The sequence below is a fragment of the Typopeltis vanoorti genome, chromosome 10 (genome assembly GCF_054136105.1).
Source record: "Typopeltis vanoorti isolate ZY-2024b chromosome 10, IOZ_Tvanoo_1.0, whole genome shotgun sequence".
NCBI classification, from domain to species: Eukaryota; Metazoa; Arthropoda; class Arachnida; order Uropygi; family Thelyphonidae; genus Typopeltis; species Typopeltis vanoorti.
Window position 1 is genome coordinate 83,942,302 of NC_143558.1, and position 144,179 is coordinate 84,086,480.

Consider the following 144,179-nt stretch of genomic DNA (forward strand, 5'->3'; position numbering starts at 1 on the left):
TTTATGAGGATGGTACTAGTACCATTCGATGATTGGCATACTAATTGTTTTCGAGAAAGCGAATGGAAAATTTAAGAAATTATTAAGAAAATTCCCGTTCTTTTGGCTAGAATCAAGCATTCTTAAGTTTGCAGTGCTCTCCTCGAAATCTGAGAACAGCCTCTAAGGTTGTGCGGATTTGGAAGTTTTGAATAAAATATTACACTAATTCTTTGTGGAGACTGAGGGACCGGAGTGCCATGGACAGAATGTGTTTGGTCCAAAACAGCTAGAGTGAAAGCCAACCCAATAAGTCAAAATTGATTGTGTTTAGAGATAAGGGTATTAGCAAGGGGAAAATGAAGTGAGATCTTTCCTGTAGGGGGAAACGAGATAGGATGGCATTTTGATAGCAGTACTATTTCTAGTACTAGTTCACCTGATCATCTCCATCCCTAAAGAAGGCTAAGAGATCAGAGTTAATTCGTTGGCTATGCGATATTTTGAAGATTGAATCAATTGAGCACTACCAGGTTTATCGAATGAAGAAGAAGAAGAAGAGAACTGCAATGTACTAATGTTTCTGTAATGTGATAACAGAAAGTGAGTGCGAAGAATCTCACTCGTTTTTTGGTGAAAAATCGGAAATATCTACTCCCATTACTAGAACATTCTGTGCCTTTCATTCTTCTAAGGGAGAAGTTAATACCACAGATTTTACTGGTTTGCTGCTACACATAAGGAAACCACATACAATGCTGCAATGAATTCCCAGCATTCATTTCTTGAAGTAAATGCTGTGGACACAGATACGTAATTAAAAAAAGAAAAAGAAAAAGAAGGCATGTGTAGGTCAATGGAAGTGACACTTGCATCCTCTGTGCTAGGCCGCTGAAGACAGACTTGTATTTCAAGTCTAGTCACTGATTGGAGGAACTTTTTCTAAGCCTTTTTTCAACCAGTTCGAGAGTTAGTCAGTCTCTGGCACAGCAAGCCAGTTTTTTCTCCCAGAAATTCAAGAAAATTGACCGTAGAATCCACATTATTTCAGACAGTAACACATTCTTTTAGGATTAGGTACCAAGAGATGGCAGCACTTGTTTGCCTGTCTCTTCGTCGGTAGCCACCTACAATTAGTGATAGTTATGGACCAGCTATCTCTGATTGGCTACTGGTGGAGAGTGAACTGCCCACTCATTCTCCAAAAGTTAGATAGGATTAAAAGGCCTTAACCCTATAAGATAACAAAAGACATAACTTATTATTATTATATTATTAAAAAGAAAAATGATCTTGCATGAATCATTTTATACAACCATTTTGATGTTTTGTTTTGTTTTCTTTTCCACTAGGTACAACATTCCGAAAGTTTTCACGAGTCCTTTCACATATTTGTAGTTGCTGCTTTGGTCGATAACAGTCATTGCAAAAAGAAAGGTAAATAATATATATATATATATATATATATATATATATATATTTATTTATTTATTTATTTATACAGTATATAGAAAGACAAATCTTGTTATATCTTATTACACACTCACATATCATTATATACACAATACTTTTAATGTCTGAAAATAGGGTGGGTTCGAAGGCCGATTTCCTTGAGTTTATGGGACGAAAATATTTTTTTTTTTTTGTGACGAAAAATTCAAGTTTCTGTGAGAAAAAACCCACTTACCAGAGATCGACTAACTCGGGAACCAGTCGAGAAAAGGGTTGGAAAATGTTCTTCTAGTTGGCGACTAGATTCGAACCCAAGTCTTTCGTCGTGCGGTCAAGCGATGTAGAGTGCAAATGCAACATCTACTGAGCTGCAAAGGCTCTGTTTCTACAAACATCCGGCCTTTGAAATAATTTTGGATCTGGTATCCACTTTGCCTATGTAGTAATTAAATCTATTTATTTAATAAAATAATATTTAGTTTTCTCTTATACAGTATAGTATGTTTAATGCGCTAGTTTCTATTAAAGAACTAATAGCGATAATGTGTAGTTTCTGGAATTCGATTTTTGGAAGAGTTTTATATTTTTTCTCTTTTACAGAATTATCTATTATAAGGTGAAGAATGTCTCATGTTTAGGATACAAAATAAATAAATAAAAATGGTAGAGCCTCTGCTACTAATGGCTCCAAAAAGTTAAGCAGGCTTGAGCGCAGTTAGAAGGGGGTAAATCGCTTGATGGTGTTGGCACATTCTCCCTCGATGAGTCTTTGGATTCCCTGGAGGTGTCACATAATAATAATAAAAAGGTTTGAGATATTTGCTTTCATAAAACTAATACACCACTTAGTGTCGCTTCTATTATGTTGGCGTGTGCCATGTGCTTTCTAACCTTTTTCTGTTACTTTAATTTGTTTCTCTTTTACCGCTCAGACGAATTATTTTGATGTACTGTATATATATCAAACTGGGCTGCATCAATTTGTCAATTGGAGGGAAATGTAACAATGATTATCGTTCACGTCAAGCAGTGTTGTCGTGAGAGTATTATAAGTCGACGATACCTCAAAACAACTTGGACAAGTTTTTTTGAGAAAGCAACAGCATGTTCTGTATCTTCATCCGATGTAAGAACTTCTAGTTTGTCCAGCATATGCTATATTTGTGTACTTGTCGTTAATAATAGTAGTGGTAAACGCTTTGATGGCTTGAGTTGAACTTAAGGCATGCTTTGATTTCTAGCTCGCAATTTTTGCTTCTTTGCAAGCTGTGTGTCATTTTGATCAAACCGCTCACGAGCTACTGCTGTTGTTGGCATCTCGTATAACTGATCTTCGTGGCATACGAAATAGGCGTCACATTAAACGATGCCACTAACTATTTAGCAATCGCAACACTGGAAAATCATGTACTATATTATACTGTACTGGCGTATCACGCCTTAGTATTGATTATTATTTTTATGGCTATTTGGCCTATTTTTGTTTAGGAGTGGCCCTTTTACAATGTCATTGGTTTTTTACTCAAGATTTAGGGCATTACTGATGTTTTATATAGACAGTTATATGAAGAATATGTAAGAAGAAAAATCTTACCTACGTTTGTAGGATGTTGTTGACTGTCCTCTTATTCAGCGGCATCCTGCATGGGGCAATATGCATTCATCTGCTGCTAAAGGAAGGAAGTACGATTTGAAATGAAGGCGGGGTTGGAAAAAGTGAGGTAGAGAGATGTGGTAGAATTATTGTTGAGGCAAGGGATATGGGAACTTTTTTTGAAAAACCTTTTTTATATATATATATATTAAAGGTGAGCAGAGAATACTTTGGGAGGGGGTGAAAATCGAATTTTTTTGAGGAAGGATATGATGGGAATCCCTGAACTTATCCCATCATACCCTTCACTTCCTCAAATAATACCTTAGTATTGATGTTTAAGCAAGCGTGTAGCATTAGAAGGGAACGTAATACCAGTTATGCAGTCATATTTTTCTCTTTGTTGGCTCCTGGTACCTATGGATCTGGTATCTGCTTATGTTATCCACATATTATTATTATTTTTTATTATTATATGATACCTCCAAGGGCTTATCATGGGAGGACACTCTGCTCTGCACAGCCCACCATCTATACCACTGATGTGCAAGTGTTCTTATATCATCAGAAGGGATCAAAATCATACTGGCCATACAATCATGTTTTTTCTCTGCCAGCTCCTATTATTGGGTGTGTGTGTGTATGTATATATATATATATATATATATATACACAAAAACTTTAATGACTGTTACTGAGAGATAAAAAGATGACATGGTTTATTTTAAAAGATACTACTAGTTAACAAGTTTTGTTGAATAGATCAACATCTTCAGGTATCACAATCAAAGAAATATATAAAGAATCACAGAGACTTAAAATTGTAATAACAGAACAAGTACAAAAAAGACAGTAGTGTGTTTGAAAACAAAATGCGAGCTTGAGTTCCAAACAAACGTATACTACGCGCTGTTGCGAGTGCGCCAATACTGGACAGAGGCAACATGTGCATTAGAGAGATTGAAACTTGGCTGTTGTTGATATGAGAAGAATCTAGAGATATTTCTGTAGATTCGACAATCTTTCTTTCGAGCTCATCATAGCACACATGGATGTTAGAAGTTTGAGTCCAGTTCACAATGTTTTGGTGGCCTTCGTCTGAGTTAACTGAAATGGGAACGTGGCTAGAGAGAGTGCTGGCTCTAGTCCTGTTATAGGAGATATCTCTACAGTGTTCTTCCAAACATGGAAGAATGGATTTAGCAGTCTGGCCATAGTATGACTTTCCACAATCACATAAAATTTTGTACACTCCAGGAAACTGAGTTGGAAGATGTTTCTCTTTAGGTTTACTAAGTATTGAACGAAGTTTTGGGAGTGTAGCGAAGCAAGTTCTGAAGTAGTTAAACTTCTTGAGAATTTTTGCCAGTTTTGGTGAAAGAGAGCTGATGTAAGGCAAAGAGATGAAGGCTCTGGGGGAAGAGAGATCTTCAGAAGTAGTTGAGTGACTGGGGAGAAAGAAATTTGTCAATTTTCTTAGGAGAGAAACCATTATTAAAAAAAAGTTTTTTTTAAGAAAAATGAGTTCATTTTCAATTTCTGTTTCTTCTGTAAGTAAAGATTTTGCTCGGTGAGCTAAGGTGGAAATAATACCAAATTTTTGTTTGGGGATGAAGCATGAAGGTATCTGTCAGTATGAGTAGGCTTTCTGAAAATTGAGATTTTAATACTTTCAGCACATCTGGTAAGTTTCAGGTCTAGAAAGGGGAGGCAGACATCGGATTCCGATGACTGCCTCCAAAGGTAAAATCTCTTTTACCTTTGAACTGGAATCCCAAAACTTCGTTCAATACTTAGTAAACCTAAAGAGAAACATCTTCCAACTCAGTTTCCTGGAGTGTACAAAATTTTATGTGATTGTGGAAAGCCATACTATGGCCAGACTGCTAAATCCATCCTTCTATGTTTGGAAGAACACCGTAGAGATATCTCCTATAACAGGACTAGAGCCAGCACTCTCTCTAGCCACATTCTCTTTTCAGTTAACTCAGACAAAGGCTGCCAACACATTGTGAACTGGACTCAAACTTCTCACATCCATGTGTGCTATGATGCGCTCGAAAGAAAGATTGTCGAATCTACAGAAATTTCTCTAGATTCTTCTCATATCAACAACAGCCAAGTTTCAATCTCTCTGATGCACACGTTGCCTCTGTTCAGTATTGGCGCACTCGCGACAGCGCGTAGTATACGTTTGTTTGGAACGGAACTCAAGCTCGCATTTTGTTTTCAAACACGCTACTGTCTTTTTGTACTTGTTCTGTTATTACAATTTTAAGTCTCTGTGATTCTTTTTATATTTCTTTGATTGTGATACCTGAACATGTTGATGTATTCAACGAAACTTGTTAACTAGTAGTATCTTTTAAAATTAACCATGTCATCTTTTTATCTCTCGGTAACAGTCATTAAAGTTTTTTTAATAATATTCCAACTGAGTAAAAATGAATTCTGAAAAAAAAAAAATATATATATATTGATAAAGGTGCATGCTGTGCTAGAAACCTGCAGAGAAACAGCAAACTGACTGTATAGCTAGTACAGTTTGATATCTCCTGGTGCTACACACACATGCTCATATATTAACAGAAGTGATGCTGCAGTCTTAGTACTTGGAACCAGGACAGAAACAATCTCAGTGGGCCAGTCAGTGTGAAATGGACAATGCATATAGCTACTGTATTACACCTGCCCATCATGTTCATAAAAATAAGTTAAACATTGCTATTTGTCCTTTATTAAAATTATTTACATCATTCTTTGGGGAGTTGTTAGTTGTATATTTATGTAATTTTTTCCATTTATTTTTTATTTTTTTATTAGCAACACACTCATCAGAACAGCAGTAATATATCTGCATTATATCCAAGAAAGGGAAATGTTTCCCCTATCTTTTATTATTCATCATATGGTGATGTGTTAGCATACTAGTTTCATCATAAATGACAAGGATGAGACATTTTATTTTTGAGTTTACTCATCTTGAAGCTGTGACTTAATTTCCCTAGAAATTGTGAATATATATGCATTTATCAATGATAAGGTAGCAATCCAGTATAGCATAATACCTTAAAATAATGACTGTTTACCAAATTTTTTCTTCTTGAGTTATGCTGTGTAAATTCCTTCATATATTTAGGAGCAGTAAAATTTTCCCACATATCCTCAAAATAATGACTGTTTACCAAATTTTTTCTTCTTGAGTTATGCTGTGTAAATTCCTTCATATATTTAGGAGCAGTAAAATTTTCTTTCATCTGTTAACAGGCAAGTATGCTGAAGACAAGTTGCATATGCTTTGTAGTTGCTTTCCATTACCACACATTGATGAAAAGAGAAGTAGTCTGTGTGCTTTGTGTGTTGCTGTGATAATGCCTTTTAAAGTAAATAATAGATTGAAACACAAACAGTCTTCACCTCCCACATATCCTACACATTTCAGACTGTTTCAGAAACAGTACTTTATTTATGAGTGTGCATCAGTCAGGAATCAATAACTTAGTCTTCCTCATACATTACTTATCTAAGTAGAACTACTATGAAATAAGCACAGAATATGTGATTTGTGTTTCTTGTTTTTATCTTTGAAATGCACCCACTGATAGCATGTGTGATGCTTCCCCATAGATGTGTTAATAATTCATCAAATTCCTGATATATACCTTTTCTGGGGGGGGTGGAGGGAGGGTACAGGCATTTTAATGCTGTTACATGAAAAATTTCATCATTACCAACTTTAATATCATAAAATCTTATAGTTCTCTCCTCTAAAATGCTTCTTACTACTGTATTTATTCGAATATAACTTGCCCTCTGTATATCTTGCACTCATGATTTTACTTTACGAAAAAAGAAATTAAAAAGTTTCGCATATAGTTTGCACACAAAAAAAATTTAAAACTTTAAGAAATAGAGAGTGAATATTGGTATGGTACTGAAATAAAGAGCTAAGAGGCTTCACTTTGGCAGTGCAAAATTATACATATTAAATTAGGTCGAAACTGGTTTGGGTAGTGATCCCTTCCCATAATGAATAGCATCATACATGTCCATAAGGAAATGTTGCTTTGCATTATGGAGAATACCAAGGAAAGTGATCAGAACTTACTCCACCTTTGTCACTAGTTGCCCCTGTCCTGAAAGGCTTCTATATTCGGCACAAAACTCTTGTAGTTTCTATATATTTGTTTTTGAAATAATGTTGGATTCAATATCCACTTAATTTGTATAATTTTACATCGCCGAAGTGAAGCCTCTTGGCTTTTTATTTGAGTAATTCTTGGTACCTTTTAAAATGTGATGCCTTTTGGCAACTACTCGTACAGGAAAGAATGAGTTTTGCATCACAAAAACCTGGGTATTTTACATCCGGGTCTGGCTCCCACTGATGAGACCTCAGCAATGGTCGAAACCAGTCTGAGTAGTGACCCCTTCCCATAATGCATAGCATCATACATGTTCGCAACGAGATGTGCATTGCATTATGGAGAATACTAAGGAAAGTGACCAGAACTTACTCTACCTTTGTCACGAGTTGCCCCTGTTCTGAAAGGTTGCTTACGCTTGGATCTGCCGAAACTTTTATAGTTTCTATATATTTGGCTTTGAAATAATGTTGTTATGGTAGTTTCAGATATTTTGGAATTTGGCTGAAGAGAATCAGCATTTCAAATCAATCATCAGCTCGCCTTTGTCGTTAAGTCGTGCAATCTTTTGTTAATACCACACCAATCATATGCATAGAAATGCAAGGGAGTGAGAGCTTTGACTTCTACTCAATCTTGGATTACGTGGGGATGGATTAAGAGACTATCATTAGAACTGGCATGCAACTGGATTTTGAGAACTTGGGACATGATTTTGTTAGAAATAATTAATTTAATTACAGAAGCATTGTTGCTAAAAGATTCAAATATATCATGTGCTGAAGGTGAGCAGCCGATTATGTAAATAACATTGATAATTAAAATGTAAATGCATTCATTTTATAAATAATGTGAGGCAGTTATTTTTTTCATTTTCAATTTTTTCATGTAGTACTATCATATCCTGTACACCCCTTGAGGGTACATGGCAGGAATTTGATGATGATGACGTCAATTTATTTTTTTCTTGAAAAACTTGAATTTCTGAAAATCCCTCTGAAACTTTAATTTTGGGGGAAAAAAGTGAGAAATTTATTCGAGTAAATACAGTATATCAATCCACTTAGATCTTAGTCTTCGTCTGGGGCTTTTCTAGCTATCCTGGCAAAAATGCCTCTTTTGTTAGCCTTTCCTCTCCCATTCTGTTTATATGAGCAGAGCTACCTTAGATTAGCTCTGCTCATACATTCCTGAATGCTAACAATGTCAAGTTCCTTACTAACAATCATTAATTTTAACATGGTTCTGCCATTAATGACATCTGTTCATTCCCCTGATTTTTTTCAGAACTTTCGTATCTATGGTCTCTGGGTCTTTGATCAATTTTTTTTTTTTTTCTAACCGAGCTCTCAGATTCATAAGTTGAAATTGGATTGACTACTGTCTTGCATACATCTAGTTTAGTTAATAATTCATTTTTGCAAATAATTCAAGACATAAGATTAATTTTAGTGCTCCAAAAAAATAAAATAAAAACAGTAAACAAAGAATTTTTTTCTTGTCTTTGTATGTGTAAGAATGATGTGTTGGATTTTCATCATTAGCTGTCCAAGAAAACATGATGGCAAAGATATGCACAGACATAATTTACATGTTAAGTACTCCAAACTGGTAGTAGAGAAAAATGAATGACATTTAGATGGATGTACACTGCTTGCAGCTTTTGTCAGCCTGCAGCCCATTTTAGTATGTATGATTCATTTGAGCATCAGCACTGAAATAAATGTAAATAACTATACAAACTCTTATTTTGGCAAATTCATCCATTTTACTCTATTTGATCTCAGCCTTTGGGATACATTCAGTCATTACCTGCTAATAAACATTTCATGACCAGGCTTTCCTAATCACCTGCTTTTCTAGTTGTATGATTACCTCATGATCTGTTTCACCAGCAGATTTCACAGGTCATTCATGATGACATCATCTGATGCAGCATTCAAACCCAAGACTCCCAATCCTTCAGCACTCTCTCTCTCTCTCTGTTTCATACACCATAATCTGGCAAATCTCATGAATTATTTTTTTTTCTTTTCTTTTTCTGGCTCCTAGATCTGCTGTATTTTCATTCTAATGTACAGTCTTTCCATAAATACTGTTACAACTTCTGCACTGCCTGCAGAATTGCACAAGTCCGGTTCTGTTAGTGGTACTGTGCACAGCCAACATTTATGTATTTATCACTAGAGAGAATTGTCTCGCTGTATGGAGCAGGGAGAATATGTGAACCGTATAGTTGTAATAGCACCTCACAAGGTTGGAATGCAGCTGCCTGTTATTTTCAACATGCTAAAAACACTCAGGATCAGTAAGATGTTTGTGTATTGGATGACTATTAATTTTTATAATGATACAGAAGACATATCTGACTGCCAAAGAACAGGTCAGCCACACTGTATTAGGACATAACAGCTTGTGAAGGTATGCCTCCTCTGCAATCCTGTGAGAATGCAGAAAGTGATGTCATGAGAGATTAACATTTTGCAAAGAATGATGTCACATGTACTAACTGATGACCTATGGTGAAATCTTATCATTTCTTTTACTGGACACTTCCTAACACCACAGCTTATCTAGCAGGGGGTGATAATCAAAGGAATTTCTCCAGCAGTACATGAACAACAGACATAGAGATAACTTCTTTACAGATGAGAAGATTTTCACCATTGAAGAGTCGTTTAGCTGCCAAAGCGATTGGATATATGCCCTGGATGGTCACACAGCATGTGCCATAGCACCAAGGATTCAGAGAGGTCATCACCCCCATGTCGGTGATGGTTCGGTAGTGGGGGAGTGATATATCGGGGAGGGGGTATCCAAGTTTGCATTTCTGCGAGAAATGTGTCAAAACCTGCCCCAAAGCATATCAAGACACCATAATTGTGGTATGGTGCCTGAACAACATCTTGTTTCATGATAGGATGTGGACTTCCAACAGGATTCAGTCCCTGCACACAAGGCAAGGACCACACAACAGTGGTTAGAGGCAAAGGTGCCTGACCACATATCACCATCTGACTGAAGTATTGATTTGAATCTCTTGGACTTCAAATTGTGGTTGGAGTTTGAGAGAGCAGCCTGCAAGAAATGACACCCCGGCATCTTCAGTTTAAAGGTGGATTTGGAGCAAGCAGTGGTAACATTTCCATTGAATGTTGTGTACGCCACCATTGATATGTGGCCTCAGACTTTTGGTGTGTGTGTGTGAAGGCAAAATGGAGATATTTTGAACATTGACTGCTGCTATATGCACGTTATACATGGGGTTCATATGTGCTAAAAGCTATAAATGATTTTCTGATAGATTAGAGGTTTATGTGCTATTCAAGAGATGCCAAGAAATTATATTCTTGTTAAATCCTTTATTCAATGTTTGCACGGGTAGTCTTCACGACTAGGCTACTTGTATATAGAAGCTAATGACTTCACATTAATTACCTTAGTATCCCATAATGCAAAACATGCACCTTTTGAGTGTGTACAATGCTGTGCATTATGGGTATCTTGTTTCATGGTAGGGTGGTAGGACCACTACCCAGACTTTTGTATAAGTAAAGGATCATTTCCAAAGCTAAGTAATCCCTCAGATTACTAACCACATTGAGTGACCTGAAGGACTGTTTTACCTCATTAACTCTCAATTACTCAAATATACTCAGTAGTGGTTCTACTTAGTGACAGGCAAACCCTGTTGCTGAGCAGAAGTGCTCATCTCCCAGGGAAAAGCATCCACCATAAGTCCCTGATAGGAAATCGTCTAATGGAATGTCATGCTTGACCACTTCAGTGGTCCCATATTTGTGGAAAACCACATCAGTGGGAGCCAGATCCAGAAGAGATACCAATTATGAAGTAATGCAGAAGTAATATATTTCCCTTATACAAGTATGAAAAGGTGCAATGCTTTATTATTAAAATCCCCTAGATCAGAGCAAGTTATTGAAGGTTTTTCCACTTGATTATAAATTAAATTAAAGATACCAAGAAATTCTTGTTTAATCCTTTATCCAAGTGTAAACAAACAAAGTTTGCAATGAAGTATCTTTATAACTAGGCTACTTGTATATAGAAGCTAAGTTTGCTTTTATATATAAATTCATGGCATCTTTAATTTAATTTATAAATGAATATAACCAAGTGAAAAAGCTTTCAACAACTAGCTGTAATCCAGAGGATTTTAATAATAAATTGTTACACCTTTTCACTGTATGTACATGGGAAATAGGTAACTTCTGTATTACCTACCTTGGTATCTCTTCTAAGTCTCTTCCACTGATGACATTTTAATAATGTTTGTCTTTGAGCATGATTCCTGGGAGTTGAGTGGTTTTGCTTGGTTGCTGGCCTTTGCCTGTCACTGAGTAGAGTCACCATTGAGAGTTTGATGAGGTTAGGTGTGATCCTTTTATGTTACTCAGTGAGATTTAGAATGATTTTATACAGTGCTTTTTTTCTGGCGGTACACAGTACCAGCACCTTTTTTCTTAAGTTTTTAAAAGTTTGCAATTTATTGACAGCAAAATGTATTATAAATATTCTGGTAGATGATACTGTGTTCATGAATTGAATTTTCAGTTTTGATTACTCATTGGTAGTCTACCCTGCTTTCATAGGTTGGTACGCAATCGGAAACAGGAAGTTATATTCACTTCCGATTGCTTCCAATATCAGTTTATCATTTCTGTATTCACTCTGCAACAGGCAGGTGTTCACATGAGTTTTGAATTAATCTAAGTTGAATAAATCAGTGCAATCATTGTTCAAAATGAGTAAAATAATTAATTACTTTATGCCAATGAGCAAAAAAAGGAAGGCTGAAGAAGCAGAAATTGTTGAATTTGCTTGTGATCCTGTGAAACAGAAAACAAAACTAGCACTGAGATGATGATGAAGGAGATGATGTTGATTTGTCTGAATGTGCTAAGATTTTAGATTCCAAGTATTTTCCAGAAAATTCTGGGAAGCATCTGACATTTGGTGAAGCTGAAATTAAAACATTTGCACGCAACTTTCACTTAAATGAAAGAGAAGTAGTTCGTGGTATCCATGAATATCTTCAAGAAAATAAAGTCCCAGACATGGTATTTTCATCTCTGCTTGTACGAACAACTTTACTACTGATATTCATCAGGATAGTAGGACCTCCTCTCACTCAGTTCAACCCTAGCAAATATGTGGGCTCATGGCTGCTCCGAGGTCATCATTCTACAGTTGATACCAAAAGAAAGAAGCGATCTAGAGACGATGAGGGTATATCAGAGGATATGTTAAAAGTGTGGAAGTTGCTGTAATAACATCTTCATGGTGAGTACCAGCACCTTTTTTTTTTTTTTTTTTTTTCGAGAAAAAAAGCACAGATCTTATAGATTACTCAGAGTTTTTGGAGAGAGAGAGAGGTATCCCCCCCCCCCCTACATCTTAACAGTACCTCAGTAAAGGTCAAAACTGTTTTGGGTAGTGGCCATTCCCATAATGTATAGCATTATATGCAATTGAAAGGGCATGTGCTTTCCATTTTGGGAGCAGTTAATGTGAAGTCTTTAGCCCTATATATGCAAGTAGCTTAGTTGTGAAGATACTTCACAGTTAAACTTTGTTTGCTTACACTTGGATAAAGATTAAACAAGAATATAATTTTTGGCAACTTTAATTTAAGCATATCCTTACCATCGCCCTTGTCACTTTCAGGCTTATAACTTCATTTCACTAGGCAGATGACTTCTTATTGAAGTATCTCACCCTGTCCATGTTTCCCTTCTTGCTGCTTCACTTTTAGCATGGTACCTTTTCTGTCATTACCAGCATTTCTCTTCTTGCTCTTCCTCTGTTTATAGTAAACACTGTATCCCCCTTTCTTTATTACTGTCAGTACATCATTCTTATCTTATTTTACCATGTTTTACTTATATCAATGATTTTTGGGTAAATCAGCTTATGCAAAACAGTTTTTCTCTATTTTATTTTTGTTATCCCCTGGCATTTTTAAAAACACCTAAGTACTCGTGTGTAAATATAACCATTCTAATCTGTGCTACTTCTCAAGTATAATCCCTTCACACCAGACCTCAACATCTCTCCTTTATCATAATCCATTCCATATTTCCAATATTATATGAACCCCATTCATCCTAGACTATACCATCTTTATTTTGATTACCTTCTTGCATATACTCTTTCTGCAGTACCCCTTTGTCTTCCACCATTATCAGTTACCCTGCTCATCTCATTGATGGATTGCAAGTTTTTCTATCTGATTCATTGTTTGTCATGATGGATGGTTTTCTTTCTTCAGATTTCTCCACCAATGCCACAGTATCCACTGTGCTCCATGTTATATCCCTCTATTGTATATATTTTGCTAATGCCCTTTCTACTAATTCATGAATGACTTCTTATCACCAAACTCAAAACCTCATAGGTGAACCTTTCCAAGGCTAATGATCGTACTTCCTATTTCTCTTTTTATTTGACAAAAACCTTGTTGCTATATCCAAAGCTACATCATCTTCCATAACCAGTGTCTTAAACATTGACCTTCTTGCCATATTTCATCAGGGATGAGGAAAACCTTGTTAACTTCCATGTCACAGTCCTGTCTTATTTCATTCAAGAAAGACCACACTTTTTCCTCATTTGATGATAATGATATTTCCATGTGAAATCAGTTATCTCTTCTTGGACTGACTCCCTTATCAGAACCATATTACATCTGTATTCTCCTGTGAATCCAAAAATAGTTGGTCTTTCTAATCAAGACATTACTTTACTTCTCTTACTTACTGTCCTCTTCCGTCGGGGACGGGTTGAGTCTTCCACGTTTCCACAATAACCTCCGGAGTCTTGGTTTCTTGTGTGGCTGGTGAGCTGTCTATATGTTTGTATCCAGAGTTGACCTTTATTTCTTATTTACTTCTACAACTCCAAAACTCTGTATCCATTCCAAATCTATCCTATCTTAGAATACTGTTTCACAGTATTCTAAGATAGGATGAGATTCGAGATTTGTGGGTGATGGTTGACAGCAGACTGAAATTTAGAGAGCATATTGCAAGTGTTGCAACATTGCAATGACTGCACATCAGAAGTACTCTAACATATAGGATTAAGGAAGTGGCTGTACCACTTTATAAAGCACTGGCCAGACCACACTTGGACTTATATGTCCAGATTTGGTCGCCTTTGTTTCAATGTGATGTGGAAATGGAGAGGATTCAGAAAAGAGTGACTAAGACAATAGCAGGACTATAGAATGTTGGCTATGGAGAGAGATTGAAAAAATGTGGATTGCAGAGTTAGGTGGATAGAAGAAAAAGAGGCAAGATGATAGAGATGTTTAAGTTAGAGGATTTTATTGGATTAATCCAGAGAGAATTATAAAAAAAAAGCCGAAGGTGAAAAGGGAAGTACCAGAGGCCATCCCTGGAAGTTATGTAAGAGTGGTGAAGAGGATTGTGAGGAGTAAATCTTTTACATGGAGAATTGTCAGTGAATGGAATGCATTACCAGAATATGTTGTTAATGCAGTGAGTGTTAAGGATTTTAAGATTCAATATAATGGATTTGTTGTCAGTTGAGTGAACCTAGCATGATGTATCTGCTGACTCCATGGAGGTAATAATAATATTGAGAGAGAGAGTGCACCAAAAATCTTTAAAAAAAATACTTGAGACCATTCAGAAGAAAACTTTCTGGTTAATTGGTGACTCTTCTCACAAACTCACTTTAATCATTCTCTCATAGTTATATGGTGGTAAGCATTCATTGTATAGGAGAGACAAAACACATTGGAGCAATTACTTTACTTAAAAGCAAGATAAAATAACTTGAAATTTTGACCATTATACCAAGGTCGTCATCAGGAATATGTATATGTACACTAAAACACAAGCTACATCATAATACACTTTAATTATCTCTAGCATAATTGCTGTGTTAACTGTTTAATTCTAGATTAACCTCTGGTGAGTGAAAGAGAGTAAAAGTTAAATTTAAAAAAAAGATTAAAATAATGATATAAAAGTGGAACTACATCATTTTCCACTGGTTAAATTCTCTACAGTCATATTATTATTTATTTATTTATTATTGTTTTTTTTTACCAGGTTTTCTTGAGGTTGGAGGTTCTGGAGTTCTTCCACCTTGTTCTTCTGATCTACCTAAATGCCATGTAGGTTGGAGATGGTCTTCCAGGCTCTTGAAATTGCTAATCCATCATTCTTATTGATATTGGAATGATAAATCTGCATCTTGCAAGCTTCTTTGGATTTTCTTTTATACAAAGTTTTGGTATGATGTAAGGACTGGGTGTGCCTTTTCCAGTCATTTCTGCAGAAATGGCAGAAATTCCCCACTTAATAAAGGAATTTAATGTGTGGTTTGTATTCTTTTCTTATTGGGATTATACATTTTGTTACCCATGTGTAGGTTAAATTACAGTTGCACTGGATTTTGTCTACCCTTGAATGGGAAAGAAGATCATCTTTAGGATATCTGAGTAGGCTTTTTAATTCTGTGGGTGGTTTGAATGTTGCCATGATATTGTATTTTTATGAGATGCTGATTCATCATCCCAGTATCAACAAGAATGATGGATTAGAAATTCCAAGAGCTTGGAAGACACATCTGCAATTCTTATGACATTCAGGTATAGAGCATATGGTGTGAGGTAGAGGTGAGCAAGACAGGATATTTAGTGGGGTATTGCTACAAACCAAGGAGCACAGAGGGTGGGGACCAGGAGATGGTTAGACAGTTGAGCTGGCAAGTGCAAGAAGAATGATTATTATGGGAGATTTAACTACAGTAGTATAAATTGGGAAGAGGAAGATGCATGTAGCAATAAGGCAATGAAATTTGTAGAATTCTTGAGGGACAAATGTCTTAGACAACATGTAATAGAAGGAACAAGATGTTCAAGAGTTTTGGATTTGGTCATAGCAACAGAAGAGTTGATAATAACTGAGATGACATCTCTCCCACCAGTTGGAGAGAGTGACCATGTGATTTTGACTTGGAATATGAATAGACATGTGGGAGTATCAAAGAGACAGGAACATGTGTGGAATTATAAGGCAGATGATTATAATAGTCTTAGATATCAAGTTGGGGCAGTTCCATGGAGGACAGAATTGGAAGGCTGAGATATCATTAGTGCTTGGGACATTGTGAACGAATATTTGTTAGCAGCAATAGTAAGCTGTATTCCATGAATGAAGAAGAGGACACAATTTGGTGTAAAGTGGATGACAAACAATATCAAATAGGAACTGCATGTGAAAAAGAGGCTATGGAAGAAATATAAGGAGACAGGTGAAGAGCAGATGCATGAAGAATATAAGACACAGGCCAGGAGAGTAACTAGTATGGTAAGGAAGACGAAACTGGAATGTGAGAGGTGATTGTCCCTAAGATACAAAGAAAATCCTAGGGAATTTTTTAGCTATGTGGCCAGTAGGAGGAGAACTGACTGTAGAAGAATGACATTGTAGGATAAAAATGGGAATAGAATGACTGATGCAGAGGACATAGTGGAATTGTTCAATGAACATTTTATTGGAGTATTTCATCCTGGAGAAGTAAATTTTAATACTAGAGGGAAATGGCAGGTTTGAGGTTTAGAGGTGCAGGAGGAGGAGAGTGTGTGTTGCAAATATTTAATACTCTGGATGTCAGTAAAGTCGTGGGACTGGATGGTATTTCACCACGAGTTTGACGAGTTTTGACCTGGCTTTTCAATGAAAGTCTGGCTACGGGAAAGATGCTCTGGGATTGGAAGGAAGGTAAGATAATGCCATTGCATAAGGGCGGTAGCAGACTGGAAGTGTCTAATTATAGACCAGTTTGTGTGTCATCAGTAGTTAGTAAGATCTTGGAAAAAGTAGTAGTGAAGGACTATATACAGCATTGGGCAGATGAGGGTAATGTTATCTGTGACAGTCAACATGGATTTGTGAAGGGGTGCTCTTGTTTTAGCAATATGCTACCCTTTTATGATAAAGTTACAAGAGCATTAGATGAGGGAAAGGCATATACTGCCATTTTCTTAGACTTAGCGAAGGCATTTGATGGGGTGCCACATGATAAGCTGATATTTAAGTTGCAGCACATGGGTCTGGATTTCAGAATTGGTCAACTGGATTCAGGATTGGCTGTCCAATAGGTATCAGAGAGTTGTGTATGGTGGGGGCAGTTTCAAGGAAGCAGAGGGTTACAAGTGGGGTCCCACAGGGCCCAGTACTGAGACCTATATTGTTTAACCTTTATATCAATGACATTGTCATTGGATTGCAAAGGGATATTCAATTGTTTGCAGATGGGAAAGGTTATTAGTAATAGTGCAGATGCGGGAGCCCTGCAAGAGGATTTGAATAAGCTAGATAGATGGGCAAATGAATGGGGGGTGTCAGTTTAATGCAGCAAAATGTAAGGTCTTGAGGTTTAGGAAACATCGATGGGACACTGCATACTCTATGGGAGGAGTTATACTGGAGGTAGTAGGGGAGACATGAGATCCAGGGTTGATGATTGATAGAAACCTGAAATTTTGGGGGACATATTGCAAAGGTGGTGAAGGTAACATAGAGGATTGCTGCAATAATGAGAAGGACACTGACCTGCAGAGATAAAACAGTTATCATTCCATTGTATAAGACCCTGATCAGACCACACTTGGAGCTATTGTTCTCAGAATTGGTCCCCAGGATAGATTTATAGGGGATAAATTAACTGTGGAAAGGGTACAAAGGCAGATAACAAAGATGGTTTCAGGACTGTACAATGATAGTTATGAGGATCGGCTGAGGGAATGTGGACTGCAGAGTTTGGTGGATAGAAGAAGGAGAGGTGATATGATTGAGACTTTTAAACTGTTGAGAGATGGTTACAGGGTTGACACTGGGGAGTTCTTTCGCTTGGTTGAACAGCAGGGAAGGAGTGATGACAAGAGGCCATCCCTGGAAGTTACGAAAGGAAATTGTGAGCAAGAGGGTGAGGAGTGGTTTCTTTGCATGGAGGGTGGTTGAACCATGGAATGCATTGCCTGATGGAGTTGTGAGAGCGAGAATGGTCAATGAGTTCAAGGAGTGGTATGATAGACCGTGTTTCTTAGGGGGTGGGGGGGATCTCCCCTTGATGAGTCTTGATAGACTTTGTGTTTCTTAGGAAGGACCTCCCACGATGAGTCTTTTGACTCCATGGAGGACTGAATAATAATAATCTCTGTCCTCCTCCTCTGCCTTGTTATAAATGAATGCCTTTGTTTCCATGTGTGTGTTTCTTATCTCCAACAGGAACTGCAAATCATTTCAAGACAGCTTTTGTCAATAGTGTATATAATTTCACCATTCCATACATTTGATACGTTTACCTTCTACACATTAATGCCTTGTGACTAAGAAAGAAGATGCTATATGCCTTGTTAAGGAAAAATCCCTTCTTTTCATTCCTTGTCTATGCATAATCTCTTATGCCTAAGAAACAAGGCATAGTGCTTTGTTCCTTAGGCATTCTTTACCTTGAACAGACATTCAGGATTACTGTCTATTGGGGAAATCTCTTTCCAGGAACACAGACTACCTCCATTTTTTAGGTAAAGAATTAAATCTAGTTTAGCAGGTCATGTCATCAGTAATTCATTAATGACAATTAACCTCTTTAACTTAATTGATCCTTACAAAACGTTTTATGGAGTTTTATTATAAGCATCGTAACTGCTTTTTTTATATTAATCCTGGTCTGTGTTGCCACCATACTTTGCTATATAATTTACTACCTTTTGACAATAAGGCAGTAAACTATGTTTGTATCTCTCTCACACACACACATCCCGATGGCATGGATTAGCATAGAGTTACTGTGAAAGACATTTTTGGCACCTCTGATGCAATTAGTAGTGATGACACATGTTGACTGGGAACTCTAAGGTGCTTTTTAGTTGAAAATGAACTAGATGGTCTCATACGCAGGTGAAAGAATATTTCTTCATGGAAACTCTTTTCATTCTCTGTAAAGCAGGGATCCTCTGCCAGCAAACACTCATAGATTGATAAACATAGCAGACCCTGCAGTTCAGATTAACTTCTTGTCATTAATTAGGTTTATATGAAGCCAAGAGTTACTTATTGGTGACAGGCTATTTGAACCTAACACTTAAAATTGAAAGACAAGATCAGAAATTTTTATGTATGCATGGCTAATTTTCATGTTCTTGTTCAATTCTAATGATTTTTTTTTTTTTTTTGGCAAAATTTCAGTTTCTTAAGTACAGTTTTTTTTGACCAAATTTTTGTAGCTGATAGTATGAGTAAACATAATACAGTTTTGTTGTGTTGCTTTTATAAAATTCGAAAGCAGATAATACTCTAGAGATTTATTCAGATTTTTATATAGCTGATTAATAAAGATGAAATTTCTCTGACTTCATTTCTTCTTAGGAAAATGCTAACAGATATGGCAAAACTTATTTTGTTCCTAAAGAAATGAAGAATAACTGGATAGGACCGCCTCATCCTTTTTCAAAGCTCTGCCTTGTTCATTTTTATGTGCCAGTAGATGAAACAAAAGCAGAAATGGCTTTTCGTGAAAAGAGAGCACAGGTTCAACAGTGGAATCAAGAATACTGGGAACAGCATAATTGTAACTTTCAGAAGGTATTTTCTCTATTTTTGTTGGATTTAAAACAGTCATTCTATATTGGAAGAAGAACTGAATTTAAAATTATTCTAATGAGTATCTTTTGAAAATTTCAAAATACAGCTGATCTGAAATATGGCACGTTTTATGGTATGTTAAGGAATACCCAATTACAGTATTATGATTATATGGGTATCTCTATGGAAGATAGAGATACCCATATTCTTCTTCTTCTATGGAAGAAGAGTCATCATGGGAGGCCCATACTAACCCCTTACACAATACCTATCTTATCCCCTCCTTAACATTTTGAGTCCTATCGATGTAAATATACATCGAACTCAAAGGTGTTAAACTCATTCACTGTTGAAACATTCACAACCACCTCTGGCAATCCATTCCAGTTGTTCAACACTAAAATCTAATCCTTAAACTTCCTACATAGCTTCTAGGAATTATCCCTTATTCTCTCCCAACATCATCATGTATTGAAAAATTTCTTTTGTATCAGCCTTATGAAATCCCTTTAGTAGTTTAAGTTTCTATCATGCCCCTTTTACTCTTTTCTGCCTATCATCTAAATTTTGTAACCAGACACCTTCAGTCTTTGCTCATAGGGAGCATTCTACAGATTTATCACTCTTGATCCTCTCTACCACCTTTCATCTCCAAGAAACCCAGATACAATCATATAACTTTATAAAGAGAGATAATAACCTTCCTGTCTTTACTCATTTATTTGTTCTTCAACATCCAAGTAATCCCTTGAGCTGTTTTGATCACTTTTGTGTTCTCTCAACTTCAACACCTGTCTGCTGTCATCCCCCACATCCCTGGACTCATCAATTTCCTACATTTCACTACTGTCAATGTGATACATGGAATGTAATCTTTTCTTTCCTAAGTGACCTTGTGCTTTGAGTGTGTGATAGTCATACATTAAACTATAAAATATATACACGTTTACACAAGAATATTATTTAATTTGCCAAATATTTCAGTCTGAATATTACAGACCATCTTCATCTTGAAATATATATATATATATACACGTTTACACAAGAATAAATTAAATAATATTCTTGTGTAAACGTGTATATATTTTATAATCCTAATGTCACAAGTATCTTTAAAGAATCATACATTAAACTGATAACCATTATCCTTTGCCCACACTACCACTTCATTTAAATTATCATTCAGATTTCTACTTAACTATTACCCTCAGTTTTGCATTGTCAGCAAACAGCTAGATACTTTCCCTCAAATGGTTCACTGTTTCATTACTATAAAAATCAAACAGCAGTGGCTGTCATTCTCTTAGATTCAAGCTCACCATATACTTCTTTCTAATCCCTATCCATGTCACCAGCTTCATATTCATTCCAATTTGCTCCAACTTATGTAATTGTTTTCCATGCAGTATTCTCTCAGATACCTTTGCAAAGTAGAGCAGTATTTATCATAAAAAATAAGTAAATTAATAAGGCAGGAAAAAACCACAACAATGACAGATGATAATTATGGTGGTATAAATTGAAATGAAGTGATAGCATTTGGGAATAAGGAAAATGAATTTCTTGAATTCTTGAGAGAGAGAGAGAGAGAGAGCTATCTCAGACAGAATGTTATGAAGGGTATGCAAGGACATCAAGAGTTTTAGATCTGATTATTTCATCAGAAGATGTAATTGTAAGCAGGGGTTTTGCACTTTCCTCCAGTTGGAGGGAGAGAGAGATCATGATGTGATTACCTGGGTTGTGGCTAGCCATATGAAGACTTCTCTGAGGAAAGGATATATATGGAATTATAAGGCTGGTGATTATGACAAGCTTAGGAGACAGCTTGGAGCTATAACATGGAATGAGGAGTTGAGTGGTAAGGAAATAAATGCTGCATGGGAACTGACAAAGAAATACATAAGAGCATCATCAATGTGTGAATGTATTCCAAAGGTCCAAAAGGCTGAATAATGTAGGTCTACAATGGATGAATGAGAGGATTAAGTTTGAAATCTGGAAGAAGACGCTTTGGAGGCAGCACAAGATGAACAATGGTAATAATCAGTTGCATGAAGAGATGAAGAACAAGCCAGGAGAGTATAATAAATTTAGTTTAATCCTTTATCCAAGTGTGAGCAAACAAAGTTTGCGCCTGAAAGTATCTTCAGGACTGGGTTAAGGTGGTACACACCAGGGCAACTCGTTGCAAAGGTGGAGCAAGCTACCAACACTCCTATCCTAGTATCTCCTATAATGCAAAACACATCTCCTTGCGGATATGTCTATTGTTATGTATTAAGGGAAGGGCCACTACCCAGACCGGTTTCGACCTTTATTGAGGTCTCTTCAGTGGGAGCCAGGCCCAAGTCGAGATATCAGGCAGAAGCATTTGCAGGTCATCTCCACCTATAGGAATTGCCAATTGGTGTGCCACCCTTTTTTAATAAATTACTCTGGATTTAGAGAAAGATGTTGAAAGTTTATTTTCCACTTGGTTAGAGTATAATAAATTTAGTTTAATCCTTTATCCAAGTGTGAGCAAACAAAGTTTGCGCCTGAAAGTATCTTCAGGACTGGGTTAAGGTGGTACACACCAGGGCAACTCGTTGCAAAGGTGGAGCAAGCTACCAACACTCCTATCCTAGTATCTCCTATAATGCAAAACACATCTCCTTGCGGATATGTCTATTGTTATGCATTAAGGGAAGGGCCACTACCCAGACCGGTTTCGACCTTTATTGAGGTCTCTTCAGTGGGAGCCAGGCCCAAGTCGAGATATCAGGCAGAAGCATTTGCAGGTCATCTCCACCTATAGGAATTGCCAATTGGTGTGCCACCCTTTTTTAATAAATTACTCTGGATTTAGAGAAAGATGTTGAAAGTTTATTTTCCACTTGGTTAGAGTATAATAAATTTAGTTTAATCCTTTATCCAAGTGTGAGCAAACAAAGTTTGCGCCTGAAAGTATCTTCAGGACTGGGTTAAGGTGGTACACACCAGGGCAACTTTTTATTATATTCTAATTTTATTATTTTTTATTATATTTTTTATTATACTCTAACTCTTTTTATTATACTCTAACCAAGTGGAAAATAAACTTTCAACATCTTTCTCTAAATCCAGAGTAATTTATTAAAAAAGGGTGGCACACCAATTGGCAATTCCTATAGGTGGAGATGACCTGCAAATGCTTCTGCCTGATATCTCGACTTGGGCCTGGCTCCCACTGAAGAGACCTCAATAAAGGTCGAAACCGGTCTGGGTAGTGGCCCTTCCCTTAATGCATAACAATAGACATATCCGCAAGGAGATGTGTTTTGCATTATAGGAGATACTAGGATAGGAGTGTTGGTAGCTTGCTCCACCTTTGCAACGAGTTGCCCTGGTGTGTACCACCTTAACCCAGTCCTGAAGATACTTTCAGGCGCAAACTTTGTTTGCTCACACTTGGATAAAGGATTAAACTAAATTTATTATACTCTAACCAAGTGGAAAATAAACTTTCAACAAGCCAGGAGAGTGAGGTGACTTAGTAAGGACAACAAAAGTGCAATTTGAACTGAAATTAGCAAATCAGCCCAAGAAAAACTCTAGAGAGTTTTTTAGATATGTGACAAGTAGAAGGAACAATGATTATGGTAAGATGATGTTAATGGATGAAAATGATAGACTGGTAACTACTGGCAGAAGACATTGTTGAGATATTCAGTGATCAATTTATAAGTGTGTTTCATCCTCATAAGGTTGAAATCACGAGAAACTCAAGTGTAGAGGACATAGGAAAGGATGGCTTAATTGTGACCGAGAATGAGATATTTGAGGAAATAAGTAAACTTGATGTCAGTAAGGTGATAGGATTTGATAACATATCATTTGTCTTAAGGAAATGCTCCAGGGGAATGGCAGTAGCATCGGCATGCCTGTTTAATAAGAGTGTTACAACAGCATAGGTTCCAAGAGAGTGGAAACAAGGTAACATTATTCCATTGCATAAAGGTGGTAAGGCTGTGGCCACAAATTATAGGCTAATTTGTATATCTGCAGTTTATGGTGAAGGTATTAGAGAGAGAGAGAGAGAGAGAGAGATTGATGAGAACTAGGATACAGAATTGGTTGATAGTAGCAGTATTTATTCTCTGTGGTCGTTAGCATGAGTTTTTTGAAGGGAGATCATGTTTTACTAACTTATGTACTATAACAAGGCGACAAATATCTTAGACAAGGGAGATGCATATACTATGGTATACTTAGATTTTGAAAACGTTTTTGATAGACAGCCACACAAGACACTGTTAAATAAATTGAAATGGATGGGACTGGATAACAGATTTCTGAGTTAGATCAGTGACTCTGTCAGATAGTTATCAGAAAGTTGTATATGGGGGGGTGTTTTATATGGTACTGCATGGGTGGGTGTGAGCAATGCAGAGACAGCAGATGTCTCTGCATATGTCCTTATATATGAATGGGCAGGTAAGTGGAACAGTCAGTTCAGTGTTGCAAAGTGTAAGGTTTTAAAATTTGGTAAGCAATGATGGGATGCAAAGTATATACTTGGTGGTGGTGGACAAGGACCTGAAGTTCAGGGACTACATTATACAAGTTGTGAAGATGTCACATCGGATAATGGCAATGATGTGGAGGACTCTGATGTGCAAAAATAAAGAGGTTATGATACCATTGTAATTATATAAGGCCTTGCTCAGGCCTCATATGGATTATTGTGCACAGATTTGGTCACCAGGATATCATGGTGATGAGAATATGTTAGAAAAGGTTAAGGGAAGATTCACAAAGGTGATCAGTGGTCTTTGGAATTTGGAGTATGGAGATAGATTGAAAAAATATAAATTGCAAAGCCTCTAGTGAATAGGAGGAGGAGTAGGAGGGGGAGTATGATTGAGACATATAATTATTTCAGGGGTTGTTATCAGGTTGACATGGAAGAAATTTTTCATAGAATTGGAGAGGGTGCAGAACAAGAGGCTAACCCTGGAAACTGTATAAGAAGGATGTGAGCTGAGGAGTGAGTCATAGGTTCTTTGCATAGAGAGCAGTTGGTGAATAGAATGCATTGTCTGAGTGGGTTGTGAATGTAGACACATTGAGTCAGTTTAAGGCATGGTTGGATGAGCTTTGTGTGTGATTATTAACATATGACCTCCATGGAGGTCATATGTCATCATCATCATACGTATCAAGGATTTAGGCCTAGCATGGCCTGTTCTGGCCTTAGAAGTCATCGTTGAATCGTTTAAGAGGACGTCCTGGTTTTCTTTTTCCTAATGGCTTGTACTTTAAGGCTTGTTTTGGTAATCTTTCTGTTTTCATTCTTTAAACGTGTTCCATCCATTTATGTTTATATTTTTTAATTTTTTCTATTACTGGTTCTTGGTTTAATTCTTTCATAATATCTTCATTTCTTTTGTGATCAAATAGGGTATACTTTGCAGTTTTTCTCATAAACTTCATTTCTGCTGTTGTTAATCTTTGTTGTTTGTCTTTTTGTTTTATTGTCCAGATTTCGCTTCCATACAATAGGACCAGTAAGGCTAATGTATTGTATACTTTTAGCCTGGTTTGTTTTTGAACTAGGTTTGGTTTAAATATAGAGTTAATTAGACCTGTTATTTTTAAATATTTTGCAATTTTTACGTTTATATCTTTTTCATTTTCATATGTGATCATACATCCTAGGTAGTTAAATGAATTCACCTGTTCTAAGATCTTGTTATCTATTACTATTTTAGTTCTTGCTGGATCTTGTCCTTTAAAGGCCATAGTTTTTGATTTTTCCGTTGATATTATCATATCATAATCTTTGGATATCTCATTTAGATTTAAAATAGCTTTCTGTAAGTTATCTTCAGAATTTGTAATTATTATTTGGTCGTCTGCAAAGAGGAGAGTGTTTAAGTTAACTGTAAGTGAAAGCTTAATTCCTTGATGTAAATTTTTACTCCATTTTATTATTGTTTCATTTAAGTAGATATTAAAAAGAGTTGCTGAGAGGGGACATCCCTGTTGGACCCCTTGGTTTATCTCTCTTGTATATGATAGCTCGTGATTTAATCTTATTTGTATTTGATTATTTTTATATATGCTTGTGATAGCTTTTAGAATATTATTTGGTATTTGTCTTTCTTTTAATATGTTAAATAATATGTTTCTTTTAACTTTGTCAAATGCTTTTTCAAAGTCAATAAATGCAATATGTGTTTCTAAATTATATTCTCTTCTTTTTCTCTATTATTAATTTTAGGCAAAAGACTGGGTCTATACATGATCATCCTTGTCTAAATCCATTCTGTACTTCTAGAATAAAGTTTTCGGTATATTTCATTACTTTGTTATTTAAGATTCTGCTATATATTTTGTAACAGGAATTTAGTATACTGGTACCTCTATAGTTTTTAGGGTCATCTCTATTACCTTTCTTAAAGATAGGAATCACAGAGGAGGTCATATGTTAATAATAATAATGATATAGGAGTATCATATTCCTATCCACTCATTCTTGAATTCTACTTTAAATCAATTTTTTTTTTCAATACCTTAACTACCACTCTCCTGAGATACTAATCAGTCTATAATTTGTTATTTCTGCCTTGGAACCTCCTTCATGTAACTGATCTATCTTGCCTTCTTTCCACTCCCTTGGAACTTTGTCAGAGCTGAGACTTAGCTTAGTCAGGGACTGGATGGCATGTTGGTCCATATGTTTTGAGAATGTGCAAGAGAATGCTGCTGACAGAAATTTATATCAGAATGGAAGTAGACAAATTGGAGGTGCTCAGCATATTTCTTGGTATGCTGAGCACCTCCAGTTTGTTTACTTCTATTCTCACATCAATTTCTATCACATTGCCAGATGCAGTATCTCCACCTGAATTTCACATCTTACTAAGTGATTACTTAGTAACTCAACTAGTTTTTCTGTCACTGATTAAAATTATCCTTCCATAATCATTCAAAGGAAATCCTTTTAAAATCTATATTGTAAAAGGATTTCCTTTGGCCTGCTTAACTAATTTGCTCTCAGCTTGATTTAGCTCTCCTTAACATGCTCATCATCTTTCTTGCCTGCACTTTGTATTGCTCATGAGCATGCTTATCACAATTTTTTTTTTATTATTCTCTCCACTATATATATATATATATATATATATATATATATTTTTTTTTTTTTTCTTATTTTTTTCCTGCTTTATGATGTTACTCATCCATTTACTTACTCTTACTTGGTTTATCCTCGTGACCCTGGGTATGCCCTCCAATATTGCTTCCCTCAAGCAACCCCCAATGCACTCTTCTTCTCCCTTGTAGGGTAAGAATAGTATGCCATGGCACTGCTCCAAACTGCCTTCTTAGTTTGTCATAATCACTAGTTCCATAGTTCCACATATCTCTTCTTACCTGATTATTCCACATTTATGCAGTTTTTGTCTGTAAAGTTGCTAGTCACTTTCTCTGGTCAGAGGCAGATTGACCATCTTGGTTATTGGCACACCTTCTGATGCTATTACCAGAGCTAGTGCTCTCATTACATATTATTATTTTCATTAAACATATCATTCTGGATTAATTTTTATTAGGGCAATCAGCTAATTGAATAATCTTGCTGCTCTTCAACTAGCTGGCTTTGGGTTCAAATACCATTGAGGCATGGATGTTTTTGTTCAGGCAGGAAACATTTTCATCATTTGGTGTGAGACCACTGTCTTAGTTACTGGAAGTCCTATAGTGGCTTGAAAAGTACTATGTTTGGTTTCTAAAGCAGAGCTCTCAGATTTTCCTGCTCTTAGCTGATCTGTGGTACGAAATGTGCAACAAGTTTATAACCTTTCATGAGCAAGATTCACATTACAAAAAAATAATAGTAGTAATATTCGTTGACTTTCATAAATCAGTATCTCTTGGTTGTGTGAAGGAATGGTGGTATGTATGAACTGGCTGGCTTCTATCATTTTTTCTCTCATTCAGTTGAGCTTTGAAACACATGAGCACCTGCTAGTGAACATCTGCTTACTGTTCAATTTCTGATCTACTGAATGAATTTCTCATCATCCTGTTTCACTCCATGCACTTGTTTTTTGGAATATCCTTTCTCAATCATTTTCCCTAAGGGCTACAGTCCCCAGTTATTCAAAAAGAAAAAAAAAACAAACATATTAACAGGTTTCTTTTTTCCTTGTGACCCATAGGGTGGCTCTCATGTGGTTTTGTTTTGCATCCTCACATGTGAATTAACACACACACACACACACACACATACACACACACAAGTGTGTGTGTATATATACAGCAGTGTATATATACACTGCTTGGAAAGAAGTCAACAGACACTATAATGCGAGAAAAACAGACAGCCATGGCACACACCTTAATAAGATGTAGAATCTCCTTTAGTGACTGCAGCAATTCTATGGGGCATACTTTCCACAAGCGTATGATAGCAATCAATGGGAATTTTGGAATATTCTTTCTGTAGGTATGTAATGAGGTCCTCAACTGTTGTGGAACAGATGTCCCTCGACCTTACCCAATGCTCCAGTTCATCCCACAGATGTTCAATTGGGTTGAGATCAGGAGTCTGTGGAGACCACTCAAATGTTGTGACATTCGTGTCCACAAACCATGCAGTTACAGCAGCAGCCTTATGATGCAGTGCATTGTCTTGCTGAAAGAGACAATGGTAGCAGAAACGCCACAAGGTATGAAGCATTGCATTGTCCACAATATTCAGATACCTCTCAGAGTTCAGTGTTGGGCATCATAAACAGAGGCCCAAGGCCAAACCAGGAAAAACAGCACCATACCATCACACTGCCACCTACAAATTTCATAGTTGGGGTGACGCATTCTGGTAAGAGATGTTCACCAGACATCCACTACCACCCACATTCATCTGCTTAGTTGGTGATACAGCGTGACACACTCTGTAACACAGCTTTCCAAGCTTCCACGTCCCACAGTATGTGCTGTTTTTACCACTGAAGACGATGCTGCATGTTGTTTCGGGTAACGTGGAACTTGCATATTGCAGTCTTACCATGGGAAACCCATGTTGTGAATATCAGATCTGGATGGTTGTGTGCAGATTTGTGTTCCAATTAATGCCCAGAATTCCACATTCAACATGTTGGCCAATGAATGGCAGATTTTACATATTGTTATTATCAACAGACCTGAGTCAAGAGATTCATCATGGGAGGTCCCACTCTCATATGCACAGTTCATCATACCTTGACTTAAATGCATTCACTGTCCCTGCAATCACTACCAAATCGCTGCACAGTAATCCATATGCAGCCTGATCAAAGCCTTGTACATTGGAATCAAAATATCCTTACTTCAACTTGTCAGGGTTCTCTGCATCATCCCCATATTCTGCTGTGCTGTTCTTACAATTTTAGCAAAATGTCCACAAAAGTTAGAAGTCCTTATCCACCATCATCCTCAGAGCTTTCTTCTCCTCCACCTTCTATAAGATATCGACATCAATTCTGTACTCTGCATTCCATTTTTGCTTCCCAGTGTTAAAACTTTATACTTTTCTACATTAAACTGATATACCCACACCCTTGCCCATTCAGAGAGAGTATTCAAGCCCTCTTGCAAGGCTAAAACATTGCTCTACTCCTCATAACTTCCCAACTTTGCATCATCTGCAAACAACTATATATCACAATTTAAGCTTTTTCCACTCCATATATACAAATTGAACAACAGTGGCTCCAAAACAGACCTGGGAATGCCATTAGTGACTTTCTTCTTCTGTGATATCACTCCCCATATACAGCCTATTTAAACCTATCAGACAGCCAATCTCCAATCCAACTTACTAAATCTACTGTCCAACCCCATCTATTTCAATTTAATTACTAGTTTGTCATGCAAAATCTAAGTATGCTACTGTATATACATCCCCCTCCCCCTTATCCAGTCACCTTGTTTGCTAAAACACGATATTCCTTTAGCAAACCCATGCTGTCCATTAAAGAGAATGCTAATGCTCTCAACCCAGTTCTGAATCATGGTGTTCACTAGCTTCTCCAACACCTTGACCAAACTCCAGACAAGCAGACTGGCCTATAATTCAAAACCTTAGTCTTTATCCTCTTTATGAAGTGGAACAATTTTGCCATCTTTCTGCTCCTTTGGAACTTGGGATAATCTAAGATTAATGTTTAAAATGTAAGTTAAAGCAGTTGTTAACTACCTGGAACTTTCCCTCAAGACACATGGTGATATACCATCAAGTTTATTCAATTTCTCATATACCTCCTGCTCACTCACCATCATTGGTTCCTTCCCCATTTCCACTGTTTTCAAGTTCTGCATTATTTTACAATCACAAGGAATCATTCTCACATTATCAGTGACCAACATTATCTTCCCATAATCATTCTTCCTTTTACTGGTCACATATTGAAATTGCTACCCTTACTAACTGAGTCACCTTCCTTGCTTACTCTTTGTACTCTTCATGTAACTGATCTTGCGTTGCCTCCATAGTGCCTGTTTCTTCCAGATTATTTGCTTCACCTCTTCAGTCATCCATTTTACGCCTACTTACTTAATCTCCTGATCTTTGGAATACACTTAGTCATTTCCTCTTCCAGAGACCAAGCAGCATTGATTTCCTTCCCATGCAATTCCTCAATCCACAATATCACTGCAAGTCACCTCCTGAGTTTGACACCACCCACCTAATAATTTCACATATAACCCTTTCTCATAAAAGTCCTGATATGGTTTGCCTCCACCAAGTGATCACTCTATGGTCACTTTCAGCTCCTCATCTGGAGGAAGATTTACAATTTGATTTACAACATGTTCTGATGAGATAATCAAATAAGACTTTCAATCCACATATGACCTCTGTTATGTACTGCTTAAGATAGTTATCCCTTAAAAATTCAAGGAAGTCATTCTCTTGGTTCCTGATGCTGTCTCTTCATTCCAGTCTATATTACCATAATTGAAATCGTCCATAATTATCACCCTTCTCTTATTGCCAGACCAATTTATATAAACATTTCCATCTCACTGCCTTCCACATTACTAGGTTTATAGCAACATCCTACTAAACATTTTCCCCTGTACAACCTCTACTTTACACCATATTGCTTCAAAACCACTACCATTATTTGCTCTTTGCATCTCCACTCGAGATAGGCACAACTCCTCTGCCATCATCAATAATACTCCTCCTCCCTTTCTTCCTTGTCTGTCTGTCTTCAAAAAATATTACATATCCTCAATCTCTATTCCTGTCAGAATGTCACCCACCTTATACTTCCACATATAACTCTTTCTCATAAAAGTCCTGATATGACCTGGCCCCCCACCCAAGTGATCACTCTATGGTCACTTTTACCTCCTCAACTGGAGGAAGATGTGACACGTCATTTACGATGGTGATCTGAAAAGTTCTTGGCCTCATCCATAGATGGCAACACTATTGGCAAGAGATTTTTTTTTCTAAGTTGATACATCTGTCATAAGCATCCATGTGAAATTGCAAGTCATTCTATAAAGTAGTTTGTTTTATACAGCTGTCGGTGTAGCAAAAGTATTGTCTGTATCCCTTGAAATGGATAAAATTGAATATCATATGATTATAAAATTCTTTGTAAAAGAAGGTTTAACGCCAAAAGAAATTCATTCGAAGTTCATAAAAGTTTATGGGCACTCTTCTCCTTTGTTTTCGACAATTAAGAAATGGGCTGCCGAGTTTAAACGTGGCCATACCAGCCTTGAAGATGATCCAAGTGAAGGATGCCCAAAAAGTGTAACAACACCAGAAATCGTTGATCACGTGCACGATATGTTATTGGATGACCGGCAAGTCAAAGTGCATGAAATTACTGAGACTATAGGCATTTCAAAAGAACATGTAGGAATTTTTCATGAAGAATTGCATATGAAAAAGCTTTGCTCAAGATGGTTTCCACACTTGCTCATAGCAGATCAAAGATGCACTTGCATGAAAATCTCGTGTGTGAGTGGAACATTTTAACAAGAATAAAACTGATTTTGTGCATCGATTTATTGCTATGGATGAGACTTGAATTCATCATCACACACACCAGAATCCAAACAGCAGTTAAAACAGTGGACAGAAGCTGGTTGTTCAGCGCCAAAGAAGACAAAGTCGGTTCCATCAGCAGGAAAGGTCATGGCATCAGTGTTTTGGGATGCTAAAGGCATTTTGTTTATTATCTTGAAAATTGCAAAACAATAACTGGAATATTATTCCGATCTATTAACCAGACTAGACAAAAAAATTCGTGAGAAAAGACCCGGTTTGCAGAAGAAAAAAATCATCCTTCATCAAGACAAATGCACCTGCCTACAAAGGTGTTTTGGCAGTGGGAAAATTAAGGGATCTGCACTATGAATTGTTGAAACATCCAGTTTATTCCCCAGATTTGGCTCCCTCTGACTTTTATCTCTTCCCAAAACCAAAACTCTTCCTTGCTGGTTAGCATTTTTCTTCGAATCAAGAGGTGATTGCAGCTCTAGAGGAGTATTTTGTAGATCTTACTGAGAACCACTGCAGGGATGAGATAGTGGTACTGGAGCATCGTTGGAATAAATGTATTAGTCTTAAGGGAGATTGTGTTGAAAAATAAAAATAATTTTGAAATTATAAATTATTTTTTTCTTTGTTAGGCTGAGAACTTTTCAGACCACCCTCGTACAACAATATCTTCTGATGAGATAATCAAATCATTCGACCATGTCTCACTCATACCAACAATTTTTGGACAAATGAACTCTATCAATGCTGCAATTTCATTTTCCTTGTTTCGAATACTTCTAGCATTTGTAAACATACACACCAGCTCAGTTTTGTTTCTATAACAAGTCTTGCTAACCCCACTTCTCAGATATACTCTTCTGCCCTTCTCACTATCCATTCTTGTCTGATATTACACAAGGGGTGTATATTTAGGTCTGGGAAGTGCCTAGACCTAAATGTCACCCTTCACATCCTCATCATCATCAAATTCCTGCCATGTACCCTCAAGGGGTGTACAGGATATGATAGTACTACATGAAAAAAATTACATCATTACTAACTTCCTATCTACAATTTTACTCCAAATCAGTCTGTTACTTGTCAAGACTCCAACATTATCAGATCTTATATTTCTATCATCTAAGGCACTTTTGTACCGTATCAATCCACCTATATCTTGGTCTTCCTCTTGGTTGTTTTGCTACCAACCTGGCAAAGAACACTTGTTTTGCTAATCTTTCCTCTCCCATTCTGTTTAAGTGACCATACCACCTGAGATTAGCTCTGCTAACACATTCCTGGATGTTGACAATGTCAAGTTCTTTCCTAATATCCTCATTTTTAATAAGATATTGCCATTGATGGCATCTGTTCATGCCCCTAATCTTTCTCAGGACTCTCATATGTGTAGTCTCTAGTCTTTGGTCGAGTGTTTTAGTTCTGACCCATCTCTCAGATCCATAAGTTAAAACTGGTTTGAACACTGTCTTGTATACAGCTAATTTAGTGTTCTGACTAATTTCTTGGTTATTCCATAGAATTTATTCAATTGACTTCCTACCATACCAGCTTTGCTGATTCTGTTGTCTATTTCTATATTTAATTTACCATCTTCAGTAAAAATCGTGCCTAAGTAGTTGAAATGTTTCACTTGTTCCACAGGTTCTCCATTCACAACACAGTTGACATTTTTAATGATTCTGCCTATTTTCATTGTCTTTGTCTTTTTATTGCTGACCCTCATACCATATCTATTACAACAGCTATTCAATTTAGTCAGAGAATCTTGCAGACTTGTAGCGGATTTATTTAGAAGTATAACATCATCCGTATAAAGCAAAGAGCTGACATTAACATCTTCAATTTTGATATCATGTTTTAATACCACTTTCCTTCATAATGTGATCCATATAGATAATGAATAACAGAGGGGATAATGTACATCCTTGTCTCACACCAGATTTAACATTAAACCATCTTCCTGTACTTCAATTCTAACTGCTGACTTACAACTCAAATAAAGACTAAGTATTGCTTGATATAATGTCCCATTGACACCATATAACTGTAGTGTATTGAATAACTTCTCTCTTGGCACCTTGTCATATGCCTTTTCCAAATCGACAAAACTTAAATACAGATTTCTGTTATATTCCCATGCTTTCTCGACTATTTGTCATAAAGATCTGATCCTGACAGCCTTTATTTGGCCTGAATCCAGCTTGTTCTTCACCAAGTTTTTCTTCCACAATTCTTCTCAATCGTTTCTCAAGTATACTTGCATAGATCTTGCCAGGAACACTCAGTAGGGAAATACCTCTGTAATTCTCACATTCAGTTTTATTTCCCTTTTCATATATGGGTACTATGAGCGCTCTACTCCAATCATCGGGAATTCGAAGAAAATGAAGAAAACTTTTGGATTATCTAACCCTTAAGGGTTAGATAATCCAAAAACCTTATTCTAGAAACCAAAAGTGAAACTTTTTTTTTCAAGATACTTAGTCTCTAATAATCAGATGGTGGTCAAATAATTTTATTTATTTATTTATTATTTTTTTTTTGTCATGGGCTAGTTCTAATGAGCCAATACTATTTTATAGTTCGAGTTGTAATGGATTGTATCATCTCTGCTGAGTGATGACTAGCTTAATAGCTAGTCATATTATAGAAACTTATTATAGTACTTATAGAAATTTTTCTGCAGCTTAAAGAACAGTTTGTTAAAGAAAAATGTCAGCAGCTAGCAGCTCAAAAGGATGGAAGGCGAACTTTAAGTGCAGAAGAACTGTCCATGTTTTACAAAAGATTTCTTGATGATAATCATGCTAATCATATAAATTATAATTGGTAAGTTTAATCTTATAGTTTATTGGAAGAATTTTTAAACTTAATGCTGCATAATGAATTGAATATAACAACACTGTTTTACGCAAGGATAGAAAGGACAAGAAGGGAGGGAGGAGTGCTGCTGATGATAGGAGGGGGAATTATGTTCACATAATTCTTGATAAGGCCGCTTGGTGTCGCACTGATTAGATCGTCGGCTTGTCGAGAGCTCCTGAAAAGATTAGTAGTATTTTGTGTTAACATTAGATATTTTACTAGAATTTTAAGTAGTATTGTTTGCTTTTTGTTTCTTGGTGTGTCTGTGCAATTTTTGCATGTTTTCTGTTATTTTAATTATTATTTTTAAGAAAAGATAGCGTACACATGGCACCGATAAAGAAAAAAATGGCGGCCAGGTCGCCATGTTTGTTTAAGAGTTTTGATGTAAACGAATTTATGCAATGTGCTGTCTGTGACATGTATGCCTTGCGAAGAGCAGTGGGAGTCTGGTTAGAAAGTGATAGTGGAGTTAATATGTGTAGAAAGTGTAAAGAGAATGAGGACTTCAAGCGTGTTTCGTGTGTCGAGAGTGATATCGTTAACGATAGTCAGAATGTAGAAAATGGCGGTGTGCTAGAGAATTGCGTGGTAGTGCCAGATAGGTGTGAGAGCGTCGCTGAAAGTGTAAATGAAGGTAGAAACACAGAAAGAATGGATGATTTGATCGATAATGAAAATGGTTAGATAAATGCGAGTAGCAAAATTGCCCGTTTGAATGGTGCGATACACAGAGCTAAAAGACAACTGGAGCGTGTGGAAAAATGTGTTGAACGTACCGACAAATAACCGGCGGAAGTCTGTGACGGCAAATAATAGAATGTTCGTAAACGTCAATAAAATGACGGAGCGAGTGCTGTATGGGGATTCGCTATTAAGAGGCGTAATAATTGAGAGTTTAACGAAGTCGTACCAGCCGGGTGCGAACATAAAGGATGTCAGCGAATCTATTTGACTGCAAAAACAGAGGGTGAAAGAGATGATAATCGTGGCAGGAACGAATGATTTGAAAGAGGACAAAATGGAAATGATAGAGGATGTGAGGGAGTTGTTTGAGGAAGCAAAAGAGAAGAGTGAGAGAGTTAGGATGGTGAGTATCTTACCGCGGTATGACAGCGAAGTGTTTAGAAGGAAGGCCATAATTGCCAATGACATTATGCGTGGGTTATGCATGGAGAGTGGTGTGGAATTTGTGGATGTGTGGAATGAGTTTGATGGGCGAAAGGACTTATATAAGATGGATGGGTTACATTTGAATGGAGTTGGTGTACGGAGACTTGAAAGAGTGTTGATGAATGATGTGGAAGTGGATGTACAGACTCAGGGAAACTAAATTTATTAATAGGGGGGGGGGAGTAGATATGCAGACTTTAGGGGGGCAGTTAAATGTATTAATGAGTATATTATGCCCGAGCGAGTACGACGGACAACAAATCAGAATGGGATAGTTAGCATAAGGCATCAAAGTAGGGATGGGACAAATGGGCTTCTGCGATTCATGTACACTAATGCCAGGAGTATTAGGAACAAGAAGGAAGAGTTTTTGGCCATGGTTGGCACTTCCAGGCCACAGGTTGTCGGTATTAGTGAAACATGGCTGACAGAAGATGATAAAGCTAGTGGGATTGAATGCGACGGGTATAGCGTATTCAGGAGTGACAGGGTGAAGAAAAAGGGGGGAGGAGTGTTATTGATGATAGCTGATGAGTTGCAGCCAAGGAGTATAGAAGTTGAACTGCAGAATGGGGAAAAAAGCACATTTGAGGCTGTTTGGTGTGAGATAGAATCTAGCAGAACAAAATATACAATTGGGTGTTGCTATAGACCAGGTGATGGAGTGGATGGTGGGGATACTATGCATAAGCAAATAGAAGAAATGAGTGGACGGAGGGTAATTATTATGCGTGATTTCAATTATGGTAACATTGACTGGAAAGAGGAAAGGGCACATGGGAGGAAGGAATTGGATTTTATGCGGTTATTAAGGGACAACTATCTACGGCAACATGTATTGGAAAATACCAGGGGGCAGAGAGTGCTGGACCTAGTAATTGCAACTGAGAATGTGGCTGTAACGAACATAACCATGTTGCCACCAATTGGTGAGAGTGACCATGAGGTCATGACTTGGGAGGTGGCTAAAGGAGTCGAATTTACAATTAAGACAGGGTACGTGTGGAATTACCGGGCTGGTAAATATGACAAGCTTAGGTGTGTGCTTGGCTCAATGCCATGGCATGTAAAACTGCAAGGGCTGGATGTTGATAGTGCATGGGAGGTGGTTAAGAACTGTTTGCAGGAGGCAATGGTTGACTGTATACCAAGAGTCCGAATAATAAATCAAGTAGGGGTTAAATGGATGAATAACACTATTAAGCTTGAGCTGCAAAAAAAGAAACAATTGTGGAGGGAATTTAAGGAGAAGGGTGACCATCAGGCTCAGGAACAGTATAAAGCTCAGGCCAGGATGGTAACAAGGGTGGTAAGAAAAGCAAAAGCAGATTACGAAAGGAAATTGGCCACGCAGGCTAAAGAGAATCCCAAACAGTTTTTTCAATATGTTGCAAGTAAAAGGAAAAATGCTCATGGTAGAATGATCTTAAAAAATGCTGAGGGTAGGGAGGTAACCGAATCAGTCGATATTGTGGAATTACTGAGCGAGCACTTTGAAAGAGTATATCATCCAGGTGGTGACTTTGCAGGAATGGAAGAACCAACAGCTTATACTGGAATTGTGATGAATGAAGTAGAGGTAACTAGTCTATTACAGAACCTCAAAGTCAATACATCTGTGGGATTGGATGGTATACCAGCTCGTGTCGTACGTGATGCGGCCAAAGAATTGTCAGTGCCCTTGACCATTTTGTTTAATTTGAGCCTCAGGACTGGGTCAGTCCCAAGGGGGTGGAAAGAGGGGAAAATAGTTGCACTGCACAAAGGTGGTTCCAAGGCTGCTGTTGAAAATTACCGACCAGTCAACATAACAGGAATCATTATCAAGATCTTAGAGAAAATAGTCAAGAGGAAAATACAAGATTGGATAGAAGAAAATGGGATACTGTATCGGGGACAGCATGGTTTTGTGAAGGGTAGGTCATGCCTCAGTAACTTGCTCACGTATTATAACACAGTGATGGCTGAACTGGATAAGGGTAATGGGTTTACAGTGATTCTACTGGACCTTGCTAAGGCCTTTGACAGGATACCACATGGAATTCTAATCAGTAAATTGCAGCATATGGGAATGGACATAGGGTTGGTGAGATGGATAGGAGGGTGGTTGACGGAGAGATATCAGAGAGTGGTTTACTCAGGAGTAGAGTCCACAAGACGGCCTGTGACTAGTGGTGTGCCACAAGGATCTCTTCTTGGACCGCTGCTGTTTAATTTGTTCATAAATGATATAGGAAAGGATCTGAGAGGAACAGTTCATTTGTTTGCAGATGATGCGAAGTTGGGTAGGGCAATAGTGAATGCAGATGACGTCAAAATTTTGCAGGATGATTTGGATAGATTGGAGGTCTGGGCTAAGGAGAATGGATGTCAATTTAATGTGGCAAAATGTAAGGTTATGTCGTTGTGGCTAGCCACAACCCAGTTGTGGCTAGCCATATGAAGACTTGTGTGAGGAAAGGATATGTGTGGGAGTGCAAGGCTGGTGACAAGCTTACAAGACAGGTTGGAGCTATAGCATGGAATGAAAAATAGATCTGATAATGCATTTTGGGGTGAAAAGATTGGCGGCAGTTTACTGCATTGGTGGAACCGTGCTCCAGGAAATTGATGAGGCACGAGATTTAGGAGTGTTGGTGGATAAGGAATTGAAATTTAGGGGACACATTGCAAAAGTGGCCAAATCAGCTCATCAAATCACTTGGTTGCTGAAGAATACGTTGACAAGCAGAGACAAGCAGGTTATTGTTCCTCTGTATCGCGCCTTGATAAGACCCCATCTCGACTACTGTGCTCAGATTTGGTCACTTAGGTTTCTTCTTGATGGGGAGGAGGTGGAGAGGATCCAGAGGCGAGTGACCAAGTTGATAGCAGGTCTGTGGAATGAACCATATGAGAACAGGTTGAGGATTTGTGGGTTGCAAAAATTGGTTGATAGGCAGAGGAGGGGAGATATGATTGAGACATTCAAATTACTGAAGGGTTTCTATAAAATTAGTTCAGAAGATATTTTTGAGAACAGGGCTGGTTGTGGGAGGACTAGGGGACATCCATGGAAACTGGGCAAAAGTGTGGTTAGTAAAGGTGTTAGAGCTGGGTTCTTTACTTTTAGAGTGGTGAATGAGTGGAATGCGCTCCCTGAGTCTGTGGTGGATGCTGTGACAGTGAATGAGTTTAAGGCGAGGTATGATAGATACTGTATGAATGTTGAATAGTTGTGATGAATATGATTTGGGGCCTCCCTCGATGAGTCTAATGACTCCCTGGAGTTGCCCGTAATAATAGTAATAGTAATAAGGTAGACATGAAAGAGGGAAATAGTGGCAATGGTTTAGAGGCAGTGTGGTGTGAGGTGGAGGTTGATAGGAATAGTTGGATGTTGCTATAAGCCAGAGAATGTGGAGGATGGTGATGGTGGAAATGTATAAGCAACTGTGGTTAGTGAAGAAGGAAAGATTTTAATTATGGCGGCATAGAGTGAAATGAAGAGATAGCATTTGGGAAGAATGAAAATGAATTTCTCGAGTTCTTGAGAGACAACTATCTCAGGCAGTATGTAAAGGAGGGCACATGAGGATCGAGAGTTTTAGATCTGATAATTTCATCAGAGGATATAATTTTGAGAGTGGTTTTTACTTTCCTCCAGTTGGTGAGAGTGATCATGAAGTGATTGCCTGGGTTGTGGCTAGCCATATGAAGACTTGTGAGGAAAGGATATGTGTGGGAGTGCAAGGCTGGTGACAAGCTTACAAGACAGGTTGGAGCTATAGCATGGAATGAAAAATTGAGTGGTAAGGAAATAAATGCTGCTTTGGAACTGACAAAGAAATACATAACATAAATGTGTGAATGTATTCCGAAGGTCAAAAGACTAAATAAGGTAGGTGTGAAATGGATGAATGAGGGGATTAAGCATGAAGCCTGAAAGAGGAAGGCACTTTGGAGGAGCAAAAGATGAATAATGGTAACAATCAGTTGCATAAAGAGTATAAAGACAGGCCAGGAGAGTGACTCAGTTGTTAAGGACAATAAGGATGCAGTATGAGTATGAAATTAGCAAATCTGGCCAAGAAAAACCCTTCTGAGATTTTTTGATATGTAGTAAGTAGAAGGAAGAATGATTATGATAAGATGCACTTAATGGATGAAAGTGGGAGATTGGTGACTGCTGCAGAGAACATAGTCGAGGTGTTCATTGAGCAGTTCATCTTCAGTGTGAAAACAGAAGCTCAGGTATAGAGAGAGGGAGATAAGTAATCTACATGTCAATAAGACCATAGGACTTGATGACATATCACCATGTGTCTTAAGGGAATGTTTTAAGAAGTTAGCATCAGCCTTGGCCTATGTGTTTAACAAGAGTCTTACAACAGCACAAATCCCATAGGATTGGGAGGCCAAATTGTTTCACTTCACAAAGGTGGTGATAAGCTAAGGCAACAAATTATAGGTCGATATATATATCATATCTGGAGTTGTGATTAAGGTATTGGAGAAGTTGATGAGATATAGAATACAAAAGTGGGTTGATAACAGTGGTATTCTTTGTGCTTGTCAGCATGGGTTTGTTAAAGGTAGGTCATGTTTTACAAACTTGCTTATATACTATAACAAGGTAACAAATGTTTTGGACAAGGGAGATACATATACAGTGGTCTACTTTTCTTGAATTAACACAAAAAACAGAGATAAGTAATACATTTTACTTAAGGTCATATATTTCAGCCCGAATACTACAGGCCATCGTCATCAGTGGCCACAAGAGTTAATTACAAAATGGAATGCGAACAATGGATGATTTGAAAAAGTTAGGACCCGTGTGATAATATATATTTGACTAGTGGTGTGGTGTGCTGCAGGGTTCTGTTCTTGGACCACCGCTGTTTAATCTGTTCATTAACGATATAGGGAAGGATCTAAGAGGAACAGTTCATTTGTTCGCTGATGATGCAAAGTTGGGTAGGGCGATAGTGAATGCAGAAGATGTCAGAATCTTGCAGGATGACTTGAATAGATTGGAGTTTTTGGCTAAGGAGAATGGATGTCAATTTAATGTGACAAAATGTAAGGTTATACATTTTGGGGTGAAAAAATTAGCAGCAGACCACATTGGTGGAACTGTACTCCAGGAGATTGATGAGGCCAGGGATTTGGGAGTGTTGGTGGATAGGGAGATGAAGTCTAGGGGCACATTGCAAAAGTAGCTAAATCAGCTCATCGACTCACTTGGTTGTTGAAAAATACCTTGACGAGCAGAGACAAGCAAGTTATTGATAAGACCTCATCTCGACTGCTGTGCCCAGATTTGGTCACCTAGGTTCCTTCTTGATGGGGAGGAGGTGGAGACGATCCAGAGGCGAGTGACTAAGATGATAGCAGGTCTATGGAATAACCATATGAGAACAGGTTGAAGATTTGTGGGTTGCAGAAATTGGTTGATAGGCGGAAGAGGGGAGATATGATTGAGACATTCAAATTGCTAAACAGTTTCTATAGGATTAATTCAGAGGATATTTTTGAGATGAGGACTGGTGGTGGGAGAACTACGGGACACCTATGAAAGCTGGGCCAGAGTGTGGTTAGCAGGGGTGTTAGAGCTGGGTTCTTTACTTTTAGAGTGGTAAATGAGTGGAATAAGCTGCCAGAGTCTGTTTTGGGTGCTATGACGGTGAGTGAGTTCAAGGCAAGGTATGATAGATACTGTGAGAATGTCATATAGTTGTGTGGACATGATGTTTAGGGCCTCCCTCGATGAGTCTAAGGACTCCCTGGAGTCGCCCGTAATAATAATATATAAAACATTGCAATGGTATAACTGAGAAAATGTCCGTGTGGTTAGCCTAGTGGCTATGCGCTTCACAACCATATGTCTGGGGAAGGAGTGTCCTAGGTTCGATTCCCGTCAACGACATGAGGAGCTTAAGGATCTTTCTCAGCCATAGCCAAGTTAGCTGATCTTGAGCATGGACAGCAGGGTTTTTTCTCTCCAGATTATATGGGGTTTTTCATCCTGCAAGCAGGCAAACTGGCCCTGTGAACACACAGGTTACAGTCATAGGATATATTAGGAGGACTCAACCAGTCCTAAGGGGCAGTCAAGGAACCCGACATGAATAAAATAAAACTGAAAAAAATGTTGCAATATTGATCATTCATTAGCTCTTAAAAATTATCAATGTTCGATTAAAATAAGACTTTCCCATATCTTATATAGAGAGAGGTGGTAGTTTTGATTTAAGTTCAGATGGCAAAGTAAAGTCTCAGCACTTTCTTTAAACAAACATTAAAATTTATACCGACACCAATGAAGTAAGCAATTTTCAGACCATAGGATGTTGTGTTTGTATCTGTTCTGTGCTGTGCTATGCCAAGCCAGATTTTTCAGATTTACTGTTGCTAATGTAAGACTGGTGTTTTTGTATTCCCTTTAGCACAAAGCGTCCAGTTTGTCTAAAATAAGAACGACAGTCACAAGGAACTTGGTAAACTCCAGGGAGAGCTAGTGGAGACCATTTATCTTTTGAAGATGGAAACTATTCTGATAATTTGTTGATAGGAAGAAAAGTAGCCACTAAATTATATTTCTTAAGAATCCTGGAAATGGGTTCTGAGACACTAGAAATGTAAGGAATTGGAACTTGACTTACTGTTTGTTATTTGAGCTAGGATTATAGGAATTAAAAAGCTGTTGCATGGTCCTTTCTGAGACGCCACTGAGTTTCATATATCCTTTGATTGTTTAAGAGCTCCTCCTGTAATAGTTTGTTCCACACCTGAACAGCATGAGCACATTGCAATAAAGTTTTTATAATTCCAATTCCTCTGTGATGGATAGTGAGCTGATTGCTGTTGAATGTAGCATCCAGTGAAAGTAGGCATTTTGATAAATGGAAGTAATTAATTCACCTGATGGTGAATTAATTACCTCCATAGTGCAATTGAAAGAACAGCGGAACATTGCGACTTTCAATTGGAAAAGACCTGAGTTTAATTCTCGTCATGACAAGAGGAATCTTTATATGGGCTTTTTCAATTGAAGGTGAGGTAGCCGATCTCATGCGGAGTTAGCAGGGTTTTTTCTCCTGGAAACACGGGTTTTTTATCCTGCATATACAGACAAATCAGCCTCAACAACACACAGTTAACAGACAAAATATACTGTTGTTTGTGATGATGGGCAGTAGATGGCATTAGTATCATAGTAGGAGAATTTACTAGTGGAAAGAGTGAGATGTATTTAGCGAAGTAGAGTGTCCTCCCGTGATGAGTCATTGGATTCTCTGGAGGTGTCACATAATAATAATAATTTAATTCATAGATGTAGGTTGTTTATATTCGATAAAAAAAAAAAAATTGGTAATGTGTCTTTGTTGTGGGACCAGATAGCAAAAAATTCATCCATATAACAAACCCAAATGAAGGCTGAGGGCGTATGACGAGAAAAGGATGTGTTCTAAATGTTCTAAATAAAAGTTAGGAAGTGCAGAGGAGAGTGGACTTCCTATTGTAGTTTCTTCAACTTGACTGTAAACTTTATTCTGACAAATGAAATATCCACAATGCATAACAAAGTCAAATAGTTGCACTCTATCCTGTGGAAATGCTTCTGAAAGTAGATGTAGTGTATCCTCAAGAGGAATATTTGTGAAGAGAGATTCTATATTAAAGCTAACCATCATATCCGTGAGTTGTAGGGAAACATTTGTTACTTTATCTAGAAAATCGGAAGAATTTTTAATAAATGAGCGGATTTGCCAATCTGAGTTTCAATAGCTGGTGTGCTAAAAATTTGACTGTTCGATAAGTAAGTGAATTTATGCAGTCAACAATTGGACAAAGAGGAATGTCTTTCTTGTGTATCTTGGGTAAACCATAAAACTTTGAGGTTCTAGCAAAATAACTTCTAAGTTTTTTCTGTAATATCTCCATTGAGGCTTACAACTTTGTTTAGTAAAAGTTCAGTTTCTGTTTGTGGGATTGGAATCCAATTCTTGTACCTTGATCGACCCCCATAATAAAAGAATGACGTTTCTTTTATAATTAGCAGAATCCATAACAACAGTAGAGTTCCTCTTGTCAGACTTAGTAATAAAGAGATGACTGTTGCATCTTAATGATTTGTAATGCTTTCATTTCACCTAAAGTGATGTTTGTAGGTGAAAGCTTGGATTTCAGGATTGAAATTTCCATTTATTAGCATCCTCACTAGATACAGTGAATAAGTTTTCTTCAATGTTGAAGAAGAAATCTAAGTAAGGTATCCTTTTAGCATACCTATTGGAAGCTCAGATTGGTAACTTCCGCTCATTTATTAAAACTTCTTCCAATTTTCTAGATGAAGTAAAAAACGTTTTCCTAGAACCCACTGATATGGTTAGCTTTCATATAGCACCTCTCTTGACAAATATTCCTCTTGAGGATACACTACATCTAATTTCAGAAGCATTTCCACAGGATATATTTAAACTATTTGACTTTGTTATGCACTTGGGATATTTATTTGTCAGAATAAAGTTTACAATCAAGTTGAAGGAACTGCAATGGGAAGTCTGCTCTCCTCCACACACTTACTGACTTTTATTTACAACATTTAGAAGACATCCTTTCCTTGTCAATATACCCTTAGCCTTCATTTTGGGTTTGTCATGTAGAAATGTTTGTGCTTTCTGGCCCCATAATGAAGACACATTGCCTACTTTTAAATCGAATATAAACATCCTACATCCACAAATTAAATTTACTATGGAAATAGTAAAAAACAACAAATTGTCCTTTTAAGATATTCTATCCTTTATTCACCATCAGGTGAATAAAGGATAGAATATCCTTTATTCACCTCCATTTATCGAAAGCCTACTTACTTCCATTCCATTATCGAAATGGAATGGAAGTAAGTAGGTTTTCGATAAATTCCATTTATCGAAAGCCTACTTTCAATGGATGCTACATTCAACAGCAATCAGCTCACTATCCATCACAGAAGAATTGGAATTATAAAAACTTTATTGTGATGTGCTCATGCTGTTTGTTCTGCACCTGAACTATTACAGCAGGAGCTCTTAAACATCAAAGGATATATGGAACTCAGTGGCTTCTCATAAAGGGCCACACAACAGCTTTTTAATTCCTAGAATCCTAGTCAAATAACAATGAAACAGTACGTCATCCAATCCCATACTTTTCTGGTATCTTGGAATGCATTTCAAAAATTCTTAAGAAATACCATTTAGTGGCCACTTTTCTATCAACAAATTATCAGCATGGTTTTCATCTTCAAAAGATAACTTGTCTCCACTAGCTCTTCCTAGTGTCTACCAAGTGCCTTGTGACTGTCGTTGTCCTTACTTTGGAGAAACTGGACTCTCTGTGTCAAAGAGAATACAAGAACTCCAGCAACAATAAATCTGAAATATCTGGCTTGGCCCAGCATGGAATAGATACAGATCACGACATCCTATTGTCTGAAACATGCGGCTTTACTTCATTGTCTGAACTTAAATTGGAATTACTGCCACTCTATATCTAAGGTATGGGAAAGTCTTATTTTAACTACACATCAATAATTTTTTTTAAAGAGCTAATGAATGATCAATATTGCAATATTTCCTCAGTTATACCATTGCATTGTTTTATGTGTAACATCACACGGGTCTTACTTTTTCAAATCGTGCATTGTTTGCTTTCTGTTTTATAATTAACTATTGTTGCCAATGATGATGGCCTGTAATATTCAGGTTCAGGCTGAAATATATGGCCTTAAGTAAATAGTATTACTTATCCCTTGTGCTTTTTCGTGTTAAGTGAAGAAACTCATATGGCACAAGTATCTCTTAAATAACAGCGATATACTTAGATTTTGCAAAAGCTGTTGATAGATTGTCACACCACAGGTTTGTTACTAAACTGAAGCAGATGGAATTGGATGATAAATTAGTGAATTGGATAGGTGAATGGCTATCGGATAGGTATCAGCAAGTTGTGTATGGGGGGGGGGCACTATCTCGAAAGAGGAATTTCATTAGTGTTGTGCCAGAAGAATCAGTTTTGAGTCTATTGCTATTTAATTTGTATATTAATTATATTGGGTTATGTTTAACTATTGATTACAACTGTTTGCAGAGATACAAAACTGGGGAGAGTAATGAGGAATCAAGCAGATGTGGCCTTACATGAGGACATGAATAGACTGTATGAGCTGGCAACAGTATGGAACTGTCGATTCAGTGTTACCTAGTGTAAGGTTCTGAAATTTGGCATGCAAAAACGGGATGCAAAGTGTACACTTGGTGGAGAAATTTTGGAGGAAGTTGATGAGATAAGAGACCTTGAAGTGGTGGTGGACAAGGATCTGATGTTTAGAGGTCACATTGCATAAGTTGTAACAACCACATCAGATTATGGAAATGATGTGGAGGACCTTAACTTGTAGAAATAAAAAGGTTCTGGATTATTGCACATAGATTTGGTCTCCTGGTTTTCATGGTGATGAGAATATGTTGGAAGACTAAGGTTGTAACTGGTCTTTGGGATGTGTGATATGAGGACAGATTCAGGAAATTCTGTTTGCAAAGCCTTGTGAATAGGAGGAAGAGAGGAGATATGAATGAGACATTTAAGTTGATAAAGGGTTGTTACCAGGTTAATGTGGAAGAAATTTTTTTGTAGAATGGGGAAAGCAGTAGAACAGGGGAACTTACCTGGAAGTTGTATAAGGAGGATGTGAGCAGGGACATAAGGAGTAAGTCCTATGCATGGAGAGTGGAATGCTTTGCCTCACATTATGGTGAATGCGGGTACATTGAATGAGTTTAAAGCACAGCTTGATGGGCTTTGTGTGTAACAGTGTTTGCCTCCTGCGATGAGTAATTTGACATTATTGAGGTCTGGTGTTAATAATAATAACATAGCATCATATATCCAAAGTATATTTTTCTTTGAATCCCAAATTTTGAAGAAATTTGGAATTTCTTCAAAAGTAGTGAACACTTGTACTTTACATTGATTAGATGAATTTCATTATTTGGTATAAATGTACTATCCTACTTACTGGAGGCATGAAGTGGATGGGGAAACTTCCCAGTTTTGTCTCTAGAGTAGGATTTCTTTATTTAACCCATCGTTCACTTAGTGCTACTAAAGGTTAACAACCTTTTGTGAATGATTTCACATAAAATATATTTTATTTCATTAATGCTTATTTCAGTCTATTTTAAGCTTAATAATTAATTCAGAATTTAGATAAACACTTCATCTAAATAAATCACATTTATAAAAACAGTGCACACTGATTAATAAACATTTCCATAGTAATGGAAAACATTGATATAGATTTGTATAGATTATATATATAGATTATAAACTTATATAGATTTGTATTCTACATGCAGTATGTTTTTTAATGATTCTTAGAAGAATAATTTAAGTAAACATCAGATAGAAAAGTAAATTCATTTAATTGAAGAGTTTAAATTATTATATTTTAACCATTGTTAAATGAATGATATAAAATAATGAATTTGCAAGCAGCATACTGATTTTAAATGTATTATAGTGCATTCAGAAACTTGCATAAAATTTTGCAGGCATATGTAAATATGGAATATTGATTATTAATCATTTATGAATGAAACATTAATAGATAAAAACTCTAACAAAATTCATTTAACATTAAAAAGAAATTTATTTTTAATGTTAAATTAAACTTTCTCAAAATCAAGGGAAAGGAATATAACATTTTAACATACAGTACAGTTCTTCAGATGACTGGCATATTGATGAACACTCAACTCTTATAAACAAGCAGTTTCATTTTACAGGCTGTGCATTTTTCATGTCTTGAAAAGTAAATGGTCACTAAAACTGTTTATTGTTTAGCCATGTTTGAATGCATACATCAAGAGCTCTAATTATATGCAGAAAAATTTCTGAAAACATAATTATGTGGATTTTTTTTTATTCTTTTAATGAAAGAGATGAGTAACTAAATTCCTGATAGTCAAGAAGTCCCAACATAATTGATTAAAATTGATCAAAGACTTGTATATGGACTATAGCAGTCATAGAGGTAACCATAAGGTAACCAAACATGTTGGTAAGTACATAGTTGACAAGCTGTGGTAGGTTTGTACATGTGTTTGTTGCTTTTTTATCAAAAAAATGAGTGAATAGAATTTAGAACAGCACATTAACATTAAATTTTGTGCAAAGTTAGACAAAAGCACAAGTAAAACTTTAGACATGTTAGGAGTGGTTTATGGTGATGAGGTCAGTTTGAGTACCATAGGAGGTTGAAATAGTGCTGGGAAGACACGAGAGATGACAAAGAAAAAACTGGGCAACCACAAACTACTCGTTGAAAATGTAGAAAGATTGTGGCAATTAGCACCATCTAACAGATGATTAAGTTATGGTTAAGGGAAGAAGAAGAATTAAATTTAGACAAAGAAATAGTGAGGAAGATTTTAATAGATGATTTGGGCATGAGAAAACATTCTGCAAAGATGGTTCCACATATTTTGAGTGAAGATCAAAAGCATTGGTAACTTGATGTATGTTCTGATCTTTCTTCACATTTCGCTATTTGTGATAGTATTATTACTGGTGATAAAAATTTGAAAACAAAATGCCAAAGCATGCTCTATGTCACATTCACAGATCAAGACAATGCTTTTTTTATTATTATTTGATTGTAAGGGCATAGTTCACTTCAAATCATTAAACAAGTGAACCAATGTTGTTATTTAGAAATTCTGGCAAGGTTAAGTGAAGCTGCTCATAATAAGAAAACTTTGGCTGAACAAGTGGATCATCCATCATGAAACTGACCTTGCACATGTTGCAATAGCTGTCTATGAGATTATTTCAAAAGTGATAGTAGTTATTAGTATACAGGTAAGTTAATATAGTTTTTACATGTGCATTCTGGAAATTTAATTATCTCAGATTGTATACTCACAGTCCCATTGTCTAATATTCATCACCTTGCCTTTAGGTATACACACTTTTTCTCTCAATGTCAACCTGTACAGCTTCAAATGCAGACTATCTCCAGCGAACAGCTTTCTTCTTCCTTCAGATCCATGCAGTGGTTAAATTCTAAATGAATAAGTTCCTGGGCCCTATGCAAAATAACCAATTGTATTTACCTTTGAGTGCTGTCCAGGGAAGCTCCAAACCTTCCCGTCCCTTTCGTCATGCATTCGTAATCAGGCGACTGTTGATATTGACTTTATATATACACATTTAAAACTGTAAACAATTGTTAAATAATAATACAATAATGTAGGCATAATTACTGTAAAGGAAGAAAAACTGCAAAACAGAAAAATGTTCCTACAAAATAACCAATTGTATTTACCTTTGAATGCGATTCACTGGTTGAATGACCAGCAAGTCAGCAAACCTTTCCTTTTGTTCATCGTATTAATATTATCGCATTGCAAATGATGGGAATTCTGTGTTTTGGGGATTTGTTACAGACCTCTTTCTCTTCAGAAAATACACACGAACTGTCATTACAAACCTTTTTTGTATTATCACTGTCATCCGAGCTATTTTTCCATTTAAAGAAGATACCAGTGTACTTATCCATAGTCGAATATAACTTGCCCTCGCATATAACTCACACCCCTGATTTTACTTTTCGAAAAAAGAAATGAAAAAGTTTCGCATATACCTCACACATGAAACAGAGCTTAAATGCGTTCACATCAGGCGATAGTAACTCGCTTGCAGTGGTAAACAACACGCCCTCCCCAACAGCCACTATACTGCACGAGGCAAGAAAAACAAGTACTTTTATTTTGTCAATGAATAAGGTATGAGCTGTCTGTGTAATATATTTTTCAACAAATAGTGCAATTAGAGACAACTGGGAAAAAAATGACACTAATATACAGCATAGACATCTATACAGCATAGTCTCAAGCAAAACCATATGTTGCACCGGCAAACACAGTATCTAACTAAAAACTATTGTTATTAATGATAATTAGATGTGTGTGTGTGAGTTCGCTTGCCCCAAAGCAGCACTAAAATTCAACCGAACGTGTTAAAACTAAGAAATATATATATCTAGTGAATGTTGTTATGGCAGTTTCACATACGGAATTCGGTTGAAGAGAGTTAGCATTTCAACTCAATTGTTGGCTATGCTTTTATCTTTCTGTTCGCGATCTTTTGTTAATACTGCACCAATCATATGCACATCTTAATAACCTGCCATTGCTGTCTATTTCACGTTAGGCTTAATTACCATAAAGGGAGAAAAGTCACAAAACAGAAAAATGTTCCAGGTCCAGTACATAAAAAAGTTCTATGGCCGGGCTCCAGAGAGCCCCTGCTGAATTTAACCTCTGCATCCATGTGCTTCAAACTTTTCTTCCTACATATTCTAGGTATTCCTACTTTGATAACATACATTTTTTCATGCTTTTTTACTTTACTGTCTTTAATAATTCTCTAAAATTATGTCCTATTTCCATGTCTTTCTATATAAGTATTGTTATTATTTTAATGTAGTTTAGAAATTTCTAGAATTATTTTATGCTTTTGGATGACAAAATTTTTTTCTTTTTGCTAGGAAATGGTATCAACAAAATATCATTTTGCTGTGGCTTGCTTTAAAAGCATATTTTTCACGACTACAATTTTGGTGGAGAAGCTCTGCATCAAGCTGACATCAAGCTGATTTGTTTATAGTATACCTTTTAGAGAATTTTTTGAATAAAACCTTTCGGATATCTAAGTTATAGTTGTTGAAATGTTTTACTGTTTTAGGGGAAATTTACTTCGATTCTTTAGTTAAATAAAAAAAAATATATATTTACTTTTTTAGTTCTTTGATATTTTACACTATCACATAAAGTATACAATTCGGTAAATTTTGGTTTGTGATCTGTGGGGTCCCATTTATATTGCTCTGTTTTTTTTCATGCTGACTATTCTTGTATTCTTCAAAAATATATTATTATTATTATTAAGAGAGAAATCGAGGGAGGCCACACACACACACACACACCAGCTGTCATTCATTGATGAATGAATGACATGAATGAATGAATTCATTCTTGAATTCATTCATGCTGCTCGAACACACAACAGACAACCTCTATAGCGTAATTGGAAGAACAATAGAACATTGCACCTTTTGATTGGAAAAGATAGGTACGATTCTCATCATCATGAGGGGAATCCTTATATGGGCTTTTTCAATTGAAGGTGAGTTAACCGGTCTCATATGGAGGTAGCAGGGTTTTTCCCTCCTGGAAACTTGGGTTTTTCATCCTGTGTACAGACAAATTGACCTTTAGAACACTGCAATTTACAGACAGAAAATGCTGTTTGTGATGATGGTAGGAGAATTAAGTGATAGTGGAGAGAGTGAGATGTATTTAGCGAAGTAGAGTGGTCTCCCATGATGAGTACTTGAGCTCCCTGCAGGTGTCAATAATAATAATTTCAATCGCTACCCTATGAGAAACAAAATCTAGTCCTCGCACCCTTCTTAGCATCATTCATTCTCAGCTTCCAAGGATGCCCTCTTGTTCTTTCCCCACCTCCATAAAATGAAAAATTCCATCAACTGAAATCCTGTATGACCCCTTTCAGAAGTTTGTAAGTCTCAATCATATCACCCATTTTTTTCCTGTTTGCTAGTGTTTGCAATCTACAAATTCTCAATCTGTCTTCATAATCAGTATTTTTGCAATCCTGATATCATATTTAACACTCTCCTTTGCACTCTCTCTCTCCACTGTATCAGAATCATTATGGAAACCAGGAGACCAGACCTATGCACTTTTGTCCAAGTGAGGTCTTATCAAGGTCTTGTAAAGAGGCAAAATGACATCCTTATCTTTACATGTGAAAATACACCTGATGTGGAGCACATCATATATGAATATAATAACATCTGAAATGAAAATTTTCTCACAAATAACAGGAAACATGAGCATTTTTTTTTAAAAGTTACTGTAGGGAAAAAATCCATAGATCACTTAATTGATTTTCATTACATATTTAATGTAATATTTTGCAGTTGCTGATTGTTATATTGAATCCCTAGGATCAGAAGCGTAGTTCGTTATTAAATTTAGGGTATCAAAAGAAATCATGGGAAACAGAATAAAAGAAATTGTGAAAAGAAAACAAGAAATCTTAAAAATATAACAAAAGAAACCACAAGAAACAGATTTAGAAGCAAACGGAAAAAAGGAAATTGCCAGAAAATTAACAAAATAAATCGCAAGAAATCATAGAAAATAATACAAAAGAAATTGTGAAAAATATAACTGATGAAATGATTTGAAATATGCAAAGAATTTTTTATTGCTTGCAAATTCTTTGCAAGCAATAAAAAAAAAAAAAAAAAAGAAATCACTGAAAACAAATGAAATGGTGGGAAATCTACATTGACAACAGTGAATTGTTGGAACATACATAAAACACACAAAAAAAAACATGAAAAAAAGTACAAATGCATATAGTAATGTGAGAAAAAGGAAAGAACTAGAAGAGTATATGAAATTATAAAAATAAAATAAATGTTTAAATTTTGAAATGTTACATTGACTTAAATCAATGTCATTTACCTGAAATCTTCATAATAAACTAGATATGTGAAGTTTGTACCATTAAAAATAACCTGAAAATTTTAGCATTCAGTGCACTTAGCCACTTCCAATTACAAAGGGAACAGAAGTAATGAATATTAGTTTGTATTAGTCAGCTTCCGGATTGGACAGAGACTTAGTGATACAGTTGGCATAAATTGATACTTAGAACTGTAAATTACAGAAATGTTGCACGATAAGAACCTACATTTTTAAGTCTGCACATATTTACAGAGTTCATGAAGCATTCAGGCAAGCAGCATTAGATGTTCAAAGTTTTATCATTTGGTTATACTATAAATTAAAGATGCCAAGAAATTATATTCTCGGTTTCATCCAGGTGTAAGCAAACAAATTTTGAGTGCAAAGTCACTTCACGACTGGCCACTTGTATATAGAGGCTAATGACTTTACATCAATTGTCTTCGTATCCCATAATGCAATGCACATATCATTATGGACATGTATAATACTATGCATTATGGGAAGGCCCACTACCGAGACTGGTTTCAACCTTTACTGAGGTCTCATCAGTGGGAGCCAGACCTAGGGGTGATACCAAGGTTGAAAGTAATGCAGAAGTCATATTTCCATATACAAGTAGCCAAAAGGTCACACCTTATTACTAAAATACTCTGGATAGAGTAATGTCGAAAGTTTTTTCACTTGCGTATACCATACTTCAGCCTTGGTATCACATCTGGGTGGTATGATATTATGTCCCCTATTATTGTGTTGTTATTTTGTGTACCTTATGTATGGTTCCTAACAATTTTTGTGTTCTGTTTTCAATGTACAGTTTCCCACCATTTCCTTTATTCTCTTTCCTGTGATTTTCTTTTATTATATTTATCATAATTTTCTTTGTATCCTGATTTCAGCATGATTTGTTAGTAAATTTAGTTTACTATGATGAATTAAAATTAAAATCTGCATAGATAACCAAATTAAAATTTGATTATCTATTCAAAAAGAAAATACTTTTTTGAATATCGACATAATGTTACTGTTATGTAAAACTGCTTTAATTTTTGGTAGAAATTGTTACATGAATGCTTAACCCTTTGAACCACTTAAACACTGAAAGGTTCTTTTATTAGAAAACTTCTAATTACTTTATTTACTCTTTGATCTGCTATCTTCCAGCATTTCCATATTTTTCATACACATTTGTCTCAGCAGATTTTATAGATTGACTAACTTGATTTTTACCATTGAATGTTACTGTAGTGCTCTTTTTTTTTTTTCACGTATTTTGTGACTGACTAATGAGATGAAAGTATGAAATGCTAGAGTCATATCTAATCTTACATACACCAGAGCAGTGTATTTGCATGAAAAATTCCCCACCCACCTTTGGTATAGATATCCTGGCGTATATAAAATTAGATGCGACTGAACCATCTTTTTTTATTATTTTATTTTATTATATTTTTTAAAATTATGTCAGACTTAACTGCAACAAAGGCTTAAATTTAAACTTGATCACATCATCTGGATTGAGGAGTATATTGAGAATGAAGAAGTGGCTTTATTAATCAATACATGGCTAAAATATACTCTAAGTGGATGGATGTCAGTAGAACAACATGTAATGCAGGGCACTATTGCACACAGTAGCTAGTCTGTTGGAACTTCGATTTTATTTGAATATTGATATGTGCAAATCAGGGACATAACATGCCTTTGATGGAAGCAATCTCCATTTAGTTTTGGGATAGGATAAAATTGAATATCATATTGAAAAGAAAAGTGCATAAGAAAGTTTAAAAAAGAAATTAAATTGAGCAGCTTTCAGAAGTGAATTGTAGACCTAGATATACCAGTTTTATTTAGGAAAAAAAAAGCATTTGAAAACTAAAGAAAAACCTTGGAGATTCAGTAGCAGACTCTCCTGAAGAAAACATTTTGATTCATTCTGCCAGAGGTATGTGAGGAGGTTGTCTGCAAGAATAAAAAAAAATGTTAACTCCATGGTGGGATTAGATGCGGACTCAAGAAGTTGGAGACAGTCAAGGAAAAGAAGAAAAAAAGCATATCAGAAGTTCCTGGTAAGTAAGTCAGCATGTGAAAGCTGAATGAATGGTATTGAGAATGGTAATGGTGAGAGCATAAGGAATGGTAACTTACCAGAATTATAAAGGAAAATGTAAGAAAGCAAAGCAATGTGTAAAACTAGCTAAATAAAAGTCATGGGAAGACTTTGATAAAAACAGAATCAAGAAGGTGGCAAAATATTCTGCAGGTAGCAGGGTCCCCCCCCCCAGAAACTTGAATCTTTCAACCTGCGTACAGACAAATCAGCCTAAGAACACACAATTTACTGACAAAAAAAAATTGTTGGTGATGGGCAGTAGATTGCATTCATGGTAGTAGTGTTGTAGTAGAATTAAGTAGTAGTGAAGAGGGTGAGATGTATTTAGCAAAGTAGAGTGCCCTCCCATGATGAGTCCTTGGACTCCCTGGAGGTGTCATGTAATAATATAATAATATAGAAAGTTTTTTACCTTGGGTACAGTGGCGGCCGGTGAAAATTTTAAGTGGGGGTGCTGCATATACAAAAGCAGTTTTTTCTCCTAATCAGTAACGAATTTATTAATAAATAAATTTACATATTAAAAATTGCTTTAAAAATATTTCATCCTCACCACGAACAAACACCAAATAATAAAAGTTTCGTATCAATAGCAATGACAAGTGCAAACGAATATCGGCGTTAGATCACAGTGCATTTGTTTCGTGTAACGATAATTGAAAAAATATAATTCTTTTCATATTTTCAATAGTGACACTCATCATAATTAAGCCTTGTATCTATAATAAATAATTATGTTATTTTAACAAAATAAAATAAGATTTACAAAAAAATAGTTCACCATGAACACACGCCAATAATAAACGTTCCATATCTCACAGAAATAACGAGCGCAGACATAAGATACATTAGATACACTGCCCAAGTGGCAGTGTATCTAATGACGTAACATGCAATGACAACAAATGAATATCAGCGTTAGATTGCAGTGCATTTGTTTCGTGTAATGATAATTGAAAAAATATTCTTTTCATATTTTCAACAGCGACACTCGTAATAATTCAGCCTTGTATCTATAATAAATAAATAATTATAGGTTATTTTAACAAAATAAAATAAGATTTACAAAAAATAGTTCACCAGGCACGCACCAATAATAAATGTTTCATATCTCACAGAAATAAGGCGCGTAAGCTTACTAAAAATACACTGCCGTTTGAGCAGTTACAGTTGGGAATGACGTAAAGTGCAATGACGAGCAAATGAATATCGGCGTTAGATTGCAGTGCATTTGTTTCGTAATCTAAAGCGTTAATCGAACAATTCCAATTATTAACTATTCAATCAATGTCAAAACATAAACTGTAACTTTTAACATATTGTACTGCATTTATATAATGTTGTAAGCATAGTTATTATTTATAAACAAAAACAAAATTTAATTTTTTCATTTTTTTTCCTTGGGAGTGCTCCAGTGTCGCAGGCTTAGTATGGACCGCCACTGCTTGGGTATAATATATGTTAAAGATGCCAAGCTATTTTAAACCTGGTTTTACTCCATTTCCCAAGTAAGCAAACAGACAATAAGTCAAGTTTGCACCTGCACATAGTGCAAGTCTAGGTGACCCACAAAATAGTGCAAGTCTAGGCAACTCGTGGTAAAGGTGGAATAAGCTCTGATCACTATTCTTAATATTTACCCTTAATGCAAAGCCCATCTCCTTGAGGAGATGTATGATGCTATGCATTAAAGGCAAGATGCCACTACCCAGACCGGTTTCAACCTTTATTTCAGTCGCATCAGTGGGAGCCAGGCCATTTTGCACCACCCAGGAGCTAGTGCAAAGCCCATCTCCTCAAGGAGATGGGCTTTGCATTAAGGGTAAATATTAAGAATAGTGATCAGAGCTTATTCCACCTTTACGAGTTGCCTAGACTTGCACTACTTTGCGGGTCACCTACACTTGCACTACGTGCAGGCGTAAACTTGATTTATTTGTCTGTTTGCTTACTTGGGAAATGGAGTAAAACCAGGTTTAAAATAGCTTGGCATCTTGAACATATTTTATACCCAAGGTAAAAAACTTTCTACATACATCTCTCATCCTGAGATTTTTATTTAAGAAGGTCAAAGCACCTTATGGTAACTTGTTTTGGTAAAATACTTATAAGCTCTGTATTACTTAACCTTGGTATTTCTAAGCCTGGCTCCCACTGATGAGACCTCAGTAAAGGTCGAAACCGGTCTGGGTAGTGGCCCCTTGCCTTTAATGCATAGCATCATACATCTCCTCAAGGAGATGGGCTTTGCATTAAGGGTAAATGTTAAGAATAGTGATCAGAGCTTATTCCACCTTTACCATGAGTTGCACTACGTGCAGGCGCAAACTTATTTGTCTGTTTGCTTACTTGGGAAATGGAGTAAAACCAGGTTTAAAATAGTTTGGCATCTTTAACATAATAATAATTGAAAAAAAGCTTAGAAATGGATAAAAGAGCAGTGTAAAAGGAATCATAGATGATACAGCCAACATGAAAACTGAAGTTAAAGATATTCTTTTGGAATATCTTTAACTTCAGGAATATGAGGAATGATTACTTTGAAAGATTACTGAAAGAAGTGACAGCATTCTGGTAGAATACTTTCAAAGTAATTACTCCAGACATCAGGAATATCTTTATGTTCAATTTTCATAAGACTGCATTTCTACTTCACTACTTGAGGTAGAAATAAGCCATCAGAAACCTGAAATATGAAAGGCAACTAGAGTAGACGATATTTAACCTGAAATGCTCGTACATAGAGGTATAAAAGTTTTATAGTGGCTACACTGAATAATTCAAAGGCCTGGTCAGAGGGTTAAATTGCACATGATTGGTGGAGAGCATTCATAATGAGTACCAATCTATAAAAGGGGAAATAAAAAATGCGAGAATTACAGAGGAATTTCCCTATAGAGTGTTAATGGTAAGATTCACGCAAATATACTTGAGAAAAGTTTAGAAAATATTGAAGGAAAAGATGGAGAACAAGCTGGGTTTATGGAAAATAGAGGTTGTCAGCATCAGATATCTACTTTAAGTCAAATAGTTGAGAAATCATGGGACTATAACAAGAATCTGTATTTAATTATTACTATGATAAAGAGCCAAGAGGCTATTTTTCCGGCAGCGTAAATTAAGTTAAGGGGATAATAAATCCCTCATTATTTTGAAGCCGGATACAAAACTCGGAGATCGAAATCTAAGAGTTTCATGCCGAAGAATTATCGGCGAGTCCAGGCGGATAGTACAACACTAGGGCAACTCATTACAAAGGTGGAGCAAGCTCCGTCACTATCCTTAATATTTTCTCATTATGTAAAATGCAGCTCTTAGGAGATGTATTACTGTTTTACATTATGAGGAATGTAAAATGTTCAAAATGCTACAATTATATATGATGTAAGTTGAACAATACATGAAGCAATACCATAGTACATATTTGAATTATAAGTCAGCAATTAGCATTGAAGAAGGTACAGGAAGATGGTTTGATGTTTAATCAGTTGCGAGGCCAAGGGTGCACATTATCTCCACTGTTCATCTGTGTGGATCACATTATGAAGGAAAGTGGCATTAAACATAATATCAAAATTGGAGATGTTAATCTCAGCCATTTATGTTATGCAGATGATGTTATACTCCTAAATAAATCCTATACAAGTCTGTATGATTCCCTGACCCAGCTGAATAACTGCTGTAATCAGTTTGGTATGGAAATCAACAATAAAAAGACAGACTGTGAAAATAGGCATGAACATTGAAAACATTAACTGCATCTATTGGAGAAAGAAGTAAAACATTTTAGCTGTTTAATCATAATTTTATAATAATAAGCTGGTATGAATTGAATTCAGTTGAATAACTTTAAATAAAATATAAAATAAGTTCATGCATTTGTTAATCTAGTTGTATGAGAAAGTGTTTAAACCAATTTTAACTTATGGATCTGAGAGCTGAGCTAGAATTAAAATATTTGTTTAAAGACTGAAGAACATAGATATGAGAGTTCTAATGACTAGGGGAAAACAGATAGCATCAATAGCAGAATGAGATTAAAAATGAGGATACTAGGAATAAATTGATATTGTTAGCATTCAGGAATGTGAGCAGAACTAATTTCGGATAGTGTAATCCCTTTAACTGGATGGGAGGAGAAAGATTTGCAAAACAGATGTTTTTTTGTTTTTTTTTTGCTAGGATAAGAGAAAAAAGACCGTGAGGAAGACCAAGATGTAAGTAGATTGATATAGTAAGTTCTAAGAAGATTGAAATATAAGATCTGATAATATTAAAGTCCTGACAGATAACAGATGAATTTGGATAAAAAAATATTGATAGGATATTAATAATAACATAACTTTTTCATATAATAGTACCATAATCTCCCTACAAGTGTACATCAGGAATTTGATGATCATGAAAGGTTTCACTATTAAATACTTAATCATCAAATGGCAATTTAAACTCATTTACTCTATCCACAACACGCTTAGGCAACACTTTTCACTCATTCACTCCAAAGGGCAGAAAAACAAAAAAACTCTGCTCTTCGCTCTCTTATCTTCACCCTTCTTAATGTTGGCCTCTTGTTCTGTTCCTTGTCTTCTTGCACTCTGAAAAATCTCTTCCACATTAATCTTGTACAAAATCTTCAACTTATGTTTTCATCACATCACTATCAGGCTTTCTTTGCAAATTGCATTCCTACCAGTATTTCTAATGATCTTACACAATTTTAATAACTTCTATGAACTGCTTTAATTTAATATTGTTCACCTATTCAAAAATGTGGCAACCAAATTTGAGCATAGTTCTCTGTATCACATGCATTTGATAACTCATTATTTTTATGTCACTTCTTTCCTCATTTCTGTAATCTTGAATTTGTTATCCTGAGAATTCTGTTAATGTGATCCCTGAACTTCTCCCAGTTTATATTTTTCAGCTTCTTCAATATTTACCCATTACCACCCAATTGAATACATGGCATCCCACCCATGCCTTCTGGATTTCAAAACATTGCATTTAGCAACAGTGAATTGTCATTATCTGTAAGGGTAGATGACTACCCATCTTCCCATATAGATTGTCCATTCAAATCCTCCTGTTGAGAGCAGGCAAATTACTTTAATTACTTAGACCTATACCCTATTTTGCATCATCTGCAAACAACTGCATATCCTCATTTAAATCTTTCACAGTATCATTAACACATAAGTTAATGACCCTTGCTACACACCACTTGTGACTTTCTCTTTCTTGGTTAGGATTACATTGAGTAATATAGTCCATGTTTGAGTATAATGTGTGTGTGTGTGTATATATATATATATATACATATATATGCAATACATTTTTAGTTAAATAAAAAAAAAAATCATCACTCATGCAGAAGTGCCACCATTAGGCTGTGGGTTGTGAGCAAGTGCTGTTCTAGTAAGGTGAAATGTAAATACAGTATACAGAAATCAAGTTCTTCAACATATCTTGATGTTTTGTAACTTATTCTATTCTGCTAACTGTCTTTTGTCATCTTAGCTGGGTATGCTTCCTATAGATGCTTACTGCAGTATACCAAAAATATAATTGTAACCAATTTAAATTAATAGCAATTTATATCCTCCTCGTTGCCAGATTGCATCATCAAATAACACACAAGATACTCGGGTAGTATCTTGTGCATTCTTGAAAAGAATTCACTGGTACAAGTGAAATCCCCCCCCCCTTTTTTTATCTCTTTTTCTTATGAATCAGTTATTAATTTAATAGTTTTTAATTTAATCTGCCTTAGTAATGTAAAAAAAAATGCAAATATATATATATATATATATATATATATATGTAAAAATCATCAACCCACCCACAGTACAAACTGTATTATAGATTTACAAGTAGACCTTTTGTGAGTGGGAGTCACATTAAAAAGAAAAGAAAAAAAGTAGTCTTCTGATATAGTCATAACTGTATATACATAACTTCCATGTATAAGTTGATCTTTCTCTGCTCTGTTTTTGTCATGGTTTTCAAATTCCATTCCTGTTTTCCTTAAAATTCTGGTATCATTTTCCAATCTCTGATCAACTGTTTTGTTTCTAATCCAGTTATTAGATTTAAATATAAAACTAGTATGGATATTATTCAAATATATATGGAAAATATATGCTCACAGGTTATTTTTATCATTTGTTTGCATTTTATTTCTTTAAAAAGAATGACAATATCAAGATGTTACTAATCTGAGATCACAACATCTGTTCTTGTGAGGATTTACTTCAATAAGAAATCTCCAAAATCAGGAAACTAATGAATGGTTATGTTTATATTCTTAGCCTTACACAGAATATCATTAAACAAGTTCATGCATATCCTATTCTCTTACTGTTAGGGTACAAATCTATATCCAGTGGATATGGATTTGTACCCTAACATTAAGTCAATGCCAGTCCACTATGTTAAAAAAGGTACTTGCTGAATGTTCTCTCAAATTATTTCATCACTCACCTATAAACTGCTTAATAAAAGTGGCAATTTACTGCTATTTCTTAAAGATAAACTTGATCCATTATCATTACCTAGCATGTTATGGTTCTTGTGCTTGCTATTTTCTTAGTTTGGAGCAAACTGGTCTGCAGAGAAGAGGATTATAGAAAATCAGGATTACCTACTGGATTAATTAAACCTCTTTCATTTTTTGCATAGCATGCTGTGGACACTAGTGAGATGATCCTTCAGGTAGATGCAGATTTTTTACATATAGCACTTCATCATCAAATTCCTGGTATGTATCCTCAGGGGGTGTACAGGATATTATGATAGTGCTACATGAAAAAGTTACATCATTGGTAACTCCCAATTGACAATTTGCCTCCAAATTAATCTTTTATCTCTCAAGACTCCAACATTATCAGGTCCTTCTAAGGCACTTTTTACTGTATCAATCCACCTGCATCTTGGTCTTCCTTTGAGTCTTTTTTCTGCCAAACTGGCATATTATTAGGTATCTTATACATATTAATAGGTATCTTAATAATATGTTATTTATTCTCTAGCATACATGATGTATTGGCATCAAAATAAACCATTGTTTTCCTGCAGTTGTGTCTAGTTCTTAGTTTGTTCTGATAATACCATGTAAGATGGGCAGCAAACTATATGCATTTATAATTATTAAAACTAATCCTCTTATGTTTACTATATAATTTACATTTTTGCCTGTGTTTGCATTTAATTTCCATTTTTACCGTCCACCAGAAGAAAATAGTTTTTTTATGAAATATTCTTATTTCATACTAAATTTATTCTAGCATTAAATTCAGTTTGGTATTGAATCTTGAAGCCATATGATGTGAAGTATTTTTGTAACATTATTATTTATACAGGTACTCCATGGAGTCAAGACTCATTGTGGAAGATCCACACTGTCCATTAACACAATACCTATCGTATATCTACTTAAACTTATTTACTGTTGGGACACTCATAACCACGTGACCTCTTGTTTGCCTTTACTCCCCATGCATTGAAAAATTTCTTTTATGTCAGTCTTATAGAAACCCTTTAGTAACTTATAAGTTTCTGTCATACCCCCCCCCCCTTCTCCTCTGCCCGTTAGATGAACTCTGCAATCCACACAGTTTCAATCTATCCTCATAGGAAACATTCCACAACAGACCTGTTACCAGAGTGTCCCAACAGTAAATAAGTTTAAGTAGATACACGATAGGTACTGTGTTAATGGGCAGTGTGGATCTTCCACGATGAGTCTTTTGACTCCATGGAGTACCTGTATAAATAATAATAATAAATGCTACAAAAGTACTTCACATCATATGGCTTCAAGATCCAATCCCCAAGAAACACAAGTGACTAAATCTGTGCACATTAGTCAGCATGTGGCCTTATAAAGGGAGATAATAATTTCCCTACTTGTCAGCGTGTTCTTCACCATCCACGTAATCCTCTGAGCTATTTTCCAAATTCTTGCAATATGTCCTCTGAATTTCAAATCTCTATCCATCATCATCCCCAGATCCCTAGCCTCATCAATTTCCTGTAAACTAGCACCATCAACACGACACGAGACACGTAATCTTTTCATCCTGAAGTGCATTACCTTGCATTTTACAACCTTAAGTTGATAACCTTTTCCTACACTGCCAATTTATTTAAATCATCCTGTAAGATATCTACATCACATCTTGTGTAATGTTGATATTTGTTGGTCATAAATCACAAACAACCAACTAGTAGCTTGAAGTGTAATCTTATTCAGCCAGGTTTGATACATATGCAATTCTGTGATATTTCTGTTGCTTTTGCCTGTGTTTGCATTTAATTTCCATTTTTACTGTCCACCAGAAGAAAATAGTTTTTTTTTTTTTTTTTTTTTTTTTTTTTTTATGAAATATTCTTATTTCATACTAAATTTATTCTAGCATTAAATTCAATTTGGTATTGAATCTTGAAGCCATGTGATGTGAAGTATTTATTATTATTATTTAGGCCTCCACGGAGTCAAAAGACTCATTGTGAGAGACTTCCTAAGAACATAAAGTCTGTCAAGACTCATCGAGGGGAGGTCCCCCCCTAAGAAACACAAAGTCTATCGTACCACTCCTTAAACTCATTGACCGTTCTCGCTCTCACCACTCCATCAGGCAATGCATTCCACGGTTCAACCACCCTCCATGCAAAGAAACCACTCCTCACCCTCTTGCTCACAGTTTCCTTTCGTAACCTCCAGGGATGGCCTTTTGTCATCACTCCTTCCTGCTGTTCAACCAAGCGAAAGAACTCCCCAGTGTCAACCCTATAACCACCTCTCAACAGTTTAAAAGTCTCAATCATATCACTTCTCCTTCTATCCACCAAACTCTGCAGTCCACATTCCCTCAGCCGATCCTCATAACCAAAATTGTAGTCCTGAAACCATCTTTGTCATCAGTCTTTGTACCCTTTCCACAGTTAATTTATCCCCTTCAAATCCTGGGGACGAAATCTGAGAACAATAGTCTAAGTGTGGTCTGATCAGAGACTTATACAACGGAATGATAACCCTTTTATCTCTGCAGGTCAGTGTCCTTCTCATAATTGCAGCAATCCTCTGTGTTACCTTCACCACCTTTGCAATATGTCCCCTAAATTTCAGGTTTCTATCCATCATCAACCCCAGATCTCTTGTATCCCCTACTTCCTCCAGTATAACTCCTCTCATAGAGTATGCAGCATCCCATCGATGTTTCCCAAACCTCAAAACCTTACATTTTGCTGCATTAAACTGACATCCCCATTCATTTGCCCACCTATCTAGCTTATTCAAATCCTCTTGCAGGGCTACCACATCTGCACTATTACTAATAATCCTTCCCAGCTTTGCATCATCCACAAACAACTGAATATCCCCTTACAATCCACTGGCAATGTCATTGATATTTTGTAACATTATCATTGTTAATACAGGTACTCCATGGAGTCAAAAGACTCATCGTGGAAGATCCACACTGCCCATTAACACAATACCTGTGAACTGTTGGTTAATGATTACTTTATGTGTATTGGGTAAAAAAAATAGGCAGTAAATAGCTTTTCTTATAAAAAGAAAAATGTGTTGTGCTTAAATTATTTTAGAACTTAGAATTTTAAAACTAATTATTTTAAACATTAAAGCTTGAAAAAGAGATTTTATTGTTATTATTATGTTGACATCTCTGGAGTCCATTTGTGTGAGTTTTCCTGCTCTAACCATCATTCACATTATATTTATCACCTTCACTTTGCTCCAGCATCTTACATCACTCATTCACTACTCTCCGAGAAAAAATCTAATCCTCATTGCTTTACTAACCACATCTTTACACAGATATATTCCTAAGAAAGGAGAAGTTGGAGTATGAGAGGAGACTTGTGAAATAGGCTAGGAACAATCTAGAGGAATTTTTTCATTATGTGGCTAGCAAGAGAAAGAATGATTATGGGAGGATGACTCTACTGGATTGAGATGGTGTAAGAGTGACTGAGGAAGAAATTATAGTGGAACTATTCAGTGATCATTTTGTTAAGGCTCTGTCTTTTCATACTAATGATATTGTTCTAAGGAAACAGGAAGTTGAGAAATCAATACCTAAGCACAGTCCCTTAATAGTGAATGAGGCAGAAGTCTTTGATTTCCACCTCATTCACTATTAAGGGACTGTGTTTAGGTTTGTTTAGAAATGTAAGTAAATTAGACCTTCTTTTAATAAACCCATGTTGACTTTTATACAGAATATTTTCTTTATCAACCCAATCTTGCATTCTATCACTAACCAATCTCCCCAGAACTTAACTAGTCCAGAAATGCAAACATACAAAATAGATGTTTCAAGGTCTGTAACATGAAACATCTATTTTGCTTCCACCTTCATGCAGCGGAACAATCTTGTCCTCCTTCCACTCATTAGGGATCATTCCAGACCCATAACTCTCATTAAACAACCAAATCAATGGGAATGTCAGTTCGTTGGAAAATTCTTTAAAAACACATGGCGAAATCCCATCCAGTACAATTGGTGCACAAGGCTCTAGCTGGGGTCCCAAAAATGTGGAAGGGATCCCTGTAGCACTCTAGCACCTCGTGAAAAGTATAACTACAGCATCTGTCTGTACTGGAACTAGGGTACAAAAAAAACCTTTATCAGGCCTTTGTAAATGAAAATGAGTTAATCTCTCTCATACAGAGGCTCTGAACACTTCCATTTGATTTCATGCTTTTTCTGTGAACATTACAATTCCTATTATATATCCAGATCACAGAAACATGACATAGATATATAATATAATATGCGAGATGAAATATTGGAGTCATTAAACCAATCTGATTCATTATTAGTGCTGTTGTCATTTCATTCAATCAAAAAATGAGTTTGAGTATGTGCTTAAGCCTAAATACACACCAGTGGTTGTTACAGATGGACTCAACTTTTCTCAGGAAAGGTCCTCATCATTGTCATCAGTGGTTCTAACACTCAGATTTTGTAACCATAATTCTAGGATTATGTGGTTAGCCTTATGCCTATAAGTATACTTTATATGTAAATTGCATGTGCTGCTGGCTGGTTTGCCTGACAAAAAAAAAAAACAAGTTCCTGGGAGATAAAAAAAACCTTACCACTTCTGTATGAGAGAGGTTAACTCATTTTCATTTACAAAGTCCTGATAAAGGTATTTTTTGCACCCTAGATGGGGAAATGCTATACACAAGGAAAAACACTAAGAGGACACATTAGAGAACTGTTTGTGCATGACACTGAGTTTACAGGTGAACCCAGTTATTTACATTCATTCATTCATGTTCTTTGTATTATCTTTCATATTATTAAGTAATGGAGTGAGTTTGACAGATGAAAGGATTTATACAAGAAGGATGGTTTGCATCTGAATGGATTTGGTTCGCAGACTGGAAAAATTGTTGTTGAATGAAATGAAAGTGGATGTGCAGAATCAGGAAAACTAGAGCTTTTAGTTAGTGTGGGGGGAAGGGGGTGGGAGCTGTTGAGTGGATATGCAGACATCAGTGAGACAATTGGGTGTAAGAACGTGTATAATATGCCTGAGTTAGTACCAATGGTAACAAACCAGAATGGGATAGTTAGTATAAGGCATCAAGATAGGGGTGGGCCTAGGGGGCTTTTGCACTTTATGTACACTAATGCTAGGAGCATTAGGAACAAGCAGGAGGAATTTTTATTCTTGGTTGGCTCATCCCATCCCGGCCAAAGGTTATTGGCATTAGTGAGACATGGCTAACAGAAGATGATATACTTAGTAGGATAGAATGTGAAGGGTATAGAGAAGGATAGAGAGAAAAGAATGGGGGGGGAGGAGGAGGAGGAGTGATATTGATGATAGTTCATGAACTGCAGCCAAAGAGAATAAAAGCTCTACTGCAGGACAGTGAAAATAGCACATTTGAGGCTATCTGGTGTGAGATTGAGGCCAGCAGAACAAAATATACAGTTGGGTGGTGCTATAGACCAGGGGATGGAATAGATGACAGGGTATATGTGGAATTACCAGGCTGGTAAGTATGACAAGCTTAGGAGATTGCTTGGATCAGTGCTATAGCATGTAAACTGCAACTATAGCATGTTGATAGTGCAGGGGAAATGGTAAAGGAGTGTTTGAGTGAGGTAATAGCTGACTGTAGTATGCATCAGCAAATAGACTCAATGAGTGGAGGACAGGTAATTATTATGGGGGGGGGGGTTCAACTATGGGAACATTGATTGGAAGGAGGAGAGGACACATGGGAGAAATGAAATGGATTTTATGCAGTTACTAAGGGATAATTACCTGAGATAGTATGTAATGGAATATACTAAGGGTTCGAGAGTGCTCGATCTAGTAATTGCATCTGAGAATTTGTCTATAACGAATATGACCACATTGCCACCAATTGGTGAGAGTAATCATATGGTTTTGACCAGGGAGGTGGCTAAATGTGTGGAATTTTCAGTTAAGACAGGGTATATGTGGAATTACCAGGCTGGTAAGTAATGACAAGCTTAGGAGATTGCTTGGATCAGTGCTATGGAAAACTGCAAGAGCTGGATGTTGATAGTGCAGGGGAAGTGGTGAAGGAGTGTTTGAGCGAGGTAATGGCTGACTGCATACTTAGAGTCAGGAGAGTAAATCAAGTAGGAGTTAAATGGATAAATAACACCATTAAGCTGGAGATGCAAAAAAAGAAACAGTTGTGGAGGGAATTTAAGGAGAAAGGTCACCAGCAGGCACAGGCCAGAAGGGTAACTAGTGTGGTGAGAAAAGCAAAAGCAGATTATGAAAGGAAGTTAGCAACATAGACTAAAGAAAATCCCAACCAGTTCTTTCGATATGCTGCAAGTAAAAGAAAAAATGTATACAGCAGAATGATTTTAAGTAACGCCGATGGTAGGAAGGTAACTGAATCAGTCGAAATAGTAGAATTACTAACTGAACACTTTGCAAGAATATATCATCCAGGCAGTGATACTGCAGGAATGAGGGCACCGATACGGGAACTGAGGTGAATGAAATGGAGGTGAATAGCATATTACAGAACCTTAATGTGAATACATCTGTGGGATTGGATGGTATACCAGCTCGAGTCTTACGTGAAGCGGCAAAGGATTTGTCAGTGCCCTAGATAATATTGTTCAATCTAAGTCTCAGCTCTAGTTTAGTCTGAAGGGGATGGAAAGAGTGGAAAATAGTTCCATTGCATAAAAGAGGCTCCAAGACTGCTGTTGCAAATTACAGACCAATCAGCATATCAGAAGTTGTCAAGATACAGGAATGGATAGATGGAAATGGGATGCTGTATGGGGGGAAGCACGGTTTTGTTTAGGGTAGATCATGCCACAGTAACTTGCTCACATTTTATAATACAGTGACGGCTGAATTGGGTAATGAGTTTACAGTGAGATACTGCTGGACTTTTCAAAGGCCTTTGACAGGATACCACATGGGATTCTAATCAGTAAATTGCAATGCATGGGGATGGATATAGGGTTGGTGAGATGGATAGAGTGGTTGATGGAGAGATATCAGAGAGTAGTTTATTCAGGAGTAGAGTCCAAAAGAAGGCCTGTGACTAGTGGTGTGCTGTAGGGTTCTGTTCTTGGACTACTGCTATTTAATTTGTTCATTAATGATATAGGAAAGAATCTGAGAGGAACTGTTCAGTTATTTGCTGATGGTGCAAAGTTGGATAGAGCAATAGCGAATACACATGTCAAAATTTTGCACAGGTTAAGGATTTGTGGATTACAGAAACTGGTTAATAAGCAGAAAAGGGGTGATATGATTGAGACATTCAAATTACTGAGATTTTTACAAGAAAATTCAGAGGAAAATTTTCAGAACAGGTATGGTGGTGAGAGGGCCATCCATGGAAATTGAGCAAGAATGTAGTTAGCAAGGGTGTTAGAACTAGTTTTTTTTTTATTTGGAGAGTGGTGAATGAGTGGAATAAGCTGCTGCGTCTGTTGTGGGTGCCATGACTGTGAATGAGTTCAAAGCAAAGTATGATAGATACTGTGCAAGTGCTGAATAGTTGAATAGTGCATAAGAAGAAAAGTTAATATGATACTTTAAGTTTCTGATATTTAGTTTTATTTCAAGTCAACAAAAAATGCTTATCACAAAATTCAAGGTACTTCACCCAAATAATTGTGGAAACAATTCAGATTGTAATAGATCAAAACAAACTTCCAACAGGAAGTTTGTTTTGATCTATTACAATCTGAAAGATGGTGATAGATCAAAGTATGATGAAAGATGGTAATAGATCAAAACAAACTTTCAACAGGAAGTTTGTTTTGATCTATTACTAAGTTCCTCTAGGGATGGATTTGAAATAGCTGTAGAACTTTTTTTTCAATTGCTTACAAAGTAAATTATACTTGCCAAGAAATGACATTCTTGTTTAATTCTTTACTCAAGTGTAGGCAAACCAAATTTGTGTGGGAAGTAGCTTCTCTACTAGGTTACTTGTACATTGCTTGAAAAGAAGTCAATGAACACCCCATGGGCAAGGAGCATTGTGCCATTTAATGAGTCGTGTTTATAGCCAATATAAATTGGGGGGAATGTGATACTTCCAAGTCACTGCAACTGTGTCCAGGTTTTGGCTGCAAGAAGGGAACTGACAGAGTTTGAAAGAGGCATCGTGATAGGCCTGCCATGTTGCAGGCAATGGTATCACCACTTCTGGGTCTGGGAGCCAGACCCAGAAGTGGTGATACTAAGGCAGAAGCAATGGAGAAGTGATATTTACCTATACGAGTTTCCAAACATTGTACCACCTTATTATTAAATTACTCTGGATTTATGCACTTCCCTTAATGCATAGCATTATACATGTCTGCAAGGAGATGTGCTTTGCATCATGGGAGATACTGAGACAAGGAGTGATAAGAGCTTGGTCCACCTTTACCACGAGTTGCTTTTGTCCTGAAGATACTATACCTAGAAGGGAAGGAAGGTTATGTTACCTGATGTTACCTGGAAAAAAAATCATAGGTAAAAATTCCAGTTTTTCCAATTTAGAATGCATTGGGTTTTGTTAGCTTCATGTATTATTTACACAAAACTGATGTCTGGAGAACATATACACACTGAAACAAATATACTTTACCTTAGGCACCTCACTGGAACACTGCATAATAAATATAGTCACAAAAATCATGTGATCAGCTTTAGGATTTACAACCAATATGTTTTAAAGGAGCCTTTACTCTGCAGAAGATTTAAAATACCGTTGAAACTTGTTCATTGGGGTACAGGAGGCTGTACTGCTTACTGAATCTAGTAAACGTGCTAAGGGATAGTCTATAAATTAATGTTCCTCAGGGGAATCATGAACATATTTGCACAAGGGTTTTTTCTGTTTTCCAGAAACATTTCCTTCATTTTTTTTAATACAGTCTACAGTGAATCTGCATAAGGATAATAAACAGTCTCCCTTCTACAAATGTATCTTTAGATTTTTATTTATTTATTTTGAGAAATTGAATTTAATTTATCATGAATTTTCAACTCTAAGCTCTGATATTCTTATTAAATGGTAATTTACACATTTTTTGATATGAAACTATAGTCTAAAGTAGTTGTACTCATGTACCAAATAAAATTGATGTGCCAGTTTATCTATACAGCTAACATTAAATTTATGAACACATAGAATATATTCCGCCTCATGCACACTGTTTAAAATTTTGTCATGTATTTCCTAAAATCATCCTCCCAAAATTAATCCAAATATTATATCTGTGAGAGAGAGATTGTAGCAATTGTGACTGCATGGCTTGTTCTTTAGTACATATTTTTTCAAAACATTAGTGTTTTAATGTTAATATTGTATTGAAATAAGTGAATGGAATATCGAGTACATGCAGGAATTATGCTCAAAAATAAACCACAATATTGACCATTGCTTTGTCTCCACCGAGAAGGGTTTAACATATGGCAGGAGTTCCCAAATATTTTCTCCTCACACCTCCCCTAAAAATATAAATGAACATAAATAAACAGTGAAAAACGATACAGTGAACTTTATTTTTAATAAAGATATAAAAAATAAAAATGTTCAAATGAAACAAAAATAATTATTTATTCTAAACAGTTATAAAATTATTATTATTATTATCTGAGACTTCCTGGGAGTCAAGGACTCATCGAGGGAGGCTCTAAATTACCCAACCCAGCTATCATACCTACCCTTGAATTCATTCACACTATATGCACTCACCCGTAAGGGCAAATTATTCCACTCACTCACTGCTCTCCGGGAGAAAAACCTAGCTCTTACCCCTTTCTTGACTGCAAATAAATTTAACTTCCATGAATGCTCCCATGTTCTCTCCCCACCTTCCATAATTATATTATTCTCATAACCACTTTAATGAGATGCCTTTATCCAGTTAGGGACGAAACAGAGGATAGTGCTAGGCAAGGATAGTCTGGCATCCAATAGATTTCTGAACTTTGTCTTCACACTGAATAATGTTGAAAATCCAGATTTGCATAGACAGGTTTTAGCAAATGGGATTAAGGCTAAAAGAGCATTACTTATCAACACTGGGTATGCAGCCATTTGAGAACACCAGAATTCATCAATATTTCGATTAATGAAATTTTGCATTATCAAAGATTTGCTCTGTAGTTTGACAAGGTCATCCTTTTTCTTATCAGCATCATCCATCAAATCCAAATTGATTTGACTCGTAGGTGTACGACTTCGACAAGCTGGCCATAAGTGAAAGCAATGTTTGTCCTCCTCCATCATTTTTTTACTCACTTGGAACTAGTATTTTGGGATAGGTGGATTTCTTGTAACAATGTACAACTAAAAAGTTCATCACACCTTCCTTGGACTCTGCCTACTCCTCACAGTTTGGGAATCCCCCCCCCCCCTACCCTAGGGAGAGCACTCTACAATTTGAAAAACACTGCACCATGATGAACAGTATACTCCTCTTATAATGTATTCATTGGATGCTTATTTTAAAAATTATTTAAAAACGAATCAGTATTACCTTTTAATACTTTTTAGCATCTTTTAAACATACAAAAAAAAAACATTAAAATATAAAAGTACAATAATTTAATAATAATAGCCATTAATACTTTTATTATTTTTTGAAAAAAAAATGTATAGAGCCAAGACATCAAATGTATTAAAATAAGTTGAAAGTTTATTTTTCACTTGGTCAGACTATAATAAGTTGTACCACTTTACCCCCAGTCCTGAAGATACTTTCAGGTGCAAACTTTGTTTGCACACACTTGGATAAAGTATTAAAATAAGATTTGCTTTTTTGTTAAATTTGCAGTTCATTAGATGGATAAGTACCCTGTTTATTGTGTAGGGTGTTTGATGGGGAATTTATAATTTAGGTAGAGTGGCAGAGAATTTAAATGGTGAAAATAGTTTTCTGTAATTAATGGACGGCCTTAAAAGGGGAGGGGGTATAACCTACTGACAGTTTGTTACAGGGGAGAATGGACAGAAAAATTATGTTTAAACTGATCACGTTTTCAGTTTCCTGAATTTATTTTATCTCAACTAGAAGGGCATTCTAAATTAGATTTTAACTTTAGCCATTTTAACAATATTGTTCAATAATGGGCTTCTTGATTTCTGATTAAACAATGGCTTTGCGATGTTTTATTGTATACTAGCATACAACCTAACACCTCTTTTCCGCATTGGCTCCAATATCAATATTCGCCTCCCTTAAGCCGTTTGGATATTTTGCTACTTAACAACCACCATCAGCAAAATGCCTGAAGATAACCGGCCAAAGAAAACAACAAAAAATCCAGTCCATCAGGATGATATATGGTGAGGTATTGACAATCAAATATTACTTATATATATATATATATATATATATATATATATATATATATATATATATGTTTCAACGAATCTGATTTTTCTCTTTGTCTTCTTCGATCTTTTGCTTCTGGACCTTCCAAACACATCATCCAACTTCGTTACTTTGGGGAAATGAATATCCTTGTAGGCACGAAAGACTTTTTTTTTTTTTAAATCAGTGTACCAATTTTCATCAATTAATTAGGACTCGAAATAATAATGTTCCTACAATTTCGAAAAATCAGGATGATGAATTCATTAAATTCCTCTCTAATATACTTTACCGCAACATGCTAGTTCTCTTAACCCTGCGGAGGTCGCGACCGAAAAAATTGCAGCGTAGGTCGCGTGTATTATCTGAGAGATACATTCATTACTAATATGTGCTAAAATGCGATAAAAAAAAACCCTGCAAATATAATGCATTATGGCAGAGGTTCTCAACCTTTCCCAGTGGCATACCACTATATTTAATTCAAAATATTAGATGTACCAGTAAGGCAGTGGCTCACGTACCACCAGTGGTACGCGTACCATAGGTTGAGAATCCCTGCATTATGGTTTATTTATTTTCAGTTACAATCTAGAAATTATTGAACAAAGGGGAAAAAAAAAAAAACTAAACTAATACTATACTGACATCGGAGTTCGCGGTATCTCTCAGATACAATTTACAAATATCACAAACCTTTACATAACACGTGTTAAACACAACTAACCGTATAAATCGCGACCTCCACAGGGTTGGGGAGCTTCAGATTAAACCTCTCTCTCTCTATTACAATATCACTCGTAATATATGCATGCACAGCTAGTCATAACCTCGAAGCTCTACACTGGATAGGTGTAAGAATATTTATGAATATTTATATTAAACAATTTGTTTGTATCTGTCAGATCAGCCGCGACCTCCGCAGGGTTGGGGAGCTTTAGATTAACACCCCCCCCCCCTCTCTCTCTCTCTCCATTACAAGTTTTTATGATCCATTCCCAGGCCTTTCATTAGGTCTGCTAAGTTCTCTGCCCCCCCCCCCCCCCCCATACATTCTAGGTTTTTTGTATAAGACCAACGTCACCGAATTAGGATGGTCAGATTCGAATTTTTGTAAGTTCATGAAAAAGCTGTTGTCGTTTTAGGGTATACCGAAGTAGCCATGGCATGTTGGTAAGTGTGTTCTGGACAGATTGTCTGTTTTGTTGAAGGAAAACGTGATAAAAATTAGAATTTCATACACGAATCAAATAAAACATGGTGCACTTCCAAGATTGGGAAATGAGATGATAGTGTAAAAGTTGTATGCTATTACTTGCTATTTATAAGCCACTTATTATTATTTTTATATATACAGTATATTCCTTTCTTATTCTCCCTATTCCATTTACTATTGTGTACTTAGTTTATCTACCTTTCGCACTACGAGTTTTATGCCTATGGATACTAGAAAATTTATTTTGATAAGACTGCGTCACCAGTATGTTTTAATTGGCATAAAACTCAGTAATACGGCTGGTTGATCTCTTTCTCTAACACAAATTCCTCCAGTAAAACTGTACACAAACAGTCGTGGTCTATTTGCGCTTAACTAAACGCCTCGGCTATCTTACTTGGTTTCCTGCTCTTAAGTTCGCGTTTTTTTTTTAGAACAGTGCATTGTAAAATAAACAATCAGGCGACACACTATTGACTTATAATTAAAACACATTTTATTTACAATAGAAACAAAGTACATTAAATAAGCGATAGAGAGGTTACTCTCTCTCTACCTATCCTTATATACTTTTGATATAAAGAAACAAACTTTCCCTTTTCAATATTAAATGACTATACAATGTAATTACTCTGTTACTTCTCTGCTTAAAAAAATCAAATTACTAAGACTAATTTACTCATAAAGAGATTAACAAGCTTTGGCAAGTTACCTTTCAATTTATATTCCAGTTAACAACAAATCAGAGGACTATTTTATAGATATTTCTTATTACCAGAGGCGTAGCTAGGGAGGAACAGAGGGGGCGGTCCTCCCTAGGCAGCTCTTTGAACCTTTTTGAACTTTTGCAGTTAATTCTAAAATACAGTCTCGAGAACTCATTCCCAAATATTGTAATACTACTGAGAATTTTCCTCACAATTGCTGTAAGTGTTGCTAGTTGTGAGAGGAGTTTTTCTAAATAAAATTGATTAAGAATTACCTATATTATTATGATATAGACTTCGCCAATGTCATCGGCGATTTTGCTAACAGAAAAGCAAGAAAAATAACATTTTAGAATGTTGAAATTAAAGTTTTACTTCAAAAATAAACATAGTGTTTTAATTTATTTCTCTATATGTCGTTTTGACTTTTTGTATTTTTGGTGTGTATTGAGAGGGGCGGCAAACTCAGGGATCGTCCTGGGGGCGGCAAAAGCCTACACCACTGGTTATTACTATACTATTTCTTATTAGTCCATCTATGACATATCTCCTAGATTACAAATGTACATAAAAAGATGGGACACACTTACAGAGGCTCTTTGTCACAACAACTTCCGAAGGTCCTGCATCAAAGTTCGTATGGTTTTTTTTTCATCTCAGGCCTTAGGTTTCCGTCTGAAGAGTCTTGCTTTAGGGGGCGTTTCGTTGGAATATCAGCGGGTCTTGGACTGCAATCTTCCCGGTACTCGGCAAGAAGTTTCAGCATTCAGGCTTGCAGATCGATCTGCAGCTTTTGGCTTCGGTTGACTTCCCGCAGCACTAGGACATCCGACCGGCACTTAGCATTGGCTGTTCTCCCAATTTTTCCTCTGCCGTGGGTTCGCTGTAAAGTCTGTTCCTGTGGGTCCGACTGCTTCTGGTTCTACGCTGACTGCCTCTGGCTCTCTTCGGTAACAGTGCTTCGCCTCTGCTCTCTCGGCAACTGGACCTGGACTCCCTTCACGATGTTCGACTCAGTCCCTTTTATTTTCGCTTCTCGGGACCTTGCACCAAGGGTTGTGAACCCCGAAGAAATCGGCAGTTCTCCTTGATCTTTTTGTTAATGCCGACCCGTTCTTTTCTTTTTTTTTTCCTCCGTCCACTCTATTTTTCTGTCTTGTCGGGCAGTGGAAACTTCTCTGAAACTAGCGGATCTCTTTGATACTAACTTTGAAGGTGTTCATGCGCAGAGCTCGCAAACAATTTTCTCACACACTTAATCGTAAACAACTTTCTTGTACTCTTATACATAGCTATTATACAAACTTCCGATGACAAAGCATTACCTTTGTTTTTGACATTCTATAAACTTCAGTTAAAACAGTAAATACAATCAATTTCAATAGAGTTATTTACATTAATATCTAACGTAAAATACATAGAGACAAACAAGGTTATTTTTGTAACAGTTCTCATGAGACTTGACCTCTGTAAAAATTGATGTAAAGCGCTTTGGTATTTCTAAGCTACATTGAGTTTTACAATAGTGCTTTAAAATGCAGTGCCTGTTGTGGATAACATCAGTACTTCTCTAATGACAGTGGCCACAGATACAGCAATTATGTAAATTTTAAGAGTTTACTTAGGTGTAATATTGCACGTCGGAATATATTACTAAACAAAAAAAAAATATAAACTTTCAAAACTTTGATGTTCGTAATTCTGTAATTAATGTGATATTTGTCTTCAAGGAAGATGGCTCTATTTGTTGAACTAAAAAAAAAATGCCTGTTGAAAATAATTTTAAATTATTTATACACGATAATCAAAAAAGTTATTAATTAGTGCAGTTACATAATAAAACATAATTTTTTAAAACTATTTAAAATATATTAATCTAAAAATAAAATATAAATTATTATATTATATTCATATTATGCAGCATTTGAAATGAAAAAAAATAAATATTATGGCGCTATAAGCGGCTGCCTATATTGTCTACTCTAAAATACGGTTCTGTATTATCGAGATTGTTGCGGATAACTTACAGTTATTAAGCAAGTAAGAATTGCATACATATCATTCACAGTAATTATGTTTAGTTTTGGATTTAACTGCATGAAATGAAAAATTTCAACAGATGTGTTTGAATTGTGTTTAAATTCGTATCTAATAGAACAGCAATGTTTCAACTGTGCTTTACGTATTTACATGAAGGTAGTCAATTGTATTCGCTTCATCGAGTTATTTCTCATATAGAGGAGAAATATGTATTTTATTTTATTTATTTATTTCGTATCAGTCGTTATATCAGATGAATGGTGGTATAAGGAGAGTTCAGACTGTTTTTGGTTGTTGTTTAAGAAATACTTGTGCCTTGAGAGGTTTCTTGAATTAACAAAAAACAAGGAATAAGTATATAATGCTATTTATCCCTTGTATTTATTTAAGGACTTACATTTCAGCCTGTAATATTCAGGCTGAAATGTAGGGCCTTAAATAAATATTATTAATTATCTCTTGTGTTTTTCGTGTTAATTGAATAGACTTGTTTTTAATTTGATGCAGATTAGCAGTAATTGACTTCATAAATTAGGAGAGCTGATTATTCTTAGTTAAAGACAAAATATGGACATAAATTATCTGGAAAACTATTCATATGGGTTAAGAAAGAATTATCTTAGTAAAAGAACCCATACCCAACAATCATTGGACCATGAAGTTAATCCCGACATCATTACTACAAGAATTATCTACAAAACATTGCTTCCTTAACAATCATAGCCACAAACCCAAAGCGCATACAATGGCATATTGTTGTAGATTTGGAATGTTCGCTATTTATGCTCATTTTATATTTGGAAATGTGGAAGTTAATGTGCTCTGATAGCTAAGCCAAATGTTTGGTACAGCGGAACGTTTTCCTGTAAAACCAGTGAACTTTGTTCATGAGGATAACATATGGTAATTGTTTCTTTCTTTGAAATCAAATGCTTTCCTTTACAGACTAAACTTTTAACTTTACGGACTTTTTTTTTTCTTCTTCGTGTTTTGTGGTATATTTACCAACCATTTCTTACAATGCTCCACCCAAATCCACACTTTTTTCTAGCTATAAGTTTTAGTCATCATTATTAATGTTGATGAACGAATTGTTTTCTAGTTTTGCATAATTTCCTAGTTGGTATAATATTTGAATTTGGTGTATTCTTCTGATTATTAGTTCGAATTTGTATCTTCTTCGTTGATTAGAATAATATGTGGTAATATGCAGACCGTCGATATATTAAACACTGTTAATCACGCAGGACATTAATAGCACAGAGGATGAACAATATAAAATGCTTGACGCATTTTATATTGTCTGTTTCGAGAGCAGTGATGGGAGAGGTTTGTGAGCTATTTTAGCTCGCCCTGAGTGGGCAGAGGTGGTTATGTGTCATCGTTGGGTGTTAAGATGGTGGTTTATGTTTCCAGTGGGCATTACCGTCATAGTTTCCAGCTTGCTGTATTAGTTGGTTTGGATGCGTAGATGTCTTCATAAAGAATTTCTCTGCTAGGGAGCGTAGTAGTGAAGCGATGTGGGGGATATTTATGTCCTGGTGGATCTGGGCGTTCCTGACAAACCACGAAGCGTCCAGGATCATCCGTAGGCACTTGTTTTGTAGTCTTTGTAGCTTGAGGATGTTTATCTTGGAGGTATGGCTCCAGGCTGGGGAGGCGTATATAATTGTGGGACAGATCATTGTCTCGTATAGTAGAATTTTGTTTCTTGTGCTTAGTTTGCTGTGTCTGTTGCTCAAGGGCGATAACTTTGGATAACTGGGTAAGCTGGATAAGCTGGGCGATAACTTTGGATGCTTTGGTGCATGTGCTCTTGACGTGGCTGTTGAAGCATAATCTTTTGTTGAGGAGTATTCAGAGATATTTATCTTCAGTTTTCCTGGGGATTTTAGAGTTAAACAGGGTGATGTCTCCTTTGGGGGGGATGCTCGTCTTCTTGTGAAGAATAGCGTTGTGCTTTTCTGGGGATTTACTTGTAGTCGCCGGTCTGCATACCATTTTTCTAGATTCTGGATGGTGTCTTGTAGTTTTTTGGTTATGAGATGTGCTTGGCAGGATCTGGCTAGTAGAGTAGTGTTGCCTGCATAAAGGGCGATGGTGGTTGTGATGGGATTTTGAGGAATATCTGCCATGTAGATGTTGAATAGGATCGGGCCAGCAGTGATCCTTGAGGGACTCCAGCCAGGATTTTTCGTTGGGTTGAGACTACTTCATTTATTTTCACTTGCATCTTCCTGCTTGTGAGGTATGACTTAATCAGATGTATCATGTTTAGTGGAAAGTTTGAGATGATAAGTTTGTAAAGGAGACCTTGGTGCCAGATCTTATCGAAGGCCTTTGAGATGTCTAGGAAGACGGCTCCAGTATGCTGATTTCAATTGAATCCTGTGGTGATGTGTTCTACCAGCCTATGGATCTGTTGGGTGGTGCTGTGGTTTTGACGGAAGCCAAATTGTTCCTGTGGAATGATGTTTAGTTGGTTGACATGTTCTTGGAGTCTGATAGGATGATTTTCTCTGCTATTTTTTCCTAGATTGGATAGCAGGCTGATGGGACGGTAATTTTGTGGTAGGTGTGGGTCTTTTCCTGATTTGTGAATTGGGATGATGTCAGCTATTTTCCATGACTGGGGAAAGTGCTGCCATTTGAGGATGGAGTTTATGATGTTTGCCAAATGTACTATGGATTGTTAATCACAAATTCTATTCCAATTATATATACACTACACCCAGGGCAGTTGCCAGATTAGATTGTGCCCTGTGGCAAATAATTAAATATTGCCCTTGATAGATTATAAGACAAAAATATAAGAAAATCTCCAATTGCTATTTTGTTTTTATTACAACAGAAACATTAATGCAAAACAATTTCATAATAATATTAATTAAATGTTTGCTCTATGGGGATATCGCACAATAAAACTGTTTATAAGCTCTTCTAAATTTAAATTATAAGCTATGTCGGCTTCTATCGATTTAATTGCTAGATCGACCAATCTTTCTTGGGTCATTGCTGTTTGCAAATAATTTTTAATCAGTTTAAGCTTGAAAAACTTCTTTCCGTACTTGCTACGCTAACAGGAATGTTATTTTAATGACGGCACCTACCTCAATATGGTTGAACGTGCCCCTTTATTAAACTGCGCCATGAGGCAGGCTGCCTCTATGCTACACCTTGTCGACAGTACTGACTATATCCATAATTTTATATAAGCACTTAGAATATACATTTTCATCGTAGGAGTGGTAAATGTTTAATCCGTGAATGTATGCATTCTGTTATAATTACAATGTAGGGCTCTCCCATAGTGGTTAATTCTCCAACCAATAGGCTGAGAGTTCGAATACCGCTGCAGGCATGGATGTTAATGATTTTCTTTACAAAAGCGTGAGACCACTTTCCGATTATTGAAAAGCTTATGTTTGGTTTCCTGATCATGTAACAAATAAAAATTATATACATATATTTCCTGATCATATAAGAAATAAAAATTAAATCATCATCATCAAGTTTTCTATTTCTTTACATGTTATTCTTATTTTATTACTTTCCGAGAGAACCTTTTAAACTTTTTAAACAAATCCATCTCAACCCCCCAAAATACACCCATATATATCATCATCACATCATCATGCATATCAAGGATTTAGGCCTAGCATGGCCTGTTCCGGCCTTAGAAGTCATCGTTTAAGAGGTCGTCCTGATTTTCTTTTTCCTAATGGCTTGTATTTTAAGGCTTGTTTTAGTAATCTTTCTGTTTTCATTCTTTGAACGTGTTCCATCCATTTATGTTTATAGTTTTTAATTTTTTCTATTACTGGTTCTTGGTTTAATTCTTTCATAATATCTTCATTTCTTTTGTGATCAAATAGGGTATACTTTGCAGTTTTTCTCATAAATTTCATTTCTGCTGTTGTTAATCTTTGTTTGTCTTTTTGTTTTATTGTCCAGATTTCGCTTCCATACAATAGGACCGGTAAGGCTAATGTATTGTATACTTTTAGTCTAGTTAGCTTTTGAACTAGGTTTGGTTTAAATATAGAGTTAATTACACCTGTTATTTTTAAATATTTTGCAATTTTTACGTTTATATCTTTTTCATTTTCATATGTGATCGTATATCCTAGGTAGTTAAATGAATTCACCTGCTCTAAGATCTTGTTATCTATTACTATTTTAGTTCTTGCTGGATCTTGTCCTTTAAAGGCCATAGTTTTTGATTTTTCTGTTGATATTATCATACCATGATCTTTGGATATCTCATTTAGATTTAAAATAGCTTTCTGTAAGTTATCTTCAGAATTTGTAATTATTATTTGGTCGTCGGCAAAGAGAACAGTGTTTAAGTTTACTGCAGGTGAAAGTTTAATCCCTTGATGTAAATTTTTATTCCATTTTATTATTATTTCATTTAAGTAGATATTAAAAAGAGTTGCTGAGAGGGGACATCCCTGTCGGACCCCTTGGTTTATTTCTCTCGTATATGATAGCTCGTGATTTAATCTTATTTGTATTTGACTATTTTCATATATACTTGTGATAGCTTTTAGGATATTATTTAGTATTTGTCTTTCTTTTAATATGTTAAATAATATGTTTCTTTTAACTTTGTCAAATGCTTTTTCAAAGTCAATAAATGCAATGTGTTTCTAAATTGTATTCTCTTCTTTTCTCTATTATTAATTTTAGGCAAAAGGCCGGATCTATACATGATCGTCCTTTTCTAAATTCATTCTATACTTCTAAAATAAAGTTTTCGGAATATTTCATTAGTTTGCTATTTAAGATTCTTCTATATATTTTGTAACAGGAATTTAGTATAGTGATACCTCTATAGTTTTTAGGGTCATCTCTATTACCTTTTTTAAAGATAGGGATCACAATTGCTTTTTTCCATTCTATTGGGGGGACACTAGTTGACTAAATGTTATTTAAAAATAATAAGAGTCTTTCTTTGAATCTAGTTCCTGCATATTTATATAGTTCTGAACCTAGTTTATCTTCTCCAGGTGATTTTCCGTTTCTTGTTTCAGGCTGATTTCTAATTCTTCTTTAGTTATTTCCTTTTCATTTTCATTAATTGTTTGCCAGTTGTCTTTTTTTTAAATATTTGTCTGTCCATAATTCTGTGTAGTAATTTAGAAATTCTTCTAATTTCAATTCAGTGTTTAATTTTATGTTTTCTTTGGTATCTGTATTTAAGTGTTTCAAAATGTTATATACATTGGGTCTTATTTTATATAAATCATGTTCTAAATTAGAAACAAATTTGTTCCATGATTCTCTGTCTTTTTCTGACTTCTCTTTTAGCTATGGCTCTTATTCTTTTATATTCTATTTCATCTTCTAATCTTTTATTGCTTAACCATTTGTGATAGGCTTCTTTTTTCTTTTTGATTATTTCTTTCATTGTATCATCCCAAATCTTCAGTTTTTTCCTTTTATTGAATTTTTTGGTCTTTCCTAAGTTTTCATTTGCTGCTGCATTTAGTATCGTTTTTATATTAAGCCATTCTATTTCTTCATTTTGTTTTATTTTGTCTAGATATTGGTTAATTCTTTGTTCATATAGCCATTGTACATTTGTGTCATTCAATAGTCTAGTTTTATAAACAAATGTTTCAATTTTTCTTTCTGTTCTTGTTACTTGTAGCCATTTAAGTAGTAATCTTAATTTTATTTTAACAAGGAAGTGGTCACTGCTTATTTCATATCCTCTGTGAACTCTAACATCTAGTGAAAATTTTGATGTCTTTTCATTTAATATGAAGTAATCTAATATTGATTTCCATCCTCTTGCTGCCCAAGTATATTTATGTATGTCTTTATGTTTATAGAAGGAATTCATTATTTTTAGGTTATTATAAACTACAAAGTCAATCAATTTTTTACTATTTCTGTTTAGAGTGTATTCCTATATTATTATTAATTTTCGTGTTTCCAATTCTTGCATTTAAGTCTCCTGCTAAAATTATGTAGTCATTTTTATTTATTTTATTATATATGGTTTGTAGCTGATTATAAAAATCAATATTATCCTGTTCTCTTCCTTCTTCTGGGGCATATAAACAAATTATTGTTAAATAGCCTCTATCTATTTTTATTCTAGCTTCTATTATTCTTTCATTCCATAATTTATAATGTTTTAACTGTTTTGAAAGGGAGTTATGAATCCAAATCATGACTCCTACTTGTGCTCTTTGGTCTCTGTCGATTCCACTGTATATCACATTAAAATTTTCAGTTCTCATAGTTCTTTTTAATTTCTTTTTTGTTTTAGTGATTACTGCTATTTTAAAATTTCTTTCATTTAGTAACTGGTCTAATTCTATTTCTTTATATGCTATTCCTCTTACATTCCAGTTTGCTATGTGTATTATATTTTGTCGTTTCCATTTTCGTTTTCCCTTTTCCATTCCAGGGTCGTTTTCCATAGATTCAATCTGATTATCTTTTTCTGTCAGCTTACAAGTAGGATTATGTTCTCCATGTCAGGGGACTAGCCTGACGATGGAATAGTTCAGTGGTAGGGCTGCTACCTTAAGGCTTCTGAACTAGCCTTCTTCCGAATTTAAACCCATAGGAGGAGGAGTAGGGTATATTGAAGGGGAAAGAGTAGATTATAGAAGAAATATAGTAAGGTTTATAGAGCGGGCATAGTTGTAAGGCCAGAAATGAAAAGACCCCATGGCCCTCGAGTACTCTAATAGCATAGAGGTCATAAAATAAGAAGAGTTGGCTAATAAGGCCTTATAGGAAAGATTAAAGTAAGTGGATCTTCCTCAAAGTAGTAGAAGGAGAGGAGATAGATCCAGCTAGTGGTCCATGGGAGTGCCGCTTCCCTTACAATCAAGATTATTGCCCCCTGTTGGTCCACGAGTCCTTATTCAGTATATTCGGACCATCCCACCATATACACATGCACGCAAGCGCGCACACACACGGTATGGCCCTGTTGGTCCACGAAACCTTATTCAGTATATTCGGACCATCCCCACCATATACACACGCACACATACGGTGGTCTCCCCTATCCGCTACCCAGGGGACCCACTCTCTAGGGGTTACAGGGTCCCTCGAGAGATGAAAATTAAATACATATATATATTATAATTGGAGCCTATGTAGCTCAGTTGGCATTGACGAAGCGCTTTGGTTGGAAAGACCTGGGCTCGATTCCCATCTATGAGGTGAAGAACCTTTATCTGGTCTATTTCGACTAAAGGTGTGTTAACCGGTCTCGTACGGAGGTAGATGGCTTTCTCCCGGTAATTCCAGTTTTTCATCCCTCAAAACAGGCAAACCGGTTCCGTGAACACACACGGCTACAGTCATAAATATACTTATGGCAAGGAAAGCAATGGGAAATCACCTTGCTTCATAATCATCTCCCTGGTATAGTAGCTATTGCAACCCCACCAACCATAAGGTTGAAGGGGAAAATACATACAATTAATATATTATAATTAATAGAATACCCACAATACTATTGCACTCTAGATTTATCATGAGTGGGATTATAAACCCAAGTTATATTAGTACTCTAGAGGTTTTTAACCTTCATTGTGTATGTCTCACAGGTTTACTTGATAATTCTGTTGTCTCATTGCACTCTACATACCAAAGATATTTTAATGGAACATGTTAATCTGACTCAATTTTTCTTAGCTATCAAAAGTCAGCTAATGCCTTTTTATTATCCTATATGGAGTAGGCGAGGCCATTTTAGCCCTATCTAACTTTTTGGAGACTGAGTGGGCAGTTCAATCTCCACTGGAAGGAAAAAACTGCTTGCCTGTGTCAGAGATCGACTAACTCGGGAACCAATCGAAAAAAAAAGGCTTAGAAAATGTTCCTCTAGTTGTGATTAGATTCGAATCCAAGTCTTTCTTCTTGCAGTCAAGCACCATTTACTGCAAACTACACTTCCACTGAGCTACACAAGTCTTCTTAGCTATGTTTCGCGAAATACTAATGCATTATAACTTACCCGTCCATTCCAGTCAAGTTATTCCTGTACTCCAAGTAGACGGATTTTGCTGAAATTTAGAATTCTAATAAAATTGTCTCTGTTTATCCTAATTTTTATTTCAATCGTGCCATCTGCGTGAAAAAAAAGGACAGAACGTTTTAAAATGCAGCGTATATATGTATGTATGTATATATGTATGTATGTGTGTATATATATATATATATATATATATATATATATATATATATATATATATATATATAAAACGCTGTTCAATTTCACAGTTGAACCCACAGCCCTTTTTAGATCATGTGTTCATAATTTTTGATTTGACTAGATTCGCCATTAAAACGAAATTAAGCCACTCAGAATATTTTAATAGTGATTCTAAGTATGAAATTTCATTAAATATCATTGTGAAGAAGGAATTATTAAAAAAATTATTTATAATGATAAAGAATAAAAAATATCAATTCAAACTATTCTTAATTCTCATAAAATTAATGTAAGTCCATGGAAAATTAATGTAAATCTCAACTAGTAGCCGATCAGAGATAGCTGGCCCAAGGGTATCGCTAATTAAGTGGCACACAGTAAAGAGACTGCTGACAAGTGCCGCCATCTCATGGGTTCTACGGTCGATTTTCTTGAGTTTACGGGACGAAAAACCTGAGTTTCCGGAAGTAAAATCCCACTTGCCTGAGCCATGGATCGATTAACTCGGGGACCGGTCGAAAAAAGTTCCTCTAGTCGGCAACTAGAATCGAGTTCGCGACGCTCTTTCTTCGGGCGGTTTAGCGCTGAAGAGTTTAGCGCTAAACACCACTTCCACTGAGCTACACAGGCTTTTATGTCGGTTTTTAATTTTTCTGATTTGTAGGATTAAAAATAAATTAAATGCCCAGAGATTGGTTAACTCGGAAACTGATTGAATAAAGTCCTATAAAAAAAGTTTCTGTAATTCTATTTTATGTGACTAGAAAACTACCTTTATATAAATCTTTCTTTTCCAGTCTAAAATATGTAAGTCACCATGAAGATACTTAGGCAATTAAAATCAAAATAAGCTATTTTAAAATATTTATCATGCTCTTAATATTTCGCTGGCTGCATAACAGCATAATTTGAAGCATACTCAAAACACCAAATGAATTGTGTAAGGTAACGACGCATTGCACGCAGTACGATTTTAATATACAGATTATTTGAATTATAATTTGTTGAATAAAATATTTTTGTTGAGCACAATTGAAATTTCAAATATATATGTATAATTAAATTACTGCAACTCAAAAATATTAAGAAAAATATTGCATGTTAATTAACGAGGTTCGTAATTCAGTCTGCGTTAGGAGTTATCAAACGAGGGGTATTTATTGAACAGGGATCGCATGCAGCGATCCCTGTTCAATCACTGAAAAAGTGTTCTCGAAAACACTTTTTAAACAAATGGTTTCAGGCAGCACGGTGTTGCATGAAACCATTTACGGATAGGCATTGTCAAGGGCAAACTTTTCCTTTTCTGTAGGTGATATGTCCTATAATGAATCGGCAATGAAGCTCGTAACCCTATGGAGCTCTGGAAATAATACTTAAAAGCGATTGCCCTTCACCCCGTTGTATTAGCATGAAACGTCTATTAAGATTGCCTTCTTAAATTGAAAATCTTTCCACCTGCCGATATTTTGTTATTTTATGTCGTTCTCGAATTCCTGTTAGCTCAATTTCACGTATTTCTTATAGGAAAGAGGTTGTGCATAAAGAAAAAACTGGAGTAAAGAAGTGGGAAAGTGACTGGAGTTTTGTAACTGATGAATATAGGAAGGTAGGCTCGTTTTATATATATTTTTAAACGTATCCAGTGTAAGTATTTCGTTTTGTGTGAAATGAAATTTATTTGAGTAATTGTTAGTGTTAAATTGTAACACATTTTAACACAGCGTTATATCTTGCTATCGGTGATACAAGTTTAATGAAGACGTATCCCTTCTACTGCATAGCAAATAGCGTAGTGAAGTCAGCTTTCGAGTTATTTTTGGTGTGCTGATTAATATCGCTCTTTCTCTACTCATATTATTAATTTTATTTGCTGTTAATGACTCTTTTAATACTATATTATACTTTGTTACATATTTTATAAAGCACTAACCAGGAGTTACTACCTTTTTGTTTATTTATTTTTAAATCTAGATTTTTGTCCTCGCAGAAAAACAAATTTGCACTGAATGAAAATTACTTAATTACTCGTAAAGTGCTACCTGCATGACCCATCCTTTATTGATCGTAGAAATGCAATGTGCAGAAAAGGTTGCCCTTGACTGCGTTAATTGCCGATGAACAATGAACATTTCAGGGATTTCATTCTTCTGATAAGAGTTGTGAGATTACTAAAGAAGTGGTTTTTGCTTAACCACTTCGTAGCCCCATTAGAAGAACGACTATACCCTTCACATAGAAAGATTTGAGTTCGAATCACGTCTGGAACGTGAGAAACTTCTATAGGAATTTTATATTTGAAGAAGAGTTTGCCAATGTCATGCAGCTAACTTCCTGATGGAGAGTTAGCGTAAATATCAGCTTTCATAAATTAACAGCCAGTTAGTGATGACTCGAGGTACATAATGCCAGTATCCTTGTTTGACTTTTGCTAATTCATAGCCTGAAACATACTGAAACATAGTTCTGTAATCGTTCACTGGTTTAAGGTAGCATCAAGCAAGTTCTTGCCACACTCACAGTAAAATCCTATCACAAGGAATGACTAACAAGATTCAAAACAGATTTTACACCGTAAACCTGATTTTTTAGCTTGAAAATGGCGATTGATTTCTGTCTAACCGAAGTATGCATTGTTATCCTTAAATCCTTTTCGACATCCAAGTGTTTGATTGACGTTTAAATAATTTCATTAATGAAACTATTCATCCGTTCGTTAATGCAGTTCACATTAATAACTTATCTGACATAAATAGAAAAATTTTAAGTGATTACTGTTTATTTCAGCTGGAACATCAGTTACAAGAAATATCCATTGTTAAGAAGCCACCTCCACCTAAAATAGAAGCTCTCCGTATTCATCCGCCTTATCCCGAAACAGTTGGAAGGGAAATTGGGTGGTTAACCAAGGACCCAGAATTCCAGTTGGAAACTTGTGGAAAATATGCCGCTCCAAAGAATTCTTTGCACATTACTCTTGGATGGCCAATCGAGGCGATACCGTAATTCTATACTTTTGGACACCCAGCAATAAGTCTGCTGTTTCATTTGTAATTGCGTGAAACTCTTTCGTAAAGCTCTTTTGCATATGACAAATTACAATGCATTCCGATCCAAAGCGATTGTGTTCATTATATAGATTAAGGTTTATGGGGCAGAATAAATAAAGTATTTCATTGGGCCTATTATACAGTATGAGTATGATTTAAATAAAATGTTCAATGCACGTGGTAATCAGCCATACGTAAAATTAGTTGAAATCCGGTGCACCGCAAAAGTACCTAAAATATCCTAAAAAATGCTAAGAAATTCCTTAACTTTTTTTTTTTTTGTAATTGCTTCATAAACTTCACTAAAGTATTTTTGCGATTCATACCAAAAATTATATTTCTGCGTTTTTAACTTTAATGTGTGAAGCTTAAATGCCTCACATACCTGTTTTATGCGTACGATTACGTAAAGAGATCAAACAGCCAACAGCTTCTGGGTTCGACTTACACTGTGTCAAGCATGTTTGTCAATGGTAGACAATTTTTGACCTATGGCGTGAGACAATCATCCCAATTTTCAGAGGTGGCTTTAAAAATGACCATGTTTTTTTTTTTTTTTTTGGTATACAATCTTTTTTTTTAGCTGCAACTACTTTTGTTAATGCCACTATACATACATGGTTTTTATGTAGAAGCTAAATACTATTTACTATTATTCTATATAGCAATTTATTTTTAAAGTTAAAAAAAATCTAAGATTACACTTTTAATAGTATTCATTGCCTACAAACCTGTTGAAGAAATCGAAAAATATTTTCTCCTTTCAGTGAAACCGTGAGCTTTTAACAGAGCTGAACACGGAGTTAAAAATGAGCCTAGATAAATTATATCACATTCCAGTTTTCCGGGAACGTAAAGCCAAGTTTTTGAGCATATCTTGAGCATATCCCCGATTAGAATTTAGCTGTAATCTATTAGCAAAGCCCGATTCCATAGCTCAATTAGTATCGACCATGTCTTTTCGTTGGAAAGACCTGGGGTTGAATCATGTCACAGGAAGCGAAGAACCGTTATAAAGACTTTTCAATTGAAGATGGGTTATCTAATTTTTTTTTTTTTTTGGGGGGGGGGTAAGAATTTTCATCCTGCAAAAACAGGCAAACCAGCCAGAAGAACATGTAAAATTAACACATATTACAGTAGTTGCCTCATACTCATAGCTACTTCGGCCGTAATTAAGAAAAAAAAGCTAGATTCCCTGTTACTAATAATTTGATCTGGATTCCCTTAAAGGATTATTTGGCTGTTTCATCACGGACTTCGCCCAGTTTCATCGGAAAGGTACTGAAATAGAAGCATAAAAATTTACTTTTAAGGACATTACTGTCTATTCCATTGTCTTAGTACAGTATAGTTTTAGTAAATTTTCATCAATTCTAGAGACTTTCTTAGCCCTGAGAAATTTTCTGATTGCGAGCTTCCCACGATATCTTCTCATCATGAGAAGCCTTCACTGAGTGGTCTTTCAAAATCATCATTATTATCAGCCATTTCTGTTCACAGTTGGACGAAAGAAGGCCTCCCCCAAAGTCCTCCATTCATTTCTATCTTGAGCCTTTCTATGCGACCGAGTTCCTGCCATCTCTTTAATCCCATCCTCTCACTGTCTCTTTGGTCTTCCTGTAGCTCTCTTTCCATCTCTAGAATGCCATTCTGATATCAACTTTGTCCATTTGTGAGTGTTACTTCTTTCAATATGACCTATCCATTGCCATTTGGATCTTTTAATTACTGTTATGATGTCTCTCATTCTAGTCTGAACTCTGACCCCAGTATTGCGCTGTCAATATCTAGAATGGTAATATCGAGTAATGATCTTTCTGTTTTTATTCTTGGTAATCCTCAACTTGTTTCAATTTTTTAGTCATAGTGCATGTTTTAGTTCAATATGTCATGGCCGGAAGTATAAAAGTCTCGATTTTTTTTTTTTTTAAAGGTAGACGGGATGTTTTCTTTCAGTGCTTCACGGTATTTTCCAAAGGCTATCCAATCAAACTAATAAGTAAATATAGGAGGTTACTATATCGATTTTCTGGTTTTCCATTTGTATTGGCTTTTTTGGATGTATTTATTATATATTATTTTTGTTTTGTCCTTGTTTATATTTAATCTTTTCTTTTTACTTTCTGCATTCAATTCAGTATCATTTGTTGAAGTTCTTCTGCAGAGTTTCCTAAAAGAACAGTATCATCTTCAAATCGTGGGTGATTTAGTTCTTTCTCATTTACCACAATTCCTCTATTTTTTTTTTTTTTTTTTTTTAAATTTAGGTTTTTAAAATGTCTTATTATAGGAAAGTTCATATCTGTTCCTGATTTTAAAGATGCAGCTGAAAGTTTTTTCAATTCCTTGATTTTTAAAGGCTTCTAAAATAGCTAATGTTGAGATTGAACCTTACCCTCCTTGTTTATGAATTTAACCAAAGTTTTCATTATACCCGATATGATGTGACGCAGCAGTTTTTTATTATTATTATTTTTCTTTCCGTCTGGCTTTAAGTACTGTTTATTCTCACATATTTACACTAGTCCAAAATTTATGTTAACCGCTATTATTTGATCATATAAAGAACTGTTCCACTCACACCGAAAAAAAAAAAAGCAACGGTACTTAATGTATAAAATCCTATAACTTTTGGATCCTCACATATTTGACAGGATTATTTAGCGTATCTCCATATGGATGCACAGTACGAGGCATTAAAAAGGATTACGAAAGAACATTGGCCATGCAGGCTAAAGAGAATCCTAAACAGTTTTTTCGATATTGCAAGTAAAAGAAAAAATGTATACTGCAGAATGATTTTAAAGAATGCCCATGGTAGGGAGGTAACCGAATCAGTTGATATAGTGGAATTACTGAGTGAGCACTTTGCAAGAATATATCATCCAGGTGGTGACATTGCAGAAATGAATAAACCAATAGATTATACGGGAATTGTGGTGAATGAAGTGGAGGTGAGTAGTCTATTGCATAACCTCAATGTCAATACATCTGTGGGATTGGATGGTATACCACCTCGTGTCGTACGTGAAGCGGCTAAAGAATTGTCAATGCCCTTGACCATTTTGTTTAATTTGAGTCTCGGGTCTGGGTTAGTCCCGAGGGGGGGGGTGGAAAGAGGGGAAAATAGTTCCACTGCATAAAGGAGGCTCCAAGACTACTGTTGTAAATTACCTCCCGATTAGCATATCAGGAATCGTTGTCAAGGTCTTGGAGAAATTAGTCAAGAAAAGAATACAGGATTGGATAGATGAAAATGGGATATTGTATGGGGGGACAACATGGTTTTGTGAAGGGTAGATCATGCCTCAGTAACTTGCTCACGTTTTATAACACAGTGACGGCTGAACTGGATAGGGGTAATGGGTTTACAGTGATACTATTGGACCTTGCAAAGGCCTTTGACAGGATACCACATGGAACTCTAATCAGTAAACTGGAGCAGAAGAGATGGATATAGGGTTGGTGAGATGGATAGGCGCAGTGGCGCACCCAGAGGGGGTGCCAAGGGGCCCGGGCACCTCCCAAAGAAAAGGAAAAAACACTAGAAAAATTTCCAAAAATCTTTTCCTAATTTAAATTCATTTTTTTTTTATTTATGTTGTGTCGTTTCTTCTATTTCTATACTACTTATGAATTAGCGATCACTGCAGATGCTCAGTCATAGGTCGTATGCGATGTGTAGTGTGTATTCGCAAATCATCTACTCACCCCCCCCCCCCCCCAAAGGTTAAATCCTGAGCTCTCGGCCCCCTCCAAGATTAAATCCCGAGTGCGCCACTGGATAGGAGGGTGGTTGATGGAGAGATACCAGAGAGTGGTTTATTCAGGAGTTGAGTCCAAAAGGTGGTTTGTGACTAGTCTTGTGCCGCAGGGCTCTGTTCTTGGACCACTACTTTTCAGTTTGTTCATCAATGATATAGGAAAGGATCTGAGAGGAAGTGTTCACTTGTTTGCTGATGATGCAAAGTTGGGTAGGGCAATTGTGAGTGCACAGGATGTCAAAATTTTACAGGATGATTTGGATAGTTTGGAGGACTGGGCTAGGGAAAATGGATGTCAATTTAATGTGGCAAAGTGTAAGGTTATGCATTTTGGGGTGGAAAGAATAGAGCAGTATATCACATTGGTGAAACCGTACTCCAGGAGATTGATGATGCCAGGGATTTGGGAGTGTTGGTGGATAGGGAATTGAAATTTAGGGGGCACATTGCAAAAGCGGCTAAATCAGCTCATCAAATCACTTGGCGTCTGAAAAATACTTTAACAAGCAGAGACAAACAAGTTATTGTTCCTCTGTATCGAGCCTTGATAAGACCCCATCTAGACTATTGTGCCCAGATATGGTCGCCAGGGTTTCTTGTTGATGGGGAGGCGGTGGAGAGGATCCAGAGACGAGTAACCAAGATGATAGCAGGTCTGTGGAATGAACCTTATGAGAACAGGTTGAAGATTTGTGGGTTACAAAAATTGGTCGATAAGCGGAAAGGGGGTGATATGATTGAGACATTCAAATTACTGAAGGGTTTCTATAAGATTAATCCAGAAGATATTTTTGAGAATAGGACTGGTGGTGGGTGGACTAGGGGCCATACATGGAAGCTGGGCAACAATGTGGTTAGCACGGGTGTTAGAGCTAGGTTCTTTACTTGGAGAGTGGTGAATGAGTGGAATAAGCTGCCAGAGTCTGTTGTGGGTGCCATGACTGTGAATGAGTTCAAGGCGAAGTATGATAGATACTGTGTGAATGTTGAATAATTGTTCTTGACATGATGTTAGGGCGTCCCTCGATGAGTCTGTAGACTCCTTGGAGTTGCCCGGAATAATAATAATAATAATAATAATAATAATAATAATAATAATAATAATAGTTTAATTGTAATGTAAGATAGCTAGGCCGCTGTAGAGAAATCCGAAGAATAGAGGAGGTTTAGTGTTTCACAAAAATTATTTAGCAACAAGCCAAAATGCATTTCATCTCTCATATAAAACTATACTCTTAAGTTCAAAGAAACTTTGGAAATGATTCGTTCACCCACAGTGTAATAAAAACCAAAATTTTACTCCATGGGATCTGTTCGTATAAGACAATTTACCTTGGCAGAAATTCGATTTTAAGTGTAATCCTGAGGAAGTATAACACTGTGACTTGGACAACGTCAATGTAAATAAATCAATACTCCACTGTGGACCAGTGTTAAATTGTGAATGAAGCTATGTTATGTAATTTATTATTTTTCATTCACATTTAACATTGCTTATTAAATATTAATCATGGTTTATATAAAATTGTTTATTATTCCTTAATTAGGAATTACTAATTAAATATTTATTCAAACCCTGACCTATTATTAATTTATAAAATAATAAAGTGTATAGAATTTTGTATAACCAAATATATATGATGTAACGTAAAGTGTTATTTTATATTTAACTGTATACGTAATCGAAAGGTTGATGAAGTAGCTTAAATATTATGTTGTTCTTATTTGTAAAATATTTAATGTTATGTAATCACAAATGTAGTAGTAACAGAGCATACATTACATTAGCGAAATGTTTACGTTTAGTCTGTTGTCATGGAGACGCACGCGTAAACAACCACGAGTGAAGAGAGCGTGGCGTTCGAACGTAAGGTGGGAGTGAAGGTCATATAGGAGATAGGGAGAAAGAGAAAGAACAGGGAAGGTCATAGATAAGATAGAGAGGAAGAGAAGAATTATTATTAAGAAGGAGGAGAGAGTTTTGCGGAACCAAGATTATATAATCCTCAGGGCAGAAATTTATGAGTGTAGTGTTCGGAAGTGAACCTATAAGTAGTGAAACATAAAGTTTAATGTTATAAGCGAAATCTGCTGTTGTTATGAAGAAAGGTTGATGCCGTTATCAGATAAAAGGAAACTGGACAGTCAATGCGAAAATTCTGATTAGTTCCAGTTAATCTGGATTACGATTAAATTCTATGTTGCCCTAGGAAAAGGTTATATTGATTACTTGGAGAAAAGTGAATAAGAATAGATATCAGTACCTAATTACTGTTGTTTGGAATAGTGAAGTGCGACTAACAGTAGTATAGTTTGAACTGTGGAGAAATTTTATTATGTGTGTTCCGCTAATGTTAATTAAGTTAATTCATAAGTGCTCTCTCAATAATTTGATGTGTTGAAGAAATTGTCTGGTAAGAGTAGTTGTATAAGTTTTTCTATTCTAGCATTAACTGTAATATATCTCCGACGCTCAAGGACCGGAATATATTTGCTTGGAATATTGCTTACGTGGTTTATTGCCTGCTGTGAATATAAACATTGCGCTGATAGATTTGTGAAGACTGAATAAATGTGAAATTGTTATATTAACTTGAGATAAGAAGATTTGTGTATTTTTGAGACTGTGAATTGTATATGAAAGTTAGAACATTGAATTAGCATGAGTGACTCAGGAACGTGTATTAAGTTAATTGTATAGTTCAATTTTAAAATAGAATTCTTGTATTTGTTAACCATATCATATATTAAATGTTTTATTTTGTTGATCTAGATATTGTGTTTGCCTGAATTCCTTTTTATTGCACCGTTCATAAATATTCGAATCTTGCGGGAACCCCAAGTGAAAATGATAGTAACTGATTTGGCCTAATAAGATGACTGCTAACCTAATTTAGAATTGATCCTACTATTTATATAGACTAATCTAAGAATAGGGTGGCGCAGTATAAATATAAATTTCCCTACTTTTGGATCGGTGATCACTTCGTGATTAGTTATTTTATTCATAAAAGTGACTTGAACCAAGATGGCGGATTTAGAACATAACATGAAAAAAGTCGTCACGACAAATGGCGCAGTCGACAGGATGTGATTTAATCGATAGGAATTGAATTTAACAACTATAAGTTAAGAAATTGAGTTTAGTTTTAGTGATAACAATCATAGAAATACTCCCTAAAAATAAAAAAAAAAAAATTGAGATAAATAAATCACAGTGAACTGGTTATAATCTGGAGTCAGGCAAAAATAAAAGTTTATTTTAAAGTAGAAAGATTATATTAATTGAATTAGTAATTTGTTAATCACTATGGCTGTTACATCAAGCTCTGGAATGAATGATAGTGAATTCTTTCGTACGGTAAACCCGCAACAGGTTTTTCCCCAATTTTCAGGTGAAGAATCAGATGATGTACTATTTTTCTTTACCTATGTTGAAAAACTTAGAGAAATTGCAGGTTGGACTGATTTTCAATTGCTAGTTTTGATTAGAAGCAAATTAGTAGGTAAAGCAAAAACATTTTTGCATTCTTCTCCAATACTTCGAGAAACTTTTGAGTATTCTAAATTTAAAGACACCTTATTATCCCAATTTTGCAAACTTAGAAGTGTAGGCCCTAATTTGTGGAAATTACAGAAGATTGTCCAAAAGGATAAGGAAAGTGTTACTGATTTTCACAATCGGTTATTAACATTGGCCAACAGTCTGAATGTTACTAGTGAAGATAAACCTCATTTAGATTGGGCTGTATTCCAACAGTTCCGACAAGGTCTTAGGCAAGAACTGCGAGAAACAGCCTACAAGAAGAAAATTTCTACTTTAGAAGAGTGTCTCAAAAGTGTTAAAGAAAAAGAACAAATACTAGGTGACCTTTATCCCTCAACCAATGCAAGTCTTGTGAATGTCGTGAATAAAACTGATAGTTCATTCAATCAATCAGAAATAGAAAAGAGAAGTAAAGTTGAAGAAGGAAAAGCAAAGAATATTGGAAAAAATTCAAGTAGTGTAAACTGCATGACAGAGAGTAAAGAGCAAATGGACAAGAAACTGATGACAGAAGTGAAATCCTTAATTCACCAGGAGGTAAATAAGTTAAATCAGCCAATAATGGATAGTCTTAATGAAGTTGTGAGACAGTTATCAGCTATTAATTTGAAGTCTCAAGAAAATCAAAACCACACTACAAATAAAATTGATGAGATGATCAAGCATGAGGTTGAAAAACAAAGTCAACCTATTTTCAGTAGCCTAGATGAGGTAATCCGAGGATTAAATGATGTTAGACAACAAATGTCTGCTATCCCTCAATCCAAGACAGAGACAAAGCAAAGAAATCCTCTTAAGTGTTACAATTGCAACAAAATTGGACATTATGCCAGGAACTGCTTCCATAACAAGGAAGACTACTACAACAACAGATGGAACTCAAAATGTGGATATGTGAACCACAGGAGAAATAAAAGAATTCAGAATTATCAAACATCTAATGAGAGAATGATGAGAATTAGAGGTGATATCCTGGGCTCCAAATGTGACATCTTATTAGATACAGGATGCAATGCCTCTACCATCAGGATGGATTATTTCCTAACATTAAAGAACAAACTGCGGAAGAGCACTGCCAAGCTGAGACAACCTGTAAGGATTACTTCTCTCTCAGACTCAAACTTTATGGCATATGAAAAGCTTCGAGCAAGAATATATCTACCAGAATTTGGACTGTACGTATGGCAAGACCTACTTGTTGTCCCCACTACTTCCAATCTAGGTTCTCACATTATCTTGGGAACAAACTTCTTAGCAAGATATAAATTTTCTTGTGACTTTTCTAAGAAGGAAATAACCCTGATGAACAAAAGGAGATATACTAAAAGAAATGAAATTCATAATTATGATAAGTCTAAGTATCAAACAAAACAGTTTAGATTACCACTTGAATCAGGACCATCTACTGAAGAAAAATCAGCTGTGAATCAATCATCTAATAGAGATAGTGGTGATAACTCTTATGTACACATTCAATCTGATACTCCTCTTCTTACTGATGAACAAAAAGTAGTAGTAACAAAGCCCAAATCAGAAGTTACCACTGATAGTAAACTAAAGGTTGAAGTCAATTTTGGTAAAATGTCTAATCTATATTGTAGAACAAACCACAGAGTTGTGAGACAACAAAAACTTAATTCTAATAATGGAAAATGTGAAATTAATTCAAAGAAGAGAATCCTATACTACAAACTTAGAGGACATGCAGAAAGTGATAATAATAGTAATAAAAGAATTGATGATAAAGTGAAAGAGAATAAAGGCACAAAACATAATAAAGAACCAAGTTTCAGTAAAACTAGCTATTACTTAAAAAATCAAAAAGGAATATGTAATCCAGTTTTTTTTAAAGGAGCCTAGTGTAAAAAGAAAAATTTTTCTTATAATAAAAATTTTTCAAAGAAAGGGTGAGCCTATGTTAAATTGTGAATGAAGCTATGTTATGTAATTTATTATTTTTCATTCACATTTAACATTGCTTATTAAATATTAATCATGGTTTATATAAAATTGTTTATTATTCCTTAATTAGGAATTACTAATTAAATATTTATTCAAACCCTGACCTATTATTAATTTATAAAATAATAAAGTGTATAGAATTTTGTATAACCAAATATATATGATGTAACGTAAAGTGTTATTTTATATTTAACTGTATACGTAATCGAAAGGTTGATGAAGTAGCTTAAATATTATGTTGTTCTTATTTGTAAAATATTTAATGTTATGTAATCACAAATGTAGTAGTAACAGAGCATACATTACATTAGCGAAATGTTTACGTTTAGTCTGTTGTCATGGAGACGCACGCGTAAACAACCACGAGTGAAGAGAGCGTGGCGTTCGAACGTAAGGTGGGAGTGAAGGTCATATAGGAGATAGGGAGAAAGAGAAAGAACAGGGAAGGTCATAGATAAGATAGAGAGGAAGAGAAGAATTATTATTAAGAAGGAGGAGAGAGTTTTGCGGAACCAAGATTATATAATCCTCAGGGCAGAAATTTATGAGTGTAGTGTTCGGAAGTGAACCTATAAGTAGTGAAACATAAAGTTTAATGTTATAAGCGAAATCTGCTGTTGTTATGAAGAAAGGTTGATGCCGTTATCAGATAAAAGGAAACTGGACAGTCAATGCGAAAATTCTGATTAGTTCCAGTTAATCTGGATTACGATTAAATTCTATGTTGCCCTAGGAAAAGGTTATATTGATTACTTGGAGAAAAGTGAATAAGAATAGATATCAGTACCTAATTACTGTTGTTTGGAATAGTGAAGTGCGACTAACAGTAGTATAGTTTGAACTGTGGAGAAATTTTATTATGTGTGTTCCGCTAATGTTAATTAAGTTAATTCATAAGTGCTCTCTCAATAATTTGATGTGTTGAAGAAATTGTCTGGTAAGAGTAGTTGTATAAGTTTTTCTATTCTAGCATTAACTGTAATATATCTCCGACGCTCAAGGACCGGAATATATTTGCTTGGAATATTGCTTACGTGGTTTATTGCCTGCTGTGAATATAAACATTGCGCTGATAGATTTGTGAAGACTGAATAAATGTGAAATTGTTATATTAACTTGAGATAAGAAGATTTGTGTATTTTTGAGACTGTGAATTGTATATGAAAGTTAGAACATTGAATTAGCATGAGTGACTCAGGAACGTGTATTAAGTTAATTGTATAGTTCAATTTTAAAATAGAATTCTTGTATTTGTTAACCATATCATATATTAAATGTTTTATTTTGTTGATCTAGATATTGTGTTTGCCTGAATTCCTTTTTATTGCACCGTTCATAAATATTCGAATCTTGCGGGAACCCCAAGTGAAAATGATAGTAACTGATTTGGCCTAATAAGATGACTGCTAACCTAATTTAGAATTGATCCTACTATTTATATAGACTAATCTAAGAATAGGGTGGCGCAGTATAAATATAAATTTCCCTACTTTTGGATCGGTGATCACTTCGTGATTAGTTATGTTATTCATAAAAGTGACTTGAACCAAGATGGCGGATTTAGAACATAACATGAAAAAAGTCGTCACGACACCAGTACCGTCGACAGGGTGCAGCACAGAGGCACTCCGCTCACGGCTCGGCTTAATAAGGACACTCGTTCAGCCATATTGCGGTAGGTGCCTTCGCTACGCTAACAATTCCTGTTAGCGTAGCAAGTGCAGAAAGAAGTTTTTCCAACTTTAAACTGATTAAAAATTATTTGCGAACAACAATACCCAAGAAAGATCGGTTGGATTTAGAAGAGCTTATAAACAGTTTTATTGAGCGATATCCCCATAGGGCAAACATTTAATTAACTGAAAAGAGCCAAAAGGTTCACTTCGGTGATGAAAAATTATTCAAATTAAGTGGATATTGAATCCAACATTATTTCAAAGCCGAATAGAGAAACTGCAAGCGTTTCAGAGAAACTACAAGAGTTTCATGCCGAATATAGATACTATAAAAGTTTCGGCGGATACAAACGTAACAAACCTTTCATGACAGGACAACTCGTAGTAAAGGTGGAGTAAGTTCCGATCACTGTCCTTTGTATTTTCCCATAATGTAAAACACATATCCTAGCAGACATGTATGATGTTATACATTATGGGCGAGGTCACTACCCAGACCGGTTTATTTTATTCTTGGTCTGGCTCCCACTGACGAGACCTCAAAAAAGGTCGAAACCGGTCTGGGTAGTGACCTCGCCCATAATGTATAACATCATACATGTCCGCTAGGATATGTGTTTTACATTATGGGAAAATACTAAGGACAGTGATTCGGAACTTACTCCACCTTTACTACGAGTTGCCCTGTCAAGAAAGGTTTGCTTACGCTTGTATCCGCCGAAACTTTTATAGTCTCTATATTCGGCATGAAACTCTTGTAGTTTCTCTGAAACTCTTGCAGTTTCTCTATTCGGCTTTGAAATAATGTTGGATTCAATATCCATTTAATTAATATTATTATGTAATTCTTTTGCATTAATATTTCTCTTGTAATAAAAACAAAATAGCAATTGGAGATTTTCTTATATTTTTCTTATATAATTTTCTTATATAATGTCTTACAATCCATCAGGAGCGATATTTGATTGTTTGCCTCAAGGCGCGATCTAATCTGGCGACGGCCTTGAACATACTTGCTCCGTCTGCCAATGGGATCTCATCCAGTTTTGTCATTAGAAATGCTTGCAGCATATGAAGATTGATTTCACCTATTACGGTGTTGGAAAAGAAATATGGACCCATTAATCTACTCTCCGTCATAGCAGTCTAAATCACAAGTCATGGATGAAGTTGATCATATCCTTACATTACCCGGTGTGGGTATTCTTTGACAAATATTGTGTATTGCGTATGTTGACTGAACCATTAAGGTAAAGCACTGCTTTATCGCTGAAGATGAATCGTTTTTCAAAAACTTCCTATCCCTCACAAACCACTCTCAGTATTCCAGACGATGTCAATCATTGCCGTGTCTTGAAGTAACTGGATTTTGTAGGGATGATAATGACTAAAAAAAAAAAAGTTTAATAGAACTAATTCTACATTGATTTCGTTGACATTTTCTCAATGATGAGCGGAACATCTTTTCCAAATGACTACACGATACGCATCCACGGAGATTTCTGGACCCACTGCGCTGCCAGTCATTAATGCTTCCTGTTTCTTCGAAAAAAAAAAAAATCCCAACGGTTCTGTGATCAAATGGAGACTTGCAGGATGCTTGAAATTAAACTCATCAGTGACTGAATGTTGTGTGGTACCGTCTTTGGTATACATAAGAAAAATCTTTATTCTCTCTTATTACGTTAATTTAAGTTCCTTCGTACAAAAGTGCACATTTTTGTACGAAGGAACCCCACCCCCACAACTGTGCACCCCACCCCCACAACCACAGAGAGAGAGAGAGAGAGAGAGAGAGAATGTGTACTGTATAAAGTGTCATGAAAACATTTGTGAATACTATAGCAAGTTAGATGTAAGAAATATAAATCCTTGAGATAAATCGCTTTAAATGTTGTTATCTCATTGTGTGTATACATACACAGATCGTAGCATAAACACACGCGCTTATTATAAGGTATCACGCAAAAAAACCTTTTTTTTTGGTATCGTAGCAAAAGACATGTAAGAATGAAGGCTTCTGATGATCAAGTAGTTAGATGTTTTTATCTTACTATTTTTTGCTTTTCACCTTCACATTAGTGAAGTAGTAAAATTTTCATTTTAAGTTTCATTTTCATTTTTGCTTTTTTAATTCTATTTATTAATATAACAAGTTAGATGTAATTGTTTCTCTCTTATTTTTTTCTACGGAGTTTCTACTATGTATTCATAAGGTAGGTTTATCTAACATACACGTGATTTATTTGCCTTTCTGTAAAATTTCTTTTAATAAGCTTTAGAAGTTTATATTTCGCGTTGTTGATTTTTTAAACTACATTTTATTTATCATGAATTAACGTTTCTTTTTTTGTATCCTTCAAGCAAGTAGCTCTTGTTAGTAAGATATATTTGCAAAACTCTTAAAGTTAAACATTTAAAACAAATCTTCGATCGATCCTTTTTGTTTGCTTATTTTATACTGAAATTCACTGTTCTGCGATTAAGTAGACCGATGTGTTACATTTTTCATATCCTCGAAAATATGACTTTATTCCTGTCTCATTCTGATTTTGGTTCTTGTAATGGTGTGTGATGTCCTGCGTGTATTATTTCCACAAGCAAACAGGAGGAGCAATGCTTTGATACTATAAAGAGATATTAATGAAGTCCAGGAAAATCTTTATCGTATGAGAGTGTGTAATGTTATTAATTTAGATTCTATTTTCTTTAAGGGGTAATCCCAACAAATTTTGTTTTTTCTTTTATTCTATCCTTTTATAAATATTTCTGTTCTCTCATTTTCTGCGGCATGCCGTCCTGAGATTTTATTATCTGTCCTCCCTCATCGAATACTTTTATTTCTTACGAAACCTACTTTTGCCACAGGATATAATAAAAGCTGGTGTTCTTAATCATCATGAAATTCAGGGTATAGATAGAGAAGGAGAGAGAGAGATCTCAATTTATGCAGCTGCAGTATCTTCAAATATGAAGTGAAACCAATTAAATTTTAATGGTATTGACTGCGAACTTCTCCTATGTACTGATTGTCAGCATGAACAACTTTGCCTGTGCCTGTCATTAGTGAGAACCGGATATATATTGTGCAAATATCAAGTGTCTATTTTCAAGTTCTTCTGAATATGTTATAATTTGTTTTACAGTATTTTCTCGGAATCATTTCACAAATTAACGAATATTTCCCAAATAATTTCAAGAAACTGGGACTAATTTTTAAGCACTTTTTTCTTCTGTGTATGGTTTTAACTGCGATATACTCTCCCTAGTAATAATCGTTTTTTTTTATCCCTCGTTACAGTGACTTTATCTTCATGAACTATGTCGGTCAACAAGGGAAAGTGTAAAATAAACCACATACTTCCTTATTGAGATCTCATTTCATTAAATGCTTAGTAGCTTTGTTCTTTATTCCCCCCACCAAATTAACTTCTAAATCTGCATTTTCAAAAACATGACGACGAGTATACCAACATACTGAGGGACGAAGATTTTAAAGACAATGAATTGACAATTGACATTAATGACTTTAGGGGTGAAGCAAGATGCTTTTCATATTCCGCGCTATCTGTTACGGCTACAGTGAGGGTAAAAGTTTATGAGCAGTTTGCTCGCCCTAAATGGGCATGAAGAAGACAATGAAAGTGCACATTACAAATTACAATTCATATATGTATTTTATAAATAGGTATATAAAATTTAAAACATATTTTCTAAATTTTATTTAATAAGTAATATTTCATGAATTTTTAAAATATTCTTATTGGTACTTTATTTTGTTAGAATTTCTATTTACTATCCTTTCTCCAATTGATCTTAAACCTTCAGAAAAACATCCAACTTTGTGTTGTCTTCTTAGAATACTATAATTATAGTAATATTTGTGCTGTCGACATTGATTGAAGACCACAGTTATAATTAAAATGAGGACATATATAATTCGGAATGTCTGAATTCTTAAGATTTCAATCACTGTTCTCATCATTATCATCATAATAATTTCGAATACGAAATTCTTCAATACATCCGTCTCTGGTCAATATAGCGATTTGTTTTGAACTCTGTATGGTCTGTTTCCTTCCCCCCTTTTATTTTTTAAAAAATTTCTTTACTGGATTTATAATTTAGCTTGTGTTTTGTTAATTCTTGATTCCAGTTCTGATAATTTTCAATTTTTTTAATGTTTTTGCGTTATGAATGGAATATAACGCGAAATATATAATATATAATGTTTTGTAAATGTACAGTATATAAATCTGGCGATCTATAGAACCGTACGCAAATACTATTCTCTAGATTACTTTTAAATCATTTTGATTTCATTTACTTAAACAGACTTCACCTTTCGTATTTCATTTCTGTCGGTCTCACGAGACAAGTTTTAAATACTGAGAACTAAACATCATTATTTTTGATTTAGTTATCTAAATGCTTTTAAAGGGTATCTAGAAGTTTTCCAGTCACCATGAGATTCTGAATATGCATGTAGAGTACTTCATTGAACGCATGCACACACACACATAATGATTCTGAATATGCATGTAGAGTACTTCATTGAACGCATGCACACATAATGATTCTGAATATGCATGTAGAGTACTTCATTGAACGCATGCACACGCACACATAATATGAAATAAATATTGCGCATATTTCTTTCAGTAATGTATTAAACAAATACGTCTTTCCCGCTCTCTTTCTTGTTTAATGAATGCCGTTATTAAGAAATCAGTTCTGTTGAATATTTCATATTTTTTTAAACGAGAGTAATTTATAGTCTTTCTTCAGTCACAAACGTGATTCAGAAGTATCTCAGCAGTGGAGTTGTTTCGCAGTGTCCCACGGGGAAAATATTTCAAATCTCGGCAATGTGAGAGGAACTTTGTTTGGCCTTTTGAAGCAGGGCTAAGTTAGTCGGGTTTCGTCCTTCACACATAAGGATAAATGATCATGTACGTCTGATGAATAGACATCAGGATTTAACTGAAGATACATTAAGGTTTAAAAATTATATTTTCCTAGCGTTCAACAGAAAATAATATGCCACAGCTGGGATTCACTATTGAGGAAGAAGGTGAGGAAAAAAAAAAACCGAATCTATGAATTTTTAGGCGAACTCAGGGAAATCAATCGCTAGTTCACCTCTTATGTTCTTTAGAACTTTAATCTGATAGTTGGACAACAATTCTAATAAGTGGATAAGCAAGGAACAAAGGTAAAAAAAGCTACTGCATTAATAATGAATGGCGCCGAAGACAATGTGTGAATATTTTGACAACAGATGAACAAAGATCTCACACACAAAATACTACTTAAGGTCTATTTTTGGGAATAAGATCGCTTAATATGCAAGAAACATTTATTGGCGTTCGTACAAGCAATGGACTGAAGAAATCCTCCTAATGGACCCTCTGTTGAATGCCAGATTTATACTCTAATGACCAATGATAAGAGAGTTTTGGTTAGAATGATACATATTGTGCGAGATTAACTTTCCTATCATTTAGAGTATAAAACTGATTCAGCAGCGAATCCAAAGCGAAATTAAAATAATTTAAGATGGTAAAAGAGGAGAGAAAATGGCTTCAGATGAGCGATTTAAGCTGTTGAATCACCGAGTAGGTCGTTGGACTTTTCACTCTTTATAGGAAAAGACCCAACAAAGAAAAGAATAGATATTAAAAACACCTAAAGAATAAGCGAAATAAAAGTAAAACTGAATATTAAAAATTGTATAAAACCAATATAATGTATAATAAAAAATGTGTAAAAACCAATAAAACATGAAGAACAAATTGGGAAGGCCTGAAAGACAGATCCCGCCCTAAATGTTGGGAAACGCTTCGCAGTTGGCCTTCACTCTCCATGTTAACTCAGGTCAATCTGCTTCTATCTTCGTACATAAAATTAGTAAAACTAGAACAAATAATTGTAACTAATTACAAGGATGATAATGAAGTGAATAAGGTCTAAAACAGTATATAATAGCTGAATGATAACTCTTACTTCTTTGCTGTACGATGCGGAAAAGTATTGGTGGCTCAACACTTTGCCTTTAAGAACCTTTTCTCACATAATAAATATATCCGAGTATGCGTGAAGGTACTGTTAAAGTGTCGAAAAAGAAACTAGTCCTATAAGACTAGTTTCTTTTTTCTCAATTCGAGGTTAGGAGTGTATATACAGGAAAGGCGTGCGAGTGTCTTTGAGAGATTGGACATATTGAAACAGTCTTCAAATAATACGTTCCGGTGTTCAAATCTGCAAGTCCAGTGTGCAGTTTCATTTACGTAAAATGAAAAACAATAAACTTCATTATTAATTCATGAGTCGTGAGGAAAACATGAGGGAACTTCACAGCTTTTCAAAATTGATCTTGCTTATGCAATAACAATCACGGGAAAAAAAAAAAAAAACTGGAGTACATCGCTGTACCAAACATGTTAAAACCAAAGTGAACTAAAGGCTTCGTTTTCCATAAGCAAGAAAAAGTTAAAATTACGGTTGAATTATAAACCAAGTTTCGTTGTGGTGGATCAGCCATGAATAATAGAAAAAAAAATCAAAAGAAATGATGTTTTAAACAGAAACGTCCTGCAACAATACATCATTAACATAACGGAAGCAAGGGTGAAACTAACTGATTGGTAATTGTTATCGACTAACGAACAAACGGACAGAATAATAGTCGTTTACACGATGCAAATATTTACGTTCACAAGCATCTCTACAAGGAATCCATTTATTTTAGATGAACAGAAATTTTCTGATGGCGTGAATATAATTAAATGTAATTAGGTTAAAACACACACACACACACACACACACACACACACACACACACACACACACACACACACACACACACACACACACACACACACACACACACACACACACACACACACACACACACAGTGAAACAGATAGAGAGAGAGCGTAACAAAACACTCACGTAACAATAACAATATCGTATTAAAAACGTAACAATATCGTATTAAAGTATATAAAAGAATTCGAAAGTCTAACATTCCTTCATGCCGTATCAGATTACGAGCAAGAGGTATAATGTATAGATGTTTTTATCTTCGTGTGTATATATATATATATATAAATGAGGTATACATGACTTCTACATTACTTCAACCTTGGTATCTCTCTCCCGGATCTGGCTCCCACTGATGAGACTTCAATGAAGGTCGAAACCGGTTTGGGTAGTGGCCCTTTCCATTATGCATTGCATTATACTTGTCTGCAAGGATATGTGCATTGCGTTATGGGATACATACTAAGGCAAGTGATATGAAGTCATTAGCCTCTATATACAAGTAGCAAAGACGTGAATATATTTCACGCAGAAAACATCTCACGGGTCTGGCTCCCACTGATGAGAACTCAATGAAGGTCGAAACCAGTTTGGGTAGTGGCCCTTCCCATAATGCATAGCATTATACTCCTCCGAAAGGGGGTGTGCTTTGCATTATGGGATACTAAGGTAAGTGATGTGAAAGCTCCAAATACACAGAGATCGTAGCCTACGAAACAACTCAACGTAAAATGTATAAGGTGTTGTTATGCAAACGTTTCTTGGTACCACAGCAAATTACTTGTAAGTAGTATAAGGTCTGTGGATAAAAATATTTCGATATTCTTATCTCGATGTGTATATATACATGAAAAGATCGTAGCCTGAGAAAAGCACTAATTTAATATGTATAAGGTGTCATGCAAACATTTGGTGATACCGCAACAAAGTACATGTAAGAATTATAAGATCTCAAGATAAATATCTTTAGATATTCTTATCTTGCATGTATATACGCACACGAAGATCGTAGCAGAAGGAACACGCTTAATATGTAAACGTTTCTTGATACCGTAGCAAATTATATGTAAGAAGTATAAGATCTCGAAATAAATACATTTGGATATACTTATGTTACTGATTGTTTTTAATTTTGAATACTTAAGTTTTATTCGGATAATTTCTTGTTAATTTTACTTATTAATATAATCTCTTATTCGATTGTACTGAGTTTGAAATATTTTTTCGTAAGGTAGGTTTACGTTACATACACGTTGATTTATTTGTCTTTCTGTAAATTTTCGTTTAATGAAATTTAGTATTTTTTTATTTACTGTATCAACAAATCTTATCTGTTTTTTAAAACTATTTTATATGTTATGGAGTAAAGGTTTTTTTTATACAATAGAAAATGTGATTTTATTCTTTGTATCTTCCGTCTGTTGTCTTCAGCTCCTGTATTGGTGTGCGATGTACTGTGGTGTTATTCCTAATAACAAATACGTGTGAAATTGTGTACTACTTTGTAAGGATATATATTAAGAAACGCACGAAAAACTTTATCCCATTTTAGTGCTTAATTTCATAATAAATTTAAGATTCCAATTTCCGGAAGTGGTGATCGCATTAAATTTTGTATCTTTTATTCAATCCTGTTAACAATATTTCTATTCCCTCATTTTCTGAGGCACGTGGGTCCTGGGTTTTCCATTCTGTTCTCCCTCATCGAATACTTTTATTTTTTTCTAGCCCTACTTTGACAAAGGGTGTAATAAACGGTGGTCTTAGCTATCATTAAACTCAGAGGATGGGGAGAAATAGAGTAACAGATTTCTCAATTTATGATGCTGTACTACTTCCACTTTAAGGCGAAATGAAAATCCAATTTTTAATGGCAGCGATATCGTGAGTACCGATATTCTTGCCTGAAGAATGGTGCTTGTTGCTATCATCAGTGAGAACTTGTTGCCAACTGCGCAAACAGCAAGCGCTTATTTTTAGTAGAAATTAAGAAGTTGAAAGTTGTGTTGGAGTCCTTTCTCTCAGTTGTTTCGCAAATGAATTAATATTTCACAAACAATTTCAAGAAACTTCGACCAGTTCATAAGCATTTTTGTTTTCCGTGTATGGCTTGAATTGCGATATTCTATCTCCCTTATAATAACATTCTTTCTGTCTGTCGCTAAACCATATAATTTCATGAACCCTGTCTGTCCATTACAAGAGAAAGTGTTAAGTAAACACTTGACTTTTATCACTTCTAACTGGATTCCGATCTCCTTTTATTAAAAGTTAGTAAAGTTAGTTTAAAGTTAGTAAAGTAATACTTTTCCAGTTCTGGTAATTTTTATTTCACCTTTTCTTTCTTTTCTTTTTTCTCCCCCCCCCCCTTTATGTACTCTTATTTATAAATCAAAGTCCACATCTTTACGGTCTTTAATTGCAGTCTTCTCTGGATTATTTCATATTTAATTTCATTTTCTTATGATAGAAGTAGATCTTTAATTCGTTTAGATTTTGTTGTGCTTTGTAGAGAGCAGTGGTGATGCCTATGTAGATTGTTAGTAATGCAGTATTATATGCATATCGATATATTTCACTTTGTGTAGTCAAATTGAGAATGTTGTTTTTGCACATATAAACAAAGTAGTTGATCTATTTTTGTGTCTATTATTGTTACTTGTTAAGTTAAAAAATGTCACTAAGGGATGTTTTTTTTTTCCTGTTTAGCTAAGTTTTTTCTATGATTGTATGTTAATTACTTTGGCATTTTGTGTGTACGATATTTTCTTTCTTGAACTGTGTATGAAATATCTTGATTGTATGATATCTGGAATATTAAATATCCTGAATGCAGAATATTTAGATATCCGCAATCTTAAATGGAAAAAACAGGCATCTGATATATTTTTAGTCTTGAGTAAGTTTCGTATTTGCAACACCTCAATTTATTTATAATCTACTTTGGATTTCTTAGAAGAAAAATAATTAGAAGAGGTAAGGACCAGGTGTAGGGGAGGAGAAGCTTGGTCAAAACAAGAAACATTTCTTTTTTCTTTCTTTTTTTGCACTTGACTTTTAATAATGTGAACTGAAGTTACTGTTTATGCCTAACCTTATTCTTATTCATCAGACTTCAAAATGTAGTGAATGTTTAGTGATTTTATTTGTTCGTTGCTTGCACTTCAGCGTATTTATCCTTCACACTCTTGTTTCTCTTTTTGTATTGCTGATACGATGTGATTTTTAAATATATTTATGTAAATCACGTCGACGTGACCACAATGTTCGTAATTTCTCTTCCTTTCAATGCATTTCACTAGCGTAATGATTGGATTGATAGGTTGATTACGAATATCCACGCCAGGAATCAAATTGTCCTTCTACTAGATCTGTGTGGAAAGGTCATATGCGATTCTGCCACTTCTTCTAGTAGAAGGATTCACCTCAAAATCTTATTAGGTGCAGAAATGCCCATACGCAGTCCAGTGAGGTCAAATATATATAACTAGCCACCTTATTGGATTTGTGCGATATCGCGACAATCTTCAGAAGATTCCCTACTTTTTTTCACGTGCCATTTTGTCAACAACTTCCCACCTTTTATTCTGACAAATTAATAATAAAAATAATCCAAAAACTGAACTAAAGAATGATATTTTGCTTTAAAGAAATAATTTTCTTTTGTCATACTTGAGTATTTCTTCTAATTTTCTCAATTTTTTTCTACCACACCCATAGGATTTTCGTTTTTTATAACTGTTCTGAATTGTGTTTTTATATTTACTGTCTACCTCGTTGTATACAAGTAAAATTTTGAATTTTACTTGTATACACTGAAGAAAATGGAGTAAGCAAGTAGGTAAGAATCACAGTTGCTGCTGAGAAGCTATCAAAAGGACAGATCTATCCAATACGGCTAATGTTCACACGTACCCCTTGTTGATTCAAACTTCTTAATTCTTTGCCATTTTTTTTCTTTGAATACACTCTCCAATCTTGCAGAAATATTCCGCTAATATTATAATTTCTTTTGAATTTCTTGAAACTCTACCTCTTTTGACAAAGAGTTGATACCATATAAACAACGAACATTGCCAGAAATCTTCAGAGAATGAGTACATTCTTTACCATTCATTCATTTTTTAAGTTTATAGACTTCAACACATTCATTTTGTGTTTCGTTTTAATTTAAAAAATAATAATTTTTCTATTTTTTTAAAATTATTCCTCCCTCTCCTTAGTATTAATACAATGAAATTGATGATACAATTAATACATTGTAATCACACAACGAGATAAAGATTTTGTCGTTGCTTTTACTAGAGCATTTGTTTTCAGTAAATTGGCAGAAAAAAATCATAATCTTCAAAAGATATATTTTTCGGTGATTACACCACATTTATTATTATTATTATTATTATTATTATTATTATTACGGGCAACTCCAGGGAGTCATTAGACTCATCGAGGGAGGCCCAAATCATATTCATCACAACTATTCGACATTCATACAGTATCTATCATACCTCGCCTTAAACTCATTCACTGTCACAGCATCCACCACAGACTCTGGCAGCCCATTCCACTCATTCACCACTCTAAAAGTAAAGAACCCAGCTCTAACACCTTTACTAACCACATTTTTGCCCAGTTTCCATGGATGTCCCCTAGTCCTCCCACAACTAGCCCTTTTCTCAAAAATATCTTCTGAATTAATTTTATAGAAACCCATCAGTAATTTGAATGTCTCAATCATATCTCCCCTCCTCCGCCTATCAACCAATTTTTGCAACCCACAAATCCTCAACCTGTTCTCATAAGGTTCATTCCACAGACCTGCTATCATCTTGGTCACTCGCCTCTGGGTCCTCTCAACCTCCTCCCCATCAAGAAGAAACCTAGGTGACCAAATCTGGGTACAGTAGTCGAGATGGGGTCTTATCAAGTCGATACAGAGGAACTATAACCTGCTTGTCAACGTATTCTTCAGCAACCAAGTGATTTGATGAGCTGATTTGGCCACTTTTGCAATTTGCCCCCTAAACTTCAACTTATTATCCACAAACACTCCTAAATTTCGTGCCTTATCAATTTCCTGGAGTACAGTTCCACCAATGTAGTAATCTGCTGCTAATCTTTTCACCCCAAAATGTATAACCTTACATTTTGCCACATTAAATTGACATCTATTCTCCTTAGCCCAGACCTCCAATCTATCCAAATCTTCTTGCAAAATTTTGATATCATCTGCATTCTCTATTGCCCTATCCAACTTTGCATCATCCGCAAACAAATGAACTGTTCCTCTCAGATCCTTTCCTATATCAATAATGAACAAATTAAGCAGCAGTGGTCCAAGAACAGATCTTTATGGCACACCACTAGTCACAGGCCGTCTTGTGGACTCTACTCCTGAATAAACCACTCTCTGATATCTCTCAGTCAACCACCCTCCTATCCATCTCACCAACCCTATATCCATCCCCATATGCTGCAATTTACTGATTAGAATTCCATGTGGTATCCTGTCAAAGTCCTTAGCAAGGTCCAGTAGAATCACTGTAAACCCATTACCCTTATCCAGTTCAGCCGTCACTGTGTTATAATACGTGAGGAAGTTACTGAGGCATGACCTACCCCTCACAAAACCATGCTGGCCCTGATACAGTATCCCATTTTCTTCTATCCAATCCTGTATTCTTTTCTTGACTAATTTCTCCAAGACCTTGACAACGATTCCTGATATGCTAATCAGGCGGTAATTTACAACAGTAGTCTTGGAGCCTCCTTTATGCAGTGGAACTATTTTCCCCTCTTTCCATCCCCTTGAGACTGACCCAGACCCGAGGCTCAAATTAAACAAAATGGTCAAGGGCACTGACAATTTTTTAGCTGCTTCACATACCACACGAGCTGGTATACCATCCAATCCCACAGATGTATTGACATTGAGGTTCTGTAATAGACTAGTTACCTCTACTTCATTCATCACAATTCCAGTATAAGCTGTTGGTTCTTCCATTCCTGCAATGTCACCACCTGGATGATTTACTCTTGCAAAGTGCTCGCTCAGTAATTCCACTATATCAACTGATTCGGTTTCCTCCCTACCCTCAGCATTTTTTAAGATCATTCTGCCATGAACATTTTTCTTTTACTTGCAACATATTGAAAAAACTGTTTGGGATTCTCTTTAACCGGCATGGCCAATTTTCTTTCGTAATCCACTTTTGCTTTTCTTACTACCCTTGTTACCATCCTGGCCTGAGCTTTATACTGTTCCTGCACCTGCTGGTCGCCTTTCTCCTTAAATTCCCTCCACAATTGTTTCTTTTTTTGCAGCTCAAGCTTAATAGTGTTATTCATCCATTTAACCCCTACTTGATTTATTATTCGAACTCTTGGTATACAGTCAACCATTGCCTCCTGCAAACACTTCTTAACCACCTCCCATGCACTATCAACATCCAGCCCTTGCAGTTTTACATGCCATGGCATTGAGCCAAGCACACACCTAAGCTTGTCATACTTACCAGCCCGGTAATTCCACATGTACCCTGTCTTAATTGTAAATTCCACTGCTTTAGCCACCTCCCAAGTCATGTTATGGTCACTCTCACCAATTGGTGGCATCATGATCATGTTACAGCCATATTCTCAGTTGCAATTGCTAGGTCAAGCACTCTCTTTCCCCTGGTATTTTCCACTACATGCTGCCGCAGATAGTTGTCCCGTAATAACTGCATAAAATCCAATTCTTTCCTCCCATGTGCCCTCTCCTCTTTCCAGTCAATGTTACCATAATTGAAATCACCCATAATAATTACCCTCCTTCCACTCATTTCTTCTATTTGCTATGCATACTATCCCCACCATATATTCCATCACCTAGTCTATAGCAGCACCCAATTGTATATTTTGTTCTGCTAGATTCTAACTCACACCAAACAGCCTCAAATGTGCTCTTTTCTCTATCCTGCAGTTCAACTTCTATACTCCTTGGCTGCAACTCATCGGCTATCATCAATAACACTCCTCCCCCCTTTTTATTCACCCTGTCACTCCTGAACACGCTATACCCGTCGCATTCAATCCCACTAGCTTCATCATCTTCTGTCAGCCATGTTTCACTAATACCAACAACCTGTGGCCTGGAAGTGCCAACCAAGGCCAAAAACTCTTCTTTCTTGTTCCTAAAACTCCTGGCATTAGTGTACATGAATTGCAGAAGCCTATTAGTCCCACCCCTACTTTGATGCCTTATACTAACTATCCCATTCTGATTTGTTGTCCTTCGTACTCGCTCGGGCATATTATACTCATTCATACACTCAACTGCCTCCCTAAAGTCTGCATATCTACTCCCCCCCCTTAATAAATCTAGTTTCCCTGAGTCTGTACATCCACTTCCACATCATTCATCAACACTTTTTCAAGTCCCCGCACACCAACTCCATTCAAATGTAACCCATCCATCTTATATAAATCCTTTCGCCCATCGAACTCACTCCACACATCCACAAATTCCACACCACTCTCCATACATAACCCACGCATAAAGTCATTGGCAATTATGGCCCTTCTTCTAAACACTTCACTGTCATACCGCGGTAAAATACTCACCAACCTAACTCTCTCACTCTTCTCTTTTGCTACCTCAAGTAATTCCCTCACATCCTCTATCATTTCCATTTTGTCTTCTTTCAAATCATTTGTTCCTGCCACGATTATCAACTCTTTCACCCTCTGTTTTTGCACTCGAATAGATTCGCTGACGTCCTTCATGTTCGCACCCGGCTGGTACGATTTCGTCAAACTCTCAACTATCACACCTCTTAATAGTGAATCCCCATACAGCACTCGTTCCTTCATTTTATTGACGTTTACGAACATTCTGTTATTTGTCATCACAGACTTTCGCGGTTTATTAGTCGGTACGTTCAGCACACATTTTTCTATACACTCCAGTTGCCTTTTTGCTCTGTGTATCGCTCCGTTCAAACGTGCGATTTCACTACTCGCATTTATCTCACCATTTTCATTATCAATCAAATCATCCATTCGTTCTGTATTTCTACCCTCATTTACACTTTCAACGACGCTCTCACACCTATCTGGCACTACCACGCAATTCTCTATCACACCGCCATTTTCTACATTCTGACTATCGTTAACTATATCACTCTCGCTACCCGAAACACGCTTGAGATCCTCATTTTCCTTACACTTTCTGCACATATTGACTCCACTATCACCATTTAACCAGACTCCCACCGCTCTTCGCAAAGCATACAATTTTTATTATTCAGTTATACAAAATACTGAAATAATAGTTCCCGACAAGTTTCGTAAATCGTAGGATTTACATCTTCAAGGGGTAAATAGTATAACTTAAAGTGTAAACAAGAGAATTAATAAATACAAATCATAACCGTCTGGCTATTCATAAACTCAAATAACAATTTACGAAATTTACAAAACTTGTAAATTGATTTACGAAACTTGCCGGGAACTATTATTTCAGTATTTTGTATAACGGAATAATAAAAAAATGTGGTGTAATCACCAAAATACAGAAGTCTACGCCTGCAATCATAATCTTGTTGTTAATCGTGATAAGGGTTATGGGGAACAAAAGAAAACTTGTAATAACTGACGTGTTTCGATCGCTATAACCCGAAATCGGCAAATACAGCCACTGCTTTGCAAGAGGGCGCTGTGATCATTTGTGAAAAAAGATATCAACATTACTAAAGAAACAGCCATACAGCTTCATTTCGACGATGAAAAATTAAAGGAAAAGTGGATATTAAGATCCAACATTATTTCAAAGCCGAATGTTTATAGAAACTATAAAAGTTTTCTTAAAATTTGACATGAGAGTTTTCGAGAATACAATCCTCTGCATCGGAATTGCCTTAGCTTGCACTACTTAAAAGGCACGAGCGTTGCCCAAAAAGAGTCCATATATTCACCTTTTATTAGTGCATTTTTTAAAGGTTTCACTTGCCTGACAGCTGTTTTGAACTGGTTGGTTGTCTTCAGAGACCAGGCAGAAACCTTAAGAGACAAAAATTCAGCTCTGAAATAATATTGGATCTAATATCCACTTTGCTTATGTAATGTAATTTTACATTGCCAAAATGAAACAGTTTGGCTCCTTTATTAGTAATTACTTTTATGCACCGATAGAGAGTTCACTTACAAAAATACTTGTAATGGCATCAACATTTCATTGGCAAGCAGTTTTAAATTTAAGATCGGACAACCTAACGCTATGAGGCGCAAGTGATATGCCAATAATCTTCATTTGTTTGCCAGGTCGGTTTGCCCATTTTTCAGATGAAATCCGCGTTTCCAGAAGAAATATTCTGCTATTCCAGTATCAGACCAGCTGATTCACTGATAAAAGTTCTTCATGTTGTAGGGGGGATTCGAACCCAGGTATTTCCAGGTGAAGATGAACACCGATACATATTGAACTATGCAGGCACATTTGAAAGAAACGCATCAAATATATGCATGCTTTCAATAATGACAATCTCAAAGAAGCATTCAGAAAACAAACGCAAATGTATTCAGAGAGCAACCGATTCATTGAAAATAATCAAAATCAACCAACTTTTAATTAATAGATCTCATGTTATCATCGGTTCGGTTCTTGATGCTCACTTGTGAAGTAAAGTATTGTACAAGTCTCTTCTTCACTCATTAAGTAGGTGTTAATATATAGAGAATGATACATGTCCTTAAATAGTTTTGCTAAGGATATAACTTTATATGAATCAGTCGTGTTTTATTTATATTACTCAACCGAATAATAACATTACTAAACATATAAAACATTCCCACGAAAAGAAGAAACCGGATATGATATTCTATACACTTTTCGTGGTGATATTTAAATTTGTTTTGATGCAAATATATGACTTCAGAGAACTAGTTAAACTACTGAAAACACGTTACATACACTGATTGGAAAGAAGTAACCATGTAATGAGTCTCGTGTTTGTAGTAGTAGAAATTGGATGAATATGGTGCTCCCAAATCAGTGCAGTTGTGTATGGGTTAAATGGCTGCGACAAGCGAACTGACAAAGTTTGAAAGAAGCGTTGTGATAGGATGTCATGTTGCAGGCCTATCTGTTCCGCAAATTGTTGACAAATTGGAGTATCCCAGGTCAACAATCAGTGTTACTATATAGAGATGAAAAGCAGAGACGTGCTACGAAGAATAATATGTAAAAACCGCCATTCGTCGGCCGACAAATTGAATGCGGAGTTCAAGGCATCGACTGGAACACGAATCTGCACAAAAACATTCACAACCGAAGCTATCAACATGGGCGGCTCAGTTGATATTTTGAGTCCGCATACAACTGTCAGTTCATAGATTTGCTTTTGTGTATTGCCTATTTCAACCAGCACCCAAGGCATTGGTCTTTTATCTGATTTGAGCATCCTGCTCACTTTAACTGGGGACAGGTCCTGTCTGGAGAGGTCGGTGATCACATCTTCAGGGTGATACCTTTGGCAACCCCCACGAAGAACCACCTTTAGATTCTTTTCACTGGGTAAAGTGAAGGTGTGGTATGGGAGATTTGCATTGTCCATTATATCTAGTCATTTGTCTATAGTCCGTGACTGTGGCAGGTTGAATTTTAACTCCTTCATCGGAGTTTTTGGCCCATGAGAATGTGATGTTATGTTCCTTGAGGGCTGATGAGATAGGAATTCATTTTTCTTTATCCCTTAAGATGACTGGTGGTACCTTTTTTTTAGGTACATTGACTGATTCCATCTCTGTTGTTTTCAGTTCTTCTGTGGTGGTAGTAGAGATTTTTCTCTTCTTTTTGACCGTTTGGAATTCTGTATGTGTTTCCAAGGTCTGACAGATGCTGCCTTGAGATGTAAGCATCTTCTAGATTTGGGGAATGTACAAAGTCTGATTGCGTCTGTGTAATGAATTCGTCACTTATATCATCCATTTTGCCTTCTATGACTACTGGAGGGGGGGGGAGGGAATGTATCAAAAAGCTTCACTTTTCTCGGCCAGTTGTCACTCAGCAGCTTTCCCAGTCTGAGGAATTCCTTGTATACCTCCTCAAATATGGCCTCATTCAGAAGTTTTGCAATGATAGTAATAAGTGAATAATGTGTAAAAACACCGATAGAGAAAGAATAAAGATTACTCAGGTGTCCCGAGCAAATTACAGATAATCCTGTGGACTTTTGAGGGTCCACTGGCAAATCCTGTAGACAGGGAAAAGGAGTGTCTAGAACTCGCTTGGCCACAGTGCGGAAACTTACCTCTCCAAAGTACCATTCATCCACCACTGGTCCTCATAGCGGGTGGGGCCTACACGGCCATTAGACCTCGTGCATTTTTCATGCAGAGAGGGAGACAGTAGGTTTCAAACTGTGTTAACTCCAGTGCAATAAGAGTTTTCCGAAAAACCTTATATAACATTCAATCAGATACAGCCTAAAATAACACGTCCGATCACATCAAAAGTCAACAATAGTACTCCATTGACCATTGACGTTACTGACAGGATGGGTGAAGCACAAGTGCTTTTCATATTCCCCTTTATCTGTAATGAGAGTTATTTGGGAATGGGAGATTTGTGAGCAATTAAGCTCGCCCTCTGAGGGCAGTAGTGTTAGCTATGATCAGTTGAGAGAAGAATAGCCTTCGGTCTTTTGTGTTTGTAGTAATCAGTCTCATTGTAATTGACAGCTTGCACGATTAGTGGGTTTGAATGTGAACTTGACTTCACGAAGAATTTTTCTGCAAGATTACGAAGAAGAGAGGAGATGTATGGAGTGCCAGTTTCTCGGTGAATTTGTGAATTTCTGATGAACCACGGTGCATCCAGGATCATCCTAAGGCATTTGTTTTGGATTCTCTGTAATTTTGAAATGTTTGATCTTGAAGTGTGACTCCATGCTGGTGAGGCGTAGGTAATGACTGGACGTATTACCATCTGGTAAAGAAGCAATTTATTATGTAGGTTCAATTTGCTCTTGTGGTTGATCAATGGGTAGAGCTGAGCTATGACTTTGGAAGATTTGGAACAAACGAGATTGATGTGTTTGTTGAAAAGAAGTTTCTTATCCATCAATACCCCAAGATATTTGGTCTCTGAATGCCATGGGATCTTTTGACCAGAGAGCAGGATGTCTTCTTTGTTGCAGATCTTTCTTCTTGAAAACATCATGGCTGAGCTTTTGAGGGGGTTTACTTGAATTCTCCAGTTGGTGAACCAGTTTGCTAGCTCATTGATACTTCCTTGGAGTCTAGTGATTGCTAGGTGAGGGCTGAGCGATCTGCCTAGAATAGCGGTGTCGTCGGCATAAAGGAACATCTGCCATGTAAGTTGTGAAAAGTATTGGGGCCAGAAGAGAACCTTGAGGTACTCCCGCCAGGATTTTGCGCCTTGAAGAAACAATTCCGTTGAGTTTTACTTGCATGTATCTTTCATTGATATATGAATATATGAGTTTCACTAGTTTAATTGGGATATTGCTTTCAATTAGTTTGAAGATAAGGCCTTGATGCCAGACCTTATCAAAGGCCTTGGCAACATCCAAAAATACAGCAGCAGTATGAAGGTGCCAGTTAAAGCCATGAGTGATATGTTCTGTTAGTCGGTGAATTTGTTGCACTGTGTTGTGAGCTTTGCGAAACCCAAATTGTTCATTTGGGATTATTTTCTGTTGGTCCACTGCTGATTGTAGTCTTGATAGATGACCTTTTCTGTTACTTTGCCAAGACAGGAAAGAAGACTGATGGGCCTGTAGCTTTGGGGAAGTTGTTGGTTATTACCAGGTTTTTTCAGAGGTATAATGTCCGCGACTTTCCAATCAAAGGGAAAGTATTGGAATCTTAAGATGGAATTGGTAATATTAACTAGATGAATTATGGCATTCCGTGGGAGTAGCTTTATTATTCTATTGGTAATGCCGTCAGGGCCGGGGGCCTTTCTATTCTTCAGATGGGAAATGATATTTATTATTTCTGTTGGAGATGTGGGGGTGATGGTTTCTGAATCATCCTTAAGCTGACTTAGTGCATTTCTAACTTTACGATGAACTTTGTAAATAAGATTGATATTTAAGTTTGCATAAGATGGGCTGCATTGATTTTCCACATTGTCAATTAGGGCTTCTGCTTTTTCTTCATCTGTGTGTGCAACTCCAAGATTGGTCTTTAAAGGGGGAAGTGGTTGTCTTTTGGTACGAAGAGATTTTATAAACTTCCACATGGAGTTATCTTCTGGGTTGATTTCTTTCAGTTTGGTTTCCCATTTGGAGTTTCTGTGGACCTGGAGGGCTTCTCGAACCTGTCTGTTCAAAGTGTTTAAGGTTACTTTGTCCTGTGGGGCTCTGGTGTTGTGATATCGCTTTCTGGCCTTGTTTTTGGCTCTAATCAGGTCCATTATCTCTTCTGGGATCTTAGAAGCGTGGAAGACAGTGGTTTGAGTGATTGATGCTATTGCTGTGTTGATTTGCCTAGTTAAATTGTTTACAGCTTGATCTATTTCTTCTTTTTTACGAATGACAGGGGGAGGACCGATGTGGATTGGAAGAACCTTAGAGAGCTTGTCCCATGGTATGAAAGAATGATGGGGAGAGAGTTGGTCTTGAAGTCCTAACCTGAGTAGGATGGGATTATGATCTGAGTTAAGCTCTTCTACTGTCTCCAGCTGGTATTGATATTTGATGTTTCTGAGGATAACTATGTCTAATACATCAGAACTTCCTGATGGGCTGTAGTGGGTGGGCTCAGTGGGTCCAGCTACTATTGATGAGTTGAGTAATGTGTAGTTGTATAAGGTACGGCCTTTGGTGTTGACTGACGAACTGAACCAGGCCGTATGTTTGGAGTTAAGGTCTCCAGCTATAATTATGGAATCCGTGGAGCCGAGGATGGAGTCTAAGTCTGCTGTCAATAGTGGAATACTGGGAGGATTGTACGCTGCGTAGATTTTGAGTTTGCCAGCGTTATTTGTGTGCACATCCACACCCGTCACCTCAAGGTTTAGAGTTTGGGGGTTGGTCAGCGAGTTGTGGCTTAAATAATTTTTGATAAAGATAGCTGTTCCACCTCCACTAGAGTTAAGTCTGTCTGTCCTGTATAAAATATAACCTCTTAGTTTTGGATTGTTTGATGGTCTGAGGTGGGATTCACTGATCAAGATTATGTCTGGATTGTATCTTTTTGCAAATTCTTGCAGCTCGAGAATTTTGTTTGTTAAGCCATTGGCATTCCATGCTGTTATCATGAGAGAATTTGGTTTAAATTTTTTAAACATTATAGAGAGCTGTTAATATGGATTGGGTTTCTAGGTAGAATCTTTTTCTGGAGGATGGTGAGGTGCTTGCTTTGCTGAATTCATGCGGCATTGTTGCAAGTGACGAGGTTAAAGCTGAGGTGAGATTAGAGCTTGTTCGCTCTTGTGATGAAGAAGTCTTGGTTCTTACCGCTTCTGCATATGATTTGGACATGGTTGAGGGTCTAGTGCCTTCCTGTGTTGTCGAATGTGAGGTAATATGTTCTGGAGGGCGAACTTCTTGGATGTGCATTGGGTCATTTCTTGGAGGAGCGTGGTTACTTCTTAATGATCCACGGTTTTTTGGATGGAAAAGGCAACCCTTGTAATTGGAGGGGTGTGGTCCTCTACAGTTGGCACAACAGGCAGGTGTCGACCTGGGTTTGGTGCAGGAGTTGGTTTGATGACCCTCACCGCATTTTAGGCATCTATATGCAGCTCTGCACAGTTTTTGGGCATGCCCGAACCTCTGGCATCTGTGGCACTGCCCTGCCGATGCCTTCTTCCTTAGAGGTTCGGTTGTGATTTTAAGCTTACAGATGTCCGTTACTTCATAGATGCTTTTTTGTGTATTAGAGATTTCGACCAACACCAGTGGCATTGGTGTTTTATCTGACCTCAACATTCTAGTGACTTTGGTTGGAGTCAGTCCTTGATTGATGAGGTCAGCTGTAATCTCATCAGTTGAGATGCCTTCAGCCACTCCTCTTAGAACTACCTTTAAGTTCTTCTCGCTTGCTAGCACAAAGGTGTGGAAGGGCAGTTTGGAGTTGTCAAACATTTTGGTCATCAAGCGATAATCGGTGACAGTGGTAGGGTGGATCTTTACACCCTCTTCTGTATTTCTTGCCCAGGAAAAATTGATATTATGTTCTCCTAGGGATCTTGAGACTGAGGTCCATTTGTCTTTATCTCGAAGGATAACTGGAGGGACCTTTTCTTTTCTGTCTTGTGAGATCTGATTTTGTTGAGTTGTTACATTATCTTCCAGTTCACCTCCCGATGTTCTTCGTCTTTTATTAGATTGTTCCTCATGAGAACAATCGAGCTGTCGGGGAATCTTTGTAGGTAGAACAGGTGTAATGTCCTCTTCTATGTCTAAATCATCATCTTCAGTGTCATTTACTTGAGTGAAGAGATTCAAGCAGCCAGGGTAGTCTGTATCAAATTTTTTAAGGATGAATTTGAGAATGTCAAGTGACATATCTTTGTTTAGCTGTTGAATGGCGTTCTTGATATCGTTTACATTCTCCATTCTTGTGTACGAAATATTAAGATATATTTCGGATAGGTATGATGGCGAATAGAACGGGCTAGGGCCAGAAAATTGTATCAAAAGTTAAATTCTTACCTTCTATTCCGTAAGCAAAGCAGATTCACAATATCTAAAACTCACTAATCACCACTGATATCAAAAAACATTCTTCACACCAACAACCGTCATGCGAGACTACTATGCGAGACGCCATCTTTTCACAATAGTACTCATAATAAGTGCTGATTTAAGGACTCTCTGCACACAAAAAATTTTATGGTGTATAAACATGCTTATGATTATCTTGTAGAATTTTAGAAAGTGGATAGGATTTTCAGTTAAATACTATTAACTAAGAATTTGCATTGTAGTTGTTAAAGTTTTTTTTATGAGTGTCGACATTTCTCTTTAACAATATGCAGTTTTCGACTTCTCACAAAACATAGTGCTATAAAAGAGTTGGAATATATTTCAGTTTATTCTTCAATACAAAACAGGAAATCGTAGGAATAACAAGATTATATTAGATATTAAATGGATAAGAATCCTATATTGTTATATAGCCAGTAATGAAACTCAAGATCGATAACTACGATCTATGAGTTTCAATGCCGAAACACTATCGGCGAAGGCAATTCGAAGCAAAGGTGGAGCAAGCTCCCTCACTATTCTTGATATTCTCACATAATGTAAAACACAGCTCCTAGGAGATGTAATACTGTCATTACGTTATGAGGGGAGGTCACTACCCAGACCGGTTTCAACCTTTTTTGAGGTCTCATCAGTGAGTAGGTAGACCTGGAAAATATCAAAGCTTAGTGAAAAGAACTTACATACCTTCACTATACGAATGCCATAAAGGTGTGCTTGTATTTTGTAATTAAAATAAAAAGCCAAAAGGCTAGTTTTCTGGCAAAAAAAACTAGAAAACTTGAAAACTAGAAACTAAAAAACTAGTTGCCGGAAACTAGCCTTTTGGCTTTTTATTTTAATTAACAAGATTATCTTGCTTGAAATTAATTTCTTGAAGACAAAGCTAAGGAAGCGTTTTTAATTAGTAAATTATATTGCAATATTCTTCTAAATTAAAATGATTCGTTGCTTTTTTTTTAATGAAATATCTTTCAACGAAATTTAAGCATGCAATAAAATGTGCATAAAATTTTGGACCATTTTTCAGTAAATGTCTTCATTGAACACCAGGGGAGACAACCTTTGTGATATATCAATTCATATAGTGCAATCGATGATTCAGTTTTTGGGTACGGCGATTTTTATATCAAAGGATACCGCATAAATTCTGTGATAACGCATGCTTCTATTTTGTTTTGCTGGATGATAATTTAACTGAGTTTTAATGGTAGATTTTTCAGGAAATTTTAGCAATCGATCTTGAAAGAAAAATTAAATATTTATGTTTTTTTTTTTTTTGTTTCATTGTGAATCAAAGCACTAGATCGGTTTTTAAAGAAAAAAATATTATATTTTTTCACTCAAAAAATTAAAATCAAGTAGTTCCTTCCTATCAGAAAAGCTTTTGCCCATACTTGTGAACTCCATAGTGCAGTGGAATGGTCGTCACATGACATTTGTTTCGAGATATTGACTAACTTCAAATCCTGCTTACACACGAGAAACATTATAAACGGTATTTAAAGTGACAGAACGTAGTTTAGAAGAAAAATTTAGGCAATTAAGTTTTAAAATTATCTATCTTTTAACCAACGTACGTGTTATATATACAATATCTATAAAACATTTATAGGTATGATTCACAATTAATAAAATCCAACCCACCAATCAAACAAAAATCCTTATTTGTTTTTACTTAGTGTAACAAAAAGAAAAGACATTAGGATTATACGAGTATATATATTTTGACTTCATCTACCTTTCGAGGTGACTGCCTTTACTTGGGAGACGAATTTCATCGCTGGGTGCGGGCCCACTTCCCCACTTATTGGCGGTCTGAAGTGGCTTGAAAAACGTTCCAAGTATGATCGCTGTGAAATGGTTTCCGAACTAGATTAAATGAATAAAAAAATATAAAAAATTCTAAATATTCATGAAAATAGAAAAAAAAATTCTCGTCCCCATCCATGGTACTAATATACTGTAGCTTTAAAACATTTTCGTAAGGGCACAAATGTGTGTGTTTCTACTGTATGAAATAGAGTATCACGCATATCTCGATTTTTTATACTTACTAAAGGTTATTTTGACTGTTCATTTTTAACATTATAATAAATTCTACTAAGAAAATTATAAAATAAAAATAATATTTTAATATTATTAATTAATTAATCATTAAATATTCAAAACAAAAGCTATATTATTTAACAAATAGATGTAAGTTATAAAATACTTTACAAATACAAAAGATGTTTACGCCTTTTTTATGCTAAAAGTCAAAATAAAATCTATTAGTTAATTTATTAATTAACAAAAATGAAAATTTTTTGTATAGATAACGCTCGCGTTATCTATCGAAAAATACGGTATATATATATATATATATATATATATATCATTCTCGTGAAACAATCTGGAAAATTACTGAAATTTTAAGGTAAATTTTCAAGTAAGAGTACATACACTTTTTTTTTAACCGAAATGCTCATGTGCACACTGAATTGATTGTTACCACGCAGCTGTCGGAGTTTCAAGCTATGTAGAGATGACAACGTATCTGACACGCAACTGTTAAATTTGGACAGGATTTACATGAATAGAAAATTTAGTGAATGATAATGAAATATGCTAATGTTTTCATGTTATCTGCAACTACTGTCGACAACTATAAAATACCTATACAGATACATATACCCATTTTATACGTTTATAAAACACATGTACATATTATATGCATATATGTATATACTGTGCTTGTACGTACTATGTACAACTATAAAATGTGTGTATATATATATATTTAATTATATACATAATTAAAATTTTGTAAGTATGTTGGTCTGGTTAGCCGAATGGTTATGTACTCTTCAGTCTGAAAGTTCCAATTCCTTCGTGAGCAGCATGGATGTTTAGGATTTTCTTCAAAATGGAGACGAATTTCATCGTCCAGTGCGATACTAATTTCATCGCTTATTTGATGCCTAAAGTGGACTGAAAAAAGGTTCTGTTTGCCTCAAGAGAAGGATTTATCTGAAATAAACGTAAAAAAGAATAAAAATATTCTATATATAATAGCATCTCGGACGTCAGCGACCTAGCGAAGCACTCGCGTCGACTGGCGGACTAAGCTTTCCACATGATCAGACAAATGTTCAATGGGATTCATATTAGACATCGAATTAGAACGAGGAACAGACTCAAAATGTTTGTTTTCCTCCTGTTGCAGTAGAGCTGTACGCCTTGTCTTCCTTCGATGAGTACATTAACTCCATGGAAGTTTGTTAATGTAAATATAGGCGAACAAAACAAAGGAAGCAGAGTTAGTCAATAGCCTAGGCAAGCAGACACGACAACGTGGCTGTCTATGCAAAACTCACGATGCTGCTGTGCTTGATATTTAAAAATAAGTTTTTAAATTTTCGATAAATAACATTGATTTCTATTCTTACCTGTGACGCAGAAAAGGGAGATGGAAATTTTGATTAAAGTCAATTAGTAACATGCGTGATTTAATCTTAGAAGTCTTGACAATTGATATCTAATTTTTCTTTCTCCAACAACATTCCTTTTCATACTTATTTATGATACTTTTCCAGTGCCCAACTACTGACCATAATGTATAAGAAAATATATATAAAAAAATAATTTTGAATAAAGGATGAGAACCTTCCGAAAAATATTCTACCAGAATATAGCAATATCACTAAAATAATTTTGTTTGAAACACGCCTGAGTGTTAGAGGCCTGGTGGTATGATGACCGTCTGGAATCTCTATGGAGAGAAGTGAAATTATACGGAATATCTGACATCTGAATATGCATTGTTCCAGTCACAGACTAAAAAACATGAAAAAAATTATATATATAGTGATGTGGATGGATATGTTTAGTTTTGTTTCATTTTAAAGATGAGATATCGATGCAGTGGCCCCCATGAATAGTTTTAAGCTGGCTTCTCTTGGGAAATATGTTCTTTTGTCTAGCATGCTTCATGCACTTCTTAAAGAAATAAGGAAATCGGTTTAAAACTGTTTTTTGTTTCTGTACTTACCATTAACTATTAATCAATCCTATAGTTTATTAAATAATTCTGAGGTGTTTCGTGTTCGACTGAAAGAATGCATCTTAAAGTTAAATTGGCTACAGATATGATAAGCATTGTTTATTGGTGTTTCGAACCTTTGAGTCGCAGTAAGAACGACTCCAAAACGATGAGATTTTGACGCATTTGGCGCTCCTTCTAAGTTAGATTTTTTATCTGTTGTGGTCGTACCGAAGATTGCTTCAAAAAGAAGTTTTTTCTCCAGACATTTGTAGTTGTGGTGAATTTTATCTAAATCGGTGTACAAAGACTGCCTTTATACACCGATTGCGACCGAATTCTCCACTGTTGGAGAACTCGGGCACGCATACTCGTCTGAAATTTTAGGTGAAATGAGAAAGGCCCCCTTATCCACGTTAAAATTTCTGCATTCGTTGTAAGAAGTAGTTTTGGTCTACATTAGATAGTCTATTGTTCCTGGTCAATTGACATAAGCCACTGATTTGCGATGGCAAATAAGAAATAATCTGAAGGAGTAGGAGGAAACCTCCGTGGTCATTCAATGGGTCCATGTCGTCAAATCCTTTTCCTTGGAAATGTTTCTTGCAAAAATTTCCCGACGTTATTTGAAAAATGTGGAGGAGCCAGATCTTGCTGAAACAACATACTCAGTACCGTCGACAGGGTGTAGCATAGAGGCAGCCTGCCTCATGGCGCGGCTTAATAAGGACGCTCGTTCAGCCATATTGCGGTAGGCGCCGTCGCTACCAATTCCTATTAGCGTAGCAAGTGCGGAAAGAAGTTTTTCCAAGTTTAAACTGATTAAAAATTATTTGCGAAAAGCAATATACCCAAGAAAGATTGTTGGATTTAGAAGAGCTTGTAAAGTTTTATTGAGAGATATCCCCATAGAACAAACCTTTATTTAATATTATTATGTAATTGTTTTGCATTAATATTTCTCTTGTAATAAAAACAAAATACCAAAACAAGCCTTAAAATACAAGCCATTAGGAAAAAGAAAACCAGGACGTCCTCTTAAACGATGACTTCTAAGGTCGGAACAGGCCATGCTAGGCCTATATCCTTGATATGCATGATGATGATGATGATGATGATGATGATGAATAAAAACAAAATAGCAATTGAAGATTTTCTTATATTTTTGTCTTATAATCCATCAGAGGCGATATTTAATTGTTTGCCTCAAGGCGCGATCTGATCTGGCGATGGCCCTGCTGTGGACATATCGTGTAATTTCGTGATAACTGATACAAACATGCAATCATTTTAGTGTGTTAATCATTGAGAAAATCTAAGTCGACACAGACTGCATAATTATTCAAATTAGTTATACGAAAAATCAGTTTCTTTTAACTGAATTTTGCTTTTCTGAGGGGAAAGAAACTTTAATTATAAACTTTATTTTTATAATCACAAATGTGTTTTTAATAATACATGACTATCATGTCCAAGTAACAAGATAAAATTTATTTCGGCATATCTAATGGCATAATTTCGCATTAATGTGCTGATATGCACATTAATGTGAAATTTCGATAATGGTTACTTTATTGTTTAAACTCAAATGAACATAAAACATGGCTGTAAAATTTGATTACACGATTTCGATAGAATGGTATGCTCTTACACTGCTGATTAATGACGTTTTATGACATTCATAAAACGCAAATAAACGGAAAGCAGTTAGTATGAGAATAGCAGAAACACGATGTTCAGTTCCACTGATTGTATCGGATGGATTCGTTTTACTTTGACTTGAATACTTTACAAACGCTAACGAATATCTGAAAACATGGACGGCGTCTGTTGATGATGGATGACTTGCTGGGTAGTTACAGTCTCGGGATTCATGGCTCTCAAACTTTTATCACACATTATATGGGACATTCAAATTCATGGGATAATGAAGAGTCTCAGTGAAACTTTTTATGGATTATCCTATTGTTAGCGAGACAGCGGATCTGTACATTAATTGTGAGAATGAAAGAATCAGTTCAGCTGAATGGAGTCTTGGGCTCCCTCACCAGGATTCTTTCCTACAGTAATAGTTACCTGCCACTTCTTGTTTGATTTTAGTCTGTCTGCTGGCAAGCGAAATACACTTTTTTGTTTGCCGTGAGTTATTTCGAAAGTTACGGGACCACTTTCCTCTGGATCAAGAACGTCTTTTATTATCGTTTGGGGATTCTTCGGAACGATTTCATATTGTTTTGATGTCTCCAGCACTTCTCTGACGGTGAATATCTGTTTATATGTAGATAGATTTTCTGAAGTCATCTCTATTACTACAACGTCATCAGGCCCTGCAGTTTTCTTGAGCCTTTGGGCAACTGTTGCGAGGAGCACTGACGGAATTCTGTTTTCTTTGTTGGAAGTAGATAATTGGATATATCTGTTCCGTTTGCTTAGCCTTTTCTTATATATGTCCGCCTCTTGAGTTGTTGTTAATGACGGCAGATTTTCAAACGTTAAACTGTCTGACTTGGCATGAGAAAGCATCGGCTCATACGCTTTTGTGTGCCCTACTTTTTCCCAACTTTTCGACCTGATGGGATAGAGAACAGGAATCTTTGAATCTGGATGGCGACCACTTTTTTTGGTTGTCGTGCTGAAAACGGCGGACACTTCGGTAATCGTGGTTGGAACAACTGTATTGTCTGTCCTCTGTAATACGTTTTTTGTTCTTCCTGGAGGTGGAGGGATAACTGGTAGACGTGTCTGGTTGGAAACAGATGACTTTTGCAGTGTGAAACGTCCTATAAGAAATATAAACACAATATAGAAATTCGCATAAAAAAAGGCATTAAGTATAAAACTTTATAATTAAAACGAATTATAGTCTGTTTTTCTTTTTACAGAACGTCTTAAGACTTGATATTTAAATATACCAGATAATCCCCAGAGGTTTTGAGCGATATTTTTTTCCAGATGGAGTCGCTCTAGAGATCTGCAACCTGGAACTAACGTTATCGTGGATATAAAGTTGAGACTGCTACAGGCAGATTCCATAATCGTGTGGTTAAAGTAATAACTTCCAGTTGCAATGGCTCTCTATAAACCATAACGAAATACTGTGAAGTGGAGATGTAATATGGAGAATTCGTTGAACAATATCACTTGTAAGATGGTAATGATGAAGCCATCTTGTGCCACTAGCGATATGTGCATCCCTCCACTATAGTTTGACGAGCGATAAAAATAAGTTTGAACCACACGATTTCGCGCTGTGATGCTGAAACAAGAAACAAGAAAACCCCATAGCAGCACTAGCGCTGTAAAATCATAACATTAGCAATAATTCTGTAAATTTTTCATCATGTATAAAAAGCTTTTTTTTTTGGAAAAACACTGTATATACGTTCATATGCCCCCTGCAAAGCGCAAGGTCTTGGAGAAAGCGTTATCTGACATGTTGACTTTCAGTTACTTTTTTTTTTTTTTGATAGGTTTCAAGGCGACAAGGTATAAACCTGCATCATCAAGTGTAACGCATGCTTTATCCTTTAGAAAGTGCGAACTCATCATTTCTTTGTGAAGATAAAGTGACTGTGATGCGGTTTTACAATCACTATTATGCTCCTAATGCATTTCTTTCGTGATAAATGTAATACAAGTGAACAACGTACTGCTCTCAAACAGGTATCGTTGCAGCAGAACAATGACCAGTACTACACCTTCCTCAGAAGCTATGTCTTCTGTGCGTTGTAAGCAAAATTTAAGAGAAAAGCGATTTTCATGAAAGATATAACTGGCAATGAATTAACTGGAATCGCACCTTTTTTTTGGAACTTTTTCTATCAGAGGCGACTATGATCGTTGGATCTGACATCTGGTTGTAGTACTGTCCTAAAGTGAAGTTTATGGTGGGAGTTCTGAATAACACCAGACTCAAAGGCAGCAATACTTGGAAGTGGTGAATATTGCTGATAAAACGGGTTTATATATGGTAAGGATCATGATAAATACCATATGAGTTTTAGATAATACATGAAAATTCGTAAGAATTTTTAGCAGTGATTATCATAGTGTAATACTGCTATATTGACATTACGATACTTCGTGGCAAGTAATCCAGTTATTATCAGCTAATTAACACTATAGTGTTAATTGGCTGTGATAATCTGAAGTCAAGAGTAATGTTAATTCAAACGTTTCAGATACTCTATAACATCTACAACTGGAGATCCATCTGCTTAAAGCGCGGTTATTTTATCGATACGTCACATTTAGATCCGTGATTCTCAAAGACTGACGTTCGTTATATTTTGATACGCACTACCGATAGCTGATTTGTGGCAATATCCATCTCTTAAGCACAACAAAAATTAGAGACACTTTTATTTGTTTATTTTTTTATCTTAACTTTTTTTTTTTTAAAGATAAGCATCATAAGCTCATGAAGATATATAAGCTCATTCCTAGAAGGCCTTTTAATACATTTTTGCTTTACGTATGATTCTCACCAACCGCGTTTGCGGTAAACAAGCACTGGCTAAGCTACCGAGGCAATCAGGTATATCTCTTATAGTGTGGTTTCGAATTTTGAAATAGTCAAACAATTTATGCATTTAAACTGTTTGACCATGGTTGTGGTAGCTGGATAACAGTGTTATATTTCCTTCTTTTGTGTTCTCTTTTGTTATTTTTGTTCTTATACTACGTGTGTTGTTGTTCGTGGCCCTTCGCTCTAATTCTTTTCCTAAAATTTTTCTCTAAACTTTGTCTATCAAATACTATGTAGGGCCCTTAGATTACCTACTCTCTAACTTGTGTGAGGCATCCCTTTTTTTCTCAGACGAATTTATATACTGCGCCAGCCCGAGCTTAGGTACAGAGTATATATCAACCTAGGGAAGGTCACAGAAATTAGATGCCACTAATGTGGTTACAACTAATTCAAAGTGTTCTAATCTTGCAGTCGTAGCCCTTCCTTCTTAACTTACTTTGGGTATCCCCGCGTGCATATCCCCGCGCTTACTACTCATAAAAATTAACAGGTTCGTAATTTTTATGAGTAGTAAGAGTCAGTCTACATGGTCAGATCACGCACATATGAAACAATGAAACATATTTAATGAACTCATAAGTAATACAAGACACAGACATTATGTAAGCAATACTAAGTTAAAATCATCTAAGGTTTCACTCACTCTCTCATACCTTAAATATACAATTTCTCATTACATAGAATGTTTCCTTCAAATGGAAATACTATATACAGTTGATCAGGTGCTCGTTAGGCACAAACACATCTTGCTTCCTTTTCTTATGGGTTAAAACATTGGTTCTTAACAAATTCACGGTTCTCGGACAGTCAGTCTAATAAGATTTAAAATGTTATATATCTGCTTAGTTCATTTTTCTTCATTTCTCATTTAGTTCATTTTTCATTCTGAAACACAAAATTTCTTCCGTTCACAATTTTCCTAATGTTTAAGGGTCAAAGAATATGTAAAGTACTTATCTACATTGCACAGGTTTTCAGGGTTCCTTCCGTCCTTCCTTCGTAGTGGAAAACTTTGTTGTTCAAGGTTTGCTGCCACGTGGGAATCACGTGTATTCTTCGAGTCTGGCGCTCGCTTCTTCAAGAATTACATCGGTGCACTTTCTTTGCCGATGGCCCGCAATTTTATCTGCCGTACTCTGCTGCGATGCCTTGCCGGGACCTACGGTAGTCAACTCCGGGTACGTAGGAGTTGGACATCGTTGACCACTGAGGAGCACACGGAGAGAAAACCGGAAGAAACAAATGGGGCGGGGGGAATCCAGACCTATGTTGCTGCATATATTTTTCCTTTCCAGCGCCCTCTTTTCGAGTTAGATTTTGCATATTCTGCCTTTCGATTCGTCCCCGACTGGGAGACCTCATTGCACCGCCATACGGGGCTTTCCATTTTCGGGATCGCGTGCCTCTAGATATTTTCCACGAACTAGCACCTACGGGCGCTTACAATATTACGGTGGTATTTGAGCGACCTTTGCCCTTTCTTAGGCAGTGTACTGACACTCTTGCATGTGTAGTTATAAATCGCTAGTAATTATCTTTACATATACTCTTTGATTATCTTACATCTACAATTCTAATTTATATTTCTCAAAACACATACTAAATATTTCGTCCATCTTATTGATCATGATATTAATTCTTCTATGACATGAACTTAATTGCTGAAACGACAAGTATGCTCTCTTAGTGGGACATATTCTGTTAGAATCTGGATGAGTGACTTCATTGTAAGTGAGGTTGCCCATTTCAGATCTAACAACAGTAAACGAATTCTAGCTGGATAAGGTTGATCAAGTGGATAAATTCATCGTTTATTTGACCCAGACTTTAATTTGAAGCATTTTTTTCGTAGATACTGCGTATTATTATCTTACCGAAGTAATAGTAATATGTGATGCAGATTTGTTAAATAGATCTGGCAATCATGAAGCAGTCTGTTATAGAACATAATATTTTAATATTTAATTTCATTAACTAAACAATGAATTCCATGAATTCAGAGTTTAGTTACTGAAATTAAAAGTCAGTGAAATCTACGGACTATCTCTACTGTGGTTGGGAATGGTCCGAGGGAATATTTATAAGACTTTAGAACTGAAGTTGAGTCAGCCGATCTCATAGGAAGAGGTCCCCCCCGCCCTTTCTTTCTTTCTTTTTTTCCTCCTTTAGGAATCTCTGGTTTTTCATTCCGCATTAGTAAACACCAGAAAAAAAAAAAAAAAAAAGAAAAGAAAAAGAATTTACGGCTATTATAGTACTCTGGCCCCACAGTCTTAATTGTCTTGATGTGATCTAAATTACAAACCAGTCTGAGTATTACTGTCATCCTTTTTTTTTAAAATATATTTTTCATTATTTTTATATGTATAAAGACCAACATTTCAAATGCTATTATCTGCTAAAATTTGAAATGCTAATTCCAAAGTAGATAATCGCTTATTAATATCTTATATTATTGGAGGGCAGAAGGTTTTGACAAAGGACCGTATTGTTTCTATAGCAGGGTTACCAGATTATCTAATTAACCCTTGATCTACACATGCTACTAATGTATAACAATAGATTTACATCCTTTCATGATTGCAATTCACATAAAAGTCGTTGCGTTGAATGTCAATAATTGTCAATATTAATAATAATTAACAATACTAATAAACAGTACCAACATAAAATCTTTAATTTGACACGCTTGATAATATATCAATGTTGTGATTAATAGGTTTAACAGTAATTATTAATAAAACGATAGCAACATGCACAATTCTGATTGTTTATTAATCGCCTAGTTAATTTATTTCTGTATTAGTTGGTATTTAAAATTTACAGTAATCAGCTATAATGCACACATTATTATCGTTTTTATTTTAAATAATGACAGTTAAATTGGTAAATTAAAGATTTTATGTTGGTACTGTTATTAGTATTATTAATTATTATTAACGAACAGTAGTAATATTACTAACGTTATATAATATCTAATCACTTGCTAATTATCTATTAGCAAGTGATTAGATTAATATTATTTAACCTACTTACGTCACAGCACTTATCTAGATCGTTTACTGTCTAAATTGTCTACATCCAGAATTATTAGTTGAATGCCATTCTATATGATATTCCCGTTCCATTCGAACGGAGTGAAACATCTCTAAACAATCTTGGAACATTTAAGTTCTCGCGAATTATGCAAAATAGATACTTTGCATCATTCAACTTGAAATATAGCGCAGAGCATTTTGTGAAGAGCGCAGGGGATTCAAAAGCAACGTAGTAAGGAAATTTCGACACCTAAATTAAATCTTACCTTTTTGCCCAGCGTAGGCCTGAGAAACATGAGGACACTTGTACGACCGGCATACACAGAGAGCAGGGTTTCTTACGATACCTCTTTCTGTACGGATTTCCCTTTTCCTGTCTTCAATCTAGAGAGAGATCCAAACAATAGTCACGCATGACGACTCTGCTACCGAAGTTTTTAGTTATCCCTGCCGACAATTTTTGAATAACACTCAGAAGAATGATTGTAGTCTTATATAAGAAAAAGTAACTCATTATTGACATAACTTCCTAATTGATCTGAATTAGATTAAAGGACATATACTGTACAGAATTTTGCTGTATCTTTCACCGTTTCAAAATTTTTGTTTTAATGAAGTAAGTATATGGAGAAAGACATTCATATTTGTTTTACACTTATTTTTGAAATTATCATATTGAACGGATTTTACACAGACGCTGTCCATGAAATCTGAAGCTAGGCTACTTCGAAGCCCGATTTTGAAAAATGTAGCTTTTCATCACACAAAATAAAATTCTGTGTTATTTCATTGGGAAATGATTTGCTTCTGTAATGACTATAGGTATCATTCATCATCCACTCATTCGCTGGTAAATGTTTGGTGGTCTCAACGCGTGACCTGATGAATTTTGCTGCTCGTCCTGCACATCATCAACTAAATTACAGAGCAAACTTCCATTGCGCTGTAAATTGCTCCAAGTAGAGCCTGTAGTAAAACTTTGAAAATGAAAAATTGAAATTATTAAATTGAATATTAAATAAATTGAATATTAAAATTGTACATATGGGCTATTAACATAAATAGGTGATCGTGCTTACTAATCACTAATACATATGCATTAGTAATTAATATTTAAGTGACACTTCCATGGAATCCAAGGACTCGTCGCTGGAGGGCACTTTATACCACGGACACACGACACAATCTAACATCCACCAACACATTACGTAATCCATTTACACATGCTGTCTACCGCTTACGTTGTATTTTTTGTCTGTTCTATTGTATTGCGTGTGTGTGTGTGTGTGTGTGTGTGTGTGTGTGTGTGTGTGTGTGTGTGTTTCCTCCCAACAGTTACCCTACCAGGAGGTAATTTAGTTCCTACAGCTCCATTGCATACAATGCATATACAGTATTTATGTAATTTCCAAGTACTGATTAACATTTATATTTTTTGTATTAATATTCATATTTACATTTACATTTAAATATATTCTTACATTTACATTTAAATATATTCTTACATTTACATCCATATTTATATTTTAATATCTACACTATTTAATTCAAACATTATCAGTAATTTATATTACATTACAACTTTGAATCTTATTGGAAGTTGATCTTATTGGCAAAATTAAATAATTCCGAGTAATACTTTGGGATAAGTCTCTGTTTTGACACTAGCCACTCGTCTTCAGAAGTGATTAGGGTATTCAGAAGGTATTAGGGGGCATCCGATGGAGTCTAGTAGCTGACAGTCGTAAAGTAAGTGATCGATAGTCTGTTGAAGGTGTGGGCAGGAAATACATGATGGCGATTCCAGAATATGGTATCTGTGTAGGTAGTGTTAATTTTCCATGTTAGTGGTTTAACCTGGAGAGATGGCATGCATTTTCAGCCGGCGTCTGCATCTGATACTTGGCAAGGATTCTTTTATTGGTGATCTGTTTTACTGCTTCTTTGATAGGTGATTGATTGACTGTATCAGTATTCAATTTTGCAAGATGGGAAAAAGTGTTCCAGTCAGTCTGGTCCATTTTCCATATTGGCATCCGTGTAGGAGAGTATGGTTTCTGTGAAGACATTGTGCAAAGAGTAGGAAAGGGATTAATTGATGAGGTAAATTGGATCTAATATTGTTTTTGACTCTGCCGTTTCACATAACGTGCTCTGGCCCAAGCACGCTTAAAAGCTATTAAGTTTCATGTAGTGGAAGCTAAGGTTGTTTTTGACTCTGACGTGCACAGTGGAAGATTGGAAGAAGAGCAGGTTGTAAGATCGATTACAGAATATGAGTGGGTAGGCATATGAAAGAAAGTATTGAGTCTTTCTATTATTCAAAAGGGAGAGGTCATTATTGTTAAAGATTCGTTCAATGATACTACCTCGTCTATCTCCCCACACAGTATTGTGACCATTAAAGTCACCCTTAAAGTATGGGTTCAAGCAGTTGCTGGATAAGGTTTTCAAGATCGATTTCATTTAACTCAGCACTCGGTGGTAAATAAATTGAACATACTGTAATAAGAAATCCCACAGATAGGCGAATCGCTGCTGCTTCCACAACAGTATTAAGCTGGGCATGATGGAAAGGAGTATGACTGCCCACTAGGAAAGCTGCTCTTCCATGAACAGGACCACGTCCAGTTCTGTCCTTGCGTACAACAGTGAAATTCGTTAAGGTAGGGTCTTCATTGTGTCTTAAGTATGTCAGACAGAAACAGGAAGATCATAAAGGTATTTCTGCAGCAATCTTGATATAATCGACATTCCGGAGAAACCTACTACAGTTCCATTGTAAAATTTTTCCTATTGTTTTGGCCTTATAGATTTGTCTGTTTTTTCGGAGGTTGAGGGCTTACCTTTGTTACGTTTATATTTATCAATTGTTTTTGAGAAGTATGAACGATCAGTATCCATCTCTTCCTCTGATGAAATATTCAATACATCTGATGTGTCAGGGTCAGTTGGCAAGTTTAATTTACTTTCAGTGGATACCGAAGTATCCATTTTTTCTGTAGAAGTATTTGTGGTTTATCTTTAAGTGATATCTTTGCATAATTTTTTGACAAGGGTTCTCATCGAATGGAACCATTTTTGGAGTTGTCTCTAGAGTGAGACCGTAGGTCATGCGATTGATGCGCATAACAGAGAAGCACTCACGATCATAAAGTTCATGTATGATGAAATTATCAGATGATGGAATAGACATACGAGTTTGAGTTGATGTTGACATTTTCTTAGCTGCCACCTTCTCAGCATAAGATGATCTCAGAACAGGTGTAGTGAGAAGGTGGCAACTAAGAAAATGTCAACATCAAATCAAACTCGTATGTCTATTCCATCATCTGATAATTTCATCATACATGAACTTTATGATCGTGAGTGCTTCTCTGTTATGCGCATCAATCGCATGACCTACGGTCTCACTCTAGAGACAACTCCAAAAATGGTTCCATTCGATGAGAACCCTTGTCAAAAAATTATGCAAAGATATCACTTAAAGATAAACCACAAATACTTCTACAGAAAAACATGGATACTTCGGTATCCACTGGAAGTAAATTAAACTTGCCAACTGACCCTGACACATGAGATGTATTGAATATGTCTTTTCACTTCTGAAATGCGCGAGACCGGGCTGGATGATCTCCGCGACAGTTGACACATTTAGCTTTTCTTTCTTTTTTTTTCTTTTTTTTAGCAGAGCAAGATCTGTTATCATGCTCTTTACTACCATAACCATATTAAGCACAGGTGGTAGAGCCGCGACAGGCAGTTTGGGCATGTCCTTATTTCTGACATTTAAAGCATCTTGGTGGATTATGGGATGTACGCTATAACAGGACAGTTGAAATGTCCTGCTTTTACAGATGTTGGAGGCTTAGATGTTCCAACCATGAACATCATCCAAACGTATGGATGATGTTCATGGTTGGAACACGGTTACCATCTTTGAGTGATTATGAGATGTTACCGTGATTGGTATTCCACTCATTGATGTTGCCCCTATTAGTTTCTCGGAGTGTTTCTGACATGATGTTTCCACAAGAATATCAGCAGAACGTAATTTCTTAACAGTTTTGGGAGATATGCGAGTCTTTCTAAACCCTTTCGAATAAAGAAGGGTGACATTTCCCTATTGGCTTTCACCTGTTCTGAGGATGATCCTAGTATCATATATCTTTTGTTTCTTACTTTTGTTACCAAATGATGTATCTGCGATATTAGTACTTGGTTTGGACTTTGGTAGGACCCTTGAAATGCTTGAGGATAAAGAATTCATGCTCAAATGGCTTTTGAGCATGAATTGATTGCTCATGAATTGATTCTGGCTGGGCCATCCAGGACCGCACATCTTGCCGAAACAGAGGCCAAAGTAATGCAAGACCTAGGATCCCCCCCTTTCCGGATGTCCACGAGTCACACCGCACTGCAAATATGGCGGCAGGATGTTTGATCCCAGTTCTGAAAGAAAGTGTAGAAGTGTAGTAAAAAAGTCTCAGGAGAAGTAGAGCAAAGAAAAGCAAAGAAAAAGAGGAAGAATGAAAGGGCCAGTACCATCACTGGGAGGTTCCCTCCATCACGAACAGTGCTACACAGGGAGGGGTATGTTCTGGAACATGTTTTAAGCAGAATTGGGAGGATACCACTAGGACTAGAGGAGGCAGTTTTTGGTAAAGTGCGAGGTACTTTGTCTTTATTTTCGCTGCCGGATATGGAGGATATGAAGGATGCCAGAACGTCTGCCTTGGGATCTGCATTATAATTGGGTGGTGTTACAATAGTACCAATCGAATTTTTGAGGTGTAAACAAGTGTGAACAGAAGTTGCCTTACCTGTCACCAGAAGGCTCGACTGCATTTCAGCAGGAAGCAGATTTTTTTTTGTATTTTTATTATTGCCTTTTCCAGTCTGATTTTCGATTTGATAATGGTCTTTTTGCATTTTTGCTTGCTGCCTTATAGGCTGAGGCGGGGGATGCTAAAGTTATGGTTTCGAGCCAATTACTATATACTGTATTGTTTTCTTGGACTGTCATGGAAAACTTGGAAAATCAAGGTGGATAATGGACTGGGAGTTCATAATAGGCCTTCATTCCAGTAAGATTTATTTTCGTTATTCGGTTCTAGCAGGTGTCTGGATCAGAAGAGTGAAAATAGTAGTCAGTCCAAGGAAAAGAAGAGTAGAAATCATATATGCGTTCTATTTGGCACAAGTGCCAAAGGCACGAGACGGAGCATGACTGGCTGAAGAGCGTTCAGCAGGAAAGAAAATTTTAGATTGGCTTGGATTTGCTGATAATAATAATTGTAAAATATAATAAAATATAAATAATATTAATATAATGAATAATGTAAATAACAATTATAATTAATTAAAGTAATTATGGTGGACTTATTTCAGAATTCTACTTTTTTAGATAACCAGTTACTCTGGAATAAACTATGATTTATTGCACCAATTTGTGACTACTTCCCGAATCAAGCAATATATTGTAAACTGAATTTACTTTATTGCAGAGAAAGTAACTTTTAGTCTAATCATGGGAAAAGATGAAGGGAGAGTGGAGATTCTAGACATGCATAAGAATCCATGCCCACAGTGGGATTAGAACCTGCCACCTTTTGAGTGGATATGCTATCTACTGGCCAACCAGGCTGGCAGATTTATGGCAGGGTTGCTTGTGAAAAGAAAGCTTTAAATGGTAGATGATTTACATCGACCTGTATAACGTTATCACAATGCTTCTTGGAATCCTTAAACTATTTGAAAAATATTACCTTTAGTCTGGTTTCCTAATCTGTCTAATCGCTTACTCTACACATAGTACTAATGTGTTATAGGTTTCCAGTGATTGGTTGCAGAAAAAACTGTCACCAACAAATTCACTGAAATTTTGAACTAAGAATTGAGAAAACAGAACTGCCATTAGATGGTTCTTTTCTACGAGAGTAAATCTCTGATTGAGATTTATTATACTAACGGCATACGATATACGAGAGCAGCGCGTCCAGCTATGGTGCACACCGGTTTAGTGCATACACAATGCCAACTGCGTGATTCAAGATTCGAACAAATCTGTGCGTGCTCCTAGTAAACTGCCGCACACTTTTTTTGAATTCTTCATTATGAATACCCACTTTCATATTAATATTGGATTTGTAGTTTCTCTCCCCCTCTCCTTTTAATTCGACATGTTAATTAAATACCTTTTTTAGGTCTTATTAAAAATAGAAATTTAAATCAAGGAACTGATACATACCTTTGCTGGTTCTCCAAATGTTAAAGATGATAGGTACCGTAGCTGATCTACAAATAGTGAAAAAAAAAGTACAGATGTTCTTTTTTAAAATACGGAAATGCATTTTTTAAAATTAGTTTATTATATTTGATTTTAGAGAAGTCGTGGGGACGCTGGTAAGCAGCGTTTGTGTATGCACACCAACATTTCAGAAATATTCGTTGACTGGTACCTGCGTTATGAATAAGTGAATTTAGTCATTCATGAAAGCAGGTACGAGTCGAGAAATATGCGAAAAACAACACGGATATAAATATAAAGTCGTTTCCAGAAACACTTTGCTAAAAAAATCTCAGGAACTATTTTTATTTCATTTTATTTATATTTATTTATTTATTTATTTATTTATTGACTAACTCTTGGCTTATCCATGATTAGTGTATTTACTGAAGTTTTCGTAAATAACTTTCGTAACTAAGAAAATATACATTACTAAAAGTAAAACAATGAGATTTATTGCATGACTTATGCAAAATAAGATCTACTAACTCGAGTTTTCTCTTTTATGGTATGAGAAAACACGCACTTTCTGTTAAAAACGAAGATAATAAATATCCATTATTTCTTTATAGCCAATGAGCAAAACAATATTGGCTTTTACCATAGCTTACGAGAAGTATAGCTTCATGCAACAGATTTGCTTGGTGTTGTACTATTAAAAGACAACGAATTTCCTCCAAGAGGCTATGCTTTATCGCTGCTTTTTGAGGGAGTTCGTTTGTAGCCTGATTAGCTGTTGGTTCTCATCAGAAATAACGCAGGAACATTTCCTTTATCATTTCACCTATTTAAGTGAAATGACATATATTGTACTCTAACCAACAAATTATTGGTCTTCCTCTATTTCTTATTCGTACCGATGCACAATCTGTTATCGTTCTGGATGTTGGATGTTTTTCGTACAGCATACTTTCTAAGTAATCTGTCTGTCTTTTTCTATTTCTATTTTAGAAGGAATACAGGCTATTTCTGTATTCTATCTATTATTGGTGTCGGACTTAGTTATTTAAGCATGTCTTTATTTCCTTCCCCTTCCTCTCTTATTGTATAAATTGCTGTTTTTAATATACATTATTTCATTTCTCAAACAATAATTATTTTCTTAATTCCTTTCCTTGTTCATACTTCACTTCCATACAGCAGTGTTGTTTTGATACAATGCTGTGCATTCTTTATATGCTCTTTTTTGATATTATGTTTAAAATCGAAGATAATTGATTTTGTCAGATATATGGCGAAATCTATCTTCATTGTAACTTATTTTCCAGTCCACATAGCCCAAGTTGTTGTTGTTGTTGTTGTTGTTGTTGTTGTTGTTGTTATTATTATTATTATTATTATTATTATTATTATTATTATTATTATTATTATTGACTTGTTTGGTTGTCTATAACATTTTACTCCAGCAGAAACTCAAAGAGGGCAAAAGCGCTTAAGAAAAAGCTGTCATCTCAGTGTGATCTTTTAACCAAAAGTACTAATAAAAGGCGAGCATATCCCTCTGGCAGAGTTCGCGATTAATTCTCTAAGTATTGGGATGATATCAAGGCAACTCTTCTGCCAAGGTCGTTTCTCGTATTGCTCTCTGTCACTTTAGAAACATTTTAAATTTCGAAGAGAAACATTGTTTTTCTAGTCGGTTAAAAAACAATAATAGCTATTTGTTATCATTCTTAGTCTGATAGCAAATAAATCTCTTTAGTTTCTATATTGTAGTCAGAATATTTTAGTACAAATACGTAGTCAAATATAATGGTATTTATATATGTATAGCAAATCGACTATCACTAATACCTATTACATCGCACATATCGCTTGTTTTTATATGAATGGTTAGAAGTGCTATATCAACCAACAGTTTGTGTTCCTTGATATAGCACTTCTAACCGTTGATAGAGATCGAAAACAAAAATCAAACTGAATAGAGATTGAAAACAAAAACTGAATCTCCAACGTTGGAGATTCAGTATCAAACCCTGAAGAACACATTGGTTGATATAGCCGGAAAGGCATGTGGTCAGATTTTCTGCAAGGATATAAAAATCAGAGGTCCGTGGTGAAACCAGAAAGTTAAAGAGACAGTGATGGAATAGAAGAAAGCATATAAAAAGTTTCTTACAAGTAAGTCAGCTTGTGCTCTTGGAGAATACAGAGAAAACTATAAGAAAGTGAAGCGCTATGTAAATCTAGCTAAACAAAAATCACTAGAAGACTTTGGTAGGAATATTCACCAGGAAGGTGACAAAATATTCTGGAGGCTATTAAAAATGGAGGGAAGAGGCCTATAAAAGGAATCAGAGATGATAAAGATATTCTAGATATCTGGAGTAATTATTTTGAAAGGTTGCTAAATGAAACAAGCGATGACAGCATGATGGTAGAAAGCACTCAGCTGGAATGCAGTCAGAAATACATACCGATACTTGTAGCAGAAAAGCCATTAAAACCTGAAATGTGGAAAGGCAGCTAGAAAAGATCGTATTCGACAGAAAGTCTCAAATATATGGATATAAAAGTTTTATAAACTGCATAATTCAGAAGGCCTGGTCTTAGGCTCGAATTCCGGATGATGGAGTAGAGCTCTCATAGTGCCTATCTACAAAAAAGGAAATAAAAACCTGAATGTGAGAATTACAGAGCTAATTTCCTACTGAGTGTTCATGGTAACATTTATGCAAGTATACTAAAAATTGTGGAAGAGAGGCTTGGAAAAGAACAAGCTAGATTCAATCCAAATAGAGGGTGTCAGGATGAATGTTCACTTTAAGAACATTTAATTCCCATGACTTCTCCACTATTTATGTAGAAGTCATAGGAATATGACAAGGATCTGCATTTAAGTTTTGTAGATCTGGAAAAAAAGAATACGGCAAAGTGCCAAGAGAAAAGCTGTTCAAAACGTTATATGGTGTAAATGGGACATTATGTGAGTAATACTTGGTCATATTCGAGTTGTAAGTCAGCAGATGGAATTGAAGGAGACACAGGTAGATGGTTCGATGTTCAGTCACGTGTGAGACAAGGATGTACATTATTTCCACTGTTATTCATCATCTATATGTATCATATTATGAAGGCAAGTGGTATTAAACCTGATATCAAAATTGGAGATGTTAGCCTCAGCTCTTTACTTTATGCAGATGATGCTATACTTCTAAACAAATCCAGTACAAGTCTGCAAGATTCTATGATTAAACTGAATAACTGCTGATAAATTTGGTATGAAAATCAGCAATAAAACACAGACTATGAAAATAGGCCGAACATTTCAACATGACCTGGAAAGGGAGAACCTATAGAATAAGTAAAACATTTCAGCTATTTAGGTATACTTTATAAAGAGAAGATAAAAAATTAAATATGGAAATAGACGATAGAACTAGTAAAGCTGGTATGGTAGGAAGTCAACTGGATACATTTATATGGAATAAAAGAGAATTTTTCAAAACACTAAACTAGGTATACAAAACAGATCCATAAGTTAGAATTGGTTCAAACCAATTCCAACGTATGGATCTGAGTGCTGGGTTAGAAAGGAAACGCTTGATCAAAGACTGGAGACTACAGATATGAGAGTTCTGAGAAAGATTAGGGTAGTAGTGAACAGATGACATCAATGGCAGGATCATCTTCCTCTGGGTCTTTTTCCTGCCAGGTTGGCAGGAAAAAGACCCAGAGGAAGACTAAGATCTAGGTGGATTGATACAATAAAAAGTGCCTTAGAATAAAGAAATATGAATTATGATATAATTGGAATGTGGACAGCTAACAGATTAATTTTTAGGAAAATTGTCGAAAGGAAGTTAGTAATGATGTAACTTTCTCATGTAGTACTATCATAATATTCTGTACCTTTCAGAACCTTGTTGATGATGACGATGTCTATGTAATCATCCATCGCACAGTAGTGCACATAGTGCATCTCTTATAACATGATAGATAATTACGTAGCTCTGCTGTAGACCAGGGTACTGTGTGCTTCGTTTTTTATGCTGTAATATCGATAAATTTTTTTCATGAAAAGTTTCACGTACATTAGTTAGATACGGAATGTACTTGAACAACCAAACCTTCAACGGCTTGATGAAAATTTTTCCGAGTTAGAATCCCGAGTTATACAGTATCTTATACACGGAGGGAAAGGGTGATATGATATATAAGAACATCGTGATAATTCGTATATTCCGAATTATAGGCCACTCTGCTACTATCTGCTACTTCGAACCATCATTGTTCAACATGTTTCGACGAAGTGCTTCGGTTGGAATCCCGTCTTGGACGCGAAGAACCCTTATCAGGGCTTTTCTATTCAAACTAAGTTAACCCGTTCTTACAGAGGTAAAAAGATTTTTCTCCTGAAAACTCGGGTTTTTCGTCCCGAATTCAAGAAAACCGGTTAGGAAAACACACGCAATATGCACACAAATATGTGTATATATTAAGGTAAGACTAACCACATTGTAATAAAATTATGGTTATGGAAGCCAGTCAGGCCAGTCGTAGACCTTAAAAGGCCTGCATATACCGCGGATTATTATTATTATAAGTATGCTAAAGACCGCCATAATCACACCCATATACAAACATGGAAAAAGAAATTTAATCAGCAATTACAGACTCGTAGCAACATTACCAATTATCAATCAAATTATACAGCGGATCATACTGAAGAAACTCAGCATACACAGAGACCTTTCATATTATCCCCAAAACACAATATGGTTTTCAGAAAAATAAGGAAACAACATCTCTCTTGGAAGACTTTACAGACGTAATTAATACCGCCTTAGACAAAAACAAAATTGCCATGGTAGTCTTTATTGATCTAATTAAAGCATTTGATACACTCACACATCAAACCTTGTTAGAAAAGATGAGGCATGTTGGAAGACGGGCCTCTGCACAGGTGGTTTACAAACTACCTTCAAAATAGAAAGCATTTCACAAGTATCGCGTCAAACCGAAGCAGAGAGCTACCAGTAACCTGTGGAGTACCACAGGGAGCTGTACTCTCCCCAAATCTATTCAACATTTACACGCACGATATTAATCAGCTACCTCTCGATATTAATCAGCTACCTCTCAAAGGTAAGATATTCCAATACCCAGACGATACA

At 35.8% G+C, this 144,179-nt stretch overlaps 2 protein-coding genes across 2 annotated transcripts in view; one reads left to right on the forward strand and one right to left on the reverse strand.

The window, feature by feature from the left end:
- The first annotated feature begins 2,309 nt into the window (after window positions 1-2,309).
- Window positions 2,310-50,702, forward strand: Coa8 (Cytochrome c oxidase assembly factor 8). The gene is made up of 4 exons (XM_090399384.1): window positions 2,310-2,557; window positions 19,602-19,817; window positions 34,541-34,683; window positions 50,474-50,702. Exons 1-4 carry the CDS (start codon window positions 2,438-2,440, stop codon window positions 50,568-50,570), a joined length of 576 nt encoding a protein of 191 aa, XP_090255510.1. The 5' UTR covers window positions 2,310-2,437; the 3' UTR covers window positions 50,571-50,702.
- A 76,209-nt stretch (window positions 50,703-126,911) lies between these two features.
- The window catches only part of LOC150102554 (uncharacterized), a 33,082-nt gene continuing 15,814 nt past the window's right edge, over window positions 126,912-144,179 (reverse strand). The window contains exons 3-5 of the mRNA XM_090398702.1: window positions 139,024-139,070; window positions 133,040-133,157; window positions 126,912-127,984 (exon numbers count right to left, since the gene is read on the reverse strand). Of these exons, the coding sequence (XP_090254828.1) occupies window positions 127,218-127,984; window positions 133,040-133,157; window positions 139,024-139,070 (932 nt within the window). The 3' untranslated portion in view covers window positions 126,912-127,217. The remainder of the gene's footprint in view (window positions 127,985-133,039; window positions 133,158-139,023; window positions 139,071-144,179) is intronic.

What these genes read in the sequence shown, in the direction of transcription:
- Coa8 (XM_090399384.1), top strand. Translation starts at nt 2,438, where the DNA reads ATGATTATCGTTCACGTCAAGCAGTGTTGTCGTGAGAGTATTATAAGT. An exon ending in ATAATTGTAACTTTCAGAAG is followed by an intron (nt 19,818 to 34,540) that starts GTATTTTCTCTA and finishes ATTTTTCTGCAG; the next exon opens with CTTAAAGAACAGTTTGTTAA. An exon ending in AATCATATAAATTATAATTG is followed by an intron (nt 34,684 to 50,473) that starts GTAAGTTTAATC and finishes TCTTTTTGCTAG; the next exon opens with GAAATGGTATCAACAAAATA.